Source organism: Equus caballus, chromosome X (genome assembly GCF_041296265.1).
Source record: "Equus caballus isolate H_3958 breed thoroughbred chromosome X, TB-T2T, whole genome shotgun sequence".
Lineage (NCBI taxonomy): Eukaryota > Metazoa > Chordata > Mammalia > Perissodactyla > Equidae > Equus > Equus caballus.
Window position 1 is genome coordinate 74,980,907 of NC_091715.1, and position 137,871 is coordinate 75,118,777.

Genomic DNA, 137,871 nt, shown 5'->3' on the forward strand with positions numbered 1-137,871 from the left:
ATGGAGATGTAATATACAGCATGGTGAATGTAGTTAATAATACTGTATTGTATATCTGAAAGTTGTTAAGAGAGTATATCTTAAAAGACTTCATCACAAGAAAAAATAATTTTTGTAAAAAAATTCTTTTGAAAATTGTGGCTGGTAGATTACGACTGGGGTCCTAATCTCCTGAACACTGGTAAACAAATTGATACATCCATAAAATGCCAATCAGCATAGGCAGGCCTGGGTCCTACCTGGATCAAGCAGCCTGGAGTGGGGCCTCAGGGCAAACATTGAGTTCTGGGAGTGATGCCAGCCTTGATATCAGTTCCCCTACGTTAAACCCAGCATATGTGGGGTTAAAACCAAAGCACTCTTTCCCTGCTTACTCCCTGGCTCCGTGGCTCCAGAATCCACCACGTGCACTATAAGGACAAACAGCCAAGGTCGCCCACCTGTAAATTTCCTTATCATCCTCCTCCCTGCAAATAGCTTCCCAAGGCCAAACACAGGCTGATGGGAAAGCTCTGACCAGCAAGGCCACTGACTTCCCCCGCCTTCCACAAACAGCCACATCCCTCACAAACCTAAAACTCTTTGCCTCCCCTCTTTTGGGGAGACGTGATGAAATGAGACATATTTGAGGGCTAACTCTCATCTCCTGGCTGATATCAACCAAAATAAAAACCCTTTCCTTGCCATAAGCCTGTCGTTCCAGTTTTTATTTGGCCCCTCTTGTGTGGCAGGTAAAGAACCTATGTTTGTAGGCGCTAACAATCTGGCGAGCCAGCCAGGAGGCTCTTGCCCATGGTTCCATGGCCCCAGGCTGACTGGGATTTCTGGGGAAGCAGTCCAGCAGCTGCCTAGGTGATTTTCCCTAGGGACTGTCCCCAGTATTTTCCATCTGGCCTGGCACTACTGACCCTAGGCACGTTTTCTTGTGGCAAGGAAAAATGTTCCAGATTTGTTTGTTTGTTTGTTCTTTGTTCTTGTGAGTTGACAGACTCTGAAATAGGGTAAGTCACCTTGGGGACATCTGTGAACTTCCTTCCCTCCTCTGGAGTCTCTTCCATTCATGGAGGAGCCATCTTGGGTCCTTTCTGTTCATGGAGTGGCCACCTGGGGTCCTTTCCATTCACAGAGGGGCCATCTGGGAGCTCATTCAGAGTGGGAACAGTTGTAGCACTTTTTACCCTCAATCAGGGAATCAGTTCACTGGTGTCTGGATTTTCTGTGTCTGGATCTGTGTGTTTGTCTGTCTCTGTGTATTGGAATGGGAAACATGCTGTCTGTCCCCAAGCGGAGTCCACTGGGGCTCATTCTGAGTAGATGGTCTAATGATAGTCATAAGCCAATGTCTAAAAGGGATAATTTTCTTTTGTAACACTGCATGGCCACAATATTCTTTAAACTCTGGAGAGAAAATAGCCAAACAATGAATCCTTATATTAGAAAATTTTTAGAGAGCTCTCACAATAAACAGCTATTCTATTGGTACCTATAAAAAGACCAAATTAAAAGAAAAGTACAATAACTAGTCTCAAAAACTTAATCAAACGTGGGGTCTCAGCTTCTTCTTGTGGTTTTACAGATGCTTATGAAAGCATTAAGTTAACAAAGAGAAATCAGAAAGGGACTAGTCACAGGACTCATCCCAACAGGATGAATAACTTTAGCTAGTTATTAAAAAGTAAAATAGGATAAATAGAACAGACATAAATAAAGTTAAAACAAAGATTTTATTAAAACACTGCCTGAGGTTGGATTGGCTAAAGGGACCTCCCTAATTGGCCCTCCAGTATTAAAGGACATCAGACAAACCTGTTCTATTCAGCACAGTTTGAAAAAAGATTTTAAAGGTCAGGAGGCAAAAATCACAGTGAGAAACCTGATCAACAATTGTTTGGGGCAATGATTAGGCTGCTCAGGTTAATAACACTATAAAAATTAAAGTGTTTAAGGAATATTATATAAAGACGTTATGTCAACTTTGCCTGGATGTTTTCTCTGGGAATAGATGTTATGTCTAACTGGGAATGCTTCCTCTACTTACTACTATAATACCAAAACTTGTTAATGGAATTCTAATATGTTACAATTAAAAGTATAAGAGTTGGGAAAATTAAGATAAAGTTATATAAAATTGGTATATTCAAATGGGCTTTATGTAAAATGATTACATCTCTTTTGTCTGATTTTACTATAGATTATGTTGTGGGGATAAACATTATACCTCATCTGGGAACCTTTCACCTACCTGATATTGTAAGAACACTTAAAAGAGAGAATTCAAAATCTCTCATAATGGAATACTCTTTGATTAATATACACAAATTTATAAAAGGCAAAGTTATTTACCATGATATATAATGATCTTTGGTAAATAAAATCCTGTTTAACTTTGCTTATTTGATTTAAAATAGGCATAACCTCAGAGTTACCAGCATTGGATATGATGCAGACATACAGCCTGGGTTACTGGTCAATTGATCTCATGTTATCTCTTTACAAAATTTATCAGCAAAACTAATAACTTGGTATAATAGTTGATTTTGTTTAATGTCTCATGAGGTTTTTATAGATGATCTAAATATAATTGTTGAGAACAGGTAAACTAAATAGATGTAAAAGGATAAATATTTTTGGAAAAACTTTATAACAATATGTATTATAATGTATGTACTTAAAACAACTTAAGATAATGGCTAACTGCTTTAATGTCACACAAAGTTTTGTGAGTAATCTAAGCCTAATTGTTGGGAAAAATAATTTAAATAGATAAAAATGGGTAGAAGTTTTTGAGTACAATAATTATGTTTTATGGTCTGTGTACTTAAAAAACAGCTCCCAAAACCTTTTTGGTAACTTAAAACTTTAGAGTTTTACTAAGTTAAGGTAAATGACAAAATCTGTTGAGTACCTTGGTCATTTAGGATATGATGGAACACTGAAACATTATTGCTGAACATGTATAAGTTTATCTACTTTTGGCTTCTTATTACAGAGAAACTAAAAAGTGTTTGGGTCTATTAATAAACACACCCTGTGTTTTCTTACTAAAGTAGTAAGATAAAGTAATATGTTTCTAAAAATTATAGAAAGTATTTGTAAATTTGTCAAACCACAGAATGCTAATATAAAGAAAAATTTATAATTGTTTACTTGGTTTTTACTTAGAAATTAAGGTTTGTAAGGGTTAAAGATTCTAACATATGTAATTAGAGCTACTAAAAATTAATAAGGAAAAAATCTTTATATTCAAGGAAAGCAAAATATATATTTTCAGTAAGAAGTTATAAAACTAAAAGTATTTTTGCTTGTTGGGTTAAAAAAAAAAGATAAATTTGTCCTAAAGTACTAGAAGGGAACAAAGGAAACCTGGGACAAAATCTGAATGTAAAAAGTAAGTGACAAAATGTTTATAAAGGCAAAACCCTGAGGAGTTTTATGCCTGGTCAAGTTGGCTAAGATTAAAGTAAATCCAATTAAGTAAATAAGTTTTAATGTCAAAAGTAAACTGGTACAAAATTAAAACTGCTTCTTCTCTTTATTAAAAAAGATAATTTGCCTGAACTTTTAGTCTACTCTTGAAAAAAAATTATAAGAGATTTTTTTTCTTTGAGTATTCTACGAGAAGGATAAGAATTTTATGTTTTATCAAAATAAACTTCCCATATTGTTTTTGTCGGGTCCTTAATCACAGATGCTAAGGATTTTCTTACAACTATTTGATTCTCCACATTTGCCTAAAATTCTTTAACTGTCACCATGGTTAAAGGGATAACTAAACTTTGCTTCATGGGGACCTATAATATTACATGGGTAAATGTTATTGATATAAATATTGAAAAAATATATAACATTACTAAAATTCTGATGTGTCCTGATTGTCAGCCATAACTCTGGTTGTTGTCTTGGAATGTTATATGTCATCAAAAATAGCCAAGTTTCTTTGTCAATTGCCATTTTTAAGTCTTTTGTTATTTACAGACAGTTGTTTTACTCTGATGTTTTTACAAATATGTTTTATCTTCAGAGAAGTTCATGAAAAGGACTCTGGTGCTTACTCTAGAATACAGGTTTCTGATAAATGTTCAGATTGTAAAACTAAACTGGGTAGGAAATCTCTAACAGAACTGTAACAGAAAATCTGATGAACTTATACGACTGCTGACAAGTTCAAGAACTAATTACACAGAACTTAATGAACTCATGAGGATGATTATAATTTTATGACTTCATGTTTAAAATATTACTGATTTTTAAACGTTCTGTGTTTTGTTTTCTCAGATTTAAGAAAATCTTTTCTTCTTTTCTCTTATGCTAACTATGACATAGCAATTTGAAGGAATTGTACATTTGTAAACAAAATTGAAACATTTATCTTTTTCTCCCTATCTAATACCTCCAGAATTTGGAAACTCTTGATGACTAAATGTTCTTATTTCCATGGCAATATGGTTATTTGCATAAATTCAATAAGACTCAGTTCTTCTTATTACGGGACACAATTGGAAACACTGGTTATATTACCAAGGCTTTCACTGGAATGTCATATTTGAGAGAAACATACAGGCTCAGATACGACAAGACAGCTTCTGAGGAATAAAGGTTGATTTTCTGGAATAAAGCCATTTGGAAATATTGGTCTGGTACCTTGCTTATGGGTTCCCAGTAACCTGGTAAGGTTAAGTAAAGAATGTCACCCCCTCTGGCAGGTGCAAGGAACCTCAATATTTCAGGGAACCTCACGAAGAGAGGAATTCATCCAAATCTGTAGGTACTGCAGGTGGAATCTGATGACAAGTGCTTGGCTTGGCTTTCCTGGTCTTGAGAGGTCTTTGAAGTTCAACTTGAGATCTTCATAAAAGGTTCCAGCAAAGCAGATTGGAAAGAGCCTATATAATCAATTACTATTCTTACTGTACTTACGTAAATAATTATGTCAAATTTATTAAAACTAGACTTATTTTGCAAACCAGTTAGTCTTAATTTGGTTATCTTTATAAAAATGAGGGTGATTTTAGAGAGAAAGATTATGTTTCAATAGAAACTATAATACACATTTGTAGATGTTGGATTTTGGTTCTGTCAATTTTTTTGAGGGTTTTGTTACATCTGTTAACTGGACTGGATCCTGAATTCTTCTAATCTCCTGAAATATCTAGCTAAAAGCCTCCAAACTAACATTTTCAGGTGTTTTCCCATCATTTTCATTTGGAATCATTGAAAACTAAACCTGCCATTTTTTCCTGAAGCCTTGCAAACAGAAGCTGGATGACTTAATATAAACTTAAGAGAGATTCATGTCTACTGCTGTGTAGGCCACTCAAAAAGCTACCTGAGTGCCCAATGGCATCATGGGAGACATTTCAAACTGCAAAGGATGCGTTAACCCTGACTTCTAGGAATCTTGATTGGTTGCCTCCTGGGCTCAAGAACTGATTTACAATTGCTCCAACCGTTAACCTTGTTTTTCTCTTTTTGTTTCTCTAGAAAAACTTCTTGTTAAATACCTGTTTACTTACATGATACAGGCTTCATTTTGGGAGCGTACCTGCAACATCACCTTATTAAAAGACTGGTTCAATGAGATAAAACAACCTATGCCTCAATTCAGCAGGAAGTAGCTAAATCGGTCACAGCCCCAAATCCCTCAAAAATGAGGGATGAACATAAAATAGGGGGAATTGATAGCAGCTGTGATCTCAGTTTCCCATCATTAAACCCACCATATACACGGTTAAAACCAAAGCACCCATTCCCTGCTTACTCCCTGGCTTCCTGGCTCCAGAATCCACTATCCACCATGGAGACAAATGCCAAGTACAACCACGTGGATTCCCTATCTCCTCCCCACAAGGAGCCACAAGCTGGTGGGAAAGCTGCTGACCGGCAAGGTCACGGCTCCCTCCTCTCTGCAAGTAGTCTCAAGGCCAAACACAGGCTGGTGGAAAAGCTCTGACCAACAAGGTCATATACTCCCCCTTCCCTACCTAAAACCCCAAATAAAAACTCTTACTTTTAGCTTTTCAAGGAGTTTTGGATTTCAGCATTAGTTGCCCTTTCTCCTTGCTCAGTGCTGTGCAGTAACAAAGTCCTACTTTGTTCCACTACACCTAGTGTCAGAGATTGGCTTGCTGTGCAGTGGGCGAGTGAACTCACTTCAGGTTTGATACCAAAAGCAAGGACTCTGGAGCCAGACCGCCTGGTTTGAATCTTGCTGCCAATCCCGACAAGCCCAGTGACCTTGGGCCACTGGCTGAACCTCTCAGGGCCTGTTTCCTCCTCTGTAAGAGGATGGTAAGAGTGGCTACTTGAATCCTAGGATTGTCCTGAAGATGTGTGACTATTTATCTACAGTGCTCAGAAGAGTGCCAGGCACCAACCGAGTACATGTGGAAGAAGTTTCTTTTCCTGGACGCTGCCAAACCACCCTCCCAAATGGCTCTCCTACCCTGCTGCCACCGCTGCCACTGCTGCTGCCTCCCCTTCCAAACCCTGGGCCCCCTACCTGTGGTCAAAAGCAAGGGTTTGCTCATGACCTCCCCCCGCCTTGGAATGGTGGAGCTCTTAGATGGTTGCAAACGTGGTGTGGGAAAACTGATTTGTGGTTTTATTTCTCACCTCCAGGACCAGCAATACTGAGCATCCTTTCGGGCGAGCACTGGGCACTGGGATTCCCTCGTTTGAACTGACTCTGAGTGAGGCAGGGGCCAAGAGACAGAGGGCAAACCCCAACCTGCCCCCAAACCAGCCTGAGCACACAACCACAGGCCGATTTGATCACCTATCATCCTCGTGCAGTTGCGACAGAAACCCAACAGCCGTAAAGACAACATTGCTCTCTGGCCCTTTACGGCGGAAACAGTACGCCCGACCCCTGATGGCTGGCTGCGGGCTGCCTGTGCCCATTCTCCTACGGGGTCATACGTCCTGTGGACTAGAGCCTGGCCCATCCCTTGTGCGCCACATGCCCCACCAGGGACCTGCCGTGTCCCCCCACAAGCCCCACCGCACGCCCCCCTGGGCCCGGGGCCGGCCTTGCCCCACTCCCTACGCGGGAAACCGGGGCTCAGAGCTGCGGCTGCCACTGGAATGTAGCCTGTGCCGGGGAGGCGGCCTGTTCGGAAGAGGCGGGACGAGCGCCCCGACGGCCGCATTCAGGCACTGGACGGGCTTCCCACTGGCGGCCCGCGAGGGGCTTCGGAGGCCCTCCAAGGCCCTGGACGCGATTGGGGAGGGCCTCGGGGGGCGGGCCCACAAGGGGCGCGCTGGTTGGCGGGGGCGGCCCCACGCGAAGGGCGCGGCGCAGGCGTCGAAGGCGCGCGCAGGCCGCGCGTGGTTTGAGGCGATCTCGTAGGGGGCGTTTCGAGAGGGCGGGCGTGCCCCCAAGGCCTCGCCGCTGCGCACGCGCGCCGCCGCCCGTCCCGCCGCTCCTCGGACGTTAGTCTCCCGCGAGGCGACTGAGGGCCGCCGGGACTCACGACATGAGCTCCCCCGACGAGGAGTCTGTCTTGGGTACGGGTTTCGACCCGGAGGGCGGGGAGCGGGCGGTCGTCTGCTCGGCCGAACCCAGAGCCCTGCGGACAGCCGATCTAGGTCCTGCTTTGGGGGCGCCGCGGAGCGGCGAGGGCGAGGGCGGGTTCCTAGAGCCCGAGGGCTTGGAGTCCGAGCGGCATGTCATGGACTCGGGAGGGCTGGTGCTCCGGAGCCGCCAAGGTGGACCCAGCTTCCCGGCCGACGACAGGGGCGCCGCGGTGGACTCCGCGTCCCGCCGGGCGCCGCGGTCTGCGGTAAACATCGTGCAGCAGCTGACCGAGCGGGGCGTTTGGGGCGTCTGGAGATACCGGTACCCTGAGAGCTGTGCCGCCCGAGGCTCCACCGTGTGGGCGGGCCCCGAGGCCGGTGCCGGTTTCCGAGGCGCTCCTGCCCCTAGCTGGGTGGCGTCGCAGCCCTCTTCCACCGCCCCTCTCCACTTCCGTGGGCCTGAGGGAAGCCGGGCCTGGGGGAACCCTGAAAGAGGCGGGAGGAGCAGGATGGGCGGCCCTGCGGGTCGTGGGCAGCCCTCGGCGGGAGGCCCAGTCAAGCTGCCCTCCGACCCAGAGTCATCAGACGAGGCCAGGGAGATACAGCTGACAAGAATGAGCTTTTACCCCAAAGAAGGCGGCCAAGCCAAGACCAGTGGACCCGAGGATCCTGGGGACCCACCCAGACGCTTCAGTTTTCCCACCAGGGAGAATTTACCCCACGTGCCGGGCTCTTTCCTGTCCTCCGCTGCCCGAGCGTCCACCTTGGCTGCGGAAAGGCAGACTGTTGGAGAGATGGACTTCTCTTCCTCCCAGAAAGTAGAGTGTGTATTCTGGCGCAAGATGGGGAACAGGCCCAGCTACCAGGCAGCTGACACCGCTGCCACTGCCAGTGTCCTGTCCCGGGCCACTCCTTGGAAGAAGGCGGCCCTGGGGAAGAAATGCCTGGGGGCTGCCTCACAGGTTGCCCAGGGGAGAATCTTTCCTTCCTGGGGGCAGAGAGCCTCGGCAGCTCCCCCGGACCCGGCCACGTTCCCGCCACTCTGTGGTGTCCCGCTGCTTGTGAGGCGCAAGAAGTATCCCTTGGCTCCTGCGGGAACCAAGCAATCCAAGCAGCCCGGCACTGGGGAGAAATCTGTGGCCAGGAGGACAATGGAGTCCCAGCCGGTGGAGGTGGCGGAAGAAGATATTGACCCAAACAGCGACCCAGCCCCACAGGGCCAAGTGAGTAGACCCCGCTCCTCCTCTCTCCCCGCCTCTCCCCCCACCCCAATCAGGGGCTTCTTTACCCATGCTCCCTGTGCCCATCCCTCGGGGGTGGTCACTGGGGACCCTCGGTCATTAGCTTGCCAGAGGGGGGTCGTTCTAGAAGGGGAAACGTGAAGCCAACACTTTGTGTGTGCTGGCCACCATTCTCGACCCTTGGCCCGTTTCCTGCCTCCTCCCCCAGAGAGGGGCTGGGATGGAAGGGAGGACTGGTAGCTGGTTGGGATCCGGGGACCCCTTAAAAGTTTGGGCCGCAGAGCTTCAGTGTTCAGACTCACAGGCTATCTGATCTTACTTCCTAGCTGTTCCCCAAGTCTTCTCTGCAGGAGACCTGGGCTTTCTCAGTGCCCCACTGTTCTCCCCAGCTCAGCTCTGCCTCCTGGCCTGGGGCTGACTGAGGGCAAAAGTACTGATGAGATCAGCCTCTGAATTCCCTGGCCTGTTCCCTGCCTCACCGCAGCCTCTAAACGCGTGTGGGTACAGACACACACACATACACACACACACACGCACACAAATTCCCAGTCCAAATGGGTGAGAAATGGTTTTTTAGCCTCTAGCGCACAGACCAGAGCCATGTAGTCCATGCATGCATCGTGAAGAAGGCAGCAGTGGTGACCTCAACACCAGAGCTGCTCCCCAAGTTCCAGGAAACCCACAGTCCCTGGCCCCAAGCCAGGGAAATACTGTACCTAGGGAGCCTGCACCCTCTGGTGAGTCTTCTGGGTGAGTGAGCCATGAGTGAGGGGAGAGGGGACAAGAGGGCAAAGCTCTGGCTCTGGCTCTGCTGGGGGCTCAGCCTTGATCCCAGGCCTCCCTGCCTACCCAGGCAGCTTCTTCCAAGGAGATGGGGCACGCACAGAGCTGGCCTTAAGTCACATCATGCTCTGCATGGGGTTTGTGCGGCAACGGTGATACCTTAGCAGCGCCCCAAACCGCGACTCCGGATGTAGACTCTCAGCAGGACAGAGCCTTTTCTGCTGAGTTCTTTTGGGCCGCTGGCTCATTCCAGGGTCCAGGCTGTGGCTGCGGCTCTGGGAGAGTCCAACCCAGAGCCACAGTCCTGGGGAGCACAGTGGTGCTGGGGCTGCCCCTGGGGAACAGGACAGGCGAGGCATGCCCTGAGAGAAGATGGGAGCTGCGGGGCAGAGGAGGGGCAAGTCCATGCCATCAGAGGGTGGTGCTGCCTCACTTGCCACTTCCCTGGGAACCTTGGAAGCTGGACGTCCTGTTCCTTCCCACTCAGGTGACCAGGAACCACTTGACCGACCTCCAAGACCAGAAGGGCAGCAGCAACCACCTGGAGCAGAGGGCTGTCCTCGGGTATTGTTTCTGTGGTTCCTAGAAATGCAGGCCCAAACTAGACGGTGGGGTCGGTGTACAGGGTCAACTGACATACGTGTTGCCCTCCCTCCCCCATCCTGTACCCCACAGAGGGAGTGCACCTCCTTTCCCCGAGGAGCCCCTGCCAGTCTAGCCACTGGGGTTTTGGAGGTAGGGGCCCGGGGAGAGGGGAGGTTGAGGCGAGAGGAGGCCAGCTGATACTAATCATTTCTCTTTCTCTGGTGTCTGCTGGCCTAGTGTCTCGAGCTACAGAGAGAAGTAGACGACCTTAAAGAGCAGCTTGGTATGAGGAACCTCTGGCTGAGGCAGGGGCCAGGGCAGGGGCCCCGGGAGCGCCTGCGGTGTCGTAGTGCAGGACTCGGGGCCCTGGGGTGGGGCTGGGCCGCAGGGGCAGGCGGCCTCACAGTAGCCAACGTTCCTGTGGGGAGGAGAGTCCAGCAGGCCTGGCCCTGGAGCATGCTGTCAGGTACAGCCGAGCGCCTGTGCAAATAGGAAAGTGTTGTCTGCACTGCACGCGCACACTGTTGACGCGAACAAGGCCTAGAGATCTCCTTCTCTTTAGACGTTCAGAGATGGCTCCTTGTTTTCCCTATAACTGCTGTTTGGTGTGCCTTGTCCCCTGCTTGTGTGTTCATTTGACAAGTTCTGAATGGCCCTGATATGCCCCAAAGCTGGAGACCCACTGGCACATTTGGTTCTCATTTAGAAAACATTTCCCCACGGAATTCAGGTGGTGGGCGACTGAGTCCGGCCCGGGGCTGCTTGCATAGGGCCTGGAGGGGTTTCCAGGAGCAGGGTTAGGCAGTCCCCCCAGGGACAGGGGCACGGGCTTCTAGATCCCTGTGGGTGGAGGGCCTGCTTATGCCTCTCTCTGTTTCAGCCGCTGTGCTGTCCCTGGCTGACAAGTTCCAGAGCCTTTGAAGTGAGTGTTAAACACACCATACCCCTTCCCACAGTCGGGGCTGTTCCGGAGGGTGGGGGCAGACTCTGGCTTGAGCCTCTTCCCCGGCCCCACTCTGTTTTGCAGGTTGAGCCCAGCACCTTCCTACAAGAGAAGCAGCTGGTGCCTTTGGAGCCCTGGAGCTGCGGCCAAGCTGGTTCCCTCCTGTTCTCCCTCAGCCTGGGCTTCCGCCCCTTCTTTTGCCCTCTCCCCACCCCAGTTCACAGCAGTTTCACATTAAAGGACTTCTCATATTCTGTGGTCTGTCCTCTCTTGGGGGTGGGGGGACTGGGCAGGCAGAGAGGTTGAGGCGGGCTGGGGGACTGCCGCATTTCAGATCCTTTTCTGGAAGAGGAACCCTGGCATTCTGTGTGGGCCTTCTCCCTGTGGGGAGTCTGGGCCAACCTCTGATAGGAGCCCTGCAGTCAGGCCAGCAGAGTGCCTGGGATCTGGGCTCTGGCTTCTGTGTGGGTGCTGCCCAGCCACACTCGCATTTACCCACTTTCCCCTGCAGGCCTTCTTGGTGTTCTCTCCGAATCTCCTCCTCTTCTGGGGTCTCCAGGTTTCCCATTCCATGCGGCTCTTCCCCTTGCCCTTCAGCAGGAACTCAGGACCACTTTCCAGAGCCCCAGTCCCTCTTTCCTTCCCTCATTGGGATTACTGCCCTGCTTCTCCCCTCAACCCCACTTTGTGTTCTGAGCACTCTTGATGCCTCAGGTGGCTTTCCGTCCATCAGTGGCCTCCCCTACAGCTGTACTTCCACAGGTGGTAAAGAGCACATTTGAGCTCCTCTTCCCCCTTCCCAGGCCCAGTCCTCTCTGTGTGGTCCCTACCTCCCTCTGGTGGCGCCGTGCGCACAGACAGCTCACCCGGGAACCTGCACATTTTCCTCCTCTCCTCTTTAGCCCTCACCTTTGACACTCGCTTACCAAACCTGTCAGTTCTCCCTCCTTGGTTTCAGTAGAGGGGTGGAGGCAGAAGTCACAGCCCCATGGGATGGTGGCTCGTGGAGCAGGAGGGAACGTACTGGGAACACAGAAGGAAAGCGCAGATCACTCTCGGCCGCTGTCAGGGAATGAGTGTTGTGGGGCCAACCTGGGGGAAAGGGCCCACCGGCACCCAGAAGTGGATGGTCTAGCCATAGGAGCTTTCATGTCCTTCCAGTCCTAGCCAGCTTGCTGGCCTTCCTCCAGCCTGGTCTTCTCTATGCCCTGGGCTACAAGGTGGACAGGCGGTTTCTATGGCAAGTGTGCTTGGTGGGTCTCAATGTTCCTGCACGATCCCCTTCACATACTGTTGGAGCACCTCCACGACACAGATTTGCCTGGAAATGATGTTTCTGGGTCCCAGCTCAATCTCCCAGACTGCCTCTTTAGGTTGCACAAGACCTAGTGTGAACTCCAGGTTCAACTTCCCCTCCCTGACAGTTGGAGGTGGCTTCCTTCCTTGACCCGGACCCAGGCCTGTGCCGGCCTGAGACTATGAGGGACACATTGGTGTTTGAGTGAGGGGAGGATGAGTTCTGCCAGACACCCTTCCTGAGTGCCTGGGTACAGAAAAGGAGGACCGTGGTCGATAGGATGTTCAATGTTGGGGCAGGTGTGTGTGTGAATAAAAGTCATTGTGGACAATTTTCTCTGAGGGAGAAAGTTGTCATTCAGGGAGTAAGAACTTGCAAGAGAGCCAATGAGCAAAAGGCAGTGTTGGATCTTTTTTTCTAAGGGGTGTTCCTAACAGCTGCTGACAACATAAGAGAGAAATGACATGGAAGTCACCAAACCCCACGACGGGGTGTCTGGGGCTTGAGTTGTTGGAATCGCCAGAGGAGGCTCTGGATGCTCTTCTGCAATCCCAGGATGTCTGATGTGTGTCCTGTGTATGTCGATGGAATGAGAGGGGGAAGGCTGGCTGCCTCAGAGTAGCGGGGACACGGCTCAGCTTAGAAGCTGGGAGCTAATGGAGGAGACTGCCCCAAGGTGAGCTGACCGGGCCAGGGCAGGATGGGCACGGGGAGGATGGGAAGTACAGCATGACTGCCCCTGGAAACCTGCACAGACAGGGTTCCACCCTTGAGGACCCCATGGTCTCACCCTGTCTCCCTCCCGGGCCCCGGGCCTGAGCTCAGGTGGACAGACCATTGGGCATGGGATGGGTCAACCCCATACCTCTGGGCTGGAAGGCAAGGTCTGTGAGACTTAATCCTTCCACTTTGAAGCCCTCGCTGGAGAAGGTGGCCTTGATTGAGGTTTAGGCTGTGGCTTTGCCCCTGACCCAATGGTGATTTCTTGGCGGGACAACACAGCTTGCTGCTGTCTGAGTGAATAAGTTTGACAGAGACTCTACAGCTGGGGTTTTGGCCCAGAGAGACATGTGGGCAGGTTGTGGCTGGGGGGCTGTCTAGCAGGGGCACTGCCATGGGGGGCATGGGGCCATGCTTGCCAGCATGAGGAAGGGGAGAGGCGTGTGGAAGGGGACATGGGAGGGCATGAACACGACCCTTCATGACTGGTTTTGCCAGCCCCTCTTCCCTCCTCTGAGCACGCAATCTCTCTACCCGGTGCTCAGACCAACTATTGCACAATCATGTTGCTGTAAACATGTACACCACAGGCCGTGGCTTGGTACCTGCCAGTTCCAGAGGAAGTAGGTGGCAGACACTGAGGCCTAGAGTGACCACAAACAGGCACATTCCTCACAAACTTTTAAAACCCCTCGCCTCCCCTCTTTCAGGGAGATGTGATGAAATGAGACAAATTTGAGGGCTCACTCTCATCTCCCAGCTGATATCATCCGAAGTGAAAACCCTTTCCTTGCCCTAGGCCTGTCATTCCAGTTTTTATTTGACCCCTCTTGTGTGGTGAGTAAAGAACCTATATTTGTAGGCAGTAACAGGAGGGATCCAAGCTCTGGGGAGGACTGATAAGAAAAGGTAGAACTCCAGTCTTAAAGAAACTTAGAGGCAGAATGTGGAGGAAGGAACAAGACAGAAACTCAGTTATTAGAACTGGAATATGAGGTAGAGCCTGTGACAGGAAGAAAGTGGAAACCTCAAGGTTGGAAATAGAGCAGGAGCTCAGAACAGAACCCAGAGCCCAGTTAACCAGATACTAAGTTGCCTGAGCTACTTATATTTCCTCTGACTAAAAGCGGACTTGGGCCAAGAACCTAGAGTAGGACTGAGTTGCATGTGGGCTGAATGTCAAGCCTGAACTGAGGGAGCCAGGCAGATGGCCAGACAGCATTCACAACCAAAATCCTCGTAGCTCCTAGCACTATTTTTTCAACAACTTCATTTTTTTTGTGCAGGCTATTTTTGTTACCTGAAATTCGCAAGCCCAAACTCCTTAGGCTTCTCATTCTTCAGGGTCCAGTTCAAAAACATCTTCTCTGGAAAGCCCTTCCTGGCTTCTCCAGGTTCCAGGAGCACTTTATACACCTCTCTATTATGACACATTACATTCTGTATTGTCCTGTCTTTCTTTACACATCTTTCTCCCTGACTAGCCTTCAAGCTTCTTGCCGAATGAGCCTTGGCATCTCCTAAGCGCATCATAGTACCCACTTAGCATAAGATTTCAATAAATATTTGATGATAAATAAATGAATGGTGACTGAGTGAACAAGTGTTTATTAAATAAAAGTCAATAAGCAGGTTAATGGATTAAAAAAAGGATGTACCAGGGGCTGGCCCCGTGGCCGAGTGGTTAAGTTCGCGCGCTCCGCTGCAGGCGGCCCAGTGTTTCGTTAGTTCGAATCCTGGGCGCGGACATGGCACTGCTCATCAGACCACGCTGAGGCAGCGTCCCACATGCCACAACTAGAAGAACCCACAACGAAGAATACACAAGTATGTACCAGGGGGGCTTTGGGGAGAAAAAGGAAAAAATAAAATCTTTAAAAAAAAAAGAAAAAAAAGGATGTACCAGAAGATTACATAAAACATGATACTCTTTTTATAAAGTTCAAAACCAATCATAACTAAGCAATATATTTCTTGAGCTTTATCTCTCTCTATAAAAGTCAGGGAATGCTAAACACAAAAATCTAGGATGGTAGTGACTTCTGGAATAGAGGCAGTGGGAAGGGATTTGGAAGGAGCTCATAAACAGATGCAAGTTATTGATGATGTTTTAGGCTTTGATAGTGTAGTAGTTTTTCTGGTGTTTATTATATAATTAAAATAAATTAAAAATACACAAAATTAAAGAAGATTATGCATGTATTAATAATGATATTGAGTTATGAACCAAAGATTATAATTAATCTGACTCTGTGCGTATGTACCTCAAAACTTAATGACTTAATAATAATAACTTATATCAATAACAGTGTCTGTAGGTCAGAGATTCAGGAGTAGCTTAGCTGTGTTGCTCTAACATGATGAAATTTGATTTTATAAATATTACCTTGGCAGAAGTATATAAAATAGAGTATTGGAAGAGAGACTGGGGACGTGGACTCAAGGTAGAAGACTACAAGACTTGTTTAAGCCTAAAGACCTTTACAAGAGCAGTAACATTGGAAATGTGTAAAGAAAAGACATGTATTTCCTTTTGTCTTTTCTCTTATTATTTTACTTTTTGAATACTAGAGAAACATCCGTCTAACTTCCTCTAGCCTGGTTGGTAGTGACGATGATTATAATAATTTCTCACCAAAGGCTATCCATTTCCGTTTGAATCTTTGGCTCCATTTGTTGAAGAGGCTAAATATCAGTGTTTCTGAGAGTAGAATTCTTGATTTCCTACTGTTTAGTTTCAAAGGCAGTTCTTTAGGAGATTTAAATGAAGAAAAGTAAATATTCCAGCTAAGACTTCTGTCCTCATTGATGTTGGCCAACAATACATGCCTATTGTTTTTGACTTTGGAAGATAGTAGAGTCCAAGACTTGGCAGGACAATCCTTGTAGACTGTGAAAGCTAGGCTTTGAGCATGTAGTTTTCCAAGCTAAAGAATTTTTCCAGGTTCTTAGTAGTAACACTTATGTCCATGACCCAAAGCTTTAAATACATCTTTGCTAATATCGGTCCAATTTAATATCAAAATATTGCAATTATATTTCTCAAATTGGATTACAGAATAGTCTTATTCCATTGCATGCATAATTCTTCTTAAGCCTCCAGCTGGGTGGGATTCAGGATTTGAACAATAATTTTGAGAGGGCATTGAGATCAATAAATAAGTACACCAAAGATAATGGTGGGGGTTCAAATACTATTACTTCATCGTGACTTTTGAGTTTCCTTCTAATCATAATTAAAACCTTTTGTCTTTGCATTCATGAGAATAACACTCCTTTCAGTATGTACGACAAATAGGACTTGCTGAGTTAAATGACCTATTTGCAGCACCTTTGTTTCTTTTTTTTTTAATTTTTATTTTTTTCAGATGTACATCATATTTCGAATTCTGTGTACATTACATCATGTTCACAGCCTGAACAAACATATAATTGAATAATGGTTTTCTAGCAACAAAGGAAGAGAAACCACAGTAATCATACAAAATATTAGGTGGACACATGAGCCACAGTCATAACTGTGGATTTTTAAAACTGTGCTGCTTAAACTTTTTGTCTGTTAGAGCCAATGATAAAAGTACAAAAAGTGACTTCAGAAAATTCCTAAGCCTTTAGTGCATAATAATTCCAACATAAACTCTGATCAGTTCTGTTTTACCTTTATTGGATGAATAATCTTTTTTTTTAGGGCTTTAAACTTGTTAATTTCCAATAACTATTTTAGTTTTGCTTTTGTGTGGTTTTTTAGAGGGTAGTGTTAGGGACCGGCAGAGCAGAAAAATACAAGTGCTTCAGACTTTTGGAGTACGAGATAACTAAGCCTTTCATTTGTCCCAGTGTTTTAACTTACTCTCAATACCCCACATAGCATTACTAGTCCCCACATTTTATTACCATCCTTTAAGAGGATTTTGATAATGAGGAACCTCTAACCATTTCTGAGTAAAACTGAAAAGTAAACAAGCTTATCTATGGCGACTTCTGTTAATGACTCACTTTCCAACTCCCAGAAACATACACTTACAATGCTTTCCCTATTTTCTCTGGATCTTCCACTGTGAGGTTCAGTTTAACAGACATCTATCATTTTTTTCTTCATCTCTTACTTTTTATAACTGCATGTATCATTTTCCATGTGATCTGGTTGGTCCTATCAATTATGTGGCCCTACTGCCCCACCATTTATCTCAGGCTGACCAGAGTATGTTATTCTCATGGATGTAGTGATTGGACCAGATGTGAGCTCACAACCTAAGAAAGGCCAATTAGAGTCTTTAGTGGGGGAAAGATCGATATAAATACAATGGAAGACTTGTGATCTATTTCTATATATTAGAGTTTTAACCCTTTCACTACTGCCTCATAAAAAGAATCCATGAGGTAACAATAAGGCCTATCAAGGGGAAGGAGGTATCCCTTGATCTTTGGCCAAAAATTCTAAAACATAAACTCATCTAGGCGTGCCTATGGGAGCACTGTCTTAGATATGAAGAGGTACTTAATCTATTTCTTCTTTTCAAAATTCCTTCTGATTCTTCCTTTGGCTATGTTATATTAATTCTCTTTGGCCAGGTGCTGAAGAAGAGATGATGTTTTGAGTCCCAGTCTCTATCCCTTACAATTTAGTTGATGAAACCAAAAAGATAGACATGAAGTAGCTAAGTATCAATGCCTGACAGTGACTGATTAAATGCTAAAGTGAATAGGTCATACAATAAATACTGGCAGAGTTCAGACAAAGGATTACAATGTAGGCTGAAGTAAAGGTTGAAGGCTTCATCAAATTCCTGGGGTTTTAGAACTGAAAAGACCTTAGAGGTCTAGCTTTCTCCTTTCACCCAAAGGAGGTGGAGCATGGTGAAAGAAGGAAGAAGAGAAAAATCATTACCAGAAGAGAGGGCTAAACTGATCAAAAAATTGGATTTGAAACTGAGAGAGCATGCATAGGGAAAGTAAGTCTAGCAATTTAGAGGAGCAGACAGAGAGGAAATGCTTGAGAAATGAAGGGTAGATTTCGAATGGTAAGCTAAACAGCTGATATAGAACACCTTGTACTCATTTTAGAAGGAAGGTGGGAATGAGGTAGGTGTAAGGGCTGTAAACATTGAAATCTTTTTTGTTCATACTGACAAAATCCCAAGTGCCTATGGTCTTAGTCCTACAGCTTTCTAATATTCTATTGTTGATAAGATATGGGAAGATGTTCAATCAAGAATGAGTTTTCTGATAATTGGTAATCTGACTTATTCCTTGTCCAGATCCAACTTTGGAGTTAGCATGTGAAATGAAAAAGGACCATGAGTCTGGAAGGAAGAATGAGGAAGTTATTTTAATGACAGAAATATATTCAGATGAAAAGAAAAGTTAATAAAAGAGTTCAATTAGTGAGGTAATTAATAAACTCATTTCTTCTCATGAATTAGGTTGCTATTCTAACCATTCTTTTTTTAAGCTGTGGTAAAAAACAAAAACACGTAACAGGGCCAGCCCCAGTGGCTTAGTGATTAAGTTGAGCATACTCTGCTGCAGCAGCCCAGGTACAGCTCCCGGGCATGGACCTACACTGCTCTGTTAGCAGCCATGCTGTGCCGGAGGCCCACATACTAAAAAACAGAGGAAAATTGTCATGGATGTTAGCTCAAGGTGAATCTTCCTCAGAAAAAAACCATAAAAACAAAAGAAAACCCCTACATAAATTTTATGTCTTAACAATTTTCAAGTGTACAGTACAGTATCATTAACTATATGCACATTGTAGTGCAACAGATCTCTAGAACTTTGTCATCTTGCATGACTGAAACTCTAATCGCATTGAAAACAACTTATTTCTCCCTCTCCAGACCCTGAGAGCCGCCATTCTACTTGCTTTTCTGTGAGTTTGATTTCTTTAGATACCTAATATAAGTTGAAGCATGCAGTATTTGCCTTTTTGTGATTGACATTTCACTTAGCATAACGTCGTCAAGTTTTATTGATGTAGCATATGGCAGTATTTCTTTTTAAAGGCTGAATAAATTTCATTGTATGTATACACCACATTTTCTTCATCCATTCATCCAATGTTGGACATTGAGGTTGCTTCTACATCTTGGCTACTGTGAATGCAAAAAAAGCAGGTATACGAATATTTTTTTGAGATCCTGTTTTCAATTCTCTTGGATATGTATCCAGAAGTGGGATTGCTGGATCATATGGTAGTACTACCTTAAGTTTTTTGAGAAACCTCCATTCTGTTGTCCATAGCAGCTGAACCATTTTACAGTACCACTGACAGTGCAAAAGGGTTCTAATTTATTCACATCCTCTCAAACACTTGTTATTTACTGTTTTATTTTTTTATAGTGGCCAGCCTAAAGGGCATGAGATATCTAATTGCAGTTTTGATTTGCATTTCCATAATTATAATTGATGTTCAGCATCTTTTCATATGCTTGTTGGCTATATGTATATTTTCTTTGGAGAAATGTCTATTTAAGTCCTCTGCCCTTTTAAAAAATGGTTTTTCTTGTTATTGAATTGTAGAAGTTCTTTATATATTCCAGATGTTAACTCCTTATCTTATATACGGTTTGCAAATATTTTCTCCCATTCAGTAAGTTGCCTTTTTACCCTGCTGATTGTTTCCTTTACTGCACAGTTTTTAAGTTTGATATAGTCTCATTGTCTATTTTTGCTTGCTTGTGCTTTTGATGTCATATTCAAGAAATCTTTGCCCATTCCAATGTCATGAAGATTTTTCTTTATGTTTTCAATGAGGAGTTTTATATTTTCAGGACTTTGTGTAGGACTTTAATTCATTTTGAGTTAATTTTTGTATATGATGCATGGTAAGGGTCCATCTTCATTCTTTTGAGTGTGGATATCCAGTTTTCCCAACACTATTTGTTGAAAAGATTATCCTTTTCCCATTTATAGTCTTGACACCCTTTTGAAGATCACTTGACCATATATGTAAGGGTTTATTTCTGGGCTCTCCATTCTGTTCCATTGGTCTGTATGCCTGTCTTTATGCCAGTACCATACTGTTTTGATTGCTGCAGCTTTTTAATATGTTTTGAAATCAGAAAGTGTGAGGGCTCCAGCTTTGTTCTTCTTTCTCAAAATTGTTTTGGCTGAGTTCCTTTGAAATTCCATGTGAATTTTAGGAATATTTAAAATTTATATTTCTGAAAAAATGCCATTGGGATTTTGATAAAGATTGCATTGAATTTGTAGATTGCTTTGACTACTGTGGACATTTTAACAGTATTAAGTGTTCTGATCCATGAACATGGATGTCTTTCCGTTTATCTCTGTCACCTTCAATTGCTTTAGCAGTGTTGTATAGTTTTCAGTGTACAAGTCTTTCACCTTCTTGATTATGTTTATTCCTAGGTATTTTATTTTTTTATACTAGTGTAAATGGGATTCTCCTCTGAATTTTCTTTTTGATTATTCATCATTAATGTATAGAAATTCAACTGATTTTTGAGTGTTAATTTTATATCCTACAACGTTGCTGAATTTGTTTATTAGTTCTAGTTGTTATTTTTGTGAGTGGAATCTGGGTTTTTTTTTACATATAAGATCATGTAATCTGTGCACAGAGATAATTTTACTTCTTCCTTACTGTATTTTAACCATTTTACCCTTCCTCACATTTTAGGCTTTTTTTTAATTGTCCTAAGCCAAGCCTTGGTTTTTTCACATCTGAATTTTTAAAACTTCCTCTTGGCTGAGATGTTACACTGTAGAATTTCATCCTGTCCCGTCAAACCTGCACACTCCTACCTAAAGATACTCAAATGCTATCATGTGGGCAGTTGCCAAATGAAAGCGTCTATATCATTGAAAGAGTGATGCAAATAACTAGTTGCCAAAGATTTGTAAAAATGCATTCCTGACCAATGTTAATTTCTTAGTTTTGATAACTATACCACGGTTATGTGAAATGCTAATATTAGGGCAAGCTGAGTGAAGATATTTTAGCAACTCTTCTGAAAATTTATTTTTTATTAAAATAAAAAGCTAAAGATTATCAAATTATAGCCAGAAGAAAGAACATTTTGGGGTAGATGTTGGAGTAAAATAGAGAGCAAGCCTGATATCATGGTTCTGCACCAATTTTGTTGGATGCTATTGTTATGAGAGTTTCCTCAGCCCTCACAACATGTAGGTAAAAATGTTGCCACATTAAAACCTTAAAGTTTCATGGCTCATTCCCCATATTTGCTGGTGAAGATCCTCCTTTGTATGTTTACTGGCATTTCTAGAAATCCCATGTAATACTGGGAAATAATATAGTGCGCTGGTTATAGAAAAGGGCTCTTGAATGAACAGATTGTGTTGGAAGCCTAGCTTCCTGTCCACTAGCTATGTGACTTCAGGCAGGTTACTTAATATCTATGCCTCATGGCCTCAACTGTAAAATGGAGATTTTATAGCTTTATAGGCTTTCAGGTTTATAGATTTTACACATTTATTGTTAGGATCAAATATGTTGATATATAAAATTATTAAAACAGGGTCTTATTTTTCGATTTTGATGCTGTCATTCTACTGTGCATGGCATCTTTTGCCATTATTCTGCTGTTCTTATTTCTGCCACAGCATTTGCAGTTGTTACTCTAGGGTGCTATGCCAAAGTTTTGGTCTAATCTGGTCCTCTGCTGGGAAAAAGATATTTCTTTCTGGTGGCCCTCCTAAGCTAGAATGGTGTACAGTAAGATGATGGTTAGATGCTGTTTGAACCTTCTCCTTCTCTTCAGTAAAATCAATTCCTTTCTGTTTGTACCCACAAGAATTCTACATGAATCTGCATTGAGGTGTTTATGGGTCTCTTTTACTAAACTATAAGCTCTTAGAGAGCTGAGACCAGGACTAACTCATATCTCTATCTCTAGGACCTAGTATTGTGCTTGAAACAGTGGATGAGTAAAAAAATGCTGAAGTTCTGAGATCTTAGAAGGAAACCAGAATAGGAATCACATTGTGTTATAACACAGTTGTGTCAGTAGCTTTCTCCAGTGCAACTTATCCTTGCTAAACTTGGCTGTAGGCACACAAGAAGAACTCTGTCCATGTTTATTAAATAAGTTTAAAGCACCATGGATGCCAAACTATGGCTGTACATTGGTGGTTCTGGGAGGGCAGTCTAGCCAGAAGGAGTTCTGGCCTAGGAACCAGATGGATCTATGTCTCAATTTCTATTTATCCACTGACCTGCTGTATGGCTTTGGGGAAATCATCTCAACTCTCATTGCCTCGAATTGCCTTGTAGACTACTCATCTGTAAAAGGATGTAACCATACTTGCTCTGCAAGCCTCACTGGGCTGCTGTAAAGCCCAGATGAGACTGTGTGTGTAAAAGTTCTTTTTTTGTTTTTTGAGGAAGATTAGCCCTGAGCTAACTACTGCCAGGCCTTCTCTTTTTTTGCTGAGGAAGCCTGACCCTGAGCTAACATCCGTGCCCGTCTTCCTCTACTTTATATGTGGGACACCCACCACAGCATGGCATGCCAAGTGGTGCCATGTCCACACCCGGGATCAGAACCGGCAAACCCTGGGCCGCTGAGAAGCGGAACGTGCAAACTTAACCGCTGCACCACTGGGCCAGCCCGTAAAAGTTCTTGATAAGCTGTAATGTGCTGTGTGCAAAGAATGGTAGGACTGCAGAGTTGTGTATGGAGAGCTGAGGGAGAATGGCTCTCTCTCCCTTGAGTTACAGTTATCTGAGGGGAGGAAGTATCCCAAAGCAGTCTTGTTTGTGCCACAGCAGATTAAAGAGGGCTGTTTTGGAGTATTTTAGTTTGTGTTTTTATGAACCCTCTCTTTCAGGTCTTACTCATAGCCTCTTCTTTCCATAATACCCAGCAGGCTTAGCCCAGGTTAGAGTCTGGTAATAGCCAGAATCTCTATTCTCCTACAATGATGTGAGGCCTTGTTACTGGGACAAGAATGGCATCGCTAGACCCTTTTTCTCTTAGGATGAATTATTTTTGTGATAAGTCTTGGACCCCTTAAATATTGGTGTTTTTCTGTTCACCACAGATTTTGTTAGTAATGCCTTAATCCTAGCAGCTTTATTTCCTTACCATAAGGTCTTCAACCTTCATGCAAATAGATTTCTGTTGGGCCAGTCCCACTAGTTTCCAAGATGTGGCCAACTGTGCCTGAAAACCCAAGACACAGCCCAGGCAAATATAGCCTGTGTTGAGAGAACCACTTGAAAGCAGTAATTATCATTGAAAGATTATAAACAATAAAACATGAAAACCAATTGTAAAGCAGTATTCGACTTGCAAATTAACAGATGCCTCACCTTCATATTATCTCTTTAGGTTTTTAAGGAAAGGAATAATTTGATGTTTAAGCTATAAATAGTAAATTAAATATATTTGTTAAAGATTTCTTTAGTTTTCTTATTAGTTCTACTATCTTTAGGGCAAATATTATTTCAATGTTTATACATAATAAAACCTAATAACACTTCAACTATGAAAACAAGTATTTTTTTCCCCATCAGAAAAATAAGTATACACAGTAAATCTATTTCTCCAAACAGTGCATCAGAACTAATCAAGCTATGTAAAGGCATCCTCTTGGAAAGTTTCTCTAGGGTTGGGAATTCACCCTTTCATTCTACAGAAGCAACTAAGAGACAGTTTGAAATGATATTCTAGGGCTTAATGTGTCTGCTATCTCAGGTGTTCATCTCAAATGAGTAGTAAGTAAAGGCCTTACTCGCTCCTCCAAATGTTTGATCTTTCTGGAAAGTGTATGAGCCCAACACGTCTGTGCTTTTTCAGCTATTAAGGATAAATTTTGGCCATTCAAGTAGCCACGTATGATACTACTATATTTTGCTTAGAAAAGTTTTAAGACTTTAAAGCATGGTTCTATGACGTAGAACAACTTTAGGAACCCACAACAGCTTTCCACTAGCTCCTATAGCAAATCCAAATGGCATTCAAAATGCTCCTTCATCTGACCCTGTCCTCTGTCTCCATATTATTACAAACTATTTTTTAATGAACAGCTTAGTATTTTCCTCCTTGGTCAGGACAATCGTCTAATTATCCTTCCTTCCAAAATATTCACTTGTGCCTGACTTCATGCTTTTCTCATAAGTAGAATGTGCCTCCAATTTCCATACAATTATTCATATATTTTTCAATCTTTCAGGTCCAGTTTCATTCCTTTCTCTTCACTGAAGAACTGCAGCCTGTGCACGTCTCCTCTTATTCGCCCCTGTTACACTCACTGCCTGAACTACCTCTAAGTAACTCATCATACACTGATATTCTAATTACTTGTACTTCACAACAAACATATAGTGGATCCAAATATAATGTAGTAAAAAAATCGTCTCTTTTTACCTTAGGGAGCACATGTACACATTTACTTATACTAGAATGAAAGATCCTTGAAGTTGGATTTGATGTTTCTTCATTGTCTTTCTTACCATCAAGCACAGGTTAAGTCACATTATTATTTTTTGGTATATATTTTTATGATTGATAGACAAATTATTATGACCTTTGCTATTCTGCAAGTCTAAATCCTACTCAATTGTCAAGGTTCCATATTAAGCAGAAACTCAGCTAAGATTTTTGTCTCTCTTGAGGACTTACATAACACTTCTAATTTCCTTATGTTGTTTTTTATATCTCTATCTTTTTGAAAAGTTATTTGTTATGTCTTACCTTCCTTCCTATGCTATAACCTTCTTGAGAGCAGAGCCTCTGTTTATTCCCTTTTCTAAACCACATGATATAGTCTAACATGTGCATAGGTAAGTTCCGATACATATTGGTTGGTCAAATGAAGATTTTAGTGAGTCTGGCTTCTGGCAGATGACCGTATTTTGCTCTTTCATGTCCCTGTACTACTTTAAGTAGTAAAATGCATTGGAAAAATTGGACAGTGTACAGAGCCAAAGGATCTGGATTTTCGTCAATCTCTGCTACAAATTAACTTCATAATCTTTAGACAGCTTTGCTTCTTGAAGCTGTAGGTTCGTTATCTCTGAAACAGAGAGATTAGATTTCTAATTTCTACAAACTTAAACTCTAACATTCTAGGATTTTAAATATCAGGCTTTGAATTATAGCTCCACTATTTCCTAAATGTATGACCTTGGGTAAAGTTATTTAACTTCTCTGAGTATCAGTATCGTTTGAAAAATAAGATTAACATACCTTATAAATAATCATTGTAACAATTGGTGATGAAATATGTAATGTGCCTAATATTGTCTCAACACATAGCAGATGCTCATTAAATGAAAGTGAATAATAATAACAATAAGAAGAGGACTGACAAGAAAAAGAGAAAAGTAGTAAGGCTCTAGGCAGAGCAAGAAATTCAAATTTCTAGAGTGCTTGTGATGTTAATGAAGGGCAATTTTAAGCATCTCCTGTGCCCTTTTTATGACGTGCCATTTTCTCCTTTACAGTTATTTTTTTTTTTAAGATTTTATTTTTTCCTTTTTCTCCCCAAAGCCCCCTGGTACATAGTTGTATATTCTTCGTTGTGGGTCCTTCCAGTTGTGGCATGCGGGACGCCACCTCAGCGTGGCTTGATGAGCAGTGCCATGTCCGCGCCCAGGATTCGAACCAACGAAACACTGGGCCGCCTGCAGCGGAGCGCGCGAACTTAACCACTCTGCCACGGGGCCAGCCACTACAGTTATTTTTTTAACAGCTTTATTGCGATATAATTCACATACCATTCAATTCATTCAAAGTGTACAATTCCGAATTTTTAGTAGAATGAAAAAATTGTGCACTGATCCTCACAGTCAATTTTAGAACATGTGCATCACCATACACAAAAAAACCTTATTCTCATTAGCAATTATTAACCACCCCCCCCTCCGCCCCCACCATTGCTTGTCATCCTATCCCTTCCTCCTCTGGGCAACCATAGGCAACCACTAATCTACTTTTTACATATTTGATTCGCCTATTCTGGACATATATATATAAATGTAATCATATGACATGTTACCTTTTGTTGTTATCTTCTTTCACTTGCATAATGTTTTCAAGATTCATCCATGTTGTAGCATTTCTGAATAATCCATTCATATTTTTGGCTGAATAATATTTCATTGTATACACATACCAGATTATCCAATCATCAGCTGATTGAAATTCAGGTTGTTTCCACTTCTTGACTATTATGAGTAATGCTGCAAGGAACAATTGTGTCCAAATTTTTATGCAGACATGTCTTTGTATGACATATTTGCTTTTTTGACTATATCCATTCTAGTGGATGTGAAGTAGTATCTCATTGTTATTTGGATTTGCATTTCCCTAATGACATTGAGCATATTTTCATGTGCTTGTGGGCCATTTATACAGCTTCTTTAGACAAATGTCTATTCAGATGTTTTACCCATTCTTTAGTTGGGTTATATATCTTTTTATTATTGAGTTTTATATATATTGTAGATATATGTACCATAACAGATATATGATTTACAAATATTTTCTTGATTCTATGGATTGTTTTTCATTTTCTTAATGGTATGGTTTGCAACACAAAAGTTTATAATTTTTATGAAGTCCAATTTATTTATTTTTTCACTTGTTTTTGGTGACATATCAAAGAAGAATTTTGACTAACTCAAGGTCACAAAGTTTGACTCCAGTGTTTTCTTCTAAGAGTTTTTTAGTTGTTGCTGTTACATTTAGGTCTGTGATCCATTTTGAGTTAATTTTCCTTATGTCATAAAGTAGGAATCTAACTACATTGAGTGCAGATTTCCAGTTGTCCTGGCACCATACATAGAAGACTCTTCTTTCCCCATCAAATTGTGTTGGTATTCTTTCAAAAATCAAATGACTATAAATGTAAGATATTATTTCTGGATTTGCAATCCTATCCTAACCATTTACATGTCTATCCTTATAACAGTAACACATGGTCTTGATTACTGTAGGCTTGTATTAGTTTTTGAAATCAGGAATTATGAGTTCTCCAATTATATTCTTGTTTTTTAACATTATTTTGGCTGTCCTGGGTCCCTTATATTTCCATACAAATTGTACGATCAGTTTGTCAATTTTTGTAAAAAAGTCACCTGGGAGTTGATGGGGATTTCCTTGAACCTGGAGATCAATTTGAAGAGTGTTGCCATGTTAATAGTATTAAGTCCTCTGATACATGAACATGAGATATCTTCCCATATATAAGTCTTCAATTTCCTTCACCAATATTTTGCTATTTTCAGTGTAGAAGTCTTGTACTTCTTTTGTTAAATTTATTCTTAAATGTTTTGTACTTTTTGGTAATAATATAGGTAAACATTTTTTCTTAATTGTTTTTTAATTGTCCATTGCTAGTGTATAGAAATATAATCAATTTTTATATATTGAAACTATATCCTGCAACATTGCTGAATTTGTTTCTTAGTTTCTAATAGATTTTTTATTGGATTACTTTGATTTTCTCTATATAAAATCTTCTTCAAAAAGATACAGCTTTAATTTTTCCTTACAAATCTGGATTCTTTTTATTTCCTAATTACCCTTGCTAGAACTGCCATTTTAATGTTGAATAGAAGTGACAGAGTGTAAATCTTTGTCTTCTTCCTTGTCTTAGGGGGAAACTATGCAATCTTTCACCAATAATATCAGGTAGCTGTGAGTATGTTGTGAATGGGCCTTTTCAGGTTAAGACAGTTCCTTTCTCTTCCTAATTTGATGAGTGTTTTCATTGTGAAAGTGTGTTGGATTTTGTCAAGTGCTTTTTAGGTATCTAGTGAAATAATCATGTTTTGTCCTTTATAAACATGGTATATTACACTGATTCATTTTCATATATTTAGGAATCAACTCTTTATTCCTGGGATAAATCCAGCTCATCATGGCATATGATTCATTTTACATATTGCTAGATTCAGTTTGCTGTTATTTTTCTGAGAATTTTCACATTTATATTCACATGGGATATTGATTCACAGTTTTCTTTTCTTGTAATATCTTTTACGGTGATGGTAATAAGGCAATACCTGCCACATAGAATGAGTTGAGAAGCGTTTTCTCCTCATCTAATTTTTGGAAGAGTTTGTGAAGAATTGGTATTAATTCTTTTAACCTTTACTAGAAATCACCAATAAAGCCATCTGGGCCTGTGCTTTCCTTTTCTGGGAATTTTTTAAATTTCTGATTGAATGTTTTTGCTTGTAATAGATCTATATAAATTTCCTATTTCTTCTTGAGTCAGTTTTGGTAATATTTCTACTTCTAGTAATTTGTCTATTTCATTTAAGTTATGTAATTTTTTGGAATACAGTTGTTCATACTATCCCTTATAATCATTTACATTTATACCAGTAGTGATGCTCCCTTTTTCATTCTCGTTTTTATTGAGTTTTCTGTTTCTCTTGTTCAATCTAGTCAGAAATTTATCCATTTTTTCATCATTTAAAAATCAATATTTAGTTTCATTGACTTTTACTTTTTTCTATCCTCTATTTCTTTTATCTTTTGTGCTAATTTTATTTTTTTCTTTCTTCTGCTTGCATGGGTTAATTGCTTTTGTTTTCATAATTTCATCAGATGAAGATTCCTTTGTTGATTTACAATCTTCCTACATTTGTAATGTGGGTGTTTATACCTATAAATTTATCTCTATGCACAGTTTACTTTGCATCCTATAAGTTTGCTATGCTGTGTTCAATTTTATTAATCTCAAAATGTCTTCTAATTTTCCTTGTCCCTTTGGTTATTTAGGAGTGTATTGATTAAAATTTGTGAATTTTTCTAGTTTCTTTTTGTCATTATTTTCTTATTCTGTTATATTGTGATTGGAAAAATACTTTGTAAAATTTAAATCCTTTTAAATTTCATGAAGCTTGTTTTATGACCTAGTGTATGGTCTATCCCAAAGAATATTCCATATGTCCCCAAGAAGAATATATATTCAGCCCTTGTTGCTTCCAGTGTTCTGTAGATGTCTGTTGGGTCTAGCTGGTTTACAGTGTTGTTCAAGTCTTCTATTATCCTGTTGATTTTCTGTCTATAGTCCTTTCCATTATATATATAGGCAATTTCTATTTAAATCAGTTAAGAGAAGAAAGGAGGAGAGATATGTAATTATATTGTCTTTTGTAATTATCTACATAATTACACTTACTGAAGCTCTTTGTTTTTTTCTTTGGACTCAAAGTACTGTCCAGTCTCACTTGCATTCAGCCTGAAGGACTTCCTTTAGTATTTCTTGTAAACCAGGTCTTCTAGCAATGTGTTCTCACAGCTTTTGTTTATCTGAGAATGTCTTTATTTCACCTTTATTTTCTTTCTTTATTTGCTGAATATACGATTAATTGTTGATAGTTTTTCCAGTACTTAGAATATGTCATTCCTACTATCTTTTGGCCTGAATTATTTCTGCTGTTAATCTCATTGGGATTTCCTTGTATATGATTAATCATTTTTCTCTTACTATTTTCAATATTTTCTTTGCTAGATTTCAAAACTTTGATTATGATGTGCCTGGGTGTGGTTCTCTTTCAGTGAGTGTAGATTACTGCTTTGTAAATTAAATTTGGGATGTTTTCAGCTATTGTTTCTTTGAATATTTTTTCAGTCCTGTCCTCTCTCCTCTCTTCTTTTAGTGCTCCCATTGTGCATATATTGGTGCAGTTAATGATGTTTCATATTCATCTGAAGCATTATTCATTTCTTATCACTTTTTAATATCTATTCTTAGTTTGATGATTCTTTTTTCTGCCAACTGAAATCTACTATTGAACCCCTTTAGTGAATTTCTTTTCCATTTTGTACTTTCAAATCCAAATTTCCCATTTTTTTCTTTCTTTAAAATTATTTCTATTTCTTTGTTGATGTTCTTTATGTGATAGGACATTGCCATAATAAATTTATTTACTTCCTTACTTCTGATTTCCTTGGGTTTTTAAAAATATTAATAATAACTTCTTTGAAGTCTTTGTCTGCTATGTCCAATATCTGGATTCCTTCATGGACATTTGTATTGCCTGCTTTTGTTCCTGTGTATACATCACATTTTCATGCTTCTTTGTATGTCTCATAATTGTTGAAAACTTGACATATTAGATAATATATTGTGTTAACTCTGGATACTGAACCTCTGTGGTGGTGGTTGTTTACTTGTTATTTTATTTTATTGTTTTTAGTGTATCGCTTAACTAATTCTGTAAAGTCTACTTGCACAAGAGTGTACAGTCTCTAATGTCCATGCTCAGAATTCTACACCTCATTATTTTTCAGTCTTATAGCTAGGAGTAGTTCCTGGGAGACATAAGTCACTTTCTAGTCAATGTTTGTGCTTAACTATCTTTTTCCATTTAGAGTTTTACCCTTTAGCATGGTATGTGTGTGTGTGGCTTAAAAAGAACAACAAACAAACACATAGCAACAGAGATTGGATTGGTGGTTACCATAGGGCAACAGGGGAGGGGGGAAGGCAAAAGGAAGAATTAGGCTCACATATGTGGTGTTGGACTATAATTAGTTTTTGGGTGGTGAACATGATGTAATCTACACAGAATTTGAAATGTATTACGATGTACATCTGAAAGCTATATAACGTTATCATCTAATTTGAGTGCAATAAAAAGCAAAAATTTTAAAAAAGAGTTTACATTTTTGGTCCTATGTTCAGGGAGTTTACATTTTTGGTCCTATGTTCAGCCAGGGATAGTTTGAAGGTTTCCCCCATTGTTGCTCCTGAGAGAGTTCAGCCTTGGGAATGTATAGAGCCTTTCAGACTGTCAGGGACAACTGAAATTTTGTTTTTTAGGCTGGATTCCTGGTAGTGGCCCCTGGGTCAGGGTAGCTTATTATTAAATTAGTCCTTGGTTAGATGTTGTTTTTAATCACCTTGTACTAGTGAAGCTTATGTCTTATATTGATGGGTCTGTGTGTGGCTTGAGGAATGTTTTCAATCTTGCCCCATGTCCTGCTCTGATTGTTCCTGAATGAGTGCAGTCTAGCACCTGTACACTGCTTTTCCATCCTCCATGAGTGACAGTGATATCAGGAATCTTTTTGTGGCTCTTTCCCTAGTTCTACTACATTTCTATTGGCTCTGCCATTGTGTTTCTATTCTGGAGCTCCAGCGTCCTCTCAAATGCTCTCCACTAAAATTTCAATTTTTTTTAACAATACCCTCGGGAATGGAGTTCTATAATATCTTTTAAAAATTAAGTCAGTCCTCTAAGGAAGAGTTGCAGAGCTGTTTATCTTTATGGCCAAATTTTCCCCCTGGGTATAAACCCTGAATCAATGTACTGGAGCTGGAGACAGGGCCTGCTTTTCTCAGAGTGAAAACCCTCTATGTATGAGCGATTGATGAGGGTGAGTAGTAACTCCAGATCTTCTTAGTTTACCCTCCTGGAATGAAAATTCAACCTCACAAGTAAGCTTGGGAGGGGGTGATTGGAATCCCGGTATTATCAAACTGCTTTGCATCTAGAAGGGTTTTCAATCTACCAGGGGAGGCTCGGTGGGGGAAGGAAGTCATGTCCTTTTGTTCATGCCTGCCTGTAATAGAGCTTTTGAAACACAGGGCTGGGGGTATTGAGAAATGCTGATGTCAGCCTGCCCCTCCCCAGGTGAATTTGTAGTCCCAGACTGAGACCTGGGGATAAAGGGAGACCTTATCTTTTTTTTATTGCCCCTGCTTGGATTAGAGTGTACGGGGTAGAGCTTCCTTAACATGGAAGAGGGGTGAGAAGCAAGGGAGCAGGTCATGGCTTAAATGCCAGAGACTCTTGCTCTTCCTACTGAAATTTAATGGATTTTCTTGAATGAATGTTTCTCCATTTGCTCTATCCTCTTAGGACAATTTCCAGGGGTTTTAAACAATGTTTTCTTAAAACATAATTTTGAAGAGTTAAGTTGTTTTGCTGGGGAGGGAATCTGCAAAGCTCCTTACTCCACTATTCCCACCTCCTACACATACTTATAAGTAAAAAATGTGATTTTTTTATTCCAAATTTTTCTTTAAAAACTCAAAAGTGCGACCATTGGTGACTTTTCATGAACATAGAGCATATATTTAAAAGACCTGTGTAATAATAAAAACACAGCAAATATATGCATCTTCATCTGTGTAGGATAACTGAAATGATGCATCTTTCAAATTATATCCCCTGACAGTCCATAAAACATATTAAACTAAATGTGAAAAAGTCAACTTGATCAATTGTAGATTCTCATAGTACAATGAAACTCACTTATAAGTAGGTGTGATGGAGAGCGGAAACTACAAAAGACAAATCAGAAATTTAATCACAGTCGTGCTGCAGGTAATGACATTTTGGTCAACGACAGACCGCATATACAACAGTGGTTCCCTTAAGATCAGTACCATATAGCCTAGGTGTGTAGTAGGCTATACTACCTATGTTTGTGTAAGTACATTCTATGGTGTTTGCACAATGACAAAATTGCTTAACAATGCATTTCTCAGAATGTGTGCCCAGCATTAAATGATGCATGACTGTATTTTTCTACATGTTTTCTCTGAAATCCCAAACAATTCTACATGATAATGCACAGACTATAATCAGAGACATATTCAAAATTGCCATCCACTAAAATCACTCACTTCTTTTAATAGACAATACTAGTTTTACAGATATAAATATGACAGGCCCCAGTTCTGAAAGACTTACAGCTTTGCCTAAAGCAAATATGTCATTTGAAAAAATTTAATTGCAAACTTTTTTTCCATTGGTCTCTGCTTGGATTTATACCTTTATCTTCTTTGCTGACCCCAATCTGAGTTGTCTCGTCTGGGACTAGCTTTATTTTGGACAAGTTAAATGCTGATTCCTTCCATAACTTCTGGGAAGGATTCTTCTCTGCTTTTCCCCAACCCACCCCAAAATGTGTTTCTTGTCTCAATGCCTGTAATTTTATGATTAGCAAGTATTTTCTCAAGGATCTGGTTAAAATGAAAAATACTTCATGAAAGAGGTAACATTCAACTTTCCTTATCCTGATATAAATAAGTGTAACAGTTGCCTTTCAGTTTAATTAAATAAACATGTTCTGAATACTTACTACATTTCAAGTATTGTTCCAGGTGTTGTAACAGATACAAAAGGAACAAGACACATTTTTGCCTTTCTTAATTTTATATGGGTAGGCAGTGAAACATGGACTAGCATAATTACAGTCACATAGTTACGTAGTAATCTATTCCCTTAACGATGGGGACATATTCTGAGAAATGTATCATTAGGCAATTTTGTCATTGTGTGAACATCATAGTGTGTACTCACACAAACCTAGATGGTATAGCCTACTATACACCTAAGCTATATGATACTAATCTCATGGAACCACCATTGTTTATGCAGTCCATCATTGACTGAAATGTTGTTATGCAGCATATGACTGTATATTGTAAAAACAGGTGATAAAAGTGCTGCCAGCAAAATCTATGGCAGGACAAAAGAGAAAAACTTTATTTATGATTGGAGGATTCAGGGAGCTTTGAAAAGTTGACATTTGAGATGAATCTTAAAGAATATAAAAATTTTTATAAGTTTATAAAAGAAGGTACAACTTCCCATGTGGGTGAAAGAGGAACAAAGGAAAAGTAGGGGTGTGGGGACCAGGAAAACAGGAAAGATAGGAAAGAAGAAGATGCATTTGTAGAATGGTGAATAATCCAGTGTGATTAAAGCATGTGGTGCAGGGATAAATTGTGGAGGTCCATGGACTATAGCGAAAAAAATAGGTTGTATTAAATCAATGGAGGGGCTAGAATGACAAGCTAAGTCCCTTGGACTTTAATCTGAAGGTCTTCGTATTTAATCTGAAGTAGGTACTGAGAGGTTTTGAGTAAGGCAATAATGTGGTCAGAGCTATGCCTTAAGAGGTCTTATGTGGTAGCAATGTATAGGATACTAATATCCAACATTTATTCAATGCCTACTATTTGCCAAGAACTGTGCTAGGGTATTTACATTAACTATTTCATTAAGCCTTCACCAAATAATAACATTAATAAATAATAATAATAATTGTGTTGTGAGTGCTATTCTTATTCCTATTTTATAATGAAGTAACTAAGACTCAGAGGGGTTAAGCACCTAGTCCAAGGATTGAATAACTAGTTAAGTGAATGATTGACCTAGGTTCCAAAACAGGAAGTCTGAAACCACAGCCTCAATGCTCTTAATTACTATATTGTAGGGATGGGGGTAATTGACTGATGCAGAGTGAACAGTTAGGTATATCTTTTCATCCTTGCAATTACTCAAAGGCTACTCTAACCAGAGACATCAAGTACATAAATTTTCATACGGATAAAGGAGGAAATAGAGATTCAGAGTCCAGTTGTTACAGGCTCTTAATACCAGCCCTGATATTGGTTCCCCTACAGTGAACTCAGCATATATCGGGTTAAAACTAAAAGCACACATTCCCAGTTCCCTGCTTCTTTAGTTACACTCATATGTAAATGTTTGTTACTTTAACCTCTGACTCCCAGAGCTTTACAGCCAAATAGAAGTTACAAATTGTTAAAGCCAAGATGGCCTCAAGCTGAGCTCCCACTAAAGTTGCGGCTAATCACAGGACCTTAAAGTCCTTTTACAGAGAAACTAATGTCCAGAGAATATCAAGAAACTGAAGCTTCCCAGAGTTTACCATCTACTATGGAGATAAACAGCCAAGGACATACATCTGTGGTATTCTTTGTCTCCCCGCCTTGGAAGCAGTCCCAAACACAGGCCGAAGGGAAAATGCTGACCAAGAAGGCCACAGCCCCCCTCCCCTACCTAAAACCCAAAATAAAAACCCCTACTTGTTTCTTAATGGGGAGCTAGCAATTCTTAAGGCACCAGCCATTGTTTTGCTCTGTCTGCCTGGAAAAGAAAGTAAACCCTTTCCTTTCCAATCAAGACTCTGTTCTCATTATTTGGATAGGCACAAAGTTCAGAGACCGACCTTTCAGTAACATAGTCTTCTGCCATGAGATGATGACAGGACCAATGGAAATCTGAACAGCTGTGGAACAAAGAGGATGTGGTACATCTAGAGGTATGAGACACTGATATGAGTTAAGGTGCTAAAGTCAAATGTCAAAATTCATGCGAATTCAGGATGTCTCTCCTTTATCCCAGTTTTCTAGTGAAATGAAGTTAAAGAATGTGTATGTGATTGGGAATGAAGGCTGTCTTGTTATTCTACTGCCAATACACTACTTGCCACCATTCTTGAGAAGGTAAAAACTGCTCTGAGACTCCTTCATCCTTCTACTCATTCTTCCTCTTTCCCTTTGCTCTCCCCACTATCCATGACTAAGAACACATTGGGGAAGGCAGCAAGTTTCAGTGTATCATATTTGTCACCTTTTTCCTTGCTCCAAACTGGATTTCACATAGTGTATCTATCAGTGGTCCGAAAGCTTGAATCTAACTCTCTCATCTTCCTTCTGCTTTCTCTGACTTTTTCAACCCCTGTGGAGTGCACATCTGTTGCTTTTGTCTATCAGAGTCTCTTCTTGTAACAGCATGCTCTTCTCCTTTAGGGAAGTGCTCTATTTTCTTACCAGACATGGCATTCTGATGGGAGCTTCCAATTACAATTTCCTGCTCTCTGCCTCCAGAGGTGAACACATGACCCAGGCCTTGGAAATTAGAGTGCTCCATTCCCTTGGCAGCAGAGATTAGTTCAGTAATGGGCAAGAAAATATACTGATCCAAATGAAGACCATAGATGTCTTTCTTTGGGACATTTACATTCCGAAATAAGAAGAAAGCTTTCTTTCCTTCTCTATTTTTAAGATTAAAGTAGTATGCAGGGCCAGGACATATTATCTGCCACAGGGAGAAAATCTGACTGTAGTAGGGGAGAAAAAAACCAAGCAGTGGTGTCAGTGAGTCTGTGTACATATGTGTGCACATGTGTGTGGGGGAGAAAGAAAGAGAATCTTCATAATGAATTCCAGTCTCTGAGGTACCTACACCAGCTTTGATTCTTTCTATTTTTCATTGAATTCTTTGTGGTATCCCACTACTTCCAAATAGTATTCTTCAAAAATTACCTGTCTTACTTTTTCCAGAAACTAATTTGAATGCAGTTTCACTCTCTTGGAACTAAAAGATTCTCAAAGTAACAAATAATCCCATAGAATGTATTAGGTTCCAAGTGATAAGTGCCGAGTCTTGCTTAAGAGTATAGACCTTGAAGCCAAACTGCTTGCGTTTCAATTTGTGCTCTGAAATTTACTAGACATGTAAGTGCTCTAACCTCCTTAAGGCTTGATTTTCTCATTGGCAAAATGGGGATAATGATTATTCCTACCTCAAATGCTGATGAGTATTAAATATATCAGTATTTATAAAGCACTGATAATGGTGCCCAGTCCATGATAAGTGCTTTATATGTGTTTGTTAATAACAAACATTTTTCCCCAAATTAATTTGACTATGCTTTGCTCCCTTGTGTGTTACAGATGTAAATGTCCAAATTAACCCCCATTCTGAACAGCTAGGCCACTGAAAATATGCTAAGTTTAGGAGAGACATAAAGCAACATACTGTGAACTAGTCATCATTAGGACAAATACCCTTTTATTTTATCCTTTTTTCTGTGAACTCCTTTGATCCAATAAGTAGAGAAAATCTGGATGAAAGATAGTGGGCCTGGTTTTATGGCTAAGGCCTAGGAAATGAATGTGGTTGTTGGACTTTCAGCAAGGTCTGTGCCCTCCAGGGGTGATAATGAAAATATTTACATACTGGAACAACACTGCATTAACCAATCAAAATGGATAGCAGCCATAGTGCCAGAGCATAGTTCTCAAGGCCCAGGATAGTGCCTGATGTTAACTTTTAATTATCATGTCCTGAGGGTATCTAGAAGTCTCAGAGAATGGTGGATGCATTTTGGAGGTGTTGTAGCTGAGGAATGTGCCTACTTACCAATAAGTCCAGAAATGTTCCAATGTTTTAACAATATGCTCAGTTTTAATAGTGTACATAGCTGGATATCAACCCTTGGAGCCTAGGAAGAAGGGATAGTTGAAGTCAAGCTTGAAACATGCTAATAACAGCTACCATTTATTTATTCTTCTCCGGTATTTGCCAGGGTATCTTCAAGGTGCTATAAATGTGGTATTGATACTGGCCCTGATATCACTTCCCCCACATTAAACCCAGCATATGTGGGGTTAAAACCAAAACACTCATTCCCTGATTAATCCCTGACTTCCTGGCTCCAGAATTCACTGTCCTCCATGGAGACAGACACAGCCAAGGACAAGCACCTGGATTCATTATCTCCTCCCCACAAAGAGATACAGGCTGGTGGGAAAGCTGCTGGCCAGCAAGGTCACAGGCTCCCCCCTCTCTGCAAGTAGTCTCAAGGCCAAACACAGGCTGCTGGGAAATGTCTGACCAACAAGGCCATATGCTCCCCCTCCCCTACCTAAAACCCCAAATAAAAACCCTCACTTTTAGCTTTTCTGGGAGTTTGGGATTTCACCGTTAGCTTCCCCCTCTCCTTTTCAGCACTGTGCAATAATAAAATTCTTACTTTTTTCCACTACACCTGGTGTCAGAGATTGGCTTGCTGCGCAACTGGTGAGTGAACTTGCTTCAGGTTTGATATCAGTATCTCTGTTTCTCAAAGCATGTTTCCATTAGTGGCATACCATGGCAGTGATTCTGAGCTATATCCTAAACACAAGGAGCAAGGGAATGGGTATATAAGCTTCTTTAATGAGAGGAGAGTGTTGAAGGACGTTTGTCAAACTCACCCAGATGATGATGACATAACCTTTTCACCTCCTGCCCTCTACTAAAAATGGTGCACCCCTCTTGTTGAAAAAGCTGTTAATGAATGACTTTGGCAACCAACTGGACTTCCCTGTGAGACATTATGCCTTTTCCTCCTGTGATGGTTAATTTTATGTGCCAACTTGGCTGGGCCATGGAGCACACACAGTTGGTCAAACATTTTTCTGGATGTTTCTGTGAGGGTGTTATTGGAGGATACTTATATTTAAATTGGTGGACTTTGGGTAAAGCAGATTACTCTCCATAATATGAATTGACCTCATCCAATTAGTTGAAAGCCTGAATAGAACAAAATGCTGACCTCCCATGAGCAATAGTGTATTCTCCAGTAGACTGCCTTTGGACTTCACCTGCAACATTACCTCTTCTTGGTTCTATACCAGATTGCCTGTTGACTTAAACTCTAGCTGTTTCCTGAATCTCCAGCCTGCTGGCCATTCCCATCAGATATTGGACTTGCCAAGCCACTCACAGTTGTGTGAGCCAATTCCCTAAATTTCTCTCTGTATATATATATACCCTATTATTTCCGTTTCTTCAGAGAACCTTGACATAATCCAGATTTTTATACCAAGTCTTTCAGAGAAAAAGAATCCTAAGGATGACTTTTCTGAATTGGTTATGGGGTTTCTGAATTTGGATCTCTTATCTGATTAGATTTAAAGATACTGATGACTCTATTTCCAGTAGTGAAGAAAGTGCTGATAGTCCAGGGCATAATGTGGCAATAGAAATATGCAAGATGTTAAATAATTTTTTCCATATCTGCTAAGATAATAATATGATATTTCTCTTTTATTCTCTTTGTATGGTAAATTACAATAAATAATTTTGTAATTTAAAGAAATCTTGCATTTGTGGAACAACCTGTCTTGGTCATGATGTTTTATATATACTGTTAGATACAAAGTACTAAAATTTTGCTAAGAACGTTTTGCATCTCTGTTTGCAAGTAATATTGGTCTATGGTTTCCTTTATTATAATGTCTTTGTCTAGTTTTGGTATCAGAGTAAGGTTTGCCTCATAGAAGGAATTGGAAAGTATTTCCTGCTCTTCAATATTCTGGAAGTGATTGAGTGGAGTTGACACTATTTCTCCTTAAATATTTGAAACAATTTGCAAGTAAAGCTACCCAATCATTTTATGTATAGGAAGATTTGTAACTGCACATTAAATTCCAGTAATAGATATAGCGCTATTCAAGTCATATATTTCTTCTTGTGTGAGATTTAGTAGTATGTACCTTTCAAGGAATTTTTCCATTTCATCCAAGTTGTCAAATTTATTGGCATAATGTAGTTCATAATTTTGCTTCATTTTCATTTTTATATTTGTAGAATTCATAATGATATCAACTGTCTTATTTCTGATATTGGTAATTTGTTTCTTTTCAGTTGCTGACTAATCTGGCTAGTGGTTTATCAATGTTATTGATCCTCTCAAAGAATCAGCTTCTAGTTTCATTGATTTTTTCTATTCTTCTTGTTTTGAATTTCATTGATTTATCCTCTGATATTTATTGTTTCATTCATTTTGAATATTCAGTTTCATTTCCTCTTCTTTTTCTAGTTTCTCATAGAGTAAACAGAGAGAATTGATTTTACTACTCTAATATAGATGTTTTGTACTACAAAGATAAGAAGTCTACTTCCTGTAAGCAGTATATACTTGGGTCTTGTTCTTTAAATTGAATCTGACAATTTCTGCTTTTTAATCACAGTGTTTAGACCATTTACATTCAAAGTGATTATTGATATGTTTTTGTTTAAATATACATTTTTTCTATTTATTTTTTATTTGCCATATCTGTTCCTTCTATTTCCTCTTTTTCTGCCTTCTTGTGGATTGAGTGTTTTTCTATGATTTCATTTATTTCCTTTTGCTAGTTGATTGGCTATAATTCCTTCTTATATTATTTTAGTTATTGTTTTAGTTATTGTATTTAGTTATGGTTTAGTTATTATTTAGTTATTGTTTAGTACTTTAAAGATCTTGCTTCACTATCCTCTTGGTTGCATTTTTTTCTGACAAGAAATCTACTTTTACCTTTGTTCCTTTATACACATGTGATATTTTTCTTCTCTGTTTTATTTTTTTTCTTTATCAATGATTTTAAGCAATTTTATTATAACATGATTTGCTGTAGTTTTCTTCATGGTTCTTGTGTTGGAATTTATTGGTATTTTGGATGTGGTTTATAGGTGTCATCAAATTGAAAAACATCAATAATATTACTTCAAATATTTTTTCTATTCCTATCACTTCTCCTCTCCTCTGGGGACTCCCATAACACATCTTCTGGCTGCTTAAAGGTATCTCACAGTTAAATGATGTTGATTTTTTGTCAGTTTTTTATCTCTATGTATTTCATCTTGAGTGGTTTCTATTGTTCCATCTTCAAATTCACTTATCTTTTCTTCTTCAGTGTCAAATCTGTCTTTAATGCTACCTAGTGTAATTTCTTTTATCTCAGACATTGCAATTTTGTATCTGTAGAAGTTTGATTTGGTTCATTTTTGTATCTCACATATCTCTACTTGACATGTCTAATTTTCTCCTAGCATTTTGAACATATGGAATAAGGTTATAATAACTGTTAACAGCCTTGTCTATGAATTCTATAGTTTATGCTATTTCTGTGTCAGTTATGATTCATTGGTTTTTCTCCTGAACATAATCTGTATACTTATTTTCATGTTTGGTAATTTTTGGTTGGATGTTAGTAATTGTGATTTTTATCTTGTTTTGTGTGGTGGATATTTTTATAGTCCCATAAATATTGTTGAATTTTCTTCTAGGGCATGGTTAAGTTACTTGGAATCTTTTTGGATCTTTCAGATTTAACTTTTAAGCCATATTAGAAATATATTGGAAAGTACTAGAGTGGTATTTAGGCTAGGATTTTTTTTCACTACTCAGACAAAACCTTTTATAAAAATGTTCTAATTGATACCCTGTGAATGGTGAGGTTTTCTATTTCCTTTTTGGAATGTAAACTATTCCTAGCTCTGTGTGAGCTATTCACACTGTTCTTTATAATTCTTTTGAACACTTTTCTCCCTGCCTTCAGGTTGTTTCCTCATACAAATGCAATGACCAGTACTCAGTTAAATACTCAATGGGAACCCTCAGAAGAGCTCTAGTCTTTTTGTGCTGTGTAGATTTCTGCTCTCCAGTGCTCTGCCTTGTGAATTTTATCCATCTTGGCTTCTCCAAACTTTCATCTCTGTCTCCTCAACTTAGATTGATCAAAAAGCTCTGCTTCTAATTTGCTCCATTAACCATTCTCTAGAAACTGTCATCAGGCAGTAAACTGGGGCAATTTTAGTACTTGACTTATTTGTTTCCTGTAACTCAGAGATCACTCCCTTGCCTTACCTGATATCCAATGCCTTGAGAGACATTGTTTCATACGTCTTGTCTGGTTGTCCAGTTGTTCTAGGAAGGTGAGTAAATCAGTTCCTAGTCCCTCATCTTGAGTGGAAGCAGAAGTCCAGAAAATGATTTTTAAACCTACATTTTCCACTATATACTCATTATGGAAAATATAAGGAGCTGTCTTGTATACATTCTAGTAATGAGCATTCATGGATCTCATTACTTTTAAAAGAGTCTGAGCCTTCTAAATGTTTTTACCATTTTTGGGGGAAAGTGAATTTCACTTGCTAGATGGAAATTCTAGAATCATCATCCCTCTTTTTGAAGAATAAGAGCCTAATGGTTATTCCTTATTTTAGACATTTTAATAGTGTGAAGACTATTTTGAAATTTTATAATTAATACTATTATTCTCCATTTATCTGCCATTTGTAGGAAACTGTATTTTTCAGGTAACCATATCTTAGTTGCTTTTATATCCACATTTTCACATTATACATTTTGGAGAGAAAAATCTTTCCCTCTCCTCCTTAGTAGAGTTCTCTCAACTTGTTCCAAACTTTTTTGATTGATAATGATTATCATTATGAGATTCAGTAATAATAATGCTTGAAATTAATATAATTAATAATAATAATTTTGAGTGCTCATTATGTGCTAGGTACTCTTCTATTCTAAACACTTCACACAACTATGAAGTAATATTATTATCCCCATTTCACAAATGAGGAAGACAATACACAAATGGAATTATAGTTTTCCACAAATGGAAAATATACTTTTCCAAAGTCCGCTTAGCTAGTAAATGGTGGTACCATGATTTGAATCCAGGCAATGTGACCCTAGTGTCCACATTCTTAACTGCTGTAATATTCTACCTTACAGGGAAACTCTCAAGGGCTATTGAAGAATTCAAGCTTATTTTCCACTTAGTAAATAACACAGACTGATATGTTCTCTCAGTACTTATAGCTACTTTTAATTAGTTTTCCTGTACCATCTCTTTTTTCTTATAACTTTAAATTTTGATATAATTTCAAATTTATAGACAAGTTTCATAAACAGTACCTAGACTTGTCTATTGATATATGTTGTCCCACTTGCATTTGTGTGTGTGTGTGTCCACACCATATTTCTAAAGTTACTGATTTACCTTTGTAATTAATGAATAATTTCTGGGGAAATTCTTGGAGACTATATGATGTTCTCTTCCTCACCAAACTTTCACTCAGTACTTCCAGTATCCACTGATGATTCTTACCTGAATCAAGTATTATTATGTTGATTTCCAAATTATGATTGTCTAACTCCATCAATTCTAGATTTACTAGCATTTCAGTGTAAACTATTTATTTAGTTACTTACCTATTTACTTATTTATTTTTAAAATTATACCAGTGTAACTATGAAATCATAGCTTATTCATTGGATTATGATCCTTTACTATCACTAATTATTTTGATGCTGATATTTCTTCATATTTGGTCATCAAAGGCACCTTCCAGCTGACACCTGGGTCTTTCTGACATCATTCCATCACTTTTTTTTTTTTATCATTTCCTTGCTTTCTCTCACAATAAAATCTTGCAGCCCCATATTCCTTCCCTGTATCAGCTCTGTTTTCAGCAACTTATTCAAAGAGAGCTAATTTCTTTTATTTGGGTAATCATATTTAGAAACCAAGATATTGGTTGTAGGTATCCTCATTTCTACTTAGAGGGAGGGAATTATTTTATCCCTAGCCCCCTCAGCCCTGTAACCTATCTTATAGTAAACAGTTACATATCCCTGCCATTAAGAGCTCATCAATGAGTAAAATTGCCATTTTAGTGAATGGATGTTGTAATTTTTTTTTATTGCTAGGAAAGATTTGTCCTGAGGTAACATCTGTTGCCAATCTTCCTCTCTCTGTCTTATTTTTCATCTCCAAAGTCCCAGTACAAAGCTGTATATTCTAGTTGTAAGTCCTTCTAGTTCTGTGTGAGCTGCCACCACAACATGGCTACTGACAGACAAGTGGTGTGGTTTCACACCCACAAACCGACCTCAGGCTGCCAAAGAAGAGCACACTGAACTTTACCCACTAGGTCATCAGGACTGGCTTAGGATGTTGTAATTTTTATATTGGTTATTCTGAAATTCGCAATTCTGTGAATAACAATAATGGCACTTATATAATATGGTCATTTGCATCAAATGTGCTAAGGGATATAAAAACGTACCATAAATTGTAAAATCCTGTATAAATATAAAGTATAATAATTTATATTTCTATCAAAACAGTAACCACACCTTTCAGTCCTATAACACTTGTCCTTATTGCTTGAACAGTCTGTCTGCCCTGTCACCTAGCTTATGCTCTCAACATTCCTCTTCCTTGTAATAATGAAATTTACTATCCTCCTCTCTGATCCACAAGCAAAGTTGCTACTGCCTCAATTAAATGATTTTTTACCTATTTTTTAGGATCCTAATTAAAAATTCTATAAGAAGATTTCTATGATTAATGAAGGCATGCTGCATATAATACCAACCTGCCCATTCTCTCATGCTTTTATATTGTTATTGGCCATCTTTAATAAAGAACAGGAAGGAGGTAGGGGTTCATTGCTTCTGGTTTTCCAAATAGTTGAGTTGAATGGAGAATGCTGAAGGAACCTTGGCCAGAACATAAAATTTCTCTCAACTCTAGGCTTGAGTATAAGCTGATGAGATGTTTTACTATGAATTTCTGACTGGAGCTTAGTTTTACTCTCATGAAGCGTCAAATTAGTAAACAGAAACTTCAATAAATTGGAGTTGGCAAGCCAAAAGGCGGGGCTCTCATGCCCTATGTTAATAGCAAAACCCAACAGGAGGAAGAAAGATTTCCTCTTCTTGACTGGCAAGAAGCTCAGCCAATGAGAGTCTGTCTAAACTCAACCAATGAAAAGCTATTACACTTTGAAGCCTCAATTTCTCCAAGGGACTCTATTTACAATTACCACCCCAACTCCCTCTTCCCTCTATAAAATAATTTCTCATCCCTTGCTGCTGGGGGACTTGCATGCAGCTCACCATGGTTGCAGACCCTGAATTGCAATTCTTTGCTGATCTCAAATAAACTTAATTTTTGCTGGAGAAATAACTGGCTATTTGTTTAAGGCTGAAATCTTGGTAACCCATGTGGGGATTCAGAGAAGATCCCTGATGATTCCTAGACTTTTGAGCAAACAGATACAGTACCCACAAAAGAGTCCATTGAGCTCCCTCCTTTTTTTTGCCGACCCTGAAGTTTGAAAGTATGTCTTTCTCCTGGATCTGAGCTTCCATTCTCTTTGCATCTGAGGCTTTCCTTGCTTTACTTGAGATCTATTTTAAGGCTTTGTCCTTTTCTGGTTGAGTTGTTTGTCTGTGAGTACTAGGGTGGCATTTCCACCTGACTTTTTGAATCAGGCTATTTCTTTGAGCTACACTAGCCTTCAGTCCAATTCTTTTTGGAACTGAACTATTTCCATACTTGGAATTGGTTAGCCTTCAGTCCAACTTTCAGACGACTGTTCTTTGGAATTGTGCTGGTCCAGTCTTCAGCCTGACTCCCTCAGGAGCAGGCTCTTCCTTGGAGCTATGGTGATCAATCTACGATTTGATTCCCTTCAGAGCTGGACTGTTCTTTGGCACTATCTTGATCGTTGGAATTGTGTTGATTTTACATTCAGTCCATCTTAATGAGACCAGACTGTTCTATTGGGGTTGGCTGGTAGTAATCCTGCAGGCTGTTTGAGATCTTCAAGCTGTTTAAGTTACAAGCTGTTTGAGAATTATTCCTTTACTCAAGGGGAAAAAAACCTCTAAAAAGTGGGATGGCAATTATCTAAATATTTTGAGAATGCTTCCTCCACAGGGACCCTGAATGATTTTGTGTTTAAAAATCACAGTCATTCCTCATGTACATTTCTAACTAAATTAACAAATTTAACCAAGGATTATTTAGAATATCAATAGCCATTATGGGGAACTTTTGAGCTCCTCAAATTTACTTTTCTTAAAACTGAGTTGGACAACCATAGCTCTGTAATTTCCAAAACTGAATGGAACAACTATTTTGACTGGTATATTGAAGCTTCCAAATGTTATGAGGAATCTAAACTTATATCTTTGAAAAATAAAATTTTAAGATTAAATGAGGCAAACAAATGATTAAAGAAAGATAAAATGGCTTTGTAAGCCTCATGTTCCTCTCCTCTGATGCTGTCTTGTTCCACTTTCCTGGCTTCTTTGTCAGGCTCCACTTCCGCTGCCTATTCTGCTCTCCAGGCTCCTTGGGCTCAGGCTCCACCTCAAGCACTATCTTCCTCCTTCTTTTTTACCCTGCCTACACTTCTTTATATGCTCAGTTTCCCCATACTAACACTCATGTTGAACTTCTCCCTTTCCCTGAACCACTCCCCACTCCTTTTTTTGAACCTGTCAAAACTTATCCCTTTAAAATTAAGCCCTCTGAGGATCAAAAGGCTAAACTCTTAATTTCTTATATTCCCTGGACTAGAGCTGAACTCTGAGCCATAGTCAAAGATTTTCTCAAAGTAACCAAAGATTCTTACAGGTTTGCTGAGGAATTTAATATAGTCATTCAATCTTATCAACCTGATTACTCTGTTTTATATCAGCTAGGTCATATGCTTGCCAGTGAAGGCCAGGGCCAACACTGCATGAAGACTGCCAATTGGGAAAATCCTGAAAGGTCTCTAGAATTACAACCAGGACACCAACCCACTAACCTTGCGTTGTGTGATCAGGCTTAGGCAATCACTAGACAACTTTATTAGGCAATTCCTAGGGCTTTCCCAATGCCTGTTGATTTAAACAAAATTCAGTCTTGTGGAGAAAAACCTAGTGAACCTGTTCATGATTATCACAATCAACTTCAGATTGTTTTGACAAAAATTTGGTCATCCTTCAGATGTTGACTCCACCTGAGTATATTTTAACTTTATGTTTACTAATGGGCTGAACCAGGACCTTTCCCTTCTAGTAAAAAGGACCAGAATGAAAATGGGAAACTGTCCACACCAGATTTAGTTAATCTAGCAAACCAACTCTCTCACACTCTAGATGAGTCACCTAAAAGAAAGACCACTAGAATTCTCAATCTTCAACTCATACAGATGAAGATCTCTAAATGAAAACAAACTTCTCCTAGTGTCTGTTGTTATTTCAAACATCCAGAACATTGGAAAAGAGATTCTTATGAATTTAAGTGGTTCATCCCTCTCACTAGCCTTCCCAATGTCCTCCGAACACTTAATAATGGGGCTCAGAGGAACTACAGGGGCTCTTCCCAATCCTCTCTCTTAGCTGACTTGAAGAAATCCTTCTCTTTTACCTGCTGCTTTAAGGATTATTAAGATCCTGGGGCATTCTAAACTTGACTCTCTGGAAGCTAAAGAAAATTACCTTGCTCATATTTCTACAAGAAATGCGTCCCTTAAAAGAACTAACAACAGCAAAGCCTGTCATGGTCCAAAGGGATAGTTCTCCAAATGATAACTTAGAAAAACTTACTATAGAAGCCTAACAATTGGCCTCAGAAAAGGAAACACAAGATCGAAAATTCAATAATTATTGGTTAAATAAAAAAAGAGAAAGCTCTGGTTCAGACCTAATAACAACCCAGTCCTACCGGGGACTCTAAAGTTCCCACTTCTAATTACTGTACATACACTAAACCATTTGTCTAATGACAAAATGATAGCACTAATGAATCAATATTGGGGGGAAATATTAACAATGCTGCAAAAAGTGCATACCTCACTTGTCCCATTGTCCAAAATACAATTCAGGGAAGCCTGTTTGTAGTGCTCCCAGACATTTTAAACTGACTAATGGATCATTCGAGGTTTGGCAAATGGATTTCGTACAACTTTCCTCATCTTATGGACATAAATACGTTTTAGCCATGGTTTGCGTGTTTTCTCACTGGACTGAAGCCTTTCCTTGCAGATAGGCTACTGTTTCTTTTGTGGCTAAAGTCCTTTTGGCAAGGGTTATCCCTAACTGGGGAGCTCCTCTCAAGCTTCATAGTGATTAAAGAGCCCATTTTAGTGGTCAGGTACTTTGAAAATTATGTACTGTTTGGCCAGTTTTACAGTACTTTCACTGTGCTTACCACCCTCAATTCTCTGGTTTAGTCAAACACACTAACATTATTAAGACTCAATTGGCAAAATTTGTAGAGACTCTCTATATACTTTGGCCAAAAGCATTACTGTGGGATCTTGTAAATCTCAGATTCACCCCCTTTAGAATTCATAAACTCTCACCCTTTGAGATAGTCACAGGATGCCCAATGCGCTTGGCTCTTGCTTCTTTTGACCCATAGCTAATAAAAAGAGATACAATTCAACATTGCAAATGCTTAATTGCTTCTATTAAGAATAACTGTGTTTTGATAGAGCAATCTTTTCAGTGTGCTCCAGGGAGATGAAGCATCACTCCTTGCAATCTGGAGATTTTTCCTATTGGAAAAGACACCTCCAGAAGGATTCTCTTCAACCTCACTTGAAAGGCCCCTATCAAGTACTGCTAACTAACCCTTGTGCCACACAACTGCAGGGAATAAGCTCTTGGATTCAAATGACACACCTAAAGAATTTGCCAAACCCTGACTAGAACTTCACATCATTTGGTGACTTGACATTGAAGATTTCTCCAAAATGAAGCAGGTGACATTTTATGAGACAGCTTTCCCAAGATGTCCAGAGAAGGCCTGTTGGAAATTAGTCTGCCAAAACTTTGATGATAACATAACACTTCAGATGATCTCCGATGCCTGTGATCTTGATAACATAGAAACTTTAAAAAAGAAAAATGCCTGAGAATTCTCCCTTCTACTCCTCCTTATTGCTCAAATGTGGCTCAATAGGTTTCCAATCTGTGCATTTTCCTTCTGACACTACACTGAAGAAAAGTTCTTTCTGTCATTGATGAACAGAAAGCTGCTGAAAATAGAAAAATCTGACTCTTGATCAGTGATGCTTTCAAAGAAAAATCTTGATTGAAAGGGAAAATGTCAAATTAATGAACAGAAACCTCATTAAACTGGAGTTGACAGGCCAAAAGCAGGAGCTCTCATGCCCCACGTCAATAGCAGAGCCCAACAGGAAGAAGAAAGACTTCCTCTTCTTGACTGGCAAGAACTCAGCTAATGAGACACTGTCACAACTCAATCAATTACATGCCACTACACATCAAACTCTCAATTCCTCTAATGGACTCTCTGTTTACAATTGCCCTCCCAACTTCTTATTCCTCTATATAAAGAATTTCTTCTCCCTTACTGCTGGGGGACTTACACATGGCTTGCCATGGTTGCAGAGCTGAATTGTAATTCTTTGCTGATCCCAAAGAAATCCATTTTTTGCTGGAGAAATAACTGGCTGTCTATTGATTTAAGGTTAACAGAAGAAACAAAGCTTCATGACTTTAGTCATCTGGGGAATTATTAAAAGCCTACCTTGAATCTTTAATAGTTGAGATAATAAGCCTCTTGACCTATATTGATTCATTTGTCTTGGTGGACTTTTAAAATATATTTAATCATTCTCAATACTTTGTATCTGTTCTAATTTAATCTAATTTATCTATGAAGGCTTTATGTGTCTTGTAGGAAAACACCCAAACTAAGCAACCCCCGGACATAGCCAACTCCAGCAAGCTGGAGTATCAGCAAGGAGGATTCCATCAAAACTGCAATCTGGTCCTGGTAAGCTCTCTTTATTCCTGTTTCTCCTGAGACTTCTTGCCTCGGCACAGATAATAGGCAGCTGGGTGGCTCCAGCAAGGTTCATTCTGCCACAAAATTCCCTGCTTCAAAAGTACTTCCTGTCTCTTCTAGAGAGGAGGATCCCCCCATAACAATTTGCTCAAATCAAAGCACACTTACTTGCAGAGGGCTTGGCTGAAGACTCCCTTATCTCGCCTAAGAGAACCAGGATGCCTGCCTTGGGAGAGTCTTTTCATCCTCTCAGAGAACATTAGGGGCCAGTGGGAGCTCCAGCTGCATGAGATAAACAAAGTAGACAAAAATGTCTACAAAAAGACTGAAAATTAAACAGTAATAGGAGCCACAGCTCAAAAAAGTAGGCCAAGACTTAAGTGCTAAACCTAATATAATGATTGCTAAACTAAAACTTTTAAATAAGACATATAATCTCTTAACAGACAATATGTGCAGGATACAATTGAAAACCACCCACCATACCAAGAACAACAAAAAAACCCATGACTTGCATGAGAAAAAATAATCAACTGATATCAACACTGAGGTAAATCAGATGTTGGAATTATATAATAAGAATTTTAAAGGAGCTATCATAAAAATGCCTCAATAAAACCTTTCAAATCATCTTGACACAAATGAAAAAAATAGAAAATCACAACAAATCTTAAAAATTTATTAAAAAGAAAACTAAAATAGCAATTATAGAACTCAAACATTCACTAAGATAAATAAAAATACTTGCTGGATAGGCTAAATAATAGATTGGAAATGTAAAAAGAAGAATCAGTTAACTCGAAGATATATAAATAGAATTTATTGAATTTAAGAAACAGAAAGGCAATAGACTAAAAACTATGAATGGAGATTGAGAGACATGTGGGGCAATAACAAAAGATAAAAGAATGCTAGGAGAAATAGGCTAAAATAGGATAAATAGGCTAAAAAATACCAAAATTTGGTGAAAGATAAAAACCAACAGATTCAAGAAGCTGAGTGAATCTCAAATAGGATAAATTCAAAGAAATCCACATAAAGACACAGTATATTTAATTAAACTCCTGAAAATTAAACACATGCAAGAAATCTTGAAAGCAGCCAGAGATAAACAACATATCTATAGGGAAACACTACTCCAAATAATAATATGTTTGTCTTCTGTAGCAATGGAGGCCAAAAGCAAGTGATACAATGATTTTTAAGTGCTGAAAGAAAAGAAGGTCAACCAAGATTTCTTTATCTGGCGAACGGTCCTTCAGGGATAATGGGGAAAGAAAAACATCCTCAAATGAAAGAAAACTAAAAAAATTTGTTGCTATCAGAGCTACCACAAAAGAATGGGTAAAGTAGTTCTTAAAGCAGAAAGGAATTGACCAATGATTGAATTTTGGAGCTCCAGGAAGGAAGAACAATGGAAAGAACATAAAATAAAAGTATAAACAAAAGATCATTTTTATCCTCATGAGTTTCTAGATTACATGTGATAAATGAAACGAAAACTAGAATGCCACCTTATTTCAAGGCAATGAGATTTAAAAGTGGAGAGAGTAAAGGGCTCTAAATGGAAATAAATTTTCACATTTCTTGCAGTGAAAACATTCACACCAGTAGACTGTGATAAGTCACATACATATATTGTAATATTCATAGGAACCACTAAGACAATTATATGAAAGTATACACTCAAAATAAGCAAGGTGGACAGCTAAAAATGTTTAAATGACCCATAGGAAAGCAAGAAAAGAGGAATAAATGAATGAGAAACAAAGGAAATTAGCAAGAAACAAATAATAAAATGGGTGACTTAAACACTAATATATCAATAATTACCTTAGATATAAATGTTATAAATGATCCAATTAAAAGGCAGAGATCAGGGGAGTAACATTAACAAAATGGTGGACTAGGAAGATCCAGGCTATTCTTCTTCCATGTAAAGATTAAAAACAAAAGAAGAAACTGGGTAAAGTTACTTTATAGCAGCTCTGGAAAACAGTCAAAGGTCCACAATAATCAAGTAAATAACCAATTAAAAAAGTGATGTTTGAAATGGTATGAATTTCATGCATTTTTACTCACCCTTGTCCCAACCCCTCCTTGACATGGAGTACTCTTGCTCTGGAGGAGGTGGCAGGTCAGTTTCTAATTTCCTCTGTTGAACTGGAAGGAACACAACAGACCTTATTTGCAACATTATAAACTGTGGGAGCTGAGAAAATGACTAATCTCTATTTTGCCTAACTTGGATCTAAGGCATGAGGGAAAAGTGATGCAACTCAGATCTCAGGTAAGGAGAACTACCTGATGCTGCCAGGAAATCGGCAAGGAGACTAAAACCTGCAGATCCTGGGGAAAGCCATTATGAGTGAAGACACACAACAGACCACATAAAGCTCCAGGTAAAAGCTGAGGTGAGATTCTTTAGTAAATTGAGACACTCAAAAGCAGTCATGTATATGAAGGAATAGAAAAAGCCACACACAGACCCAGGCAATTTTCTTGCTTAGAAAAAACAAGGGAAGGCCTTAAGCCTTCATTATGGGTTAATCCTAAAGCTCATAGCATGTCTTGCTAAGAAGATGACTTCCCCAGCACTGAGTCAGTCTGAAAAGACTGAGAAAGGTGGCTGTGTTTCCAAATGCCCAATTTTCAAAAAGAAAAAATCATCAAGTGTACAAATAAAATAAAAGCATGGAAAAAGACATTACATGCAAATAGTAACCAAAATATAGCTGAGGTGACTATACAAATATCAGACAAAATAGGCTTTAAGTCAAAACTTTTGCAAGAGACAAAGAAGGATACTAAATATTGATAAACAGGTCAGTTCACCAAGGAGACATCATAACTATAAACATGCATGCACCATACATCAGAGTTCCAACAGGTGTGAAGCACATCTTGACAGAATAGAAGGGAGAAAAAGACAGCTCTATAAAAATCACCGGAGAATGTAATATCCCACTTTCAATAATGTATAAAACAACCAGACAGAAAGTGCATAAGAAAATAGAAGACTTGACTAATACTACAAACCAATTGACCCTGACAGACACATACTGAACACTCCACCAAACAACAGCAAAACACATATTTTTCTCAGGTTCCAGATGGAACTTTGTCCAGGATAGACCATATGTTAGGACACAAAACTAGTCTTAATTCATTATAAAATGTTAAAATCATATGAAGTATCTTTTTCTTACACAATGGAGTAAAACTAGAAATTGAAAAAGGAGGAAACTAGAAAATTCACAAATATAAATAAATTTTAAAAAGCGCACTCTTAAACAACCCAATATATCAAATAATAAATCATAGGAGAAGTTATAAAAACACCTTGAGATAAATGAAAATAAAAATACAACATACTAAATCATATAGGATGTTGCAAAAGCAGTTCTTAGAGAGAAAGTTATAGCTATACATGCTTACATTAAAAAAGAAGAAAGATCTCAAACCCACAGCCTAACCTATATCTTAAGGAACTAGGTAAAGAATAACAAACTAAATCCAAAGCAGGCAGAAGGAAGGAAATAATGAAGATGAGAGATAAATAAAATAGAGTAGAGGAAAATTATGGAGAAAATAAAAAAACTCCACAAGTTGGCCCCTTGAAAAGTTCAATAAAATTGACAAAGTTTAGCCACATTGACTAAGAAAAAATGAGAGAAGATTCAAATTACTAAAATCAGAAATAAAAATTGGACATTACTATCAATTTCACAGAAATAAAAACAACTATAAGAGTACGAAAAGCAAATATATACCAACAAATTGGGAAACCTAGAAGAAGTGGACAAATTCCTAGAAACAAAACATACCAAGACCGAATTATGAAGAAATAGAAAATTTGAATAGACCTATTACTGGTAGGGAGATTGACCAAAAATCTCCTGACAAACTAAAGAACTCTATTATATGGCTTCAATGGTGAATTCTGTCAAACATTTAAAGAAGAATTAACACTAATCCTTTTCAAACTCTTTCAAGAAAATTGAAGAGGAAGAAACAATTCCTAACTCCTTATTTGAAGCCAGGATTACCCTGATACATAAGCCAGACAAAAACATTTCATAAAAAGAAAACTACAGAACAATATCTCTAATGACAGACATACTCAATAAAATGCTAGTAAAATTATTCAGCAGCATACTAAAAAGATTATACACAATGACAAAGTTGGATCCATTCCTGGAATGAAAGGATGGTTCAGCGTATGAAAATTAATGTAGCAGTCTACATTAAGAGAATGAGGAAAAAAATTATATCAATTGATGTATGTAAAACATTTGACAAAATTCAACATTTTTTCATAATAAAAATGCTCCACAAACTAGGAATAGAAAGAATATTCATCGACAGATTAAATTCTACATTTAAAAACCCAACAGTTAACGTCATATTCAATGGTAAAAGACAGTTTTTTTCTCCAGGATCAGGAACAAAGGAAAAAGGCCTGCTTTTGCCACTTTTATTCAACATATTATTGGAATTTCTAGCTAGAGCAATTAGGAAAGAAAAAGAAATAAAAAACACCCAAATTGCAAAGGAAGAATTACTGTTATCTCTGTTCACAGAAGACATGATATTATGTGTAGGAAATCCTAGAGATACCACACACACACACAAAACTTATAATTAAAAAATAGATTCAGCAAAGTTGCACAATACAAAAGCAAAATACACAAATCAGTTGCATTTCTATACACTAACAGTGAACAATTCAAGAAGGATATTAAGTAAACAATCTCACGTACAATAGTATTAAAACAACAAATTACTTAGGAATAAACTTAACCAAGGAAATAAAAGAACTGTACACTGAAAATTACAAAATATGGCTGAAACAATTTAAAGAAGATAAATGTAAAATATACCTTGTGTTTATGGATTGGGGTCTAATAATGCTAAGATCTTAACACTACACAAAGCAATGTACAGATTCAAAAATCTGTATCAAAGTCCCTGTCAAAATCCCAATTTTTTTTTTTGTGGAAATAGCAAAATTCATCCTACAATTCATTGGAATCTCAATGAACACTGATTAGCCAAAACAATCTTGAAATAGAACAAAGTTGGAGAATTCACAGTGCTTGATTGCAAAACTTGTTGCAAAGTTGCAGTAATGCAAACAGTGTAGTACTGACGTAAAGACAGGGATTTAGACCTGTACAATAGAATAGAGAGCCCAGAAATAAGCCCTCACATATATGGTCAAGCAAAGGCAACAAGAGTTGAAGCTCTTTTTTTTTTGGCCATTTCCATCCAGAATAGAACTTCCATCAAACTGAGCAGGGAAAGGGATATTGAAATCACGTCACAGCTCAAATCCTATCAACTCTCACCACTCTCACCGAGATTTAGTAGATTTTCTTGAATAAATGATAATCTACTTGCCGTATGCCATTTGAACAATTTCCAGAGGTTTTAAAAGCCTTTTTGTTTATATTTTTACTAGTTAAATGGTTATTTTGCTGAATAGAGGGTTTGCTTAGCTCCTCACACTGTTAACTCTGGAAGTTTCACTCAAATCTGTTTTCTTTTATTTCTCTCCAGGTCCTTTTTCTCAGGAGGGGTACACTCTCTGATGACAGTCAGAAATTTAAAAACTATTTTGAATTTTTCCCTTTTTTGGTAAGTGGCATTTTAAAAAAAATTCTGACATGATACATCATGGTAGAATTTGATACATCTGCCTTTCTTTGGTAAGGTGTTTGAAGATCAATAGTGAAAGAGTAAGTTGGACAGAAGGATTAGATTGAGTCTGGACTTTAGAAGTACACAGGTGAGATTTAGGGTAAAAATATATAAATATAGGGGGCATGGATGTTGGGTTCCTGAAAACTCTCCATGTCTGCCTATCCTTTTGAAATCCTGTGTACCCTTCTATAGGAATTTGTGCTTATGTTTAAAAATTACTCTAGTTCAGAGGTGACAAATTGAAGGTTATGTCCTCATTAGGGTTCCAGACACATCTTTTTTAGCCTGCATGCATTTATCTATGCAATGATTTTTAAAAGTTAAAAGAAGATGTCATAGGCTGAATTATCTTGTTCCAAAATTCATGTGTTGAAAGTTTAACCTCCAGTACATCAGAGTATGATTGCATTTGGAGATAAGGCATTTAAAGAGGTAAAGTAAAATGAAGTTATATGGGTGGTTCTAAATCAAATATGACTGGTGCCCTTATAAGAAGAGATTGGAACACAGACATGCTCACAGAGAGGAAAGACAATGTGAGCACATAATGAGGATGTGACTATCTACAAGCCAATGAGAGAGGCTACAGAAGAAAGTAAACCTGACAACATCTTGATCTTGGACTTTTAGCCTCCAAAACTGTGAAAAACTAAATTTCTGTTGTTTAAGCCACCCAGTCTGTGGTATTTTATTATGGTAGCCTTAGAAAACTAATACAAATGACAAGATTTAAGTATAGGGGGAAATCACAAGAAATTCAGAGTTCATATTTCTCTGGAAAAAAACGCAAGTCTGAACAGAGTGGGTTTGCATACTTCCTTGAGAATAATTGGCTGTTTCTCAGAGTGACTATCCCACTTACTTGGGAAATGCAATCTTCAGTTATTGAGAAGGCCCAGAATTTCCTGTTGTCACTCTTTCTTATACTCATTGAATTCATTAATTTCTGTTATTGGAGACATTTGATATTTTGATGCCTGAGCTAGTTCAACCACCTCATTTTGTAAGTGAGGGAAATAGGGTCAGTTGAACCCTAATTGAATCGAAGCAGGAACTAAATTTCATAACTCCTGTTAAGATATTATTTTTATTACAGCATCCTGCCTCAATCAATTTCTTAACAAAACAACAATTCTTTAAGTCAAACAAGGAAGAATACTTATATCTAAGGCTTAATGTAGGGCCTATTTCTAACCATTTCTTTACAGTATGAAATCATTGATGATCTTCTTCCTTACCCCTCCTCCTGCATCAACCAGACTGCATTCAAAGTGACAGAAAACTTGAAGCAAATAACCAAATGACAATCTTTTTTTGTGTTTTCTAAAGTGGTATTGATGTAAGGTGTGACTGAAAATTCTGTGGATGATTTGATAACAGCAACAGCTTTCAAGGTTTTTAGTGGAATGTCGTAATGTCAACAAGGATGAGGGGGATTAAATATCTGGTGGAATACACACAGCACAAGTAAAACAAAACTCTGTTAAAGAAGAAACCAAATTTATTGAGATTATAGTTTGTTTTCTTCTGGACACAAAGTAAATGCTAACTTAAAATATCAAGCAGAAGATGTTTGCTAGAGAAAATGCCAAAATCCAAGAAACATTCATTCCATAATTAAGTGTGTACCCTCCCTAGGCCCTGAGAAAATAATTTGTTTTACCTAGAAACATGAAGTATCTTGCTCCTGGTGCCGTTGAGCAATTGAAATTGGTTAACACTCATGTTTGGTGGGACTTGGCACAGAACATAGTTTAGGCACCATGCCATCTGAACAGATGGCCAGAAGCCTGGCAAGAAAGCCGGATATAAGTATGTGACTGAAATTTTAAATGGCAGAGCCAGTTGCCAAATCCCAAATATTTCCAGTTACCCCTCCAAAACTTCTGACTCAACCTAAGATTATGCCCTGAGCGCATTCCTGCACTCAAATCCCACTAGAAATCTTCTGGCTAGAAAATCTTGGTCAATTGCTGAATCAAAGGAGACTTTGAAGGAGAAGGGAAAGGTGTTTAGTTTGACAGTTGCTCTAATTGTTTTTCTTTAAATAACAATAGTTTAAGACAGAATTTCACCACAGTGACCAATATCAACTCTTTAAATTTTAAAGTTCTTTTTTTCCTGACATGCTAGTAGACCCAAGTTTCCTTGAATGTACTTTCTTCCAGTGAGAATGAGTTTTATGGAGCAATGCTCATCCCAAATCATTCCAATGTAAAGAAGCTCACCAGGATTAGAAATAAAGTACATTCTGAAGATTTATCCCATCACACGGCTAACTGGTGCATATAAAGTCTAGCCATTGTCCTTGCCCTCTTTGATTCTGGGTTTGAGCCACTTAAGCTGGCTAGTTTGAATGAAAATAGTTAACTCCTCTGTTACATAGCCTTTCCATGTCAACAGTCTGAAAACGTTTAAGGAATGTCTTTTACTTTGGAGATCCCTAAAGTTTCAACACAAGACTGAGACATCCCTGGACATACTCTCAGGCCACCTGAGACAATTTTCCCAGAGTTCTCTGAAGTGCTAGAGAGATTTGATCAAAACAAATTCTCAGAATAGAGAAAGCCATTAGACAAGCTGGCCTCTGTAAAATTAGAGTCTTAGTTTTTGGAGCCAGAGACCTCTGACAACCTTGTAACAAGACTGGGACATCTCAGAGAACTATCTCTTTAGGCAATCTAAAAAATCCTAGATCCTCTTGAAATAAGTCCCAGAATTAAATCCTGGCATATACAGTCAACTAATATTCATCAGGGGAGTCAAAAGTACTCAATAGTGGAAGGATGATCTCCAAGAAACGGCACTAGGAAAACTGGAGAAACACGTGCAGAACAATGAAATTGGAACCCTATCTCACATCACTCACAAAAATTAACTCAAAACGGATAAAAGACTTAAACATAAGACCTCATACAGCACAATTCCTAGCGGAAAATATAAGAAAGAAGCTCATAGATATTGGTCTTGGCAAACATTTTTTTGGACATGACAAAAGCACAAACAACAAAAGCAAAAATTAACAAATGTGACTACATGAAACTCAAAGCTTCTGCATAGCAAAAGAAACAGTAAAATAAAAAGACAACCTACAGAATGGGAGAAAATTTTTGCAAACCATATATCAGATAAGATGTTAATATCCAAAATATATAAAGAACTAACATAATTTAAGAAAAATCCCAAGCAATCCAATTAAAAAATGGGCAGAAGAACTAAGTAGACATTTTTCCAAAGAGTACATCAAAATGGTCAGCAGGTACATAAGAAGATGCTCAACATCACTAATCATCAGAGACATGCAAATAAAAACCACAATGAAATATCACCTCATACTTGTTAGAATGGCTATCATCCAGTAGGCAACAGACAATAGGTGCTGGCGAGGATGGGGTGAAAAAAGAACACATACAGTCCCTGTTGGTGGGGATGTAAATTAGTCCACCCACTATCTAAAAAAATATGAAGATTCCTCAAAAAATTAAAAATAAATCTACCATATGATCCAGAACTTCCACTTTGGGGAATACACTGAAAGAAGATGAAAACAGGAACTTGACAAGATATATGCACCCCTATGGTTATCACAGCACTATTCACAATTGTGAAGAAATGTAAACAACCCAAATGCCCATCAAAAAATAAATGGATAAAAAAATGTGATATATATATATACATATAAAATGGAACATTCAACTATGACTAAGGAGGATATCCTGCCATTTTGATAACATAGATGGACCTTGAGCATTTATGTTAATTAAGATATACCATAAAAGGAAGACAAGTACTATATGATATCACTTATATGTGGAATCTAAAAGAATCAAATATGTAAAAAAACACAGAGTAGAAATGATGGTTACCAAAGAATGGGGCATGGGGAGATAAGATTGATGGTGTTTAAGGGTATGAATTTGTAATGCGTACTAAAGTAGCCATAGAAATTTAACTTACAGTTTGTTGAACATAGACAACAATATTGAACTTTAAGTATGCCATGTAATAAATATTGTTACAATGGCAACCATATTACTGTATATAAATGTATCAAAGTAACATGATGTACACCTAAAATTTACACAATGTTACGCATGAAATTTATCCAATAAAAAAAAGTGCAGCAAAGAAATAAAAGTGATAAAACTGGAAGTAAAATTCAAATGGAATATAAATGAAGTATAGAAGAAATAGCTGCCTGGGAATATTGACACTATGTTTGAGAGATTTTAGCTATGCAGCCAGAAGAAGTTAGCAAAGGTAAATTTATTGATATAAATGATAAAGCTGTTGTGATAAAAAAGGATGAAGATAATGCGGAGGAAGTGATGTCAGCAGAAACTTATACATTAAAGAAACTCTCGGATGTGTTTCATGACTGTCAAAGCACAAAGGATAAAACATTGGAAGTTGATCCAAATTTAGAAAGGAGTATGATGATTTACTACAGTATAGAAAAGTATGTTATACGAGAGGAAAGCAAGCACTGTTCAAACTATTCAACAATCTTTTTCAAAGATAAACACCTTTCTGTGTTTCTTTCCAGCCATTTTACGCATATGTAATATATTTGCATAATTTGGGAGTTTGGAGAAAAATATTTTTGTTCTTGAAAATTCAACCCAGAGGCACTCTTGATTTTTTTCTCTGCATTTATTTGACTAAAAATATGTTTAAAGCTAATAAAGTAGTTTCCAAATGAACATGTCTAAATCTAAATAAAGGAACTCTGTCAAATGAATGGTTTAGACCAGAAGGCCTAACAAGTTTCCATCTAAAATAATTGTTCTGGGAATTCTAGTGCAGGAGATGGAAGTAAGCATAACTTATAAAAATTGTCCTGTGACCAAATGTTTAGTAAATACTTTATTAAACTTTGCTGCATGACTTATCAAATTGTGTGTGTGTGTGGTGTGCGGAAGATTGCCCCTGAGCTACCATCATTGCCAATCTTCCTCTATTTTATGTGGGATGCTGCCACACCGTGGGTTGATTAGCTGTGCTAGGTCTCTGCCCAGGATCCAAACCTGTGAACCTTGGGCCACTAAAGTGGAGTGCACAAACTTAACCACTGTGCCACCAGGCTGGCTCCTCAAAGAAAATTTTTACAAAAAATTAAAAACACTTTAATCCTTAAAGTTTATAAAGTTTAAAATTACAGAATATTAAATATAAATATTTTTTATTTTCTTATATATTTATAGATGTAAGAGGTTTTGTAACTTTTTGACACAAATTTGTAAAGATTACAGAATAACCACAATTTCTTCCACTGATTATTAATATCACTTTGTATGCTTTCAGCTTGCATGATCATTTTTATGGTTTCATATTAGAGTTTTTTATACTTTTTAAATTTTAGTACCTACAAATTTTATTTGAGACTTTCTCTTTAACTCTTGAACTATTAGGAAGTGAGTTGTTTACTTTCCAAGTGTATTGAGACTTTCTTAATTGGTAAATTTTGATTGCTGTATTTATATCATTTACTTTTAAGATGATTACTGAATGTTATCCCTTAAAACTGACGTTTTATTGTTTCTGGTTTGTCTCCTTTGTTTATTGTTCCTGTTTCTTTTCTTATCTTCTTGTGAGTTTTTTGAACACTATTTAAAGATTCTGTCTTTATTTATTTATGGTGTTTTAGAGCATATAACTTTGTATATTTTTCTTGTTGGTTGCTCTAGATGTTATAATGTACACATGTGACTTAATACATTCCACTGTTACACTTCAGGTAAATATAGGCTTCTTTATCATCCTTTCTTCTAAAATATAATTCTCCTAAGTATTTCATCTATATACATTGTCACATATCAAATGGTGTTTTAAATTTACTTTTAAATTTAAAAGTTTTAAAGTTAAATCATGTGAAGTAGGATTTATTATATTTATACCTATTTTTAATCAATTTGATATTTTACTTTCTTTTTTGAAGTGTTAAGCCTTCTTTGTTGTTTTCTTTCTGTTTAGAGAGATTCCACCAGCTATTCTTCTTTTTATTGAAGTATAATTGATATAACATTCTATTAGTTTCAGATGTACACCATAATTATTTGACATTTGTATATATTGCAAAATGATCACCACAACAAGTTTGGTAAACATTCATCACCATACATAGTTACAATTTTTTTCTCATGATGATAATTCTCAAGATCCACTCTTCTAGCTATTTTAAAAAATGCTATACAAAATTATTAACTGTAGTCAGTGTGCTGTACATTACATCCCCATGTTTTATTCATATTATAACTTTACATTTGTACCTTTTGACCTCTCTCACCCATTTTTCCCACACACCACCCCACACCTCAGGCAACAACTAATCTGTTCTCTATATTCATGAGCTTGGTTTTGTTTTGTTTGTTTTAGATTCCACATATGAGAGATCATGGGGCATTTCCTTTTTGCTGTCTGAGTTGTTTCACTTAGCATAATGCCCTCAAAGTGCATCCATGTTGTTGTAAAAGGCAAAATTTCATTCATTTTTATGGTTAAATAATATTCCATTATATATATATACATTTTCTTTATCCATTCAGCAATCTATGGACATTTAGGTTGTTTCCATGTCTTGGTTATTGTAAATAATGCTGCAATGAACATCGAGGTTCCTGTATCTTTTTGATTTAGTGTTTATATTTTTTCAGATAAAATACCCATAAGTGGAATTGCTAGATGATGGTAGTTCTATTTTTACTTATTTGAGGAACCTCCGTACTGTTTTCTGTAGTGGATGTATCAATTTACATTTCTGCCAATACTGCACATGGGTTCCCTTTTTTCCACATCATTCCCAACACTTATCTCTTGTATTTTTGATGGTAGCAATTCTAACAGGTGTGAAGTGATATCTCATTATGATTTGCATTTCCCTGATAATTAGTGATGTTGAACACATGTTCATGTACCTGTTGGCCATTTTTATGTCTTCTTTTGCAAAGTATAGGTTTTGCGTCTGTAATTATATTTTTTATTCCCAATAGTTTATTCTCATTCTTGCATTATTCCTTACACATAATTGTCTGTTCCTTTTTTATGGATATATTATTCTTTTGAAATTCTTTGAAAATGTGTATAATTTCCTGAATTATTGCTCTTCCCTACGTGTTTACTTGCTCTCATTGTTTATCTATTTGTTTTCTTTTTTTGGTTTTCCTTAACTATCAGATGAGCTTTGTTTATCTGTTCATATCTATGATTGAAAAACTAGATTTTTTTGTAGGTAGATTTTATGGACTTTCTATGCAGTCATATATGTCTAGCTCCACAACAGGCCACTTCCCTGAATGGGTGACTTAATTGTGGGCTGTCTGTGAATGATTAGAGCATGTTGACCATCAGACTTTATTGTATGTAGGAATAGAGTAGGCTGACAATCAGGTGATCTACCAATTACCAAAATATGTAGGTTTTATTTATTATTTTCTGGCGGTGGATATCACATTTTTCCATTTTGGGCAACATTACCCTACATTTCTGTTTCAATAGTTCACAAGTGTCCAGAATTATTTCAAGCTCTTCTCTAATTTTTTTCCAAATCCCTACATGAACACCAAGAGTTTCTTCTCTGATAAATAAATGATTCCCTTTAAAATGTCACTTATAATTTTTAACTTGGGGATAAACTGCCTCTCAGTCAATATAAGTTTGGGATATGAAATGGAGAATGCAATTAGCCTATCTTACTTTCATTAAGCATCCAAATACTCTAATTTCCTTCCTACACTGAATTAGTTCTGACCTTGAAATTTCTGTGTACCTGCTCTTACTTTTGCAATATTTTTCCCATGTCTGTGTTGTGGACCGTGGTTTTCTCTGCTCTTGCCCATCTAATTCTATATGCTTTGATTTTCTAGAAATGCCTATGCTAATTGCACTCTTTCTTGTTCTCTGGTTCTGGTATGGATTTATTTTATTGATCTGGGGTAAGAAGGGAGATGGATGTGTTTTCTCAGAGTATCATTGTCATAAAGTCCCTCCATTTCATTTTATACATCTTAACTGTAGAAAATAATGGAAAACTATATTTTCTTTGTAATCTTCCACATTACTGTTTATGAGAACTTTCATCTATTTATTGGATTTTTCATTTAGATTATTCTTCCAAAACTAGCAATAATTTTATCTTTCTGATATGCATACCATTTATCTTTATAATTTTGAGATATAATTGATGTACAATAATCTGCAAATGTGTAAATTGTACAATTTGATGAGGCTTGAAATATATATACATCGATGAAACCATCACCAAAATAAAGATAATAGACATTTTGAACAAATCAAAAAGTCTTCTTATGTTATTTTGCAATCCATTGCTCTCTACCCCTGCTTCCAGGGAAGCATCTCTCTGCTTTCTGTCAATATAGATTATCTTTCATTTCCTGGAATTTTACATGAATGAAATCATGCAGTATGAACTCTTCTTTTGTCTGACTTCCTTCTCTCAGTATAATGAAATAATATTCATCTACATTGTTGCCTATATCAGCACTTCATTCCTTTTTTATCACTATATAGTATTCCACTGTGTGGACATATCATGATTTGTCCATTCATTTGTTGATGGACATTTTGTTTGTTTTCTGTTTTTGACAAATACTAATAAAGCCACTGTGAACAGTTTTGTACAAATCTTTTCAGGGAAATATGTTTTCTTTTCTCTTGGGAAAATCCAGGTTATACACCTTTTATTTCATTATCTTGTCTAATTAGATTGACTGTGTTTCAGGTAAGGTCCTTTGAGAAGCAGAAGCAAAATCTGAATTAGATGTGAAGGTTTATTTGGGAAAACACCTGGGAAAGGAGAGATGGAGAGAAAGATTAGGTAAGAAGAACCTCAAGCTACAGTTCAGACTTGAGGCAGTTTCATCCAGACTAGTAAGAGATCTCCAACAAGTGAATGTTGACCATTAGAAAAGTTCCACTTTGAACAAAAATAACTCAGTTCTAGTAATCCTGTGGTGCTCAGTCATTGCCTGGGAGCAGACCAGGAGAAGCATGATTTCAGTGTGAATGCAGCAGGAGATTCAAATTTGCATGACCTGAGGGCTTAGTCAAATCTACTCCTCTCAGCATGTTGTCTTAAAGGGAGATTTGACCATTACAACACTATAACTGCCATAAGGTTCCAATTCCAGAATAATGTTATGGAATTGTGGCAGTGTCTTCATAATAAGTTTAATTTTAATATTTCTAGAACTTCAATATTAAGTGTGATACTTGCTTTGGGGGGAGATTTTAAAAATGTGTTTGTTAATTTTTCTTTATTTTGCCTCGTTTTTAGTCAAGACTGGATGTAGATTTGTTCAAAAATCTTTTTTGTGTGTTTTTTAAAATAGATTTTTTAGAGCAGTTTATATTTATAGCAGAATTTGGTGGAAAGTACAGAGATTTCCCATATAACCCTGCCCTCACACTCATACAGCCTCACTCACTATCAACATCTCACAACAGAGTGGATCATTTTTTACAACCAATGAACCTATATTTACACATCATTATCACACAGGGCCCAGAGATTACATTCACGTTCACTCTTGGTGTTATACATTCAATGCGCTTTGAAAAATGCATAATGACGTGTCCACAGTTATACTATCATAGAAAATATTTTCACTGCCCTAAAAATCCTTTATGCTTTACTTATTTGTTTCTCCCTGCCACCTCCCCCTTGGCAACCACTGATCTTTTCACTGTCTCCATAATTTTGACTTTTCCAAAATGTCGTATAGTTAGAATCATGATATATAGTCCTTTCAGATTGGCTTCTTTCATTTAGTAATATGCATTTAAGGTTCCTCTTGACTTCCATGACTTTATTTATTTTAGCACTGAATAATATTCCATTGTCTAGAGTTGTAACATGTTATACACTCATTCACCTACTGAAGGACATCTTGCTTGCTTCCAAATTTTGGCAGTTATAAATAAAACTGCTGTAGACATTTGTGAGCAGGTGTTTGTGTGGACATAAGTTTTCAACTCATTTGAATAAATACCAAGGAGTTCAACTGCTGGATCCTATGGTAAGAATGTAGTTTTGTAAGAAAACTCCAAATGTTCTTCCAAAGTAGCTATACCGTTTTGCATCCTACTAGCAACGAACGAGAGTTTTTGTCCCTCCACACTCTTGCCAACACTTGTTTCTTGTCTTTTTGATGGTAGTGATCCTAACAGGTGTGAGGTGGTATTTCACTGTGATTTTGCTTTGCATTCCCTGATGGTTAGTGATGTTGAGAAAATTTTTATCAACTCATTGGCCATTTTGATATCTTCTATGGAAAAATATCTATTTAGTTCCTCTGCCCATTTTTAAATCAGATTTTTATTGTTATTGTTATTGAGTTGTATAAATTCTTTATAAATTTTTGATGTTAACTCCTTATCTGATACATGGTTTGCAAATATTTTCTCCCATTCCATAGGTTGCCTTCTCAGTTTCTTGATTCGTTCTTTTGCGGTACAGAAGCTTTTAAGTTTGATTTAATCTTACGTGTTGATTTTTGCTTTTATTGTTTGTGCATTTGGTGTCATATTCAAAAATATCATTGTCAAGACCAATGTTCATTCACTTTTTCCCTATCTTTTCTTGTAGGACTTTTATGGTTTCAGGTCTTAGATTTAATTTTTGATCCATTTAGAGTTAATGTTTGTGAATGATGTGAGATAGGGGTCCAGTGTCATTTTCTGCATGTGGCTATCCAGTCTTACCAGCACTATTGTTGAAGAGACTTTCTTTTCCCCACTGGATATTCTTGCCTCCATTATCAAATATTACTTGGCAGTATATGTGAGGTTTAATTCTGGGTTCTCTATTTTGTTTCATTGATCTACATGCCTATTTTTATGCCAATACAATAATGTTTTAATTACTCTAGCCTTGTAGTATAGTTTGAAATCAGGAAGCATGATGCCTCCAGCTTTGTCCTTCTTTCTCAATATTTCTTTGATTATTCAGTGTTTTTGTAGCTCCATACAAATGTTAGGGCCACTTTTTTATATTTCTGTGAAAATGCCATTAGAATAACTTAGAGATTGTGTTGAAACTATAGATGGCTTTGGACACATGGACATTTTATCAATGTTAACTCTTCCAATCCATGAACATAAATGGCCCTGCATTTCTATGTGTCTTCTATGCCTCCCAGCAAAGTCTTGTACTTTTCATTGTACAAGTTTTTCACTTCCTTGGTTAAATTTATTCCCAGATATTTTATTGTTTTTGATGCTATTGTGAAAAGGATAGTTTTCTTTATTTTTTCCAGATGATTTATTGTTAGTGTATAGAAATACAACTCATTTCTGTGCATTGATTTTCTATCTTGCAACTTTATTTAATTCATTATTTAGATCCAACAGTTTCTTAGTTGACTGTTTGGAATTTCAATGTATAAGATCATAGAAGGCCAACATACCAAACACCCAAACCAGACAAGGACAATACAAAAAAAGAAAATTGTAGGGCAGTATTGCTCGCAAACATCAATGCAAAAATCCTCAACAAAATATTAGCAAATAGAATACCATACATTAAAATGATCATACAACATTATGAAGTGAGATTTATTCCAGAGATACAGGTATGGTTCAACATCCACAAATCAATCAACATGATACACCACATTAACAGAATAAAGAAATAAAAATCACGTGATCATTTTAATAGATACAGAGAAAGCATCTGACAAGATACAGCATCCACTTATGATAAAAACTCTGAATAAAATGGGTATAGAAGGAAAGTACCTCAACACAATAAAAGCTATATATGACAAACTCACAGTTAATATCATACTCAATGGAGAAAAACAGAAAGCTATCCTTCTAAGGACAGGAACCAGACAAGCACACCCACTTTCAAAACTCATATTTAACATAGTATTGGAAGTTTTAGCCAGAGCAATCAGGCAAAAAAAAAAAAAAAAGAAGTAAAATAGATCCAAATTGGAAAGGAAGAAGTGAAACTGTCACTATTTGCAGATGACATGATTTTATATATAGAAAACCCTAAAGAACCCACTGAAAAACTTTTAGAAATGATAAAAGAATATGGTAAGGTTGCAGGATACAAAATGAACATAGAATAATCACTTGCATTTTTATACATTAACAATGAAGTAGCAGAAAGAGAAATTAAGAATACAGTCCCATTTACGATTGAAAAAACAAGAATAAAATATCTAGGAATAAATTTCATCAAAAAGGTGAAAGACTTGTACACTTAAAACTATAAAACATCATTGAAAGAAATTAAGAAGACATTATGAAATGGAAAGATATTTTGTGCTCTTGGATTGGAAGAAGCAACAGAGTTAAAATGTCCATACTTCCTAAAGCAATCTATAGATTCAATGCAATCTCTATCAAAGTTCCAATAACATTTTTCACAGAAATAGAACAAAGATTTGTAAAATCTATGTATAACAACAAAAGATCCCGAATAGCCAAAGGAATCCCAAGAAAAGAGAACAAAGCTGGAGGTACCACACTCACCTGATTTCAAGATATATTACAAAGCTATAATAATCAAAACAGCATGGTACTGGCAGAAAAACAGACAGATGGATCACTGGAACAAAATAGAGAGCCAAGAAATAAACCCACACATCTATAGACAGCAATTTTTGACAAGGGAACCAAGAACATGCAATGGAGAAAGGAAAGTATCTTCAATAAATTGTGTTGGGAAAACTGGATAACCACGTGTAAAAGAATGAAAGTAGACCATTATCTTGCACCATACACAAAAATTTACTGTAAATATATTAAAGATTTAAATGTAAGAACTGAAATCATAAAAATCTTAGAAGGTCTCATCTAGATGGCAGTGTAGGCAGATTCTGAACCCACCTCCTCCCCCAAACACAACCAGGTTACAAGTATTCTTGGAAAAATTACCCTGGAGAGAAAACTGAAAACTGGATTAAAAGAACCCCCACAAGGGACAGTCTTGACTGAAGCAGAATAGGCAGAAATTCCTTCTAGAGAGAAAAAAGCCAACTTGGCAAGCTGCTGACCTTCACAGCTGGCCAGGTGGGAGCCACACTAAGGTATGTAGCCCTCCCTGGAGAAGTGGGGACCTTAGAAGTGGCACATTACCACTATAAGCATCCTTCAGACTCAGCACAACTGGGATGAGTGTCCTACTATCTGCCTCTACTGGCTATTAACTGCAGCAGGGAATACCCCCAGAAAAGCTATCAGAGGAATTCTTAATAAACCTGGCTCCTAAATGGCCCATGCTCAAATTCACCCTTCTCAGAGAGCAACACCAAATCAACAAAAAGACAGCTTCACAGTCCTTTGGTAAAAAGAGACTCAACTGGTAGGCTCTGGGTGCATCTCAGTGAGAGTTGAGACCTCTCTAGAGACTGAGACTTATGGTGGCCATTGTTGTGACCTAATCCAGGCATATTGACACAGATGCTTGCAGACACCATTGAAGTTCTTCACCTGGCCTGATAGCCCAGGGGTCTGCCACACACACTAGAGTGCAGATTTAATCCAGTTCAGCTAGAGCAAGAAGCCAGTCCTAGAGACTGGCCCCACCCAACAAAAAGCCCTCTGGCTACTTCTCTGCCTGCCTAGACTGGGTGCCTTGATCCTCTACAGGTAGGAGAGTGTGTCCACCTCTGTGGGGCAGGGCCTGTGTGAGGACCAGGTAAACTGTGGGGAGAGTTGGTGGAGAGATGGGAGCCTCTGCACTTGGGCAACTGGGTACATTCCTGGGGATGGGGTGTGTGCACTAACCAGAGCTGTGTTGACAGTGTGTGTGGACCTGTGGGGGGTGGGGCTCATCAGTGGCAGAAGACTTGTGCTTCACAATAAGCCAAAAAGAGGATTGACTCCACCTTTCAAAGCCTGAAACAATGAGGTGCTCCCATGCCTAAGGCCAGCCACACACAGCAGCAGTCCTAAGAGAGCTGACAATAGCCTTACAGGTCTGAGGGCCACAGCAACTGTAAGCCCCTGAGCCTAGCAACCAGCTACACTGGGTACCTACTCAATTAACAGGAAAACCACAACAGGAGCATGCTCTTAGACCTTGCAGCCAATGGTGCTGGTGCTGCTCAAACCCAATTTACAAACAGCCAGCCAGGGAAGGAAAAACTAGACTTCTTGTGTACCTGCAGTAAGAGCAACTCTGCCACAGCAGAAGGACACAAGTAGCCCAAACAGGATTCACTCTTAGATCATTTGGACTGGTGATGAAAGGGAAGCTCTGAGCCTCAAAAGGTATCTCTTACATAAGGCCACTTCAAGCTCAGGAGACAAAGCTGACTCACCTAATGCATACATATAAACACAGAGAAAAAGGCATAATGTGGAGGCAAAGCAATACATTCCAAGCAAGGGAACAGGACGAAACCCCAGAAAAAGAATGAAATGAAACAGAAATAAGCAATTTACCTGACAAAAAGTTCAAACAAAACCTCATAAGGATACTAGCTGAGATTGAGAGAAGACTGAAAGAACACAGTGAGAATGTCAACAAAGAATTGGAAAAGATAAAAAACAACCAATCAGAAATGAAGAATACAATATTGGAAATGAAAAATTCACTAGAGGGACTCAATAGCAAAGTAGATGATACAGAAGAATGTATCAGCAAGCTGGAAGAAAGACTAGAGGAAATCACCCAAGTTGAACAGATAAAAGAAAAAAGAATTAGACAGAATAAGAACAGTCTAAGGGAACTCTGGGACAATAGCAAGTGCAATTACATTCATATTATAGGTATCTTAGAAGAAGAAGAGAAAGACAAACAGGCAGAGAATCTATTTGAAGAAATAATAGCTGAAAACTTTCCTAACCTAAGGAAGGAAACAGACACCCAAGTACAGGAAGCACAGGGAACACCAAACAAGATGAATACCAACAGGCCCACATCAAGACACATAACAATTAAAATGTCCAAAATTATAGATAAAGAGAGGATCCTAAAAGTGGAAAGAGAAAGGCAACAAGTGACACAAACAGGAAAGTCCATAAGGCTATTGGTGGACTTCACAGCCAAAATCTTACAGGCTAGAATACAGTGGCAAGACATATTTAAAGTGCTGAAAGGAAAAAACCTACAGCCAAGAATAGTCTATCCAGCAAGGTTATCATTCAGAATGGAAGGAGAGATAAAGAACTTCCCAGGCAAGCAAAAATTAAAGGAATTTATCACCAAGAAACCAGTTCTACATGAAATGCTGAAGGGGGTTATTTAAGGGGGAAAGAGAAGACCACAAATAGGGATAAGAAAATTATCAAAAATAAACAGGCAATAAAATCAATGATAAAGGAAAAATACAGTAAAGGAAGTAGAGCAACCACGTATGAAGATGACATATAGGTTAAAAGACAAAAGTACTAAAATTTTCTATTACAATAAGAAGGTAGTGGATAGACACACACAAAACAAGAGACTAGATGTGATTTCAAAAACATAAAATGTGGGAGGAGATGATTAAAAGAATAGAGCTTTTAGAAAGATGTCAAGCTAAAGAGACTATCAACTCATTATACATTGCCATATACGTAGAATATTATATAGAAACCTCATGGTAATCACAAACCAGAAACATATAATAAGGAAACAAATAAGTAAGAGGGAAGAAATCAAGCACAATACTAAAGAAAGCCATCAAAATACAAGGGAAGAGAGCAAGAGAAGAAGAAGAAGGGAACAGAGAAGAACTACTAAAACACCCAGAAGAAAAAGTAACAAAATGGCAATAAATATATTTTTATCAATAGCTACTTTGAGTGTCAATGGACTAAAAGCTCCAATCAAAAGAAATAGGGTGGCCAATTGGATAAAAAACAAGACAAATATATATGCTCCATACAAGAGACACATTTCAGAACTAAAGACACTCACAAACTGAAAGTGAAAGGAGGGAAAAAGATATTCCATGCAAATGGCAAAGAAAAGAAAGAAGGGGTAGCAATACTTATATCAGGTGAAATAGACTTTAAAACAAAAACTGTAACAAGACACAAAGAAAGGCACTACATAATGATAGAGGGAACAATCCAACAAGAGGAGATAACACTTGTAAATATCTATGAACCCAATATAGGAGCACCTAAATATATAAAGTAACTATTAGCAGACATAAAAGGATAAATAGACAGTAACACAATAATAGTAGGGGACTTTAACACTCCACTTACACCAATGGTTAGATCATCCAAACAGAAGATCAATAAGAAACACAGGCCTTAAATGACACTTTAGACTAGATGGACTTAGTAGATATACATAGAACATTCCATCCAAAAACCACAGAATACACATTCTTTTCAAATGCACATGGAACATTCTCCAGGATAAATCACATATTAGGCTACAAAACAAATCTCAATAAATTTAAGAAGACTGAAATAATACCAAACATCTTTCTTGACCACAAAGTTATGAAATTAGAAATCAACTACAGGAAGAAAATCAGAAAAGCCACAAAAATGTGGAGATCAAACAAAATGCTAGTGAACAATGATTGGGTCAAGGATGAAATCAAAAGAGAAATCAAAAAATATCTGTAGACAAATGAAAATGAAAATACGACATGTATGGGATACAGCAAAAGTGGTTCTACGAGGAAAGTTTATGGCAATTCAGGCCTATCTCAACAAACAAGAAAAATCCCAAGCGAACAACCTGAAAAAGGACCTAAAAGAACGGGAAAAGGAAGAACAACCAAAGCCCAAAATCAGCAGAAGGAAGGAAATCATAAAAATCAGGGAAGAAATGAATGAAATAGAGACTTAAAAAAAAAGAAAAAATTAATGAAACCAAGAACTGGTTAGCTGAAAAGGTAAACAAAATTGACAAACCTTTAGCTAGATTCAACAAGAAAAAAGAGAGAAGGCTCAAATAAATAAAATCAGAAATGAAAGACGAGAATTTACAACAGATACCTCAGAAATACAAAAGATTGTAAGAGAATACTATGAAAAGCTACATGCCAACAAATTGGATAATCTACAAGAAATGGATGAATTCTTAGAATCATACAACCTTCCAAAACAGGATCAAGACATAGAGAATTTGAATAGGCCAATCACCAGTAAGGAGATTGAAACAGTAACCAAAAACCTCCCAAAACATAAAACTGCAGGACCAGATGGCTTCCCTGGTGAATTCTACCAAACATTCAAAGAAGACTTAATACCTATCCTTCTCAAACTGTTCCAAAAAATTGAGGAGAAAATGAGGCTTCCCAATTCATTCTATGAAGCCAACATTATCTTGATACCAAAACAAGACAAGGATAACAGAAATAAAGAAAATTATAAGCCAATATCACTGATGAACATCAATGCAAACATCCTCAACAAAATACTAGCAAATTGAATACAAGAATGCATTAAAAAGGTCATACATAATGATCAAGTGGGTTGTATTCCAGGGATGCAGGGATGGTTCCACATCAACAAATAAATCAATGTGATACACCACATTAACAAAATGAGGAATAAAAAATCACATGATCATCTCAATAGATGCAGAGAAAGCATTTGACAAGATACAGCATCCATTTATGATAAAAACTCTAAATAAAATGGGTATAGAAGGGAAATACCTCACCATGATAAAGGCAATATATGACAAACCCACAACTAATATCATTCTCAATGGAGAAAAACTGAAAGCTATCCCTCTATGAACAGGGACCAGACAAGGATGCCCACTTTTGCCATTCTTATTTAACATAGTATTGGAAGTCCTATCCTTAGCAATCAGGTAAGAAAAAGAAATAAAAGAGATCCAAATTGGAAAAGAAATGAAACAGTCACTATTTGCTGAGGACATGATTTTATATATAGAAAACCCTAAAGAGTCCACTAAAAACCTTTTAGAAATAATAAATGAAGACAGTCAAGTCACAGGATGCAAAATCAACATACAATAATCAGTTGCATTTATAAATACTAACAACGAAGTAGCAGAAAGAAAAATTAAGAATACAATCCCATTTACAATTGCAACTAAAGGCATAAAGTACGTAGGAATAAGCTTAACCAAAGAAGTGAAAGATTTGTACACTGAAAACTATAAAACATTGTTGAGAGAAATTGAAGACACAAAGAAATGGAAAGATATTCTGTGCTCTTGAATTGGAAGAATTAACATAGTTAAAATGTCCATCCTTCCCAAAGCAATCTATAGATTCAATGCAATCCCTATCAAAGTTTCAACAACATTTTTCACAGAAATAGAACCAAGAATCCTAAAATTTCTATGGAACAACAAAAGACCCCCTTAGCCAAAGGAATCCTGAGGAAAAAGAACAAAGCTGGATGTAACACACTCCCTGATTTCAAATTATACCACAAAACTATAGTAACCAAACAGCATGGTTCTGGCACAAAGATAGACACATAGATCAATGGAACAGAATGGAGAACCCAGAAATAAACCCACACATCTATAGACAGCAAATATTCGACAAGGGAGCCAAGAGCATACAATGCAGAAAGTAGAGTCTCTTCAATATGTGGTGTTGGGAAAAATGGACAGCCAGAAGGAAAATGAATGAAAGTAGACCATCATCTTACATCGTGCACAAAAGTCAACTGAAAATACATTAAAGACTTGAATGTAAGACCCAAAACCATGAAAGTTCTAGAAGGAAACATAGGCAGCACGCTCTTTGACAGTGGTTTTAGCAGCATATTTTCAAGTACCATGTCTGACCGGGCAAGGGAAACAAAATAAAAAACAAACAGATGGGACTACATCAAACTAAAAAGCTTCTGCACACCAAAGGAAACCATCAACCAAATGAAAAGACAACCTTACATTTGGGAGAAGATATTTGCAAACCCTATATCTGATAAGGTGTTAAGATCCAAAATATACAAAGAACTCATATGTCTCAACAACAAAAAATCAACAACTCAATTAAACAATGGGCAAAAGATCTGAACAGAGATTTCTCCAAAGAAGATATACAGATGGCCAACAGGTACATGAAAATATGTTCAACATCATTAACTATCAGCAAAATGCAAATCAAAACTACAATGAGCTATCACCTCAGTCTAGTCAGAATGGCTATAATTAACAAGACAGGAAACAACAAGTGTTGGAGAGCATGTGGGGAGAAGGGAACCCTCATACACTGCTGGTGGAAGTATAAACTGCTGCAGCCACTATGGAAAACAGCATGGAGTTTCCTCAGAAAATTAAGAATAGATCTACCATATAATCCAGCTATTCCACTGCTGGGTATTTATCCAAAGAACTTGAAAACACAAATGCATAAAGATACATGCACCCCTATGATTATTTCAGCATTATTCACAACAGCCAAGACTTGGAAGCAACCTAGGTGCCCATAAAGGGACGAATGGATAAAGAAGACGTGGTATATATACACAATGGAATACTACTCAGCCATGAGAAAGGATGAAATCCAGCCATTAGTGACGACATGGATGGACCTTGAGGGTATTATGGGAAGTGAAATAAGTCAGAGGTAGAAAGTCAAATACCCTATGATCTCACTCATAAATAGAAGATAAAATCAAAGACAAACAAACATATAGCAACAGAGATTGGATTAGTGGTTACCAGAGGGGAAGGGGGAGAGAGGGGAGGGAAAGGATGAATAGGCAAATATGTGTGGTGGTGGATTATGATTAGTCTTTGGGTGGTGAACATGATGTAATCTACACAGAATTTGAAATATATTATGATGTACATCTGAAAGTTATATAATATAATCCAATGTCACTGCTATAAAAACAAAAATTTAAATTAAAAAAAAAGAAAATATAAGGAGTAAACTCTTTGACACTTGTCTTAGCCACATCTTTTTGAATCCATGTCTCCTCAGGTAAGGGAAACAAAAGAAAAAATTAATAGATGGGACTATATCAAACTAAAAGGCTTCTGCAGAGCAAAGGAAACCATGAACAAAATGGAAAGACAACCCATCAACTGGGGGAAAATATTTGAAAATCATTTATCAGACAGGAGGTTGATTCTCAAAGTTTATAAAGAACTCATACAACTCAACAACAAAAAAACCCCCAAAAAACTCTATCAAGAAATGGGCAGAAGATATGAACAGACATTTTTCAAAGGAAGATATACAGATGGCCAACACACACATGAATAGATGCTCAACATCACTAATCATTAAGGAAATGGAAATCAAAACTACAATGAGATATCACATTGCACCACTCAGAAGGGCTATAACTACCAAGACAAAAAACAACAATTGTTGGCGGGGATGTGGAGAAAAGGGAATGCTCATACATTGCCGGTAGGAATGCAAACTGGTGCAGCCACCGTGGAAAACACTGCGGAGATTCCTCAAAAAAATGAAAATAGAAATGCCATGTAACCTAGCTATCCCACTACTCAGTACCTATCCAAAGAACTTGAAATCAAAAATCCAAAGTAACATATGTACCCCTATGTCATTGCAGCACTATTCACAATGGCCAAGATGTGGAAACAATCCAATGCCCATCAACTAATGGTTGGATAAAGAAGATGTGGTATATACATACAACGGTATACTACTCAGCCATAAAAAAGACAAAATCATCCCATTTGCAACAACATGGATGGACCTGGAGGGTATTATGCTAAGTGAAATAAGCCAGACTGAGAAAGACAAACACCATATGATTTCACTTATATGTGAAATATAAAAAAAATACATGGGCAAAGAAAACAGTTCAGTAGTTACCAGGGGAAGGTGGGTAGCGGATGGGCACAGGGGGTGAAGGGCAGCATTTATTTGGTGACAGACAAGAAATAATGTACAACTGAAATTTCACAATGATGTAAACTATTATGAACTCAATAAAAAAAGAGAGAAAAGAAATGCCACTCTGGCCACAGACAGCCCTGGCAAATCTAGAAATGACAAGACTATCACCAGCCTCATAGGACCACTTGTATATCCCATTAGGATCATAATTCACTTTTGTCATAAAAAATGCAAATGAAATAGTCACTTTAGTGCTACATCAATTAAAAAACAAAGGGGGGCTGGCCAGGGTGCAGCGGTTAAGTGCACACATTCTGCTTCAGTGACCCGGGGTTTGCCGCTTCTCATCCCGGGTGTGCACATGGCACCGCTTGGCAAGCCATGTTGTGGTAGGCGTCCCACATAGAAAGCAGAGGCAGATGGGCATGGATGTTACCTCAGGGCCAGTCTTCTTCCTCAGCAAAAGGAGGATTGGCAGCGGATGTTAGCTCAGGGATAATCTTCCTCAAAAAGGAAAAAAAAGACCAAAGGAAAAATCAAATACTAAAAAATAAAAAAGTAAATGTTAACCTCTCATATATAAAGAGCAAATATATTCTCTCATCCCATAAGCTGTCTTTTTATTTTGTTGATTGTTACTTATGCTGTGCAGAAGCTTTTTAGTTTGATGTAGTCTCACTTAATTTTTACTCTTATTTCTTGTGCTTTTCTTATATACAAAAATATGTTGCCAACACCAATGTCAAGGATAACTTGCCTGATCTTTTCTTCTAGGAGTTTTATGGTTTCAGTTCTCATGTTTCAGCATTTATTCCATTTTGCGTTATTTTTGTAAGTAGTATGAGATAGGGGTCCAATTTCATTTTCTGAATGTGGTTATCCAGTTTTCCCAGCACCATTTATTAAGGGGAATAGCCTTTATCCTTTCAGTATTCTCTGCTCCTGTGTCAGATATTAATTGACTGTATGTGTGTGGGTTTATTTCTGGGCTCCAGATTCTGTTCTTTGTTCTATGTGCCTATTTATATGCCACTACTATACTCTTTTGATTATTATAGCTTAGCAGTATAGTTTGAAATCAAGAAGTGTGATACCTCAAGCTTTGTTCTTTCTCAGGATTTCTCTGGGTATTCAGGGTCTTTTGTAGTTCCCTACAAATATTATGATTGTTTTTTCTATTTTTGTCAAAAATGCCATTGAAATTTTGACAGAGATTGCATTGAATCTACAGATGCTTTGTGTAGCATGAACATCTTAACAATATACTATCCTTTTATCCACGAACACGGAATATCTCGCCATTTTGGGGGGTCTTCTGAAATTTCTTTCATCAGAGTCTTGTAGTTTTCAGTGTACAGAGTTTTCATCCCCTTGGTTAAATTTGTTCCTTAGTGTTTTATTGTTTTTCACGCTATTTTGAGTGGGATTGTTTTCTTTATTTTTTTCAGATGTTTCATTGTTAGAGTATTGAAATGTAATTGATTTCTGTATGTTGATTTTGTATTCTGCGACTTTGTAGAATTTGTTGATTAGTTATAACAGTTTTTTCTTGAGTCTTTAGATTTTCTATATGTAAAATCTAAAAGTTTTATATAGATTTTTCTATACTTAAGATCTAAAGATCTATATGTAAAATATAAAAATTATATCATCTGCAAACACCAAGACACTTTTACTTCTTTCTTTCTGATTTGGATGCTTTTTATTTAGTTTTTTTCTTGTGTGTTCTATCTATGATTGCCAGTACTATATGGAAAAAGATTCATGACAGTGAGCACCCTTTTTCTTCTTCCTGATGTTGGAAGAAAACCTTTTAATCTTTCAGCATTGAGTATGATGTTGGATGTGGGTTTGTCATATATGGGATGTTTCATGTTGAAGTGTATTTCTTCAATACCCAAATTTTGAGCATTTTTATCATGAAGGGAAACTGATTTTGTCAATTTTTTTTGCATCTACTGAAATGGTCGTATTTTTTTTGTTTTTTATGATATTAATGTGGTATATGACATTTATTTATTTGTGTATGGTGAATCACTAGCATCCCGCAGGTAAATCACACCTGACCATAGTCTATGATACTTGTAATGTACTGTTGAATTTGATTTGTTAGTATTTTGACAAGAAAATTTGCATCTATATTCTTTAGGGCTATTGGTTTGTAGTTTTCTTATATTGTCCTTTATCTGGCTTTGGTGTCAGGATAATTCTTGCCTCATAAAATGAGTTTGGAGTGTTCCATCCTCTTCAACTTTTGGAAGAGTATGAGAAGGATTGACATTAATTTTTGCTTAAGAGTTTGGTAGAATTCACTAGTGAAGCCATCTGATCCTGGAATTTTCTGTGTTGGGAGGTTTTTGATTACAGATTTAATATCCTTACTCATTATTGGTCTGTTCAGATTTTTTATTTCTGCTTGATTCAGCCACGGTAGGCTGCATGTCTCTAACAATATATCCACTTTTTTGTAGCTTGTCCAATTTTTTGGCGTATAATTATTCATATCTCTTTCATGATTTTTTATATTTGTGTCATCAGTTGTAATGTCTCCTTGTTCACTTATACTCATACACTGCATAGTGACTGATGAATGATGAACTGAATATATGATGGTGGTCACATAAAGTTAGAATGGAGCTGAAAAGTTGCTATTGCCTAGTGACATCATAGCCATCATAACATCATTGAACAAGGCATTACCCAAGTGTTTGTAGTGATGCTGATGTGAATAAACCTACTGCACTGCCAGTTGTATAAAAGTATAGCTCATACAAGTATGTACAGTACATAATACTTGATAAAAAATAATAAATGACTATGTTACTTGTTTATGTATTTACTGTAGTATGCTTTTTATCATTACTTCAGAGGGCACCCTTTCTACTTATAAGGAAAAAGTTTACTGTAAAACAATATGCCATGTTACACTGGCAGCAACCTCATACACTTGTTTACTATCTCTCAATTGCATCATTTTCTTTTGTGCTTAATTTAATCTTTTGTTGTTTTGTTTATCACAGCCTCTAAGCATAAAAAATACACTTCTAATGTTATCAGTAAGAGGCCACATCAAGTGATTAATCTAAAAAAATTAAAAATGAATAAGGACTGTGAAGGTGTAAAATCAGTGATGGTTATTGCTTGCCAGTTAGTCATGTCACATTTCACAATAGCAACAATCTTGAAGTACAAGAACAAAGTGATGGAAGCTATTACAGGATATGCTTCATTGAAAGCAATAAGACTAATGAAAATTCTATAAGGGCCTATATCAGACATGGAGAACCTTCTAATGACTTGGATTGAAGACCAGACATAAAAATGTATCTCTCTCAGCACTATGACAATCACAGTGAAGGAAAATTTTGTGATGGTGAAAGAAGAGACTGGATGCAACTATGATGTTGAATTTACTGCTAGCTCTGGGTGGTTTAAATGATTCAAGAATTGTTATTCATTACATAGTGTTAAAGTGAGTCATGACTTTGTGAATGCTGATATGAAAGCAGCTGAGAAATTTTTGGAAACACTAGATAAGCTGATTGTGGAGGAAAATGACTTGCCAGAGCAAATATTCAATGTGGATATAACCTCCCTATTCTGGAAACAGATGCCTGAAAAGACTTTCATCTGTGAGAAAGCCAAATCAATGCCAGATTTCAAGGCTTTTAAGGATAAGATAGCAGTCTTGCTTGGAGGCAATGTTGCAGGCTACAAATTAAAACCCTTTGTGATGTGGCTCAGTAAAAACGCCAGGGCCTTCAAGCATATCAACAAGCACACATGACCAGTGTAGTACAGGAGCAGTGAGTAGTCAGGGATGACCAAGCTCCTCTTACAAGATGACCTTCTGAGTTGCTATTCCAGTGAAATGGAGAAGTACTGTTTGGAGAATAACATACTTTTCAAGATTTTGATTATTGTTTTTTATTTTCCCCAAAGATTGGCCCTGAGCTAACATCTATTTCCAATCTTCCTTTTTTTCCTTATCCCCAAAGCCCTCCAGTACATGGTTGTATATTCTAGTTGTAAGTCCTTCTGGTTCTACTACGTTGGATGCCACCTAAACATGGCCTGATGAACGGTACTAGGTCCATACCCAGGTTGTGAACTAACAAAACTCCAGGCCACTGAAGTGGAGCATGCAAACTTCACCACGAGGGCATGGGGCTGGCCCCTGCTTATTGTTGATAATACTCCTGGACATCTTCCTTTTATTGATGATCATCTTAATCCTAATATCAGCACGGTGTTTCTCTCTCAAAACACCATCTCTTTGATCCAATCAATGGATCAAGGAGTTATAGCAGCTTTTCAGCCCTATGACCTGAGGAGGCTCTTTTGTGGAAGCTATTTCTGTGACTGAGGAAAATACTGAGAAAATACGGATGCAATTCTGAAAGGAGTAGAACATCTATGACTGCATCAAGAACCTTTCTTGGCTTGGGGCGATGTCACAAAGGAGTGTATAAATGGCATCAGGAAAAAGACACTCCATGTTCATCCAGAACTTTAAAGGATTTGCCATGGATGAGGAGGTTTCAAAAATCAACAAGGCTGTGGTTGAGATGGCAAATGACTTTAACCTGGGTGTGGGTAAGGATGACATTGAGGAGCTCCTAGAGGTAGTTCCTGAGGAACTGACAAATGAGGAGTTGTTGGAACTGGAACAGGAATGCATAGCTGAAGAAGAGGCAAAAGAAAAAGAAATATCAGGAGAAGTGAAAGAAGAGGAACCCCCAAGAAAATTCACAGTGAACAGTTCATCAGAAGCTTTTTCAGACCTCAACAAGGTACCTAAAAAGCTTGAAAATGTTGACCTTAACACCAAAAGGTTTCCATTAATAAAGAGGAATTTTCACGATGATTATCTCCTCACAGGCCAATCTATGGTGAAAAAAGAAAAACACCAAGAAAGCCAGCATGGACATATTTCTAGAAAAAGTGACACTTCTTCATGAATAGCCTCAGGCAGTTACTTCTGAAGGTAATCCAGAAGAGCTCATTGTTATCATAGGAAATGACAGCACTATGCATGGTTTTGTCCCTGAAAACTTTCCAGTAGGACTAGATATAGAGGTGAAAAACAGTGATTGATGACACTGAAACTTTGTAGGTCTAGGTTCATGTGTGCACTTGCATCTTAGTTTTTAACATAAAAGTTTAAAAAGTAAAAATAAAAATTTTAAAAAGAGAAAAAAGCATAGAATAAGGATATAAAGAAAAAATATTCTTGTACAAAGGTGCAATGTGTTTGTGTTTTAAGTTGTGTTATTACAAAAGAGTCAAAAGGTTAAATTAAAAAGTTTATAATGTAAAAATGTTACGGTAAGCTAAGGTTCATTTATTATTGAACAAAGTAAAAGATTTTACAATAAATTTAGTGGAGCTTAAGTGCAGAGTGTTTGTAAAGTCTACAGTGGTGTACAAGAATGTCCTAGGCCTTCACATTTAGTTACCACTTACTTACTGACTCAGCCAGAGCAAGTTCCAGTCCTGGAAGATCCATTCATGGTAAGTACCCCTTACAGGTGTGCTATTTTTTTTATCTTTTATGCTGTACTTTTACTGTAGCTTTTCTATGTTTAGATACATTTAGATACACAAATTCTTACCTTTGTGTTAAAATGGTCTACAGTATTCAATACAGTAATATGCTGTACAGGTTTGTAGCCTTGGAGCAATAGGCTATACCATATAGCCTAGATGTGTAGTAGGCTATACCATCTAGGTTTGTGTAAGTACACTCTATGATGGCACCATGAAAAAATTGCCTAATGATATATTTATCAAAATGTAGCTCTGTTGTTAAACAACAGATGACTGTATAATCTTATTTATTTTAGTCCTCTCTATTTCTTTTTGATTATTTAAGTCCCCTCTATTTTTTCTCGGTATGTCTAGCTAAATGTTTTTTTATTTTGATTTTCTTTAAAAAGAAACCTGGCTCATTGATCCTTTATATTATTTTCCATTTCTCTATTTCATTTATTTCTGCTCTGATCTTTCTTATTTCCTCCAATCTGCTAATTTTGGGCTTAGTTTGTACTTCTTTTTCTAGTTCCTTGAGATGTAAAGTTAGGTTGTTTATTTTATATCTTCCTTTTTTCCTAGTGTAGGTATTTATCACTTAAAACATCTTATTGTGCTGGTGACTATTTAATTTTGAACACATACAAAAATTCTCCCTTTTTACTACTCCTCATTTTATATTTTTGATGTCAAAATTTGCTTCTTTTATGTTATTATTAATATATATTTTATATATTATGTGACAATATATAAGAATAATAGTAACAAATTACTGTAGTTATAACTATTTTTAATATTTTTGTCTTTGAACATTTACACTAGAGTTAAGTAGTTTACACAACTCCATATTACAGTACTAGAGTGTTCTGAATCTGACTACCGGCTTATCTTTACCAGTGTGTTGTGTATTTTTAAATGTTTTTCATTTTTATAGTTAGCATCCTTTCATTTCATCATGAAACCTTTCAGCATTTCTTGTAAGGCAGGTCTAGTGGTGATGAACTCCCTCAGCTTTCATTTGTTTAGGAAAGGCTTTATCTCATCTTCGTTTTTGAAGGACAACTTTTCTGGGTATTGTGCCCTTAGTTGGCAGCTTCTTTCTCTCAGCACTTTGAATATATCATCCCATTCTCTCCTGGCCTGCAAGGTTTCTGTAAGAAATTCACTGATAGCCTTATGGGTGTCCTCTTGTATGAGAGAGTTTTTCTCTCTCTTCATTTCATATTTTAGACAGTTTTATTATAATATGTCTTGTTGAAGATAACTTTAGGTTAAAATTTTGCAGTGACCTATTAGCTTCATGAATTTGGATATCTAAATCTCACCCCAGTTTTGGGATATTGTCAGCCATTATTTCTTTAAATAAGCTTTCTTCTCCTTTTTCCTCTCTTCTCTTTCTCATACTCCAATGATGCATACACTATTTCTGTCCCTTAGGCTTTATTCCTTTTTATTCTTTTTTTCTTTTTGTTCACCTAATTGGATAATTTCAATTGATCTGCCTTCTAGCTCACTGATTCTTTATTCTGTTTGTTCAACTATGATGTTGAAGTTCTCTATCAAATTCTTCAGTTCAGTCATTGCATTCTTCAGCTCCAAAATTTGTTTGGTTCTTTTTTTATCTATTCTATCTATTTGTTGAACTTCTCATTTTGCTCTTGTGTTGTTTTCCCAATATCATTAAATTGTTTATCTAAATTCTCTTGTAGCTCTCTAAGTGTCTTTAGAACAATTATTTCAAATTCTCTGTTAGGCAATTCCTCAATCTCTATTTCTTTAGGACCAGTTACTGGAAGTTTACTGTGCTCCTTTGGTGGGGTTATATTTCCCTGATTTTTCATGATCCTTGCAGCCTTCAGTAGGTGTCTTTTTGTTTGAAGAAACTGTCACCTCTTGCAGACTTTATGGACTGACTTCAGTAAGGGAAATCTCTCACCTGTGAGTGGGGTCATGCTGGAGTGTGCTTCTACTCTAGGTCTAGTAGTGCAGGGTGCCAAGGTGCAGGGGTGTTTGTTGGCACCAGGTCCAGGGGTTATGATGTCTCTTCTCAGGTTGTTAGGATGCATAATGCTGACAACTGTGTGGTCCTTGGTGAGTACTGTGTTGATGTCCACAGTGTGTATAGGGTTCTTGGGATCATCAGCAGCCCCTCTAGGTCCAGCAGCTAGTGTCCAGGGCAGGCATTGGTGGTGGCTGGAGCTGGTGATGGGCACATACTTGGGGTCAGCTGCAGGTGCCTGTGCAGTGTCAGAGGTTGTATGTGGACACACAGATAGTGGTGGAGACCATGTCAGGCAGCAAAGGCTGGAGCCAACTATGGGCTCACTGGCAGCTGCAGGGACTCTGGTTCTCTGTGTGCTTGTCCATGCCTGCACAATCTCCCTCCAGGGGTGTGCACTGCAGTGGAGGCCGGTGACAGGCATAAGATGGTGTGCAAATGTACAGCTGGAGGGGCTAGCCACAATTGCTTGCACAGCAGTAGGAGTCAGCTAGTCTGGCTTCTGTACTCATGCAGCCACAAAAGCCTAGGCTGCCTTTTGTTGTGGTATCCAGACTCTAGCCAGGGCATGGGAGGAGACAGTGGAGAGTGACTCAGGCAGCTGGTGTCAGTGAACATGAAAACCTGTGGAGCAAAAGTTGGTGAAACCTGTATGGCGTCCATGGCAGTTTTGTCAGCAGTTAGTTTCTTCAGTGGCAAAACCTGATGGGTTTGTCTGCAAAGCAGGTCACTGTGAATCATGATCACTCCTGCTGCATGACTGCTATTGGTAACCTCTGCTTTTCATCCTTACTTATCTATATGTCTCAGCTTTGCCAGTCTGGATGGGCTAAAACCAAACTAGGACCTTTGCGCAGTGCCCCAAAGGCTGGGAAAGCAGGACACTCATCCTACTCTTCCTTCTCTGGTTAGGGGAACTATTTCTAGCTTGGAACTTTCCTCTTAGTGTTGAGCAATGCTGGTTTGGGGGATGGGATGATGCAGGGAATATGAAGCTGTCTTCCTTCTCTTCTTGTATGGTTGTTCTTAAGTTTTTTTGTTCCACTGTGTTGCTAAAGTTTCTTCATTGGACTCCAGAGCTCTCCAGAGCTATTTTTGTTCGTGGATAGCTGTCTAATTGTTGATCTTTGTTGAGAGACAGAACCTGTGGTCTCCTATTTTGCCATGTTGGTGACATCACACTTCAACTCTGCCATTGGCTTTTGATACTCTTCTTAATAATTCTTTGAAATTATTTGCTGTTTACAAACCACATTCCAATGATGTCTCTCTGTCTCTGTCTGTCTTTCTTTCCACTTTCCTTTCTTTTTTCAAGTCAATGTTATTCTGTTAGCATAGAAAGTGATATTGTTTCATGATCAATAAAATTCCCTTCTTAGTTTCTAGTTTTGTAATGATATCTTCTATTTTTACTACTTTCCCTAATTTATTCATTCAACAAATGCTTATTCATTGTTTATTGTATGTCAAACACTATGCTTGGAGGTAATAATTAAGCCACAAATGAGAGAGACAATATTTCCTTTTGGAACTTACATATTTTATTGCTCCACGAAAATTTTCAAAGAAAAGAAAATTTGCATTTTCATTAAAATAGTAAAGTTACTCTATTGTTAATAGAACGAGCTTTGTTACACCTTCATAAGTTCCATTATATCCTGTGATTACACTGCTCTCCTAAATCTCAAAATGTGTTACACTGATTAAGCCATAGTAAACAAGTCCTAGCTAAGAGGATAGAAGGTAGAAGAGAAATTTATAATGTGAACACTACATTATTCACCAATCCAAAAGTCTGTACAATACATCTCTGCTTCTTTCAAGGTGAGATAGAGTCTGGAGCCTCCAATTATTTGGAGAATATCCCTCTTCTACCCATACCCTCTCATTTCATTATAAGGTTCTGACAAAACCAGAGACCAGCCTATTCTAACAAAGGAAGCCCTTTCCATAGTCACATACAAATCTACTGAAGCATATCATGGCTAGAATTCACACTGGGAATTTTGGCAAAGTCTAGCTAGTGATAAAAATGATTTTGCTTAGCCTTGTCATGTGTTCATATATCTCCTTAAGGATTTTATTTTTAGGTGGGGAATGGGAATATTCTGTGGTCATGGTAAGAAAATATTTATTAATGAAAAGTATTCTTTTACTCATTCTTTCAATCTGGCTATAATGCCCCTTTGGGTAATTGCTGGAGGAGTGTTGTCATAGTAAGTTATGACTGAGATATTTGGAAACCTGGTGTTCTTGGCCAAATATCATCTATTTGCATTAATCACAAAGTCATGTTGGAGACATTTTATAGCTAGAAAAGTTTTTTTACTTTTTGTAAGTTTTAAGTTAAATGTCAGTCTTAAAAATTGTAAACAAAGTTAAATTTGTCATGAGAGAAGTAATGTTATTTACTGGGAAGAGGACAACATTCTGAGAAAATAGGCCTGGATTTGAATTTTGTGTGACCTTTGACAAATTATTTAATCTTTCTGTGCCTTAATGTCCTTATCATTAAGGGTGAGATAGTAATATTTGTCCTCAAGCCCTTGCAGAGGACAGGTGTTACAAATATTTAAAAGATGATAGATGTGAAGCTTTTTCATAAACTCAAATAATGCAAAAGAGTTAATCATTTTAATTACTTGATTTTCCTTCACTCTCCAACAATGTCCCCTTTCCTTTTCCTGAAATTATCCTCACTCTTTATTCCATTTTCCCATTCTGTTTTGTTTTCTCAAAGAGTGTTCCTCTAGACTGCCTGTCAACTAATGATTTTTTTTGTAATAGCTGTTTACTAATATATTAGCTCATAGACTTTTATTGCAACTTGCTCTAAGGGTACTTGCACTTAAGAGGATTATTATATGAAGAAATTCTATCAGAAATTGAAAAGAGGCACCCCTGTTCTAGTTCTCAAACTTCAGAAGCTGACTTGGGTCATGCTCTGGTCAACATTTCCAATGGGAGAAGGATCCCACAGGGTCAAACAGGACAAGACTGCATGAATTCCATTCTCCACTCCTCAATTTCTAGACCATGTTTTCAGTACCCTGGACTCAAGAATTCCCTTTGCAAAGAGATCCAAGCATGATTAAAGGAACTGCCTGGGTTTCTTTCCTTGGCCAGACTTCTCAGTGATGGGTGTTTGCACAAGTGTGCTTGGACCTGGAGTGTCCACACAAATACATGCATATCCCTTCAAATGTAGAACAGAGCTAAGACTGATAGGAGGAGGGCTTACTGCTGGCTCAGTTCTGCATGCCAGAACTCCCCATGCCAAGATATTCAGGCACAGAACTATAAGGAATCTAAGAATTCTAAATTCAAACTTTACCCTCTAGGATTTGTTATTATTATTTTCATAATTATTGCTTTTTACTTTGAGAGAGAGATTCACAAGCAGTTGTTTAAAAGAATACTATAAAATACTATGTACTCTTTACAAAATTTATCCCAATGATAGTATCTTGCAAAACTATAGAATAATATCACAATCAAGAAATTAACATTAAAACAATCCATCTATCTTATTCAGATTTCACCAGTTTTAAGTGTATTCATTTGTGTGTGTTTGTGTGTGAATGTGTAATTAGTTCTATACAGTATGAGCACATATGTATTCCATATATCCACCAATACAGTCAAGGTACAGAGCATTTCAATCACCACAAGTTTCCTTCATGTTACCTTTTCATATCCACATCCACATTTCTTCGACCACGCTTCCCCATCCCTAACTGTCGGTAGCCACTAATATGTTTTCCATTACTCTGTTTTTGTAATTTAAAGAATTTTCTATAAATGTAATCATACAGTATGAAATTTTGTGATCAGCATAATTCTCTGGATATTTATCCTAGTTGGTGCATGGATCAATAGTTTATTACTTTTAAATAGCTGAATATTATTTCAGGGTATGTATGTACCACAGTTTGTTAGGTTATTTCCAAGTTAGGGCTATTAAAATACAACTGCTATAAACAGTAATTTACAGGTTTTATGTGAACATAGGTTTTCAATTTCCTGGAATAAATGACAAGGAGTGCAACACTGGCCCATATAGTATGTCCCTGTTTAACTTCAAAAGGAAATTCCAAATTGTTTTCCAGAGTGCCAGTACCATTTTACATTCCTGCCAGCAATATATGGAGGATCCAGTTTCTCCACATCTTCACCAGCATTTGGGGTTACCACTATTTTTATTTTAGCCATTCGTATACCACTGTGTAGTAGTATGTCATGGTGTTTTAAATTTACATTTCCTTTATGACAAATGACACCTTTTTGACACCTTTCCATACACTTATTTGCCATCTTTATATCTTCTTCAGTATCATACATATTCATGTCTTCTGCCCATTTTTGAATTGGATTATTTGTTTATTTTAATATGGAGACTTGACAGTTCTTTATGTATTCTAGATACTAATCCTTTGCTATGTATGTGGTTTGAAAATATAGTCTCTCAGTCTGTAGCTTGTCTTTCCATTCTCTTACCAAGATGATTCACAAAAAAAAGATTTTTTTTTAAATTTTTTATTTTGGTGAAGTTCAAATCTTTCCTTTATGGGTCACGCTTTAAGTGTCAAATCTAAGAATTCTTCACCAAACCCTATGTGTCAAAATTTTCTCCTGCTTTTTAAAAAATTTAATAGTTTTAAGTATTACATTTAAGTCCGTGATCCATTTTGAGTTAATTTTGAGTAAAGTGTGAGATTCAGCTCAAGATTTGCTTTTTTGAATACAGGTGTTCAATCACTCCATTCGTGCCTTTGTAAAAAACCAGCTGAACATATTGTGTGGAAATATTTCTGGATTTTCTATTCTCTTCCATTGATGTATGTGTCTATATCTGCACTAATATCACACTGTAGCTATATGGCTGTGATCATTGTAGCTATATAGTAAGCCTTAATATAGAGTTTTTCCTCCTAATTTATTCTTTTTTATCAAGATTGTTTTAGGTACAAAAGAATCTGTGCCTTTCTGTATACATTTTAGAATAAGCTTGTCTATGTCTAAAATAACTGTGCTGGGATTTTGGGAATTTTACTAAAGCTATGATGATGTATGATCTTTTAATATATCATGATACTATTGATATATGAAGATTTTATACTGTCATTTTACCTTTTGTTTTCTAGTTGTTCTATATTTCCACGATTTCTTTTTTCTTGTTTCTGCCTGCCACTTCATTTTGGAGGTTTTCTGTGATATGCTTCTCAATTTCCTCTTTTCTTAATGTTTTGTGACTCTGCTCTGAATTTTTAACTTCTGGTTACCGTGAAGTTTGTATAAAAGATCTCATAAATAAGGCAGTCCTTTTTCTGCTGATAGCATCTTATCTTCATTTGCCTATGCAGGTTCTGTCCTTTTCCTCTTCCCCTTCTATGCTTTGTTGTCACAGATTATCCCTTTTTATGTTGTGAGTTTGTTACCAAATTTAAGTGGTTATAGTTATTATTAATGCTTCCATTCTCTTTAACCGTTATGTTAAAAGTTAGTCCTTACCAAGCTATTCTGAGATAGAGTTGTAATTTTCTGGTTGTATCTGTAACTTTATCACCTCACTCAAAGCTTTGTATACCTTCACCTTTTCATGTTAAGTAGTAGAGCTGCTTTCACCAGTTCTTGTAAGGCAGGACTAGTGATGGTGATCTCCTTCAGCTTTTATTTGTCTGGGAAAGCTTTTATTTGTCCTTCATATCTGAAATATAACTTTGCTGGATAAAGTATTCTTGGCTGACAGTTTTCATCTTTCAATATTTTGAAAACATCGTTCCACTCTCTCCTGGCCTGTAGAGTTTCTGCTGAGATACCTGCTGATAGCTTAATCAGGGTTCCCTTGTATGTTATTGTTTTTTTCCACCTGGCTGCTTTAATGTTCTCTCTTTGTATTGACTTTTGTTTTTTTAAGGTAACATTGTTTTATAACATTATATCAATTTCAGGTGCACTTCATTATATTTCAATTTCTGTGTAGACTACATCATGTTCACCTCCCAAAGACTTATTACCATCTGTCACTGTACACATGTGCCCTATCACTGCTTTCACCCTCTTTCCTCCTCCCTTCCCCTCTGGCACCACAAATCTAATCTCTGTGTGTTTGACTGTTGTTGTCGTTGCTACCTTCTATTTGAGTGAAATCATACAGAATTTGGCTTTCTCCATCTGACTTATTTTGCTTAGCATAATACCCTGGAAGTCCAATCATGTTATTGTAAATGCAAGATTTCAACCTATTTATAAGTGAATAATATTCTGTTGTGCATATATACGACATTTTCTTTACCCTTTTATTCCTTGATGGGCACTTACGTTGTTTCCAAGTCTTGGCTATTGTGAATAACATTACAATGAGCATAGAGGTAAATATATCTTTATGAATTCATGTTTTCATGTTACTTGGATAAATACCCAGAGGTGCAATAGCTGGATCATATGGTAGCTCTATTCTTAAATTTTGAGGAATCTCCATACTGTTTTTCAAAGTGGCTGCACCAGTTTACATTCCCACTAACAGTGTATGAGAGTTCCCTTTTCCCTACATCCTCTCCAACAATTGTTATTTCTTTCCTTGTTAATTATACCCATTCTGACAGGCATGAGGTGATATCTCAATGAAGTATTGATTTGCATTTCTCTAGTAATTAGTGATGTTACACATGTTTTCCTGTGCCTGTTGGCCACTTGTATAACTTCTCTGGAAAAATGCCTGTTCAGATCCTTTGCCTATTTTTTAATTGGTTTGTTTGTTTTTTTGCTGTTGAGTTGTATGTGTTCTTCATCTATTTTGGATATTAACCTCTTATCAAATATATGGTTTGGCAATATATTCTCCCAATTATTAGGATGTCTTTTTGGTTTGCTGATAGTTTCCTTTGCTGTCCACCAACATTTTTAGTTTGATCTAGTCCCATTTGTTTAGTTTTTCTTTCGTTTCTCTTGCCTGGTGAGACAAGGTGTCCAAAAAGATGCTGCAAAGACCAATGTCAAAGAGCATACTGTCTATGTTTGCTTCTAGAAGTTTTATGGTTTCAGGTCTTACATTCAAGTCTTTAATCCATTTTGAGCTAATTTTTGTGTATGCTATACATACATGGTGGTCTACCTTCGTTCTTTTGCATGTGGCTGTCCAGTTTTTCCACCACCAAATATTGAAGAGACTTTCCTTTCTCCATTGTATGCTCTTGGCTCAAAAATAAGCTGTCCATAGATATGTGAGTTTATTTCTGGGCTCTTGATTCTGTTCCATTGATCTATTTGTCTGTTTTTGTGCCGGTACCATGCTGTTTAATTATTATTGCTTTGTAGTACATTTTGAAATCAGGAAGTGTGATAACTCCAGCTTTGTTCTTTTTTTCTCATGATTCTTTTGGATATTTGGGCTCTTTTGTTGTCCTACATAAATTTTAGGATTCTTTGTTGTATATTTCTGAAAAATGTTGGAACTTTGATAGGGATTGCATTGAATCTGTAGCCTGCTTTAGGAAGTATGGACATTTTAACTATGTTAATTCTTCCAATCCAAGAACACAGAATATCTTTCCCTTTCTTTGTATCTTATTCAATTACTTTAAAAAGTGTTTTATAGTTTTTAGTGTACAGATATTCACCTCTTTGGTTAAGTTTATTCCTAGATATTTTATTCTTTTTGTTGCAATTGTAATTGGGATTGTATTCTTAACTTCTGCTACTTCGTTGTTAGTGTATAGAAATGCAACTGATTTTTGTTTGCTGATTGTGTATCTTGCAACTTTACTATATTCACTTATTATTTCTAATCGTTTCTTGGTGAATTCTTTAGGGTTTTCTATATATAAAATCTTATCATCCAGAAATAGTGACAGTTTTACTTCTTCCTTTTCAATTTGGATCCATTTTATTTCTTTTTCTCTACTGATTGCTCCGGCCAGGCTTCCAATAGTATGTTAAATTAGAGTGGCAAAAGTGGGCATCCTTTTCTGATGCTTGTTCTTAAATGGATAGCTTTCAGTTTCTCACCATTGAGTATGATATTAGCTGTGGGTTTTTCATATATGGCCTCTATCATGTTGAGGTACTTTGCTTCTTTATCCATTTTATTTAGACTTTTTGTCATAAATGGATGCTGTGTCTTGTCAAAATCATTCTCTGCATCTATTGAGATGATCATATGATATTTTTCATTATTTTGCCATGTGGCATATGACGTTGATTGATTTGCGGATGTCGAACCATCCCAGCATCACTGCAATAAATCCCACCTGATCATTGTTTATGCTTTTTTTCATATATTGCTCTATTCAATTTGCTAATATTTTCTTGAGGATATTTGTATCCATGCTCATCAGTGATATGGGTGTGTAATTTTGGGTTTTTGTAATGTTGGCCTCATAGAACAAGTTAGGAAGTCTCCTCTCCTCTTCAATTTTTTGGAAGAGTTTGAAAAAGATAGGTATTAAATCTTTGAATGTTTGGTAGAATTCACTGGGGAAGCCATCTAGTCCTGAAATTTTGTTTTTGAGGAGGTTTTTGGTTACTGTTTTCACCTTCTTAGTGGTGATTGCTCTATTCAAATTCTCTATTTCTTGTTGATTCAGTTTTGGAAGGTATATGATTCTAAGAATTTATCCATTTTTTCTAGATTATCAAATATATTGCCATATAGCTTTTCATAGTGTTCTCTTATAATCTTCTGTTTTTCTGAGGGTTTTTTGTAATTTCTCTTCTTTGGTTTTTGATTTTATTTATTCAAGGCTTCTCTCTTTTTTTCTTGGTGATTCTAGATAAAGGTTTGCAATTTCGCTTATCTTTTCAAAGAACCAGCACTTACTTTCAGTGGCTTTTTCTATTTTTTTTAGTCTCTATTTCATTTATTTCTTCTCTGATTTTTATTATTTCCTTCCTTCTACTGATTTTGAGCTTTCTTTTTTCTTTTTCTAGTCCCTTCATGTGCACTGCTAGATTGTTTATTTGAGATTTTGTTTTTTTGAGGTAGGCCTGTATTGCTATAAACTTCCCTCTTAGTACCTCTTTTGCTGTAGCCCCACAATTTTGCCAAGTTGTATTTTCACTATCACTTATCTCCAGATATTTTTTGATTTCATTGACCCATTAGTTGTTCAGTTGCATTTTGTTTAGTCTCCACATTTTTGTGGCTTTTCCTGCTTTATTCTTGTAGTTGATTTCTAATTTCACACTGTTGTGGTCAGAAAAGATGCTTGGTATCATTTCAATCTTCTTTAATTTATTAAGACTTGTTTTGTGGTCTAATATGTGATCATTCCTAGAGAATGTTCCATGTGCATTTGAAAAGAATGTGTATTCTGTGGTTTTAGGATGGAATCTTCAGCTTATATCTACTATGTCCCTCTGGCCCAATGTGTCTTATAAGGCCAATGGTTCCTTATTGACCTTCTGTTTGGATAATCTATTCATTGATGTAAGTGGATTGTTAAAATCCCCTAATGTTCTGTTAATGTCTATTTCTCCTTTTATGTCTGTTAATAATTACTTTGTATCTTTAGGTGGTCCTATGTTGGGTGCATAGATATTTACAAGTTTTATGTTCTCTTGTTGGATTGTTCACTTCATCATTATGTATTGCCCTTCTTTGTCTCTTCTTGCAGTTTTTGTTTCAAAGTCTATTTCATCTTATACAAGTATTGGTACCTCAGCTTTCTTTTCATTGCCATTTGCATGGAGTATCTTTTTCCATGCCTTCACTTTCAGTCTGTGAGTATCTTTAGGTTTGAAGTTTGTCTCTTGTATGCAGCATATATATACACATTCAGTCACCCTATGCCTTTTGATTGGAGCATTTAGTCCATTTATGTTTAAAGTTGCTTAAAGATGAGTGTGTGTTTATTGTCATTTTCTTCCTTTTTAACTGGATGTTTTAGTAGTCCTTCTCTGTTCCTTTCTTCTTCTCTTTCTCTCTTCCCTTGTGATTTGATGACTTTCTTTAGTATTATTTTTGGGTTCTTTTCCCTCAGTTATTTGTATATTATAGATTTCTGGTTTTTGATTACCATGAGGTTTATGTATAATAACCTATGTAAATAGGAATCTACATTAAGTTGATGGTCTCTTAAGTTTGACTTCTTACTAAAAGCCCTACACTTGTACTCCCCTCGCTCCTAGTTGTATGTTTTTGATATCATACTTAACTTTGTGTGTGCATGTGTGTTCCTTAACCTCTTATCATGGGGATAGGTATTTTTAGTACTTTTGTGTTTTGATCTTTATATTAGCTTTATGGGTGGTTGATCTACCTTTACTGTATATTTGCCTTTACCACTGAGTTTTTTCTTTGATAATTTCCTTCTTCCTATTTGTGGTCTTTTCTTTTCCATTTAAATAAGTCCCTTTAACATTTCCTGTAAGTCTGGTTAAGTGGTAATAACATCCTGTAGTTTTTCTTTGTCTGAAAAACTCTTTATCTCTCCTTCCAATCTGAATGATAAACTTGCCAGGTAGATTGTTCTCAACCATAGGTTTTTTCCTTTCAACACTGTTAACATATTGTGTCTCTTCCTTCTAGCCTGTAAATTTTCTGCTTAGAAGTCAGCTAATAGCCTTATGGGGTTCCCTTCATAAATAACGTTGCCTTTCTCTTACAGCTTTTAGGATTCTCTCTTTATCTTTAATTTTTGACATTTTAATTATAATGTATCTTGGTGCAGGGCACTTTGCGCTCATCTTTTTTAGTACTTTCTGTACCTGAATGTCTGTTTCCTTCCTCAGTATAGGAAAGTTTTCAGCTATAATTTCTTCAAATAGTTTCTCTGCCCCTTTGTCTCTCTCTTTTCCTTCTGGACATCTATAATGGATGTCAACACACTTTATGTTATCCCAAATGTTCCTCAGATTTTCCTCATTCTTTTTAAGTCTTTGTTCTGTTCACCTTGAGTGATTTCCTCTACCCTTTTGTCTAGTTCACTGATCCATTCTTCTTTTCTTTTTTTTTTTTTTTTGAGGAAGATTAGCCCTGAGCTAACTGCCACCAATCCTCCTCTTTATGCTGAGGAAGACTGGCCCTGAGCTAACATCCTTGCCCATCTTCCTCTACTTTATATGTGGGATGCCTACCACAGCATGGCATGCCAAGTGGTGCCATGTCCACACCCGGGATCCAAACTGGCGAACCCCAGGCCACCGAGAAGCAGAATGTGTGAACTTAACTGCTGCATCACCAGGCCAGCTCCTGATCCATTCTTCTGTGTCATCTACTTGGCTGTTGATCTCTTCCAGTGTATTTTTCACTTCCATTATTGTATTCTTCAGTTCTGATTGGTTCTTTTTTGTATCTTCCAATTCTTTGTTGAAGTTCTTACTGTGTTCACCTATTCTTCTCCCAAGATCAGTGAGCATTCTTATGACTATTAGTTTGTACTCTTTATCGAGTATATTGTTTCTCCCTGTTTCATTTAGCTATTTTTTCTGAAGATGTCCTGTTCCTTTATTTGGAACATATTTCTTTCTCTCTTCATTTTGCCTACTTCTCTGTGCTTGTATATTTGTGTTAGGTAGATCAGCTATGTCTCCCAATCTCAGAGATGTGGCTTTATGTAAAAGATGCCTTATGGAGCCTAACAATATACGTCCCTCTCATCACTAGTTCCAGTTGTTCCAGGACTGTGCCCTGTGTGGGCTATGTGTGCCTTTCTGTTGTGGCAGGGCTGCTTTTGCTGTATGTGTACAGGTAGATTAAGCTGGTCACTGGGCCATTTGGTTGTAAGGTTCAACAGTGTGTGGCTCATATGGTCATTTTAGTCACTTTATTGGGTGGGGCAAGCCCAGCATGGCTGGCTGCAAGATCTAATAGTCCATCCTACTGCTGTTTTGCTTTTAAGTGAGTCAGGCCCCCAGCATGGCTGGTTGCTAGGCTCAGAGGCCCATAATTGTTGTAGGCCTCTGGCCTGTGAGGCTGTTGTCAGCTCCCTCAGGAGTGTAGGTGGGTGAGGCTAGCCCCAGGCATGGGAACACAGAATCATTTCAGAAGATGGACGGTGGGGCAGATCCCCCTTGTGGCTGTTTGAGATGACCAGTGGCACAAGTCTGCTGCAGCTGACATGCCCTACTGCCCATGGGCCCATACCACCTGCCAACACAGTCCCACCCCACATGCATGCCCTACCTTGCTGAGGCAGACTTGCCCTGCTGCAGAGGTGCCACAACCCTGCCCACACAAGTATACAATTTCCCTGTTGGCTTGCTGGTGGGCAGGGCCAGTCCTAGGGCAGGCTACCTTCCCTGGATGAGCTAGGTTAAATCATTTCTCTAGTAGGTAGGGGCAACCCCTGTGCCAATAGGCCAGAGGAAGAAATCCAATGACGTCTGCCAGTGTCTGTGTCAGTATGCCTATAATAGGTCACAATAATATCTGCTGCCAGTATCTCAGTGCCTGCAGAGATGGGCCCAACTGTCTCTGCCTCTCTGAGATGCACTTAGTATTTAGTACTTCTCAAGTCAGTCTCTTTTACCAAAGGACTATGCACCTTTTCTTCTGGTGATTTTGTGCTGGTTTCCAGAATGGGTGAATCTGTGCGTGAGCCCTTTAAGAGCAGGCTTTTCTTTCTCTTATGTTCAATAGCTTTTTTTGGAGGTATTCCTCATTGGTTTTAATAGCCAGCAAAGACAGGTATTATGGCACTCATCTCGGGTGTGCTGAATTCAAAGGCTGCTTATTGTGTCATAGCTTACCTTCTGAGATCCTCCACTCTGCAGAAAAAGCTTTGTACCTTAAGATTGCTCCTGACTGTGAAGTGCCACGGCTAGAATGTGTTTTTTTCCCCAGCATAAAGTGTTTCTGCCTCTTCCACCTCTGTCCCCATTGTTCCTTGTTGTAAGGGTTCTTTTTATCAAGTTTACAGTTCTATCTCCGGGGTAATTGTTCCACAGGTAGTTGTAGACTTGTTTTGTCTGTGGGAGGAGGTGAGTTCAGAGTTCTCCTATGCAACTATCTTCCCAGAAACTTCTCTTTGTGTTGACTTTTGACAGTTTAATTATCAAGTCTTGGAGAAGGTCTTTTTCTGTTGAGATAATTGGGTATTCTATTCACTTCATGGATTTGTATATCATTTCCCTCCCCAGGTTTGGGAAGTTCTCAGCTATTGGTTTTCTTTTTTTTTTAAATAAGCTCTCCCTTATCTTCTCTCTCCTTTCTCTGTTTTCCTTCTGGGATACTCATTATTCTTATGTTGACCTTTAATGGAGTTGGATAATTTTCATAGCATTTCTACAGTTTTTAAAAATCTTAGTTCTCTCTCCTCTTCTATCTGCATCATTTGTAGGTTTCTACCTTTGAGCTCACTCATTATCTTTTCTATATGGTCTGCTGTATTTCCAATGTTTTCTAATGCAATTTTCACCTCATTAATTGAGTTCTTTAGCTCCAGAATTTCTCTTTGGTTCTTTTTTTAAAGTTTCAAGCTTTCTTGGTAAAGTATTTCTTTGTACACTGATTTTATGCCTGAGCTCATTGAACTGCCTGCCTGAGTTTTGCTGTAGCTTATTGAGTTGCTTAATGACAGCTATTTTGAATTCTCTATCAGTTAGATCACAATCTTCCATGACTTTATATTTGTTTTCTGGATAATTGCTATTATCTGTTTGTGATGCGGTGGCACTGTGGCTTTTTGGTGCTCGCTGACTTATTCCTTTGTTGGTGTGTTTGTCATAGCAAATTTATTTTTTATTTTATTATTTATTTTATTATTTAGGTATAGCTTTGCTTGTTTTGATTGAAACTTTTCAATTTGTCGCAGATTAGAGGTCTTTCTTTTGTTTTTCAGTAAGTCATGCTATCACACTAGTTTCTGGTTTCTATTACCTGAGCTACCACCGGCTATATTTGAGGGTCTGCATGTTCCACCCTCCAGCACCTCTATTCAGGGTGTCATCAATACTTTCATCATTACTCCTTACACCTCTGGAGGTCACTGATGCCTTGTTGTTGCCAGTGTCACCGTGGTCACTGGCCTCACCACTGCAGGTACAGGGATGGTTTATGCATCCACCACCTCTGGGATCACCTGGATCAGAAGCTCTACTTCCATAGTGGGGAGAGAAGAAAGGTGGGTAGTGAGTTGGGTTTGTGGGGCACCATATCTTCTATTTGTAGTCACCTCGTGGCCACAGGCACCACTGTGATGTGGGTGCTGGAGTCCTGTTTGCACTTCCATTGCTGCTACCAGCCTCTGAGTCATGGCTTGAGCCCCAAATCATGGGCTTCACCTTTGCTGCTGCTCTGCTCCCTGAAGCCACAGGTGCCAGTACAGCTGACTGGCTGGAGTGGCACACATGATTCAGTTGATTGCCACTGTGTTCTCTGGGGCTGAGGATGACTGGCTCAGCTGCTATGGCTGGAGATCCAGAGTCCTGGGCATTGCCTCTGCTCTTCTCATGTTTAGCCTCCTCTATGTGTTCCAATCCACCCACCTTTATATGTAATGATGTGTGGAACTCTCTGGTGCCCTGGTGTGTTTTGTAATGTAGCCTTTGTTGCATAATGAATGTTTCACTCACTGTAGATTGAAGGAGAGAGACAAAGGGATCCTCTCACATCACCATGATGATGACATCTCTCTTGAGTTTTCTCGTTAATGAACAGTGTGACTTTCCATTTAGTTAGCTCTTCTTTTATTCCTTTTATTAGCATTTAATTTTCAGCATAAAATCCTGTATGTGTTTTTTTACATGTGCAGTGTAGCTAAACAATTTATTTTATTTGGAGGAAAGGTAAATTGCAATTTGTTTTATTTATTTTGGTTTCTACATGTTCATTGTTAGGATATAGAAGTGTGATTGATTTTTTTGCATTTATTTCATGTATTCGGTTTTTTCTGAACTTAGTTATTAGTTTCACAATTTGGGGGGACATTTCATGAGATATTCTACATAGACCATCATGACATCTGACAATAGAGAGACCTTCATTTCTTCTTTGCTAATCAATATGATTTTATATCTTTTGTGGAGTGGCTCGAATGTCTACTACTATGTTGAGTAAGAGTGGTGTGATCAGACACCCTTGTACTGTTTCCCATCTTAGGGGAAAGTATTCAGTTTTTCACTTTGAACATGATTTTAGCCACAGATTTGTATGTATTTGTAATCAAGTTGATGAAGTTCTCCTCTATTTCTTTTTTTTCCCCTCAGAGTTTTTGTTGTTGCTTTATATCATGAGTGGATACTCAAGTCTGTCAAATGCTTTCCCTACATCAATCCATTAACTTGTTGATATGATGAATTGCATTACACATTTTTTCTAATGTGGAATGAGCCTTCCTTATCTGGAATAAATGCTACTTTGTCATGAAGTATAATTCTCAGATAACAAAACAAAGGAAAACCTGTCTACTTAGATGAAGAGGGCTCTATTTGAAAATTTTACTGAGACTAGATTAATTGGCAGCTGTCATGTTTTACTACCTGCAGCAAGACCCCAAGTGATCAAAAGAATGGTCAAAATGTCATAGCAGGGGTGTTTTAGGGATAAAAATGCACCTATGGTGTGGCAGAGAAAGAGAATTGGTTCAAGGGCTCATTTTAAAACTATTATTTTCCTGAATGAAGCCAGAAATACATGGTTATTTCAGCTAAACAGAGAACAACAGGACTAGAGTCAATCTGCACTCTTAATTCTATGCCACCATTCTCCTTGATGAGGCAGTGGGTCAAAGTTTCTGGATACCTAAAGAGGGTTACTAAAATAAAGGGCTTATTTCATAACATTGTTCAATACAATTGTAGAGCCACCTCTCTAGGTAACTAGTAATGAAACTACAGAATCCCAGGAAGGAGTACCTTAGGGGATGTTCTTCCCAAGAGCAGTCACAGCAGGTAGCAAGTAGGTGAAAACTTACCATTTTATATGTATCTTTAAATCCACATCCTCTCCAACACTTATTGTTTCCTGTCTTGTTAATCATAGTCATTCCGACAGGAGTGAAGGGATATCTCATTATAGTTTTGATTTGCATTTCCCTGATAGTTAATGATGTTAATCATCTTTTGATGTGCCTGTTGGCCATCCGTATATCTTCTTCGGAGAAGTGTCTGTTCAGATCTTTTGCCCAGTTTTTAATTGGGTTTTTAGTTTTTTTGTTGCTGAGCTGTACGTGTGCTTTATATATTTTGGATATTAACCCATTATTAGATATATGGTTTGCAAATATCTTCTCCCAATTTTTACATTCTCTTTTCAATTTGTTGATTTCTCTGCTGTGCAGAAGCTTTTCAGTTTGATGTAGTCCCATTTGCTTATTTTTTCTATTGTTTCCCTTGCCCAGTCAGACATAGTACTTGAAAATATGCTGCTAAGACTAATGTCGAAGAGCACACTGCTTATATTTTCTTCAAGAAGTTTCATGTTTTCAGGTCTTACATTCAAGTATTTAATCCATTTTGAGTTAATTTTTCTGTGTAGTGTAATATAACGGTCTATTTTCATTCTTTTCATGTGGCTGTCCAGTTTTCCCAACATCATTTACTGAAGAGACTTTCCATTCTCACTTGTATGTTCTTGGCTCCCTTGTTGAAAATTAGCTGTCCACAGATGTGTGGGTTTATTTTGGGCTCTCAATTTTGTTCAGTTGATCTGTGTGTCTGTTTCTGTGCCAGTACCATGATGTTTCAGTTACTATACCTTTGTATTGCATTTTGAATTCACGAACTGTGCTACCTCCTGCTTTGTTCTTTTTTCTCACAGTTCCTTTGGCTATTCGGACTCTTTTGTTGTTCCATATAAATTTTAGAATTCTTTGTTCTATTTTTGCGAAAAATGTTCTTGGAATTTTGATAAGGATTGCATAGAATCTGTAGATTGTTTAGGAAGCAGGGACATTTTAACTATGTTTATTCTTCCAATCCAAGAACATGGAATATCTTTCCATTTCTTTGTATCTTATTCAATTCCTTTTAACAATGTTTTATAGTTTTAGTTTACAGATCTTTCACTTCTTGGGTTAAGTTTATTTCTAGGTATTTTATTCTTTTTGTTGCAATTGTAAATGGGATTGTATCCTTAATTTCTCTTTCTGCTACTTCATTGTTAGTGTGTAGAAAAACAACTGCTTTTTGTATGTTGATTTTGTATCCTGCACTTTACCACATTCATTTATTATTTCTAAAGGTTTTTCAGTGGATTCTTTAGAGTTTTATATATATAAAATCAGGTCATCTGCATATAGTGACAGTTTCACTTCTTCCTTTCCAATTTGGATCACTTTTCTTTCTTTTTCTTGCCTGATTGCTCTGGCTAGGACTTCCTATACTATGTTAAATAAGTGGTGACAATGGGCATCCTTGTCTGGTTCCTGTTCTTAGAGGGATAGCTTTCAGTTTTTCTCCATTGAGAATGATATTAGCTGTGAGTTTGTCACATATGGCCTTTAGCATGTTGAGGTACCTGCTTTCAATACCCACTTTATTCGAAGTTTTTGTTATAAATAGATGCTGTATCTTGTGAAATGACTTCTCTGCATCTATTGAGCTGATCATGTGATTTTTGCTCTTCATTTTGTTAATGTGGTGAATCACATAGATTGATTTGCAGATGTTGAACCATCCCTGAATCCCTGGAGTAAATCTCACTTGGTCATGGTGTATGATCTTTTTAATGTATTGTTATATTCTATTTGATAGCAACTTGTTGAGAATTTTTGCATCTATATTCATCAGTAATATTGGCCTGTAATTTTCTTTTTTTGTGTTAACCTTGTCTGGTTTTGGTAATAGGGTAACGTCGGCTTCACAAAATGAGTTAGGAAGCTTCCCCTCCTCTTCAATTTTTTGGAAGAGTTTGAAAAGGATATGTGTTTATTCTTCTTTGAGTGTTTGGTAGAATTCACCAGAGAAGCTGTCTGGTCCTGGACTTTTATTTTTTGGGAGGGTTTAGATTACAGTTTGGACCTCCTTACTGGTGAGTGATCTATTCAAATTCTCTCTTTTTTCTTGATTCCTCTTTGGAAGGTTGTATGATTCTAAGAACTTAACTATCTCTTCTAGATTATCCAATTTGTTTGCATGTAAGTTTTCATAGTAGTCTCATAATTGCTTCTGTTTCTAAATGTCCATTGTAATTCCTCCTCTTTCATTTCTAATTTTATTTATTTATGACTTCTCTCTTTTTTCCTTAGTGAGTCTAGCTAAAGGTTTGTCCATTTTGTTGATTTTTGATTTTTTTTAGTCTCTATTTCATTTATTTCTGCTCTGATTTTTATTATTTCCTTCCTTCTACTTATTTTGAGCTTTGTTTGTTCTTCTTTTCCCAGTTCCTTTAGGTGCACTGTTATATTGTTTATTTGAGAATTTTCTTGTTTGTTGATTTAGGCCTGTATTGTTATATTCTTCCCTCTTAGAACCACTTTTGTTGTGCCCCATAAATTTTGGCATGTTGTATTTTCATTTTCATTTGTCTCCAGGTATTTTTTTTATTTCTCCTTTGGCTTCTTCCTTGGCACAATCGCTGTTCACTAGCATTTTGTTTAATCTCCACATATTTGTGGCTTTTCCTGCTTTCTTCCTGTAGTTCATTTCTAGTTTCATACTGTCATGGTAAAAAAGGATGCTTGGTATCTTTTCAATCTTCTTAAATTTATTCTCGGCCTAGTATGTGATCTATCCTGGAGAATGTTCCATGTGCATTTGAAAAGAATGTGTATTCTGCCATTTTTGGATGGAATGTTCTGTATATATCCATAAGTCCGTCTGGCATAATGTGTTATTTAATGCCAATGTTTCCTTCTTGATCTTCTGTTTGGATGATCTATCCATTGATGTAAGTGGAGTGTTAAAGTCCCCTACTATTATTGTGTTACTGTCTATTTCTCCTTCTATGTCTGTTAATAATTGCTTTATATATTTAGGTGCTCCTATGTTGGGTGCATAGATATTTGCAAGTGTTATCTCCTCTTGTTGGATTGTTTCCTTTATTATTTTGTAGTGCTCATCTTTGTCTCCTATTACAGTTTTTGTTTTAAAGTCTATTTTTTCTGATATAAGTATTTCTACACCTGTTTTATTTTCATTGATGTTTGCATGGAGTATCATTTTTCATCCCTTCACTTTCAGTTTGTGAGTATTTTAGGTCTCGTGTGTCTCTTGTATGCAGCATATATATGGATCTTGTTTTTTATCCAATCAGCCACCCTATGCCCTTTGATTGGAGCATTTAGTCAAAGGATATTTAAAGTAGATATCGATAAATATGTACTTATTGCCATTTTGCTACTTTCTTCTGGGTGTTTTAGTAGTTCTTCTCTCTTCCTTTGTTTTTCTCTTGCTCTCATCCCTTGTGGTTTGATGGCTTTCTTTAGTATTATGTTTGTGTTCCTTTCTCTTCATTTTTTGTGTATTTATTATAGGTTTCTGGTTTGTGATTACCATGAGGTTCATATATAATAACCTATGTATATAGAAATCTATATTAAGTTAATGGTCTCTTTAGTTTGACCTCTTTCAAAAGGCTCTACTCTTTTGCTCCCCTCCTCCTACATTTTATGTTTTTGATATCATGTCTAACCTCTTGTGCGTGTGTATCTGTCACCGTCTTATCATGGAAATAGGCAATTTTATTACATTTGTATTTTCATCTTCATATTATCTTCATAGGTATTTGATCTGCTACCTGTACAGTATTTTTACCTTTACTAGTGATTTTATTGCTTTATTATTATTATTATTGTCGTACTCCTATTTGTGGTCTTCTCTTTCCCACTTAAATAATTCCCTTTAGCATTTCTTGGAAGACTGGTTTCTTGGTGATAAACTCCTCTAATTTTTGCTTGTCTGGGGACCTCTTTATCTCTCCTTCCATTATAAATTATAACCTTGCTCACTAGAGTATTCTTGGCTGTAGGTTTTTTTCTTTCAGCTCTTTAATATATTGTGCCACTCCCTTCTAGCCTGGAAGGTTTCTGCTGAGAAGTCAGCTGATAGCCTTATGGGGTTTCCTTTGTATGGAACTTGTTCCCTTTCCTTCACAGCTTTTAGGATTCTCTCTTTGCCTTTAATTCTTGACATTTTAATTATAATGTGTCTGATGTGGGCCTCTTTGGGTTTATCTTGTGTGTACTCTTTGTGCTTCCTGTACCTGGATATCTGTTTTCTTCCTTAGGTTATAATAAGGATGTTAATGCACTTGATGTTTTTCCAAAGGTCCCTTAGATTGTCCTCATTCTTTTTAATTCTTTGTTCTTTTATCTATTCAGCTTGGGTGATTTCCTCTAGTTTTTCACCCAGCTCATTGACCTGTTCTTTTGTATCCTCTACTCTGCTATTGAATCCCTTTAGTGAATTTTTCACTTCCAGTATTATATTCTTCATTTCTGATTAGTTCTTTTCTATATTTTCCATTTCTTTGTTGAAGTCCCCAATGAGTTCATCCATTCTTCTCCCAAGATCAGTGCGCATCCTTATGATTTTTTGTTTGAACTCTTTGTCAGGTAGATTTTTTATTTCTCTTTCATTCAGTTCTTTTTCTGGAGTTTTGTCTAGTTCCCTTACTTGGAATATATTATTTTGTCTCCTCATTTTTCCTCTTTCTCTGTGAACGTATTTGTATATACATATATTAGGTAGGTCAGCTATGTCTCTCAATCTTGGAGAGTTGGCCTGATGTAAGAGATGCCTTATGAGGCCCAGCAGTGTGCTTCACTCTCATTACCAGGAGGTGAGTTCAGGGTCCTCCTATACCTCTAGCTTGACAACAACCTCCCCTATATTTAATTTTTTGAAGAACCACCATACTGGTTTTCCATAGAGGATGCATTATTTTACACTCCCACCAACAGTGCACAAGGGTTCCAATTTATCCACATCCTCATCAATACTTGTTATTTTCTATTTGTGTGGGGGTTTTTTTGTGATAGCTATTCTAATGAATGTAAGGCAATAAGTCACTGTGGTTTTGACTTGCATTTTCCTAATGATTAATGATATTGAGCATATTTGCATATGCTCTGTGGTGATTTTTATATCATCTTTGGAGAAATATCTATTTAAGTCATTTACCTATCTTTTAATCAGATTATTTGTTGTTGTTGTACATTTCTAGATGTTTTTAATATATTCTTGATACTAGCCTCATGTCAAATATATGATTTGAAATATTTTCTCCCATTCTATAGGTTGCCTTTTCACTCTATTGATTGTGTTTTTTAATACACTGAAGTTTTTTTACTTTTGATGTAGTCCAATGTATCTATTTTTATTCTTCTGCTTTTGCTTTTTGGTGTCATATCCAAGAAATTATTGCCAAATCCATGTCATGAATTTTTTCCCTTATATTTTCTTCTATTAAATTATTTTTTGATTTATCCCTTTTCATTGAGCATGTCCATGGAATCAAAGAACATGACTGGATTGCATACTAAAATGTACATTAGTTCAGGAATAAGCATAGAAAGAGGAAAGGAAGGCATTGATGTTTATGTCATCAATATCATACTGCAACTCAATTATTCTAGAAATCTTTTTGACTAATAGGGAGCTGAGGAGAAAAAGTATTTTGAGTCAATGAGTGTAAAATTTTTTAATTTTGTGTATTTTTTTCCTCAGACATCTTCAGAAGAATGTGATCAGGATTGGACATGCCCTTCAATTTGAGGATACTTTTCATTTTGTGCACTCTGTAATATAGCTTCAGCCTCTTTGAAGAATGCACATATTGTTGTTTGAACATGCACATTATGCTATTTGAATTTTTGCTTCTTGTTTTGTCATCCACCAAGTTGATGTACTGTCTTTTTTTATGCCTTCCCATTAGTGTTCACAGGGTTAAGCTCTGGAAGCCATATTTCTGCTGTGTTATCCTTCCTCTTGTTAATAACTGATTGGATAAAAAGAGGACATCTATAACAATCTTGGCTAATCAGTTTCCATTGGGCATTGAGAAATTGGACTGAAACACAGTCAGGGCTTCCAAATTTTTCCCACATACAAATGCATTCTTTACCTCAAGTTCCAGGAGAGAGATCCTTGATTTTATACATATACATAAATACATACATATACATATATATATATATGATATATTTATTAGCTGAGTTGTTTCCGTAACTCATAAGCAAAACCAAAGATATTTAGACTATTATACATCCATCTCTCAATTGGTTCCCACATTAGTTTCCTATAGCTACTATAACAAATTACCACAAACTTGGTGGTGTAAAACAGTAGAAATGTATTCGCTCATGGTTCTAGAGACTCAAAGCCCCAAATCCCCCAGAGTCATGCACCCTCTGGGAGCTCTACCAGAGAATCCATTCCTTACCTTTTCCAGCTTCTGGTGGATTCTAGTATTCTTTGGTTTGTAGTCACATAACTGCAACCTCTACTTCCATCTTCACATAACCTCCTCTGTGTGCCTATGTTATCTCCCTTTTCTCTCTCTTATAAACACACTTGTAAAGGCATTTAGTGACCACCCTGATAATCTAGGGTAACATTATCTCAATATCTTTATCTTAATTACCTTTGCAAAGACCTTTTTCTCCAAATAAACTAATGTTTACAAGACCCCAAATTGGAACTTGTTATACTTGAGTGGCTATTATTCAAACTACTATATCTTCTTGGAAGCTCGGTATTTAGTAGGGTCACAACTGGCCTCAAAGGAGTGCTATGAGGAGCCAAACAATGATGATAGAAGGACCAAATTCTGGGCCAGGGATTGTTTCAAAACTCACAGCTCTGCCCAATGCCATTTCAAACAGCCATGTTTCCCAAATTCATGGCAAAAGCCTTTATTTTCTTGAAAAAGAACTGTAGAAAACCCAGGTCAATCACATGAGTCAAACATTTAATTTGCTTACAAGTTAGGTTTTACACAAGCTTCCTAAATCTCTGGAGTTTGGAGTGATTGTATCTCAAGTTGTTCATGATGCATTCAAGGTACAATCTTGTCCTTTTTTCTAGGTGGTATTTCATAGTGTTAGATTTTAGAATAAAAATAGAGAAAATCAATGAAACCAAAAGAGGAGTAAAAAAGAGAGAAAACTCAAATTATTAGAATTTGAAATAAAAGAGAGGACATTAGCACTAAACTGACTAAAATAGAAAGAAATATTTTGAAAAATCCTATCTCAACAAATTAGATAACTGAAATCAGATGGACAAATTCCTAGAAAGACACAAACTACTGAAACTGACTTAAGAACAATTAGACAACTTGCTTTTTGCCTTGTGGAAAGCAGGTCATGCCCTTTGTGTAGTAATAAAAACAACCACAACTTCAACCATAATATAGCCTGAACCATTCCAAGTGTTGGTGAGGAGCAGATGTGATGGAAATGTTCTCTACACTCCTGACGGAAGTATAAAATGGAACAACTACTTTGAGAAATCTCTTGAAGACTCGTGCTCATAGTTTACAACCCTCAACATAAATGCATGTTTTTATGCACTGAAATAACATACAAGGATATTTGCAGCATTGTGGAGAAGAATCAAATCAGGAAACAACATGAATGTCCATCAACAGGTGAAGGAATAAATGGTGCTGTGTTCATGCAATGAAATACTTTACAGAAATGCAAAATAGTGAACTTCTGCTACATATGAGAGGAGTCCCTAAGACATAATTTTGAGCACAATAAATTTGACACAAAAGTGTATATGTTGCATGATTCCATTTATATAAAGTCCAAGAGTAAGCAAAAACAAACGGATGGTGGAAAATTTTAGGATGCGGTTTGCGTTTGGGAGGAGAGGAGACATCTAATGAACCCTGATTTAGGAATATTCACAGAGAGATGATTTCCAGGACATACTGGAAAGGGGTAACTTGGAATTAGGAGGGAAAGTTCACTAGTTGTTGCAGTGGTCAGGGCCCAGGATGATGAGTGTCTGGCTCTGGGGTGAGTATACTGCTTTACTCACAGAGCCGTTGTATTAAATGGCAAAGTGTGCATAAAATTTCTAGCAGTGCCCATCACAAGACATATTTTTAAATGTCAGCTATTATTAATATTATTATTATAATTGGAACTGTGGAAATTAAAAAGAAAGAAGAACTTGAGAAGACATTTTGTTAGAAAAGCCAATGTTCTTAGTGATTGGATGTGGAAGATGGTGGAGGAATGGGGTCCAGATGGTTGCCAACCAAGATAAATGGGGGATGATACTTACACAATGATGAACTTGGCTGTTTATTTCCTCCTCCTTTATTGATTTCACTGAGCCAGGACTGGTGCACAGAGACACACAGACTGTGGCTTACTTATTGCTTTTAATTTCCTGTGCCTCACACAGTGCTGAACATGTGGCTAAGGCTTAATAAATATATGATGAGCAGAATAATCCCCACCCTCACAGACTTCAGTGTAAATTCCCCTTGAACACTAATAGGCATAAGAGAATGGGAAAGAAAACTTGACTATGGAATTTATTCTCTAAAAATGCATTCTCTTTGGAAAGGCCTTGTAAAAATATGTTGTATTTGTTCTGTGAACCACAGAGATTTGCCTGTCATTTTCATATAAAACTGGCAGTCCTCCAGCTTAATTTTAAGCAGGCTTCCAGCCCTTAATAGTGTTAATGTCAGAGTTGTCTTCAGTTTTCAGGTCTATTGTTGATTTGCAGCAGAGAATCATCTCTTATTTGGCTAGAGCTAATCTCTAATAGGTTAGATGTCTGCTATGTTTTTGTCTGTCACATTACAGACCCTCTAATCAGATCTAGGGTTTTTCAGGGAGGAGGAAAATCCCTTTTCTTCCTTTATTCTATTCTTATGGCTGGTCTTGGTGTAGCTGTGACAGGATTTCAGAGAAACCCACTGAAGACCACCTGGAATCTACACGCAACTGGTGTTCAGTACCAATAGGGGTCCACTGAGCCTCCCCAGATCACTGCATTCTTCAGGTGATCCTGATAAGTTCTCCTGAAACCCAGAACTCCTTATTTTTGTTGATGGCCCACAGTTTGTATGAACTGTTTCAAGCCTTAAGACTACGTGTCTTATGGGGGTACTGGTCCATACTCTAGGTAAGAGTAACCTAGGGGGAATTCCTAGGAAAGAGAAATGTAGGGGGAATTTCCTAGGCCAGGGAATCCTGGGGAAACTTTGGAGTAAATGGGGCAGACAGACCTTTTAATCTGGCTTTAAATTTGAAAGAATTGTGTTTAAAAAGTCTGAACAAACTGCTTGATAGAGAAATGTGAGTCTGAATTTGTTCAGCTCCAAAGAAAAGGGACACCAGCTCCTCCCAGCCAAAAGACATTCTCAGGTAACTGAGAACTTCATGGGAGTGCCAGAGGATCCATCCTCATAATGAGTAGTGGTCCCATAGGGATCTCCATATCATTACCATTAATTAATTAAAGGCTTATCTGGAGAAGCACATATGAGAGTTGGTCGCTTACGTGCTCTGATACTCCATGGTAGCTTTAGACTGCTGGCAGGAGAAACGGGCACATAAGAGAGTGTTTATGACTTTTCTTTAGGGCGTAACACTTACAAGCTGCACATTTCCAACCCATTACACTGTCCCTAGAAATTGTTCAAACTTTATGGTAAAACTAAACTAAAAGAAAAATGGGAAATTGAACTCCTAAAATATGACCAGTTCACAAAAGGGGAGCATCCCCCTAGAACTCCAGCTGGCTTCATACTGAAACTAGCAAGTGCTTCACAAAATAAGGATAGCTGTAAAGGGCTGGCAAAATAATCTGGGATAATTTAAAATTATAGTGGCCATTGTGGGGCTTCTTTTTAAGAACCAGGTAATAGAGAAGCTTTTAAAGAGTCAAGCTTGCCACCTTCTGGCATAATTGCTAAACTAAAAGTTCTGGAAGCTGTAAATATTTACAAAGAACAGGAAAAAAATCTTACCAAGCTTGTTTCATGTCCTCAGGGCTTGGCTTAATAATTGTCAGGTTGGAGGTCGCAAAACAGTCAGGAAAAAATGCAGTTGCACCCCATTTTGTGGTCAGAGATGGTCAGACAGACATAGGTTGCACTCCATTCACAGCTAAGGGTCCTGCCAAACTGCTGCCAGCCTCGGGGTGATTACATTGGTCAGTAGAAAGAACTTTCTGATTAGACAAGACCATTTAAGAAGTGCACATAAAAGCAAAGACCAAAATTCCAAAATAAACTTATTGAAAGTTTTGTTGCAAAAACCCAATAGAAAATTAAGTTATAAAAGGTACCTAAAGGAAAATATATTAGGTCATAACTTTACAGACACCCCTGTAATCTATTCATAGAGTTAATGAAACTCTGAGATTTTTCTGGGAAAGTGTTACGTTAAAGGTTACTGGAACTGTTCAATACTGCCAATAGTTACCTTTGGTCCCAGCTGGAATCTGACAAGGTATTTGAAAGGATTTAGCAACTTATGATCAGCAATTTGACCAAACTGTAAGCTGATATTCTGAGCTTGATAGAAATTTTCTTTCCAGGCCTTCTTCTCTAAGTTAAAGTAAAACTAAGCACCTACAGGGAAAGAAGCAAATTAGGGTGATGTAGTTGGACTGGTAGATCAACAGCCCTCAACTTAAAAATCTTTGTAAGACTGGAAAAGCCGCTTTAGAGGCAGTTTAGAGTCCATCCATTTCCTTTATTTCAAAAGGGATTATGACCTCGCCTCTCGGGGAACTGTTATCTAGCCCATCACTAATTCCTAGGATTGGAGAACAAAAGGGGAAAAAAGATAAGAAAAACAGCTATGAGTTTCTTCACCAAAAATCTAGCATCTTGAGAGTCTTCACAAAATATTAGTAAAAGACTTGAAATGAAATTTGGATTCATCACTAGGGAGCCTTGTATTACTGTGCCTGATTCATGGCAGTAATTTTAAACAATAGCTATGAAGTCTCTGTGTATGTATGTCTATGTATGTTATATATGTGTAACATCTTACCTCCAGATGGTATAGTTTCTAAAGAGCTCTATTCGCTTGGCTTAAAGTAAGTACTTACATAAATTATTTCTAAATGTAATAGCAACTAACCCAAATGGTTTTCAAGTTAACATGATAAAATTAATATTGGGTAAATGAAAACTTATTTAAGATTGTTGATTTGATTTAAATGGCTCTGTCCTTAAAGTTATCAGCATTGGATATGATGCAGCCTGTGTTTATTGGTCAAATAAGTTGATGTTATCTCTAATAGAAAACTGATTAGCAAAAATAATAACTTATGATGGCTAATTTCGCCTAATGTCTCATGAAGTTTTGAAGGCAATCTGAGTAATTATTGGGAACAAGTAACTAAATAGATGTGAAAAAGATACGACTGTTGGGTGAACATTTTTAACAATAGTTATGTGTTATGTTATATATACTTAACATAATTTCAAAACCTTTCAGTAACTTGAAACCTTAGAGTTTTGCTAATTGAATTAAATAATAAAATTTCTTGAGTATGTGGATAATTTCCATGTAAGATAAAATGTTAGATGTTAGTTACTAAAATATTGATGTTTATCTACTTTTGGCTTCTTATTACAGAGAAACCAAAAGACGTTTGGGTCTGTTAGTAAACATATCTTTTATTTTACTAAAAATTGTCCTATGAAGGAGCATGTTTCTGGAAATTATAAAAAGTATTTATACATTTTTATATAAATGCTAATGTAAAAGACAGCTTATGATTGCTTACTTCTTAGTTCTTACTAAAAGTTAAGGTCTATAAGAGTTGAAAATTCTAATTGATGTGTGATCAAAGCTGCTAAAAATTAATAAGGGAAACACCTTTGTATTCAAAGAAAGTAAGATGTATGTTTTCAGTAAAGAAATTATAAAGAATGGAAATATTTTTGTTTGTTTTGTTAAGAAAGATAAAATTTGTCCTAAAGTACTAGGAAGGAAAGAAGACATGGGATAAATTCTGAATGTAAAAAGAAAGTTATAGAAGTGTTATGGGAAATAATCCTGAAGAAAGAATTTTGTTCATGGTCAAGTTGCCTAAGATTAAAATGAATTTGATTAAGTGAAAAAGTTTTAAATCAGAAATAAGCTGGTATAAAAATTAGAGTTTGGTTTTCTTTCTGTTAAAAGAACAATTTTCCTACTTTTTGTCGGATTTTCATAAAGTTATTATAAAATCTTTCCTTATTTTTGAGTGAGTCTTGCTTTGGTTAAATTGATAACTAAGCATTGTTTCATGGTGATAAGATCAGCAACCACTTGATCTTGTTTGACTAAGTGTTTGAAAAACTTTTGATATGTTTGAAAAGCTCCCCAAAATTCATATCCTAAATGAAGTCTTTCTTAGGACTTAAAATAATTCTGAGAACTTTCAGAGGGCCCCTGGGACTTCTCAAAGAAATGTGTTCTCTCTTCTTATAAAGAAAGAAATACTAAACTAATTAGGATTGTTTGGTATGCTAAATTGCATGGGAAGCATTGTCAAGTAAATGATGATAAACTTTCTTAGGTTATATTGCATGGGTAAATATTATTCACTATCTTAACCTTGCTACCCTGCTTCCCAGCACTACAAGAGGAAAAGATCATGACCACATTCATTATTTAATTTGTTTTATGGATGGGTATTACTTAAATGATAAGTAAGGACATTATCAAGCTGGATAGACTGTCCAGCCTCAAGAATGCCTGCTACTTTCTATTAACTTTGCTAACCCAGTAAAAGATTTCCTTCTACAGCCTCAAGAAAACACTGTGGAAGCAGAGAAACCAAGGTGGCAACAAAAGGGAGAGAACAATACTTTTGGATACTTTCTCCCAGAGTGGCTCATAAAGCCTATACTTATGCTATATGCCCAAAATATAATTTGGGAAACTATTTCATGGATCACAAGGCCACTTTCCCCATCCTAAGGGATCCTTTGAGGTATGGAAATTAGACTTTGTTCAAATGCCACCATTTCAAGGATAAATATATCTTGTAATGCTCTGTATGTTCTCACATTGGTTTCAGGCCTTTACTTGCAGAAGACTGAGAGCATTATGTAAATTATTACTGGAAAGTGTAGTTCCTGTTTGAGGCATTACTACCAAGTTATGCAGTGACTAGGGAACTCATTCCACCAGACAAATAAATCTATTTGTGACATTTGGCCCAAAATGCAACATTTTGACTAATGGTACAATCAAAACTCAATTGTCAAAGCTTTCAGAACCACTTAATCTCTCATGTCCAAAAGCTCTTCTGCTAGTGCTCCTTAATCTTAGATCTACACACTTTGATAAACACCGGCTGTCCTCTTTCAAGATAATAACTTGATGGCCTATACAATTTGATGAAGAAATGTATGAATCAACTTTGCTTAAAGGATATATCTTAATTATTGTCAAGGTCTCATTGAGACACTTAAAAAAATGAGAGGTTGGTAGCAGATTGTTTTCACAGTGAGCTCCTTGGGGACAAGGACCTTTAAGATCATGAACTACAACCTGGAGATATTGCTTACTGTAAAAGACACCAGATAAAAGACTCTTTGCAGTTCTGTTGGAAAGGACCATACCAGGTACTTTCAACCAATTCATGTGCTGCAGAATTAAAAGGTATAGACTCAGGGATTCACATTTCTCACCTAAAAAAAGCTTCTTCACCTGCATGGGTTTCAGTTCCTGTTTCTGATACCCAACTTTGACTGACCAATGCAAATATCTCCAAAGCAGGATGAGAACAAGATGACATCTGTTGTAGACAGCCGTCCCAAGACTCTGGAAGAGACTTATATTCCCAATCTTATATCTCCTCATTTAAACTTTTGTAATGTTTAAACTATATACCTATTTTATAATTGTTCCATTTAAGATTTTCAGAGTACTATAATATTTAAGCAATGTGATTGATTTGGAACAGACTGGTCTCAAAGGCCAGGCATTTATTGTGTGGCTCCTATTGGAACTCAATGATTATGTGGAACAAATCTCTGGCCTTTGCTACTGCCATATGGCTAAAACACTGGACCCTGAGCTTCCCTTGGATGAAGGGAAGGATTCACACTGAGCTAATAACTGTTGCCAATTTTCCTCTCTTTGAGGCCAGATGGGCTCATTCAGTGTTCCACTGGTATGGGCAGCTAGCAGCTATATTTGTTTCTTCCTTGGGGCTAGAAGATGCCATTATCCCGTATAGAAGCCCTGAGTAAATTTACTCAACAAGCCCTTAGCGATAGTCAAGTAGGAATAGCCTTATGAAATACTAAAATGTCTTGAATGAGAAAGCTGTCTTTCAAAATAGAATGGCCTTAGATATTTTAACTGCATCCCAAGGTGGCATGTTTACAATCCTTGAAACTGAATGCTGTGCTTTTATGCCTGATGAATATTCCAATGTGTCATCTCTGCTAAAGCGTATGAAAAAGCAAGTGAACATCTTAAATGAATCTTTTATAATTATAAACAATATGAGCACAAGAAGTCATGTAAAAGCACATGCACAATGTTTGTGCAACAATCTAAAATTAACTGAAAAATTACATAACTTACGAAATGCTTCCTTTGCTAATATATACCTTCATGCTTGTTTGACTACTTCTCCCCAATGTGGATAACTGGGCAAATCAATGATGTAAAATCCACTGAGGGACACATTGGACCCAGGTCAGGCAGTGAACAACCTGGCACCAAGGGACAATATTTTGATCATCAATGCTTTCTATTGAAAGATTATAGATTAAAAGGGGAAAATGATAAATAAGAGAAAAGCAATAGGATATATTGGAGACTATGAGGAAGCCATTTATTTTAAAACTAATTCAGCCTGACCTTGTTTTTCCAAAAAGACCTTATGTGGCCTGTTGAGCATGCATTGTATATCTGCTTTAAGTATTTTCTATGTCCCAAAGAGAAGAATGATGTCCTTAAAGATAGGGACGTAGCCTCCCCCATATTGGCATTTCTTTAAGGATAAACATCTCTCCTAAACTAAGGATTGATTGCTGATCTGCTGTGCTCACCTTGTGATCACGGACCTGCTGTGTTTATTGATCTGCTGTGCCAGCTAAGCATCTCATGACAATCATAAAAGAGGCATTTCCATCATATGTGAGGTATGCTCTTTGTTCCAAGGTTGTAATAACCACTCTGTATACACTACTTCTTTGGTGGCCTTCCTTCCTTTGGGAAGGAAGGCCCTGGGCCAATCCTCAGATCTGGCTCATAATAAACTCACCCTGATTTCGATTTATAGATTGATTATGGATTATTTGTGTTGACACTGGGCTAATAGTAAAATTGACACAAGACTAGATTAACAGGAAAAAAAACAGTTTACTACATACATATTGGAGACCACAAAGAAATGCTGCTTGGAGAATGAACAAAACAGGCACTATATATATACATATCTTTTCCACAAAGAAACATAAATTTGTGAAAAATTGACGGGACAAAGAAACTTAGGTTTGGGGTATATAATTAGGGAGGAATTTAAGCAAAGTTTAGACTTGAGGTAGTAAATTAGCAAGGTTTGTTTATGGAGGCTTCTTAGCCCTGAATTCCCTAGTTCTAGTGATAAGGATGCAGGGAGAACACCTTCCACATGGGAGATTCACTTCCTGCTTTCAGGGGGAGCAGAGACAGGAGAGTCAGAATGCCCTTTTTGCTTCTCAAGTAACTTTAATTCAAAATAATCAATATATTATTGTGAGATATTTTGGGGTAGCTTGCCCTGGGCCCCAATAGGTTCCTCAAAAGGCCTGTCCTCTTGCCAGAAGAAACACACATGAAGAAAATTTGATTCATCTTTCCATCATTCAGGTGTCACAGAGAATTCCCTAACCTGATTAGAGTAATGGGCTGGCTCCTTGATTCTGGAAATAAACTCAGCATGCTCACTCTCTCCAAATGCCCTTACATTTTCCTGAGGGTCTTTATTCTGGCCCCTGATACACTGGCACATCCACTTGAATGTAGGTGTATATTTCCTTCTACTAAATTCAAAAAATTCAAAGTAAGTCTAGTCAAAACTCTTGTTACAAGAAAATAAATGCTGTTCAATCAGAAAGAAAAAAAGAAACTTTACTAAAAGTTTCACCAAATATACTATTAGGGAAATTCTGGTCTATTTTCTTTAAATTATGCTTTTCAAACTTTATGTGTATCCAGATCATTTCCAGATCCTGTTAAAATGCAGATTCTGATTCAGTAGGTTGGGGTGGGGATAGAAGGCTGAGATTCTCTAGGTCTGAAGTTCCCAGGTGCTGCTGATGGTGCTAGTCCAGGGATCAGAGCTAAGAGCACATGTCTGAGGACCTCTTTCAGGGTCTCATATTGCTGACACGTATTTGTAGTTTACGTTTCTAAAGAGGAAATTAATGGAAGCAGAAGGAGGCTGTTCAGTCTTCTAGTTCTTCAAATAAAAACAAACAAACGAACAAAAGTACCCCTTATTGTTAAATCCCTAAATCAGTCCATAAACATTCAAAGTTTTAAGGACAAATGGAGGTAGCCCATAGCAGCTGCTCTATAAATGTTTATTTCTCTTTCACTTGAGTTTTGAGCAGGTCAGACTGCAAAAGCAGCTCTTCAGGAAGGGAGGGCAGCACTGTTAGCCAGGGATGATCAGAGAGCTGGTGGGGTCAGCAGGTTAGCCCAGGTTGGCTGGGCGCCCCAGGTGCTGATGCCATCACTCTCACTCTCACCATCCAGCAGGCATGACCTAAACCACTTCTGACTAGGACACCTCGCCAGGTCCCCACGTGAGGTGAGGTGCCACCCAGCATTCTCTGTTCTTGAGAACTGGTGTTCAGTTGTAGCAAAAATGGTGCACCCAGGGGTTGAGCGAACATAGACTCTGCAATCACATCTGGGTTCAAATCCCAATGTTGCCACTTAACACCTGTATGGGTGTAAATTAGCCTCTTTACTAACAGACTTAACTTTTTACTCAACTTTCCCATCCTTAAAATGGCCCCATTAACTGTGGTTACCTTATAGGCTGGCTGAGCACTGAGAGAGGACATGCTAAGGGCTCACATACCACCTAGCATGGGTATGCTCTGCCTGGAGGCTGTTATCGTCATGGCTATGAATGGGCAGACAGAGTTTCATCCATGTGCAGGATAGCGCTGGCCCAGAAAGGGGATGGGGGCCGGGTGGATTATTATTATTTTCATTACTTTCAGATCACTTTAAAAAATTAATATGAGCTTCTTTTACTTTCAGCAGCTCACAAAGGAAAATGATTTCATTACACTACGTTAAGTGTGCTACTTATGCCTCCTGTTTACAATGCATCTACCAGGAAAACTCTGAGGCATCAGAACATGTGGGTGAGAACTGAGAGATAGCATTTCATAAAACCTCCTCTGCCTTTGGCTGTATTTACTTCACAGTTTTTCAAACCCTAAGAAGACAACACTCCCAAATACCATGCCCAACACACAGCAAGTGATTTTGAGGCTCTCAAAGGAACCTCAGACTCTATCTAAGTCTATTTACCTCAGGGAGCCTAATCATATGCATCTTTCTCCACAATTGCCAGGATTTACTTAAGGGGGAGGGTGGCTCAATTAATTGCTGTTGCCGACAATTAAAGGATGAGCCATTGGGAAAAAAAGGAAACTACTTAGTCATAAACACCTTATTCTTGTATTAACATGTTCTTTTCCTCTAACAGGCTCATAGGCTACAAACACCTGTTATCAGTGTTAGTAAAATACCCATTCTTCTTCTAATGTTGTTGTCAGTTTCGTTTTTTTTTTTTCAGGAAGATTAGCCCTGAGCTAACTACTGCCTATCCTCCTCTTTTTGCTGAAGAACACTGGCCCTGAGCTAACATCCATGTCCATCTTCCTCTACTTTATACGTGGGATGCCTACCACAGCATGGCTTTTGCCAAACAGTGCCATGTCCACACCCAGGATCAGAACTGGCGAACCCCAGGCCGCCGAGAAGCAGAATGTGCAAACTTAACTGCTGCGCCACTGGCCCGGCCCCATGTTGTTCTCAGTTTGGCAACATTTGAATGGGACAAAATAAAAATGGTAAGTTATTTCTAGCAATGTTCATGTAGAACAAGAAGTGGGCATATTTATATCTATACAGACTAAACAGAAAAACACTGATTAAGTAAATTTAGTTTTCCCTTTAATCAGACTTCCAACTGTCAGCTAAGATAAATTACAATTTATTCTATTTTTATATCATGCTTTGGTGAAATAAAGATTATGCTTTAATGGCCAGATTTAGTTGCTAATTTTTCATGCATATGAAAGGATTTGAAATATTATCACTGGAATCTTTTATTGTTCTGAAAACTAATTTCTGCATAAAATATCACTCTTTGAACAAACAGTTTTATCCTAGGCTAGGGATTATCTGTCGGATCTTTTTCATTTAATACACAATCATTCAGATTTTTAAAACCCCAGACCAAAACTTTATAGTGTCTTTGAATGTGTCCTCAACCCAAGTCAAAACTAAAAGGATAATGTTAACCTCAAGAGTATGTCCTCTGTACTCTATGTCTTGAACAGGAGAATTAATTCGGATTCATTGAACTTGGTCAAAGGCAACATTCCAACATAGAGTAACATTACAAGGATTTATGTGTGTGTGCAAATGATGCATATTGTGACTTAAATGGGTTTTGCTTAAGTGAAGGGTATGTCTTGCATTATTTTTATTATATCAATCTCAAGTGCTACAGGGAAGGAGAGTGAGTGAGAAACATTTTGCTGTAGGTGAAAGTTCACTGAGATTAGTAGATTTTCAGTTACTTGAAACCCTAGAGTCATTATTTAACATGTCATTGCTTTAATGGTTCCCCAGGAAACATTTGTTGTTTTGCATTTAAAAAAAGGACCACATAAGGCCCAGTAGTACATTTAAAGCCTCATTAGTGACTTTTCAGCACACCTGGGCATGAATTCAGTGCTCTGAGTGAATGATTTAATGACAAAGCAACTCAGTTGTAATGTCACTCTGGGTCCCTCAGGAAACAGGAGGTTTCCAATTAGAAAATGTAAGTGAGAGAACACCCACAAAGTAGGTATGAGATGCTTGAAAAGACCTTTGTTTTGTCTCTACTCAGTGTGTGAAGACTCAAGTGATCTTTCCTTTATTCTGGGAATCTGAGCCAATGTTTGGGAAAGAGTAAGATATATTTTCTTCGCAAATAATTTTGCCATTAGGAAATTCAGAGAGGCTGGTAAATAGGAAGTGTATGGAATTCTGATTCTCAACAGCATTATATTTTCCACTGTATTGGAAAGTGGAGACGAAGGCTTTTTAACTCTCTGAGAGGATCTATTTAGCTACAGGTAGTGGAAAGTAGGAGCCCTTCCTGCTCCTTGATCAAAGAATTTCTACTTCAATTAAAAAATGTCTATTTTAGCTCATAGAAATTTCTTGTGACATTGACAAAGTACTTTACATAAAAAGAAATGATGTGTAGAGGAAGTAGGCAGTAGGACTTGTTCTGATGATCAGAATATCCTTTCTCCCTCAACAGTTAGAAAGGGCAGGAAAAGGAAGCATGGAGCTGGAGACACAGACTCCCTGATTTAGGAGCCATAAGTGAGGAGCTCATTGATGAGCTTGGCTGCCAATGACTTCCATGGATGCATATTGTAGAGTCCACGTAGGGTAGAGAGGACAGCTGGTGGCAAGAAAACACCTTATTCTGTGGTGCAGAATAAGGAACAATAAAAGCCCAAGCAGGGTGAGGAAATGGTGACAATTCTCAGGACATGTGTAGAAGATTCACTTCTATCAGCACAACTGAAGTGACAGAATCCAAAACATACCAGAGACATTTAACCAGTGGCTACTTTATAAAATTTTTCATTTACATTTCTGTAGGTGCCAGGTATTAAGCACTTGAAACATATTCTTATTTAATCCCTACAATAGCCCTTTGAGATTATTATTCATCTTTTACAAATGAGGAAAAAGATACAGAGGTGCCAAGGAGTCAGCGTGAAGTTGTGCAGTTCCTAAGTCATGAAGCTGGGGTTTGACCTCAGGTCATTCTTAAGGTGAAGCCTGAGTCTTTCATTCATACCACACGCTGCTATAGTTGGAGGCAGTATTCATTTTCAAACATTTTGCTCATAGAAAATTAACCTGAGACATTTACAAACTCCATGTATTATTAAGAGAAAGTAGATAAAAGGTGGGAGGTATGCTTTAGAATAGACAATTATGGGTGTGGGATTTTGCCAAAAGATTTCACCTTAATACAAATGACTGTGGTTAAGGGAGAAGAGAAGATGAGGCAAAGGACAGTGCAGTGTCCTTCCTGCCTACCTTCCATCAGTCCTATCTCCTTTCACGTCATGATTCTTTTAAAAAGGCATTAGAAAAGTAAAGCAGAGTGACTTATTTATCAAACCTTTCCTTGAGCGGAACATGTCCACTGACACTCGAGATAACAACTTTCCATGTACACTGGTGTGGCTTCAGACTTGAGACTGAGTTATAGAGCAAGCTGAGACTTTCATTGTCTCAAAGTCAAGACATGGTGGACCACCAATTTCACTGCTATGGTATGAAGCTTCCCATGCACTTCTGAAGATGCTGCGAGATGCATGTGCTTGGAGGCAGACAACCATTGTTTGGAACTTGGCTCTACTATTTATTAGCTACGTACCCTTGGGGAATTTGCATACTCTGTCTGAGTCCTGGTTTTTTCATCAGTAAAATTGGATGCTGCCCAGTGCATGGTGTTAAAATGATTAAATGAAGTAATGACACAAGGTCTTTCACTCAGGTAATACTGAAGCAGTAGTTCCTTTCTTCTTTTCAGGGAATTCAAATTTGTTTCATTTTAGCAATTTATATTTTCCTTGCCCCAATGCAAAAATACCTTAAGTCATTTTCAGCAAAGTTGAACAATCCAGTTGTGTCTCAGTTAGTAGCAAGGTGAGTTTTGAACAGCATGCTCCAAGTAAAAACACGACAATCAAAATTCTCACCATGCGGTTCTTGATTGAAAGATACAGAAGCCGTCAGGTGTTCACATCAATTTCTGGATAAGAAACATCGACTATTCTGTCAATGCCCAGATCTATTGGTTTGCCTCCAGAAAAACAGTCCTTAAAATGATGAATCTTTCAGCTATACCCAAAGTCCCTCCTCAGTGATGAATCAACCAAGGGTCGGAGCCTACTTCATCCCCTCCTCAGTGGAGACAAGGTAAAGCTTTGGGAGGATACTCTGATGTTGCTTCTGCAACCTGGTTACCTTGCCAAAATACATAGTATTGTACAGCCAGACTAGAAAGAATACACACACTCAACACCCTCCTTCCTAGATCCTCCTGGTGTGTGAAGGCCTCATTTCTGCCTGTTTGTCCAGCCACAACCTATCCCCTGCCTCATACTCTTGTGCATGGCCTCCCTCTTCTGCATCAGAGTGCTTGCATGGTCGTTGACTCAGACTGCTTTCCTCTCCATACCTTCTCTTTATACCATCCAAGTCCTTTCAGATCATCTGTGGTTGCTGACTCTAACTTGCCTATCAGACTCTGCCAACTAATCATTAGACCCTTATGCTTGACAGCCTTGACATTCTTAATCTGAAGAATCCCATTTCCAATCATCCCAGCTGTAATGTCTTTTCTTCATCAGATTTAATGATTAACCAATTATTAACTATATTTTTCTACATGGAACATGTGGCAACATTTTCTCCCTTTGATAACAAGAACAGAACTACTGAGGATTCAGGTTCTGAGATGATTCCAACCCAAAAGGACCCAAGCATTACCTCAAGTTCATACTTTTTAATGTAGCTGAATGGCTATCCATTTCCAGTGCAACAATTTCTGATCCCAGGAACTCTGGGAAGTGCAACACTCTGCACTGAAATGTTCCCTTTAATTGATTCTAAAGTTATTGCCTTTTTAATTCAAAAATTGTTCTGATGTATTTATATTATAGGAGAAGGCAACTGAGGAGTAGCCAGTCACTTTTGCAGATCTATGATGCCTGGAATATGGAAATTAATGTAATTAAATGTAATTGAAGGCAAAAAGTTAAACATAAACACCTCAAAACTAAACATAAGGGACAACAAATTGAATAATAAACAAGACGTTTTGCTACTTTAAAGTGGTAACACTGCTTCCAGGAAAGAATAAAGATCTCACATTTGTACTTTTTTTGGCAGGATGTGAGAAGGCAAGAAGTGAATCCTGACTCTGGGGTGAGTGGCTTCTCTCTATTCTACCTGCCTCTGGCTTTTTTCATTAGATCTTTTAAGAGAGTGTTAGAAAGGCACCTATAATTGTGTATTTCATTTATAAAACCTGAATGAATGGAATACTTAAAATGATTCATTTCCCTGAGTCCTATATAGCTACCTCCTCCATCTGGACCACAGTCACTAAACAAGGTAAGAAGGACAGAGCCAGAAAACATCCTCCTGAATTGATGTTGATATCTTGATGCAAAAGGAAAGGTATGTAAAGACTCATCTTTACCTTATAATACCTTCACTATTTAATCCCATTATTTAAAAATGATTTGACATATTTTATAAATACAGTTTTTGTGTTTTCTAAATGCTAAAAGGAAGACGGAATAATTTATTACAATTTAGATTGAATGATATTTGCGTGCTTTATTACTAGTAATAACATAGCTTAAAAAACTAGTGTCTACGCTAACAGCCATGAACTCATTCATTAGAGAATGTAACCTATATGTTTATAATAACAAGAAATTGAAAGAAGTCCAAATATTATAAAGAAAGGAGGTCTCAAGGAAAGTGTTCCTTGAAAAGTTATAAACACACATCCTTAGCTACCAAGAGCAGAACCACCTCTCTGCAGTGGTCATGGGCTTTATAGTCAGATTTCAGGCCCACATCTGTCACTTTCTCCCTATGAAGCCTCAAGAAAGAAATGTAAACTGCCTAAGCATCACTTTTCTCAATGGTAAAGTGGGTATAATAATAGTGACAAAGATGATCTCTGTATGGACATAAGGTATGTAAAACATTTTTTGAACTAATTAGCATCAGCTATTTGATAAATACATGCCAGCCGTTGTTGCTGTCACCAATACTTTTCTATTCAATACCCAGAAAATTAAGGGAAACATTTTTTAAACACAGTTTTAGACAAAGAGATCACATGAAAAACACTTTGCGTTTCCAATTTTTAGAAACAGAAGAAAATATACTGCATTAAAGTCAGAGGGATAAATTTTTCACCATACCCAGTCAACCAGGAAACCAGAATGAAAGTCAAGAGAATTGAGGACATTTCTGTAAACTGGCTCTGTGACAGCATGGCAAAAGCTGGGAAAAGAAGAGAACTGAAGAGACCCAATAGGCATTTGTGGGCTGAGCTGACTGGGATGTGTTTTGGGACTCTCGATTTATTTCATTGTTAAACTGCTCATTCATTGCACTTGTTCACAGAATATAAATAATATTAGTGATTATAGAGTATTGATTTTGGTCCCATTAAGGCACTGACTTTTTACCACTCTCTACCTAAAACAGATTAATTAAAATCTATAGGATGTCCCCTTATAAGTGCTAAACCTTGCATTTGATCTTTGCATACCGGTATTGATCAACTAAAATGACTGGAAAGAAAATTTGATGTTGTGCTTATAATGTTAACCACATTAAATTGCTGACCATAACAGTAAGACAATCATTACAGGTGCATCCAAAGCAATTTAAAACATACCTCTTTTGCACAAAAGACTGACTACTTCTATTTTAACTTACCAGATACAAAGTTCTTACTCTACTTCAGTGAAAAAAAATTGACTTGTATGTCAAAGCAACCATTGATTGGATAGGGATTGAATTTTATATGATCTATTTATATTAATTGCTCAGCAAAATATTGCTGAATTCAAATGGATTGTTATGCAGACCATGCCCTTTGATGTAAGAAGCTTCTTGGGAGCTCGTGGGAAGTGAGGTTTTTCTATCCTGCAGGTTCTTTCATAGAGAAGGCCACTTTCATAAAGGTCACTTAGTAAATATCAATTCCACAGAGAGAGCTGTAAAACCCCCTCCCCATTAGGACAAATAGCCAGCCATTGCCTCTTCCCCACTCCACATTCCCACCAACCAAACTACTGCATTAAAAATGAATCAGCCTGAATTCCTGCTCTATTGCCCTGTTCCTGTCATCTGTGTTCTGCTGTTCTTCCTCCTTTCTCTGTAAATTCTGAATTAGTAGCATTTTCAATGCATAACACATGCTGCTGCGTACATCTCAAAGAAGAAAAAGCAGCATAAAGTTTTATTAAATCACATTTTCATACAGCCTATGCATGTTTATTTTGTGGGCAGCGACCACCAAGGACCAACCACACACAGCCCAACAATCAAGCACTTTATTTAAAAGGAAACAAATAATCTTGCCTGTTCACATCCAGTCTGGTGCAAGTTTAGAAATATGGAGTTTAAATACAACTTTGGATGCTTAATAACCTTGAGGAGACAAGTTATAGCACTAATCCTTTGCTAGAACAGTGAGGCCAGGCTGGGTAAGAAGAGAAATGGATGGATGCTGAAATGGCTAAGGGCAGGGCTGTGCTACTGCAGCAAGAGTCCCTAAACATTTGTATTCAGATCATGCTCAGAGGGGAAAAAAAGGCAAGTGTGAGAGAGGGAGAGGTGCAACATTACTGAATAAGTGTGAAGGATGATATTGCGTGTATAACATGGGCATTCTGCTAGATTCAATGAGAGTTCTGTTCCTTAAAGGGCCCCCACATTTGTAAAGAGGCTGATGGTGCAGGAGTACTACAGTCCCACTTTTTGATGCTAAAGAAAGAAATAACAAGACTAATCTAACCACACTCATTCAAAAGGATATCCTTCAAGACCGGTACAAACATTAGCATCAGCCCTGAGTTAAATATCCAGACTCTTACAGTAAATATTGGTTTTTCTTAGCCCCTTTTCTTTTTTTCTTTTGGCTTGAATCATTTAGATACAACTAGTATCTACCATTTTTACTTCATTGTGTACATTTGAATGTTCAATTACTCTAGTCATGAGTTACTTTTAGGTTTTTCTGAGATCGTTTCTTTTTTCTTGATGATTTATGTTTTATCATCCTACAGATATTTGCCTTCATAATAGAGAAGTCTCTCAGACCGTAGCGTTCCTCACACGTTTGAAAAAGGCCTTTCAGATAATATATCAGAGGGGCTCTGGGACATCAAGATTCTTAGAAAAAGGCTTCTCAGACCAGGTGGAGAGTCAAGTTTGGAATGACAGTTCCATCAGAATAAAACTATGCTTCTAGAGCACTTCGAAAAAATTAAGCAACTCCTAACTTATTCATCCACCTTTCTCTGTGACATCTTGGCAAAGAATCTCATCTTCTGAAGGAAACAACTTGAATCCAGGATAAAATAAGCAAAATGTCATATGGGACATATCTGCCAGAAGGCAAGACAAATATCTGCTTAATAAGACACGCAGTTAACAGAGGAGCCATCCAGACTCACATACAATGACCAGCCTGACACACTGGGTCAAGAACAGGACAGGTTTGTATTCAATATGGCACAATCTCAGGGGCACCAGACAGGAGTTCCCAAACAACAAATCCTTTGGAGGGCACCAAAAAAACCCCACCTTACAGCTGGTGCTTGAAATTCTACCCCACCTGCTTCCTCCCTGTGCATTGGCCTTTATCCTCATAGAAATGCAAACACTGCTAAAAGGAGTGACTTCCTCATCTTTTACTCCTTGTGGAGTGGTTTCACGGGATCCTTTCCTGAGCACAGGATTTGATTAGACATGCATGGGAAGAAATCTGGAGGGTCCTGGGTGAGGAGATATATAGAAGGTGCCCCTGAGCACTATCAGGCCTCAGGAATGCTGAGCCGGACGTGAATCTATTTCATAATTAGCCAAAGAGCATGGCAGGGATGTATTTACTGTGTGGATAGCACCCTGCCAACAAGTCTAAATTTTAGGAGATGTTTTCTAAAAGTTCAGATCCTGGGCTTATGCCACAGTCATTAAAGAATTGGCACATTTCTCTTGTTAAAATATTGAAAACTACCCAATGGTTTGCAACTAAAACTTTTACCTGGGTTTACTTTAACTTTATGTTTGCAAAAAAGAATAGAAATACTTTGGGAGAGGATCAAGGAAGTAATACGCAGATGTGTGTAAATACCATCCTGGCTTGGACAATCTATACAAACTGGGAACCTTTTAATGAGAGGCAGTATAACCAGTAACTCAGCTGCACAATTTGACATCTCTTAAAGCCAATTTTCCTTCTTCTTCCCCCTACAAGAGTTAGCTGAGCTTCAACTTTGAAATGAGGAGAATTGATGAATCAAATATCAGGAATGATCTATCTTTCTATATGGAGATATTTTGAACAGAGATTTGAGGCACTATAATATTTAAATGCTTCTCCTTCTTTTCTACCCCAGCTACTCTGGCCCCCACTCCCCAGTTAACACCACTGGATACCCACTAGGAACTAAATGACTGTTCCTCCCAGCCTTCAGATACCACTTCCAGCTGGTCACTTCCCTAGCAGAGGAAGCCACAATGGCACCTTCTTTAGTGCCTGTCAGTTTAATTGGGCAGAGCACATCCAGCCCTCCATGGGGTGGCCCAGGCTTTGTGTATACACCCTCCTTTCCTCCCACTGCTTTCTGCATCTTTAGTCTTGGTTCTCCCCACCTCCCTTCCATATATCAAAATCCTACACTCTCTGGTGTACATACTTAGGGACCTAGAAGGAACTCAAAATGATCTACAGCCCAGCCCCTTTACTTGACAGAACTTGGAATTGCGTCCAAAAGATGCGAAGTTCTTGTCTAAGATTACAAAATGGCAGAGCTGGAACTGTGTGCTTTTTCAGTTCTGCCTGACAGTAGTGCAATCTGGGCTCTCGGATTCCATACTTCCCTGACTCATCTGGCCCACAATGCATTGTGGGTTTTTTTTTTCCCCCCACAAGTCTGATGATCTTAGCATTTAGTTTGAGTTGCATATATTTTGGAATTAACTATACACTCTATCTTGAATTGTAGTCCAAACCGTGGAGTGGATGTTATGTTCAACATCTCTCAGAGATCCTTGTCAGTCACCCAGGCCTGTGTTATGGTATGCCATATGACTCCAACACTGAGCTTGAAAGAGTATCTGGATCACCTTGAAAAGCCCAGATAGTCAGGGTCAAACAGTTTCCAACCGTCCCCTCAGCTAAGAGCAGCAGCTGTAGTAGCAGCATCCTCAACTGCTCTCTCCTGCCTCTGGACGGCTGTGGCACTTGCCTTCCCACTCATCCCACACTTGTTGCTGAAGCTTTATGGATAAGAGCCCTTCAGGCAGAACTGAAAAAGCATATGGTTCCAGCTCTGCCATGTTGTGATCTTAGACAAGACACTTCACATCTTTTAGATGCAATTCCAACTTCTGTCAAGTAAGGTGCTGGGTTGCAGACTATTTTGAGTTCCTTCAGATCCTGGACTTATGCTAGAGAGTTTTATAATGTTAGCTCTCCTTTATAAGAGCATACAGGTTTGGGCTCTCCACCTAAGCCATTTGAGACAAAAGAACATACGTCACGTTTTATTACATCCCACAGAGCACCTAAGAGCCATCTACACTGTAAACTATATACATTTTACTAGCATACTGATTGGTACTTTTTCACAAATACCTGTAGATTTTCAAATTAGAATACAAAACATAAACCATTTTCAGGAAGGCTGTATTCCAGGATAGCTTGCAATCTTTAAAATGTAGTGTGGAAAGTAACACTCAGATTGTTGCAATACTAGTACACTGTACTCGGATTATGGTATCTAATTCCAATTTATTAGCCTCTTGGATTAATCGTGTATTCTTAATCTACTTAAGTAATTGTTTATTAAGATGTGGAACATTTCCCACCAAGGACACTGCTTGGATTCTGAGTTTACCGCCTGTATCTGCACATTGTTTGTATGTTAATATTGAGTGCTGTGTCCAACAAATCATCTTAATTGTCATTCACACAACCCATAAGTGGCAAAGTATTGATATTTTTAAGGTGAAATGATAAGTACTCACAATTCAGGTGTGCAGCGTTGGAAGATTTTTTTTAAGAAATACTCTCACTTGATATGCTAAATCAACAATGTAGGAGATAAGGGAAACACGTGTCCTCTATCCTGCATTCACTGGCATAAGCCATAACATGTGTTATTATTAATACACATTGCTTCTTACTAATGCAATTCATGTGGCGATATTACGTAGCCAGTGCATTAAATTATCTTCTTATTTTCATCACCTTTGTTTATTGAGCAGATGCTGCACTCCAGACCTCTCGGCTTTTCCACTCAGCCAGTGAGCATCTGAGCTAGGATTTGAATCATGGTCAGAATCTAAAGTCAACAATCTTTCCATTATATACTTTGCTGAAAGTACTATATTTCAGACAACAGATACAAGATTTCTGTCTGTGGATTAGTATTGTTGACTAAAACATCCACCCTCCAAAAAGCTGCAAAAGAGGTACTTCCCTATCCACAAGACCTTAACATAAGCTCCTAAATCTTGCCTCCCCCAAATATTTTATAAGTAAAGGGATAGAGAATTACCTGTAGCTTCTTTCCCAATTAATATCCTCCTCTCTCCCTCGCCCCATAATATACAGGTGTTTCTCAGGTAAACATTAAAATAAAATGCTCTTTAAGTAGCTATTTAACTTATTTAGCTTCATTCATTAGTCCTTCAACACAGACTGATTGACTTTCTTCTACAAACCATTATTGTGTGAGGCGCTATGAAATACAGAGTGGCAGGGTTCCTTCCCTCACATCACTTCCAGTCCAGTAGAGAAGAGAGCTGAGTAAACAAGAGATAATAACAGACAGTGATGTGTGTGATGATTCAGGAAGCCCGGGAACTGTGAGAACACAGAGCAATTTAAAAGTGCACACTCCCAGAGCTACATGTGAAAGGAATAATGCCTTTTGGAACGGTTCATGAGCATCTTGTTCAGACATTTTGATTGATTCTGACGGATGATGTCTTCTACCTAGACACTGACCAGTAGCTAATTCTTTTTATTCTTCAAGATGTCAACCTATTTCCTTAGAACTTCAGTCTTTAAAATGAGGAAAATATCTGCTTTGGTCTGGGGTTTACAAAATGGTATTGGAGTTATGCTATCCCTCCTCTAAATTACAAAGAGCAATTCTATCTTCATTTGATAGCAGCTATAAAACGCAGCACGTGTCCTTGATCCCAGGCTCCAATAAGAATCCAGGAAGAAAATCCCAGGAACATCCAATACAACCTCTGCTCCTCTTTTCTGTTTTCCATTGCTCCAAGTGTCCACTAAATTGTGATAGAAAGGCAATCTTGGTCTGAGGATGCTGTGGGACATAGCGTATGTTGGCAAGTGTAAACCAAGGCTTTGTAAGTTTGTAAAATCCTATCTGCAGATGTCCTACTCAAGTTTATAAACACAGAAACAACAGTAAGCCACAGGAAAAAAGGGGAAGCATCTAGTAAAGTCTCTGCAAGTTTGTGAAATAGCATTTAATTGCCCCCTTCCCCATTTCAAAAATAATACGAATCAATGTAAAGCATTTGGAAAGGAGAGGAAAGCACAAACAAAAAATTAAACACCACTTATTTTAACACTTAGTATAAAAAACATAAAAATGGATATATCTCTCCAGTTATTTTTCTAGGTGCTCTGTGTATACATTATGTTAATTGAGTTACTTAAATATTAATTGAGGTCACCCTCCGTTTTAAGTTAAAAGTAAAGCTGGAGTTCTCCACCTGGGCCGACATATGTGGGAAGTCTGACACACTTATTGGTATTTCATCAGTTTGTCATGGTCACTTCTGGCTCGGTCCTCCATATCACCACAATCCCATTGACCATGCATGTTCACTTTCCTCAAACTTGAAGTAGAATGTTGTCCTTTCATGACTTCCCCCAAAATCACTCACACAAGGCTCATGGGGAGACAGCAGACTTCATTAAAGGCTCGACACTTAGAGAGGTTTATTCTGAAGACAAACTTAAAATTTAACATCAGTCACCCCTCTGCTTAAAAGTACTTGGCTATCCGCTTACCGGGAATTTTTCCTCTCTCTACTTTTCCTCACTATTTTTCTGTCCCCTCATTCACTTAATAATTTAGTCATGTCTCCCTGCTCCTCTAATTTTTGGACTCGTCCTTTTGGATACTCTAAGAAACTCAATTCACCTCACCTTATCATTGAGAGAAGTTTAGCTCTCAAACCTACTGGGCTCCAGGCTCACACTTGCATCTCCGTTCTTTGGGAATTACCTCTTGCTAGCACAGGGAAATTGGCTCAGAAGTTCTCCTACCTGTAAGTGGGAGGCAGCAATAAAGGAATTTGGAAGTGATAAAAGTTCCCACCGTATTCCCTTCTCAGCTTCACCCTACAAACCTAACCCAAGGAGAAATAGGAACAATTATTTTAATTTTTATTATTACTTTCAGCCATTACATATACACACATGCACATCCACACACAATCGGAATAATACATTATTTATATTTTGTTTGTAATACTTTCTTAATATAGTAGAAGGATTCCCATATATCCCTAAGTACTTTTTTTTGGACATAATTTTCCATGGTTACATAGAACATGCTACCCTCTATTTTGATCATATCTAATTCTTAAACATTTAGGCTACATTCACCATGGATGCTCACGTCTCTCAAAGATGAGGTAAAATGTTGCCCTTTCTTCAGATTATTTATGCATATAAATGATGCAGTGATGACTACTCTTGCTTACGTATAAAGTTTTGGCACATGTGTGATTATTTCCTAAGCTTAAATAATCAGAAATGCAATTTCTGGTCAATGGAATCTTAATCTGAACTTGCTCAATAAGAAGTCTACTTGTGCATAGCTGGGTTCTGGATTGATTTTATTAGATTTATTTTGAAGATATAGAATATTTTGTAATTAATATCACAGAAGAATATGCTGTGATGACAATGCAGAAAAGACTCCCCAGTTTAGTAATATTTTACTCTAGGCTTAAAGAAGATAAGTTGAAAGTCATTTGTTAGCTAGTTAGCGACTGCAGAAATGAAATTATGAAGTCCCTGAAAATAAAACTCAGAATGAAAGCCTTTATCAAAGACAAAACAATCATTCAACATTTTTCTGACTTCCAAATTATGAGTGAAAAGACAAAGTACAATAACATAGTTACAGTCTTTGTTGTAATTGTTAAATAACATAGTATCTTGATTTCATATGGGGTTATTTTGATGGTACTCTGAATAATTTGTGAATGATTTTAAAAGGTATTTCACCATTTTCCATTCAGCTTTAATCCAGATCCGCTTCTAAGGACTTGTCTAAAATTACACATCAAGTTAAACATGGTGGGCCTCATTTTCCTCATATCCGTGATGAAAGAATCTATTCTAAGCTCTAATTGGTTCTACTTCTTTAACTTAGCAACAATGCCCTCACCTCACTTACCACCTGCTGGGTTCCCTACTGGTTCTTTTGTGTGCAGTTAAGGATTAACCTTGCCCAAAGAGAGGTCTGGCATTTGCCCTTGGCTCCTGGGATAAAACCTCTAAACCCTTGGAATTTCCTGCTTAATAAGAATGTCTTAGTTTACCTGGGGATCTTGGGCCACACTGGATAGTCTATGTTGACAATTCAACTTAGGGTGGGCCTTTGGGTCAAGTGGTATCAGCTTGACCTCTGGAGGGGCTGTAGACTGAGATTAGCCATGTGGGTGCTCAACCATGTCTACGTGCTCACATCCCAATAAAAACCCTGGATACCAAGGCTTCTGTGAGCTTCTCTGCTTGGCAACACTCTGTGTATATTGTTGCTGGGAGAAGTTAGTGCTGTCCACAACTCCACTGGGAGAGGACAACTGAAAGCCCCATGCCTAGAACCTTCCTGAGTTCTGCCTATGCAGCTCTTCCCTTGGCTGATTTTAACCTATGTCCTCTCACTGTAATAAGCCATAACTATGGGGTTAAGGCTTTCTGAGTTCTGTAAGTCTTTCTGTTGAATTATTGAATCTGATGGTGGTCTGGGGGACCCCTGAACTTGCAATTGATGATAGAAGGGACAGAAGGGTGGTCTTGGGGATTCCAAAATGTTGCAGTCTGGTTTGTTCCAGCATCACAATGATAGGGACAGGTGACTGCTGCTATTATAGGCATCACTGTCACCTATCCTTGTCACCCTTGCATCCCACTACTTGTCTCCCCAAACTTTCTATTCTAGATGGTATGGTATGAGGCAAGCATCCTTGGAAGAGGAATCAGAATACCTAGGGTTAAGGAAAAGTTAGCACCGAAAGAGAATCTTTGATAAGGGTTTTCTACCCCTTCCACTCCCCTTTTGTTAACAAATAACAAAACACAAACTCACTCAGTGCATATTTCAAGTTCTCTCTGAAAATGAGGTGCTGATATTATGTCCATGACCAGAATAATTTAAATTAGCACATATTAGAATAACAAAGCTGAAATTACTCCTTCTCACTAAAATTATTTTGTATTTATTCTATTAAGTTATAAAATTTATTTGGGAATATATTATGGAAACAGTCTACTAAAATCTGATTTCTAACTAGAACAGATGACATTAAGGAATTTGAATTCAGTAGCTTCTTCTTCCATTCTGTAATGGTTTGTCCACAAGAGTGAGCATTTTTAAAAGGCTTGATATAAATTATTAGAAAAGATGATTTAATTCTAATGACTGACCTTAATAATTGAAATTACATAAAGTCAGATGTTGGATAAATGGCCAAATATCAAACTGAATGTAGTTTTGGATCCTAAGTTTTTTGGTTTGATAAGGAAGTTTTGTTTTTCTGACTCCAATTTTCACAATGATCTAAAGCACTCATCATATCCCTGGTATGACTTACAATAAAGGAAAACCAATATTCTCTACAGCAAGCAACAAATGTTCCATAGAGATTAACCAACCTTCCTCCATCTTGAGGCAGCCAATATTTTTAGAGTTGTCAGAGAGGCAAATTAATGCTTTAAACCATCTAAATGCATCATGGGTGTTCAGCTTTGAAACTGTATAAAGTGTTAATATATACTAATAGCTGTTCATGATTTAAGCACCAGAATTATAGAAGAGTAACTGTCAAACATTGCTATACCGGCAAGACCAGTCTAGAGGTATTAAAATTGGAACATTTTCCAGGAATTGATAGAAAATTAATGTGTGTGTCTTTTACATTAAAGACTGCCTAGAAATCAAACATCAAAGTAAAAAAAATTGAGAAATATGTGTATTTCCTCACAGAGTCAAACATGTCATCTCTCTCCAAACTAGATTATATACTTTAACATAGATTTTCGTCAAAGACAGAAGATAAGGAAAAACAAATATACTTGAAGCAGAAATATTAAAACAGCCAAAAATGAACATTTGCAATCATTATATGGTGGCATAGAGCTCTCTTCTCTAATGAGACAGGGATTGGCTGCAACAATATCCATCATAGGCTTTCTGACATCAGATATTTCCTCCTGCAGCAACAAAGGAGCTGTTCCTGGGGCATACAGCCAGCCTCCAGCCACTCCAGCAACTCTCCAAGTGCCCAAGACCCAGATAAGTATCTCACTTCCAAGGCCAAAGTTTTCTGCTATTTCCAATTATGGTTCTGTCAATGTGCTATCAAGGACCCTGGGAGGGCAACTTGAGTGAGAAAGGGCTGAATGCACATTCTCAAAGATGTATTTGAGATAAACAAATTATTCATAGAACCTGATAATGGAAGATTTCATTTTGCTTTTCTTCAGGAAAAAAAAAACAACAACCCAGAATCTCAAAATTTTTGTATACTCTCTAAACCTGAATCCATAGACAAACAACTGTACCTCTTTGTTTCTCAGATTCCATTGGTCCCAGAGCTTCAAACTCTAAGAGGCTCCTATCTAAGTTTAGACAATTTCTTTACAGTGGACACACATACGAAGACTTCTAAACTTTACTACTCAAAGGCTTATCCATGGGCCAGTAGCAATCTCATTACAGGGGAGTTTTTAGAAATGCAGAATCTCAGGACCTGCATCAAACCTCCTTAATCTGAATCTGCATTTTGACAAAATTTCCAGGTAATTCGTATGCATATAAAAGTTTGAGAAGCACTAGGTTAAGACATAATGAAGAACATATTTTTGATCCCTTCATCAGTTACTTTCTGTGATCCTTGGCCACAGGCCCCATCATAAAAACAGGTGAAAATATTAATGGCATAATATGTTTAGCCCATTCCCAAAAAAACATATATGCACGTGTGGGTATTTAGATATGCACTATAATTTAAAAATCCTGGATTTGCTACTAACCCTATTTTGAGAAACTCAAAGAGTATGTCTTATGAACCCTGAGAAAGTGGCTCTATTATTCAGTAGGCTATTAATTTCACACTAGATCTCTATATTAAATCACACCTGCTGAGTTAATGATAATATCATGTGTGATACACTGTCTATCTTGAGAGATGACAGGTACAAAATGCTCTGGGTGTACTGTATATTCGTAGAGCACACAAGAATGATAAATTGATAGCTATTCTCCCCCGTGAATCTCTTCCAAAGCTGGATTCTCCTCTCTCAACAGCAACTCCCTCCTGTTTGAGTTCTTGTAAAAATTAGCTTCCCTACAGATCAGTGTGACCATCCTGGATGAAGAGAGAATTCAAGGGCCACAAAATCAAAAGCCTGAGAAGTTCATCTACAAAAGTGAGTTCTTCTCATATATACTCTTCTAGTCTGTTAGTTATCCATCTTCCTATTAGTAGAGCTCAAGTGAGATCCTGGCTGGCTTGGCAGAGACCTTTTGTACCTTGCCAGCATGTAGGTTATGGAAAGAATAAATCTTCTATTCTTCTCACAAAAAGCCACACAGACAGCCCATGTGCACTGAGTACTGCCAATTAAGGTAATGATAAATGAATGAATTTCCAAATTCATACCTCTGTCTGCCAGTTCCAAATACCATTCAGTCTTTATACAGGCTCCATACATAGCTATTTTTCTTTAGCATCTAAGATACCTGAGAGAAGAGGAAATAATGCAGCTACAATACATACACTCAGAGCATGAAACCGTTACATTAGCTAGAGGAGATAAACAACCATCAACAATGGGGGAAACATTAGTTCAACTTCTCAAGGATTTCCGGGAATCTTTAGTTACATACTACCCGGTGTCAAAGATGACACCAAGAATATTTTCATGATCTTGAAGGAAGGCCATCACAGGAACTAGTGAATGCAGAACCTACATATGGCTAATCATACTGAATCTAATAATTACTGAAGCTAGAGGTGGGAAGGAGTCACCAAACTGCCCCATGCCTGCCTCAGGCTTTAAGTCATAACTCCTCATTTCCAGAAGAGAAATCTGAAGTCCAAAATGGTAGAGGTTCGAGGTCACACAGCATATTATGGTAGAACAAGGGCTAAAACATGCAGAGTACTAGAGTGACTTCTTACCTGAGCCATCTGCTAGTTCACCTCCCCATGAGGGGAGGGAGAAAAAATATATTTTTATATATTTTATATATAAATGTATTTATATAAAAAATATATAAATATAATTTATATTTTTATATATATATACAAAAAGAGGAAGGAATTTTCAACAAGGGGGGACCCCCATCTGCTCTTTCACACCACTATGAATTTGCACACATTTCCTCCATTGTTGAAAATTCTTTCCTCTTTTTGTTCATCTCTAATGTATGGAGTAGACTCAGCTCATTCATCAAGATTCAAATATCAGTTCTTTGTCAAAAACTTCTTTTGCTCCCTACTCCAAAGAAGGGTCATACTCTATTTTCTGTGCCCCACAGGACCTTATTCTGACTTGTAAAGTAACGCTAATCCCTCTCTAGAATAATGATTTGTTTATCCATCTCCTACGCTTCCCCACCACTCTTGGCTGTGAGTGACTTGTAGTCAGAAGTCATGACTTATCTTTTTTTTTACCCAATACCAGTGTCTAGAACTGTTATGTACAATATTAAAGCCACTATCTACATGTGGCTATTCCAATTTTCGTTAATTAGAATGAAATAAAATTAAAAATTCCCTTTCTCTGTCATACTAGCAACATTTTAAGAAGTCAATAGCAACATGCACTCGTGGCTACCATATTGGACAGTGCAGGTACAGAACAATTCTATCATCACATTAAGTTCCATTGGACCATGCTGATCTAGAAAATACTGTATTTGATGTGCAGCAAAGATGTGTTGAAATCAAGAATAAAACAAATGTGCACACCAAATCTTTAATGGGGAACATTTAAGTAAATTCAGAAACAAACAAAAACATCAGTGTCCTACCATCTTTACTTCCTTAAGAGATATCTAAGGTTAAAAACAATTTCGACATCTCATTCAAAATTGTTATAGGAAAATAATTGTAATAAGTCTTAGAAAGATGAAAGATCCTATTAACAGGGCTGTCCACATTTAGAGATATTTATTTTCAGTGTTTCCAAATAATGCTGGCTATCATTATAGGAAGTCAGAAGAACTTATTCATAAGAATTAGGAAAAATACCTAAGGGGTGATTCCAGACTATCAATGTCTGCGAATCAACATACCCTCCTTCTCAAGGTTTTGGATCTGGTCTTGCTCATACTGTGTCTCTGTCACAGTGTGACTATATAATCCCCTTCTACTCTCTAGGGAAATGTGGTTGATGTCAGGGGGGCAGTGGGTGCATTGTGTAAACCTGGTTCCTGGTACTAATAGGCACATAAACTTGGAAGTTAGGTAAACTATTTCTATGGGCTTGACTTTTTCTCATTTCAGAATGAACTTAATGATCTTTAAGCCTCCTTTCTGTTTTCATACTTTATGGTTCCTTGATACTAGAAATCAATAGAATTCCCAAGGCTTCCCCTACTCTTTTAGATTATACCAGGCAGACCATACTTGAACAAATACTTGAAAAAGTATCTTCAAGGCCACATCCATATCAAATTAATTGTTTCCCTATCCTTTTTTTCTCCCTTCATTCTACATCGTCAATGTTATTCATCTTCAAAAATCACTTCAGTGAATGTTCTGCTAAGTGAATAGGAATCTCTTCCATGCCCTTCAATGCCATAAGAGTTTACTTCTCCTACTTTGGGATGTGACATCATGATTGTTCCAGGTCTCAGTTCTTCACAAGCCTTTTAGTGCTTTGTTCTCACCTCTCATCACCTCATTTGGACTCATCAGCTCTCATGGACTATTTCTCTAGGAGCTCACATCCACCAAAAGCAATACCTACTCCCACGAATTGCTTTCTGACCCTGATCATATGTAATACTCTTACAGAGGACAGAAGGACATGGAGATCTGAGAAAAAAATTTTCCCTTTTCTTTTAGTCTCAATTTGCACTCTATGTTTCTGAGACCATGACTTCCCTGAGCTCACGGACCTCATGAAGATTATTCCAGCAAACATGAATAATAACTACCTCCATCAGAGGGGTCCCAGGAAACAAACTCAAAAGCACTCCTGTTTTAAAAGCATTAGAGAGTCAGGTTTTACTCATAGTAATGTGTGTTTCCATTGAAGGCAGAACAGCAGTGTAATAGTCTGGGCAAATGTGATTTCTTTTGCGAATTATCACAAGCCTTATAATATCTTTGTATTTGCTTCACTGTTCTGGCAATGCAAATCACATATGCAGTGTAAATGGTGATAGTTAAGGGACAAGTTCATAATAGAGGGAAGAAATGCATATATTTTATACCTTATTATTTATTTGGCTTTTTCCATTTTCCCCACCATATAAGGTAGATGTTAGTACAGGCAGTGAAGTTTTCGAGTTCTGAAATCTGGTACTACTGTGGAAAGAAAATTTCACAACAGCTTGAGAAAAGGTTCTTTTTTTTAATTTTTCTTGCCTTCATTTTTCTTCTAAGAAATGCAGTCAACACTACTCGTCTAATAAAAAAAATTTACAAAGATATCAGATTGTGGTGTAGTAAAAGGGGACATCAAAATTAATTTCACCAAAATCTTCATTTCCAATCTGTTGCTATTTTAAAATACTAATACTTCATCAATACATATGTTGACCATGTGACTTATTGTCCAAACATGGACACTGTTGCGAGTAAAAGGGAATGCTATTAAAACTCAAGCCAGGATAATTGGCATAAACCAGGATTGTCCTAAGAAAATTGGGATATATGGTCACCATACCTATAAAGTACTTCTTAAAAACCTATTAACTGCTTTTTGTTCTCATAATTATAAGACCTATTGATTCTTCTATTTTTTTCCTGATACCCATCATCACAAGTTTCTGCTCTAAATTTCACATCTTGCCTAGAAGCCTAAAATGTTTTTTGTTTCCTAGAAGCATCCATCTTCATACAGACCCCAACAATAATCTGTGGTAACCAGACACCAAGTAAAATATTAAGATTGAACCAAAGAGACCTGGATCCATGTATTTCTTATCTTGCTAAAATTACTGTGAACTTCTTGGAAACAGGAGCTCTGGACACATGTGCTTTTCTGCATCCTGAGCTATGCCTGCCCTCCTGGGACTCATGGATACCGTTTACAGACCACAGAGATCAGTCACCTCCCTTTCTTCTTTCCTTCCTTGTGGGAAATCAGGAGAGTATTTTATTTGTATATACCTTGGGAAAAGATTTGAATCAGTGCTGAACAACTAACTCTCTAGAAAAAGTCATGATGGGAAACAAAATGGTGTTATCTTTATGCAACAGCTACACAAATTACATGATGATCATTATAGTAGCCTGTAAATGCTACAAAGTGTTTCTACATTTGCAAGCTAGAATTAACAATAAAACAAAATGCCAGAATTATACAGTCTTGATAAACATATGACGTGGAGCAAACATGAGCCTTTCTGGATCTGTACAAAGTCTCCTATGACGACAAGAGATACCAATGAACCCACTGGTGTCAGGAAGAGTTCTCAAATCTTTTAAATCATGATCCTAGGATAATATGTTCAATTTTATCAT

At 37.5% G+C, this 137,871-nt stretch overlaps 1 protein-coding gene and 1 long non-coding RNA gene across 5 annotated transcripts; both read left to right on the forward strand.

Annotated features, from left to right (window-relative positions):
* The first annotated feature begins 6,021 nt into the window (after window positions 1–6,021).
* Window positions 6,022–11,318, forward strand: LOC102149744 (uncharacterized protein CXorf49 homolog). The gene is made up of 6 exons (XM_023633825.2): window positions 6,022–8,738; window positions 9,334–9,493; window positions 10,027–10,103; window positions 10,362–10,407; window positions 11,005–11,046; window positions 11,152–11,318. The coding sequence occupies exons 1-5, from the start codon at window positions 7,476–7,478 to the stop codon at window positions 11,043–11,045; spliced, it is 1,587 nt and encodes a 528-aa protein (XP_023489593.1). The 5' UTR covers window positions 6,022–7,475; the 3' UTR covers window position 11,046; window positions 11,152–11,318.
* A 23,562-nt stretch (window positions 11,319–34,880) lies between these two features.
* LOC138922020 (uncharacterized) lies at window positions 34,881–105,503 on the forward strand. 4 transcript variants are annotated; one of them, XR_011435107.1, is made up of 5 exons: window positions 34,895–35,118; window positions 35,202–35,302; window positions 48,908–49,003; window positions 54,578–54,655; window positions 104,537–105,503. It is a non-coding gene; the product is annotated as an uncharacterized lncRNA (long non-coding RNA). The 4 variants fall into 4 exon arrangements; XR_011435106.1 differs by lacking the exon at window positions 104,537–105,503 and adding an exon at window positions 55,930–59,612; XR_011435108.1 differs by lacking the exon at window positions 35,202–35,302 and having other exon boundaries at window positions 34,881–35,118.
* The last annotated feature ends 32,368 nt before the right edge of the window (window positions 105,504–137,871 follow it).

Coding starts and splice junctions, on each gene's coding strand:
- LOC102149744 (XM_023633825.2), top strand. CDS start 7,476: ATGAGCTCCCCCGACGAGGAGTCTGTCTTGGGTACGGGTTTCGACCCG. Junction 9,494..10,026: donor TAGGGAGCCTGCACCCTCTG/GTGAGTCTTCTG, acceptor CTTCCCACTCAG/GTGACCAGGAACCACTTGAC. Junction 10,408..11,004: donor CGACCTTAAAGAGCAGCTTG/GTATGAGGAACC, acceptor TCTCTGTTTCAG/CCGCTGTGCTGTCCCTGGCT.